Source organism: Haliotis rufescens, unplaced genomic scaffold (genome assembly GCF_023055435.1).
Source record: "Haliotis rufescens isolate VD_foot unplaced genomic scaffold, xgHalRufe1.0.p SCAF_2, whole genome shotgun sequence".
NCBI classification, from domain to species: domain Eukaryota; kingdom Metazoa; phylum Mollusca; class Gastropoda; order Lepetellida; family Haliotidae; genus Haliotis; species Haliotis rufescens.
In genome coordinates this window covers 47,393,706-47,532,330 of record NW_025963890.1, presented here as the reverse complement: position 1 = coordinate 47,532,330, position 138,625 = coordinate 47,393,706, and the positions used below count along the sequence as shown (strand labels likewise).

At 40.6% G+C, this 138,625-nt stretch overlaps 7 protein-coding genes across 17 annotated transcripts; 5 read left to right on the top strand and 2 right to left on the bottom strand.

The window, feature by feature from the left end:
* Nucleotides 1-1,011: 1,011 nt before the first annotated feature.
* LOC124142219 lies at nt 1,012-26,169 on the top strand. Of its 3 annotated transcripts, none has more exons than XM_046510555.2 (3): nt 1,012-1,297; nt 22,240-22,953; nt 25,368-26,169. In XM_046510555.2, exons 2-3 carry the CDS (start codon nt 22,275-22,277, stop codon nt 25,919-25,921), a joined length of 1,233 nt encoding a protein of 410 aa, XP_046366511.2. In that variant the 5' UTR covers nt 1,012-1,297; nt 22,240-22,274; the 3' UTR covers nt 25,922-26,169. The 3 variants fall into 3 exon arrangements, with proteins under 3 accessions (XP_046366511.2, XP_046366512.2, XP_046366513.2); XM_046510556.2 differs by lacking the exon at nt 1,012-1,297 and adding an exon at nt 6,251-6,296; XM_046510557.2 differs by lacking the exon at nt 1,012-1,297 and adding an exon at nt 6,256-6,296 and having other exon boundaries at nt 22,099-22,953.
* A 20,034-nt stretch (nt 26,170-46,203) lies between these two features.
* Nucleotides 46,204-96,245, top strand: LOC124142216. 7 transcript variants are annotated; one of them, XM_048400071.1, is made up of 10 exons: nt 46,204-46,422; nt 48,485-49,303; nt 50,046-50,162; nt 50,866-51,192; nt 51,410-51,511; nt 52,029-52,176; nt 52,773-53,000; nt 53,195-53,432; nt 69,128-69,186; nt 94,412-96,245. In XM_048400071.1, exons 2-10 carry the CDS (start codon nt 48,575-48,577, stop codon nt 94,528-94,530), a joined length of 2,067 nt encoding a protein of 688 aa, XP_048256028.1. In that variant the 5' UTR covers nt 46,204-46,422; nt 48,485-48,574; the 3' UTR covers nt 94,531-96,245. The 7 variants fall into 7 exon arrangements, with proteins under 7 accessions (XP_048256028.1, XP_046366509.2, XP_046366505.2 ...); XM_046510551.2 differs by lacking the exons at nt 46,204-46,422; nt 48,485-49,303; nt 50,046-50,162; ... (4 more) ...; nt 53,195-53,432; nt 69,128-69,186 and adding exons at nt 83,958-84,580; nt 86,636-86,825; nt 87,542-87,655; ... (3 more) ...; nt 91,509-91,739; nt 92,376-92,672; XM_046510550.2 differs by lacking the exons at nt 46,204-46,422; nt 48,485-49,303; nt 50,046-50,162; ... (4 more) ...; nt 53,195-53,432; nt 69,128-69,186 and adding exons at nt 83,958-84,587; nt 86,636-86,825; nt 87,542-87,655; ... (3 more) ...; nt 91,509-91,739; nt 92,376-92,672.
* Nucleotides 71,160-79,687, top strand: LOC125382085. Of its 2 annotated transcripts, XM_048400070.1 has the most exons (9): nt 71,160-71,348; nt 73,115-73,582; nt 73,631-73,933; nt 74,676-74,792; nt 75,488-75,814; nt 76,032-76,133; nt 76,651-76,798; nt 77,395-77,622; nt 77,817-79,687. In XM_048400070.1, exons 2-9 carry the CDS (start codon nt 73,205-73,207, stop codon nt 78,281-78,283), a joined length of 2,070 nt encoding a protein of 689 aa, XP_048256027.1. In that variant the 5' UTR covers nt 71,160-71,348; nt 73,115-73,204; the 3' UTR covers nt 78,284-79,687. The 2 variants fall into 2 exon arrangements, with proteins under 2 accessions (XP_048256027.1, XP_048256026.1); XM_048400069.1 differs by having other exon boundaries at nt 71,165-71,348; nt 73,115-73,933.
* A 2,186-nt stretch (nt 96,246-98,431) lies between the features above and the next one.
* On the top strand, nt 98,432-110,755 carry LOC124142215. 2 transcript variants are annotated; one of them, XM_046510547.2, is made up of 7 exons: nt 98,432-98,561; nt 101,708-102,362; nt 104,101-104,262; nt 104,646-104,817; nt 105,409-105,624; nt 107,494-107,790; nt 109,818-110,755. In XM_046510547.2, the coding sequence occupies exons 2-7, from the start codon at nt 101,892-101,894 to the stop codon at nt 110,006-110,008; spliced, it is 1,509 nt and encodes a 502-aa protein (XP_046366503.2). In that variant the 5' UTR covers nt 98,432-98,561; nt 101,708-101,891; the 3' UTR covers nt 110,009-110,755. The 2 variants fall into 2 exon arrangements, with proteins under 2 accessions (XP_046366503.2, XP_046366504.2); XM_046510548.2 differs by lacking the exon at nt 98,432-98,561 and adding an exon at nt 98,777-99,175.
* A 4,315-nt stretch (nt 110,756-115,070) lies between these two features.
* On the bottom strand, nt 115,071-117,105 carry LOC124142233 (acyl-coenzyme A thioesterase 13-like). The gene is made up of 3 exons (XM_046510573.2): nt 116,990-117,105; nt 115,967-116,151; nt 115,071-115,850 (listed from the first exon to the last, which is right to left on the bottom strand). The coding sequence occupies exons 1-3, from the start codon at nt 117,080-117,082 to the stop codon at nt 115,694-115,696; spliced, it is 435 nt and encodes a 144-aa protein (XP_046366529.2). The 5' UTR covers nt 117,083-117,105; the 3' UTR covers nt 115,071-115,693.
* A 2,571-nt stretch (nt 117,106-119,676) lies between these two features.
* Nucleotides 119,677-124,269, bottom strand: LOC124142214 (intraflagellar transport protein 25 homolog). The gene is made up of 4 exons (XM_046510546.2): nt 124,067-124,269; nt 123,491-123,597; nt 121,529-121,597; nt 119,677-119,908 (listed from the first exon to the last, which is right to left on the bottom strand). The coding sequence occupies exons 1-4, from the start codon at nt 124,249-124,251 to the stop codon at nt 119,757-119,759; spliced, it is 513 nt and encodes a 170-aa protein (XP_046366502.2). The 5' UTR covers nt 124,252-124,269; the 3' UTR covers nt 119,677-119,756.
* A 268-nt stretch (nt 124,270-124,537) lies between these two features.
* Nucleotides 124,538-136,451, top strand: LOC124142254 (leucine-rich repeat-containing protein 42-like). Its single transcript, XM_046510594.2, has 6 exons — nt 124,538-124,553; nt 124,768-124,831; nt 126,576-126,694; nt 128,382-128,467; nt 131,211-131,376; nt 136,039-136,451. The coding sequence occupies exons 1-6, from the start codon at nt 124,538-124,540 to the stop codon at nt 136,350-136,352; spliced, it is 765 nt and encodes a 254-aa protein (XP_046366550.2). The 3' UTR covers nt 136,353-136,451.
* The last annotated feature ends 2,174 nt before the right edge of the window (nt 136,452-138,625 follow it).

Below are 138,625 nucleotides of genomic sequence, written 5' to 3'. Positions count from 1 at the left end.
TAACAGGGCATGTTAGGTTTCGTTTTCATAGCTCGGTTCTATTTGATTTGATTTGGCATCACAAGAAATTAAAAAACGTAAATTTCGTAAAACCTTATTAGCAAACGTTATGAATGCATGTGCGATGATTCCATATATGTTATCTGTGCTCGCGGCGGGGTTACACCCATACACTTTCTTAAAGTGTTGACCATATTCTTAATAGGTAAGACGTTTTCATAGCTCGGTTCTATTTGATTTGATTTGGCATCACAAGAAATTAAAAAACGTAAATTTCGTAAAACCTTATTAGCAAACGTTATGAATGCATGTGCGATGATTCCATATATGTTATCTGTGCTCGCGGCGGGGTTACACCCATACACTTTCTTAAAGTGTTGACCATATTCTTAATAGGTAAGACGGCCAGACCACGTAGTACCTCGTCCACAATCCACACAGTGCAGTGATCGGCCGGATGATCTTATTCTGGGCTTCATAAGACAGGAGCCCAGTGAGATTTGTAATGAGTGAGTGATTATGGTTTTACGCCGCTTTTAGCAATATTCCAGCAGGGGGACACCAGAAATTGGCTTCACACATTGTACCCATGTCGGGAATCGAACCCGGGTCTTCGGCGTGACGAGCGAACGCGTTAACCACTAGGCTATCCGACCGCCCCTGTGAGATTTGTATCATATGTGGAGACGATATAGGAAAAGCTCTTTTCAGAAGAATACTTTTCAATGGAAGTGAAAAGCACGGCAACTGAGTAATCGTGCAGGTGTCCTGAATGTTTTATACTGAGAGAGTGCAACACAAACATTGTGTGTAATAACTGCATGGGTTTAGTGACAAGAGTACGCGAAAAAGTCAATCAATTGAGGTCGTTCTCATTTCCTGACAGCATAGCAACATATCATGGAGTTGCAAATATTCGACACTAAAAGCCTGCACCTGGTCAGTCAAAAGAAATCATACATGTGTTTTACGATTAAGCTTTAATCATAGTCACGATGGAGAATAGGTTGCCATGTGTGTTTGAATAGGCCAGGCCAGGCCACGATTAAGGCAAGAAATACTAATATTCATAATTCATAAGTAGCTTTGCTTCAAGCGTTGAATTAAGGCAGATATAGCAAGACTTGCATTTTGAAGATTATAGACTGCGTGCAAATACACATTTCACACATATGGAGCAGGACAAGGTCCAAGCCTCTCTAGCAACTTACCTCACCCTGTGCATGGGAAGGAAATGTGGTTCAGGGACTTGGGACAGACTAGGAGACAGCCTCCGGTGACAGTATCACACTGACAGGTAGGCAGATTCCCGCTAGACAAGTCAATATGTTTTCTTATTGTTCACCTAAACAAACCACGGAAAAACAAACACAGTGATGACAGTCCTCACTATTGCCGAGCGTAAAAGACATTTTGTGAATTAAAGTGAGTGACTGAGTGAGTATGGTTTACGCCGCTTTTAGCAATATTCGAGCAATTTCTACCAGTAATATATGTCAAACATTTGGTAAAATGTACTCACTGAGAGCATTAATGTTAATCAGATCGGAATATATTTGAACTCATTACTCATTCCATTATTGATAATCCTTCCAATGAAGAGCCATGAAATTAGAATCTGTAACAGTTTGTTTTAACATTAAATATTTTAAAGGGCTTGAGGTATATTTATAATATTTGCACCGATTACAGATTAATGTTCAAGTAATACTTTATTAACAAACACTATGAATGCATGTGCTATGATATGTCACGTGTTCAGTTTTGTTACAGTGAGGAAGCAGCACATATATAAGTCTATTTTGACCACTAATCATTATTCTGGATCACAATGGGTCCTCAGCTCAACTTATTTGTGATAAGGTACACGTTTCAATATTCAAGATGGACATATTTTTTTATACTACAAACCCTACAGCAGTGGTACATAGGCAATTGTATACACTGTTAAAATAGATGCATATACATCGGTGTAAAATTTAAAAATGCTTTTAATTATCAAATGTTTAGTTTGATTCAATACTTATTAAGAATATTTCGAATAGTTTTTTTGTTTTTTTTTCAGAATATTAAGATTTGGACGTTCCATTTGTCTTTAGTGCGGGTATCATTCTTGATATTTCTTTAGTATATTCAATAACCTTTGCTGGTGAAGAGTTTTACATCTAAAGACATAGTGGAACTCAGTTCCTCTGGAGGATGAGTTGCGTAACGTGAAGACTCTTCACGTAAATATTTCTTCATGATTATTTTATTCTAAATAGCAAAGATTAACAAATAACAAATCAGTATCAATCAAAAGCATATTATTAAGATAAGCTTACACGATTTGATAGCTTTGGACGATTTTTTTGTACGTGTACGTCTTTGTCACTAACGCGTATCTTATTTAGTCGTCATATGTTTGTACACAAAGAGGAACAAGTGTTCAATTGTAAAATTTTCGTTTGTCCTTTATATTCTAACCTTGCTCCAAGACTGTACTGAATGATATGTCGATCGATGGATAGTAATGCTAATCTATAATAGGCAAGCCTAGATAAGCTGACAATCTGAAGAGTCTTTTATAAGGACTATTGCTCTTATTATTTATGTAATTTAGTGAGTGAGTGAACGATGAGCGAGTGTGGTTTTACGCCGCTTTTAGCAATATTCCAGCAATATCACGGCGGGGGACACCAGAAATGGGCTTCACACATTGTACCCATGTCGGAAATCGAACCCGGGTCTTCGGCGTGACGAGCGAACGCTTTAACCACTAGGCTACCCGACCGCCCCTATGTAATCTAGAAATTATGATGTAATTTTGTAAGTCCATATATCTTCCAGCGGTCGGAATTTGCTCGGATCTAAAGAGAGATTGTGATATTTGAAGTTACAAGAGTACATTCCATTTACAGGCATGTACTGGCCATTACACTAGGCCATGCCACCTGGTCATAACTGATGATTAATGACCAACAGATATAACAGATGCAGATGACACAATTAAATTTTTTAAAAGGGTGAGAAAAAAGATTAAAACAAACATATCTACTCATGTTATATATATGTCAGTTTTGCTGTGTGTGGTTCCACTGTCCACAGTAGGGACATTTGGCCTAGGTTTAATTACACAAGTGGGAGCTACAAATTGTTCATGCTGACAGCCGCTAGCCCACTCTCTGTAGTTAGCTTTGCTCCACTTACTGAATGATAAGTCCATGGGTATATAGTAGTTCCATAATTATAATAGGCAAGTCTAGATAAGCGCAATCATCACCTCATGCATGTTGGGAGTTCTGAATACTCTGCACTGCGATATTTTGTTCCATAATAATTGAGTGAGGGTGGTTTTACGCCGCTCTTAGCAATATTCCAGCAATATCACGGCGGGGGACACCAGAAATGGGCTTCACACATTGTACCCATGTCGGGAATCGAACCCGGGTCTTCGGCGTGACGAGCGAACGCTTTAGCCACTAGGCTACCCGACCGCCCCTGTTCCATAATAAGAGTTAGCGAATGTGTCATAGTCGAGTGAACGTGAACTACATGATGGTTGTGTTTTAATCGTACATAGTTTTTTAATAAATTATTAGCAATAACGATTATCTAATTTAATCAGATTTCTTTCTCGTTAACGCAAACTATAATATCAGAATTAAATATATGCAACAATTCTTTGTTCTCTAACAGATACTATCAATTTGAGTATTGTGTATCTGTTTTTCGTCAATAGCCTGTGAATGCGTGTTGCAGTGGATCCTATTGCTGTGTGTACGTTTATGTTTTCCCCGTTTATTGGTACGTTATCCTTGTACATGTATGTGGACGCTCATACGAGGGGATATCAAAAGGTTTGGAGCCTCACACAGTATTCCTGGTCGAATGGTACAATGCGCTACACCCGATGTACATGAATGTCTTAGCTACTGATGCTATGTATAGAAACATATTGCTTGCTGAAATTATTTTGTCACAACACTTCGTGGAAGACACCTACCCCTAGTGAATTGGTAAAATGGACAAATCTGAGTACAGAGCGGTGATAAAGTTCCTTGTCCTAGAGGGTCAATCCGCCAACCAGGTGGAAGAGCGATTGACTGCAGTTTAAGGAGAGTCTTCCCCATCGTCTGCAGCTATCAAACGGTGGGTGAAGGAATTTCAGCGTGGCAGAGAGAGCTTAGAAGATGATGCCCGGTCCGGACGGCCATCAACCAGTACCAGCCCTGAACTGGCAAACTAGGTGGAATATGTGTGTGGAGTTGGGAGGTATGTTGATAAAAATAAAGTAGTAACAATCCAATTCTTTTACTTTTTCTGTGTGAGGCTCAAAACTTTTTGATATCCCCTCGCACATTCGTGTGAAAAACAACAAATACACCACAAGGGACATTTTCGCCTTCATGCATGTTTGACATTACACACATTTTAAATGTAAAGAAAAGTTCAGCTTAAAATATATCGGTATGTCGGCGATGAATCCGGATCGGAATGAGTCCCAAGCAACCTAAAGTTATAGTGCGTGCAACTCATGGTTGAAAGTATGGGGGTGTTGGCGTGAATCGTTGTTCCTAGTACAGCTCTTATAAGACAGCAGTCTTATAACGGGACTATTGCTGAGTGCGGCGTTAAACAGCACGCACACACTTTTTCCAACTGGAGAGCTTCAGCCATTTCAAATAGAGGCCCTGTACATATGTTGTTCAAACCAGCTCACTCACTCTGTTTCGAATATTTAGCGGAAACTACGTATTAACCGGCTGTGAGTTAAGATATCAGATTTCAACAAGAAGTCGAATAAGGAGGATAAGGGACCCTTCACAGATTTGGTTCTTGTTCGCTTAGAAAATTCATTAGCCATGTTAGATTATATAACCAAAGGCCAGCGGATAACGGATGGTAGCTCCGGATTTACGGATTCATCTGGTATGCACGCGCTGACTCGCGGGAATGTTTTCCCGTGAACACAACAAAACACAGACCCACAAGTAAATGATGGCAAATGTATATCTTCTCTTGGAATGCCATTAAAACTAGTATTTTGTATGTACTTGTATACATTCAGACTACATGATTCAGTGAATTAAATAACAAATTGCTTTTGAATAAACAACATGGATAGACCAACCAGGAAAAATATCGATTGAACCAGTTAAATTCACAGCATAACAGAATATAGTGTTTGATAATACTTGGTGCGTGATCATGTACATGTCCATTGCAGTAATGTACATACAAGTAAATTTGATTGTAATAAATAAATGATAATGTTAACTATGATACACCCCTTACATGTCATCTATGTATTAACATCGGACAATGAACGATAATTCATTATTCTAATTCAAGATAAAAATAACTTCGTCATGGGAATGTACCGGTGTCAGTGGACTAACAGTTCGTCCCTAAAATACAATTTTAGTAGTTAGAATTAAAAAGCTACTACATAGAATCCAAGTGGAGCACAAAACAATACTTGATTTCAGGGCCAGAACTGAGGCAATCTTGCCTTGCCAAATCATTCTTGACTTGAGTTGGAGTCCTTTTCAAATTTATTCTCTAGGGTCTGGGAGAATACGCTGTGAGTCTCGCATGGAGAACTGACTAGTAGAGGGAATCCCGCTTGGGTCAGCCTAGGCCAGTGTAATCGGTATCCTCCCATCAGTTACAGGTTCCAGTTGTCACACACCTTAAAACAACAGGTCATGGCGGAAGGCACTGACTGGTCTACCCTATGTTACCTAAGTATCAGAATGGAGTGATCCAAGAAAAGTAGAAAAGTAATATTGTGCTTTATATACTGGTATTTCACACTGTAGAAAAGTAAACTTGTACTTATTTATGTGAAGTATATACCCACAAAGACATAACATGTTATAAAGATATAAATAATTATTCTTTATTTGCACTGGTAGTAGCACTGATTAATTAATTGAATTGATTGTCTCTGAATAGTCTTTGTGTGCTCCAACCCTGCATTGAAGCCTGCAGCAAAGTCGATGAAGAGCATGTTCCCTTCAAACAAACACAGGCATATTTTGATACATGAAAGATCTTCTTGTGCATAAATGGAATTCCAAATGTCTACCTCGTTTGCAGAAACTGTTCAAGATAACAGTACTCTCTGTCAATGCGTTCAACATGTCAATTCGTTTCGCACGTGGTATATTGACGTGGTCCCAGCTGGCATTACAATATCTATTCATATGAGCCTCAAACTCGAAATTGGTTATTGATCTGGCGCTGCATAATACCACACAAAAGATGTATTTCCTAAGGGATAATTACCGAGCCACACGCTTCAGCCGGAGGTAAGCTAATGCATTTTAAATAATATCTTATTCAGGAAACAATAGTTAGAATCAGACAAAATGTTTATATTTCCCTTTAAAATAACATGTGCTTAACACACAAATATGTTAAACAAACTCAAGTTTGTGTTTACCGTTATACTTGCCCATGTAGCCGTTGTATACATGTGAAATATATAAATGTTGTGTGCAGTCATGTGTGGAATTGGATAAAATATTGAAATAAGGAACGTGTTAATTAGGCAGGATATTTCAAAACAATATACAATATAAGGTGTTGAAGATCTTCTTTGGTTGACTACAAAATACAGTTTTTACACGTACATACCTTAGCTACATCATAAATTCTATATATTTCATATTATTTTGTTACCTTTAAATACCCAAATCGAAAATCAATTAACATCCCAGAAATACAATTTTCGAAGTTAAGATTATAAATCTACTCAACAGAATCCAAATGGAGCCTAGAACAATGCTTGATTTCAGGACCAGAACTTAGGCAATCTAGACTTGCCAAATCATTCTTGACTTAAAGTCCGTTTCAAATTTATTCTCTATGATTTGGGAGACAGATAGACTAACACCTAGTCAATGAAAACATTTCTTTAAAATAAGTATATTTCTTTTTCGAAAGAACCTTTCCTCTTCTGCTGTTTTGGAATCAACTAAACTAGACTTGGTTAGTTTGATCTAGACTTGTCTAGGCTTTCAGTGAAAAAGAATACCTAAATAATATAAATTAAATTCCCCAGTCATGGCGCAGGACTTGGGGACAGATTACGGTGTGAGTGTCGCATGGGGAACTGACGGACTGTTGGCATAATAGGACAAGCGAGGTCACAGTGCTGTAATAAAGGGGTTAGTCCTCTTTCGGGATTGTTAATGTAGAGATTAAATCTTTACCAACACTAATTCTTCTGTTTTTAAAGAAATACATGTATGTGTTGTTGTGATTTGACTTTCAATAATAATGCCACGCTACACAATGTCGACTCAAAATTGTACTAGCATCACATATATGAATATTACTTTCTTGTACGCGAGGTACACTGATCACTTTGAAGTTGAAACATGTATGTAAATAGTAATTTTGTAGGTTTAGAAATATACGCTTCCGACATTACTCTTTTTAAGTTTCTCTGGGAAAGAGAAGAAGTGACAGTAGTGACTGGTATCTGATGGGTGCAAACAGGTGTGGAGTCACTGTCTCAGATGGCTCGATTTGCTTAGCTCTTGATATTTAGACGGCAGACAGCCCTTGGCTTCCTAATCTGTCTCACAATCCCTGGACCATATTCTTTTCCTTTCCGCCCAGCCCTTACTGTAATGGTATAGCCCTATTTTAAGCAAGCCTAACTTTCCCATTGTTTGGGTTTTAAATGTCCAGACCGCCTCCGTGGTCTAGTGGTAGAGCGTCCGCCCGGAGACCGGAAGGTCCGGGGTTCGATCCCCGACCGCGTCATACCAAAAGACGTCAAAAGATGGTACTTGTTGTTACCCTGTCTGCCGCTCGGCATTGAGGGGCTAAAACAAGGACTGGTCGGCTCGAAGTCAGTATACTGTGTCTGAGTGGGGTATTCATGTTAAACTGCGGCATGGTATCTCAGTGAGCTAGCACTATAAATCGGCATCAGTCCGGACTAGTGCAAGCAGCCACACAAACACACACACGTACATGCACGTCGCTATATGTGCAATAATCTTGGACGCGACGTTAAACCCCAATTCACCTCACCTCACCTTTAAATGTCCATCTCACCAGGGCCCCTTTTCAAATTAAATGCATTTGCTTGTTTCTATCAAAATAATATATTTTTGGAGACTTAGCGTTAATCTAACCGCGAAGCACAGTTATCCAAAATATCCCATGTAATTATAAGTCTATAATTGTTTTGCAAGTCCAGATTTCTTCAGACCGGTGGCATCCGCCGCAAAGGGTTAAACAATCAGACTCTCTACATGTCCCTACCGATCATGTATACCATGAAATAATTTTAATTCATAGATTCTACGTTAAGTTAGAGGCTTACTGAACAGATCAACAGATCACTATTTTTTCGTGTTTTTTTTCAACACTGGTGGATAGGTAATGTGTGCCTGTCTGCGTATATCCTTTGATATCCTTTTGTGAAAACACATGTACTGATTAATTAAAATAGTAATACTATACATACAATAGCGCGTTTTGTTAAAAGAGTTTGGGCTTTATTCACTGTAACAAATAGCTAACTTTATGTGAACCGTTATTCGACCATTTCCATGCATGTCCATACGTATACATCAGTCTGTTCATATGTAAATGGGGGCGGTCGGGTAGCCTAGTGGCTAAAGCGTTCGCTCGTCACGCCGAAGACCCGGGTTCGATTCCCGACATGGGTACAATGTGTGAAGCCCATTTCTGGTGTCCCCCGCCGTGATATTGCTGGAATATTGCTTAAAGCGACGTAAAACTATACTCACTCATATGTAAATGACCCGTGACGATGCGGGGTAGAATAGGTCTTCAGCAACTTGCCTGCGGTAAAAGGCGACTATGCTTGTCGTAAGAGGCGACTAATGGGATCGGGTGATCAGGCTCGCTGACTTGGTTGATGCATGTCATCGAATCCCATTTGCGTGGATCGATGCTCATGATATTAATCACTGGATTGTCTGGTCCAGACTCGATTATTTACAGACCGCTGTCGTATAGCTGGGATATTGCTGAGTGCGGCGTTAAACGACAAACCAACCAACCAACCAATCATATGTAAATGGTCTCCTCGCAATCTATATACGTGCTTTTGCCTCTTTCCCCATATCACATCAAAGAGCCCAGTCCATGTGTAAAACCAATATGGCTGGATGATATAGATAAACGTGGTAGTAACCAGATTACTCACACCCGCATGAAAGTTTCTTTTGGCACGATCTACAGTCATCTACGATCAGTATATATAAAGGTATCACTATTAGCATACGAATGGCCACAACCTGGCAATTAGTCTACCCACACCCTTACAGCTTTGGGAGCGACAGCTTTTATTTGAGTGATCGACTTGGATTGATACATTGCACAGCACTAGTGTACACGTGTACAGGATAAGATGAAAACTGGAAAAAACTATGAACAATGAATAAAAATATATCTAATTGATAATACATATGTACATGTATATACGTAATAATTAAATGACAATACATGTCTATGATAGTACTTGGAGTATTAAGTACCATGTAACTGTGGCATATTAATCTTTCATAATATTTTGCAGGTATATGTAACTAACACGTCCCATTTTAATTCTGGAAACCCAAAAGTCCAGAAACTCTACGGTCTTTGCCCAGTCTCGGTTAAAGGTATTTACAAAATTAAACATGCTGTTTTCATGGGAACATACCAAGGAAGAAAAAATGAAAAAAAAATTGTTCAAAAACACAATATTTACACTATGTCGCCCATGTTTTCGTCAGTCCCTTTAAAGCATCAACTAACCGTGTGCAAAAGATATTGTATTGTATTGTTAAATATACTTTATATTATATCATTACATTACTATTTAAAGATATACCTGCTGTCGGTCAATTACGATCTACCACACCACGCGTGAATAAACAGTTATGCAGGTGTTGCTGTGGGCAAACACCTAGCCTGAAAATGTTTATTTTTTTGTGGATACATGTTTTACAAATGTTCGTTGATATGTGGATATATTAAGCACAAAGACAAACAAATGTTTATGAAAGATGAATTAGTGCCTTGAAATATTCATCAAGATGTGTATCATCGTTTAATGGGGTAGGTATAAAATATACAGGTACGCGTGCGCGTATTTTAATGAAAAAAACTATTCGTCTTTTATTGCATAACGTTTGGCTGAATATCTTACATTCTAACGAAATCTCGAAATAATTATTTAATTACAAGCGGTGGCGAACTGACCAGTGGGAATTTTGTTTCAATGCGATTGAGGAAAACGTGAGTGAATATTGTGAAACAATCGACTTTAAACCGCACAGATGTATCTTCAAATGTGTTACATCTATAGATTAGTATTATATCTACCTATATACCACTTTATAATGTCACGGTACATCGTATTTAAAGAAAACAAGGGGCTCAAAGTGAAGCACTTTTACCGTATTTTCTTAAGAAAATCCAAGTCAGAAGTGTTCGGTCCGACTTGGCCCGGGCTGTCAAAATCAAATTAAACCTCACAGATGTGTCATCAAATGGATTCACATCTATAGATTAGTATTAAATCTACCTATGTACCACTTTATAATGTCACGATACATCGTATTTAAAGAAAACAAGGTGCTCAAGGTGAAGCCCTTTCCCCTCTACATTCTCAACATAGTCTCTATCAGAAGTGTTTGGCTTGTATCTTCAACTCTGCACAGCGAATCGCGGCGCCTTAGACGACTGGGCCACCCGTGCCCCCGACACACAAGAGACTCAGTAACATTCACGCACCATTGGGAATATCAAAGTAAGTTTATACAGCAAACTACGGTTATAACGAATTCAAAGGTAACATTAATTGTAGATCGTAATAATTTAGTTCGCAAGACAATGGGCAATTGGCAAGCATCGTGTCCTGGAGATGATGGAATCAAATTTCACACCAACCGTCAACTATGGCAAAACTGAACGATCGTGTCAATTATGCAAAGTGTCCTTAATTTGACTTGGGGTGTGTTATTCATGATGCAGTGTAATATGATCTGGACAGTAAAGCAGTAGAATAACGTGAAACAAATTATTCATGATAATTTCCGTCGTTGTGTTCATGGCTATTCACAGTGACAAACATAAACAGACGGCAGACTATCATTGTCACAACATAATATCCCCTTGTTCAAGTTGGCGATATAATTTATTCATCTGGAAGATATTGGAATTCAAATCACAGTGAATTACGCTACGCTTCAGTGCATTTTTACAAAATAAATCATATGAAACCCATACCTATTGCTGATGTGATCTCTGCTGTCACGTTTTCATTTCCGGTTTGGTTGTCTCAAACAACAATCAGTAACGTAATCAGTGGCGTTGCTTTTCAGAGGCCTATTCGGGTGCTATTGTGGCCTTACAGTAATAGTGATCGCTAAGCACGCCGCAGACTCGAGTTCCATTTCAAATGTGTATCTTACTCATTCCAGAGAAAAAGTGTGTCAAGGTAAACACAACAGGTTCTCAGGATTCAGATTTAAGTCCCAAAAGGAACAGAGGCTGTGTGTGTTTTGACTAAACATGTTATGCCATAAAACACAAGGCGGGATCTCAATATCCCCAAATCTAAAAAAATCCCCCCAAAAATTGTATTTATGTTAATGTTTTAATTCTTTAGTTACCGCGTCCCTTTCGCGCGTCAATGCGTTTATAGCAATTCCACTGTTGTAACAATCGTTATATCAAACTGATGCAGAGTCTTGGGGAAATGTAATGACTGCAATACAATCAAGCATGTCAGAAGAGAAATGTCGTTCCTTTTGTGAAACCATTAAAGTCTGTAAGTGATCAATCACATATTCTTATTTGATAATATTTCTTAAGAAAATACAGTAAAAGAGCTTGACTTTAACGGCCCAGTTTTCTTTAAATGCCATACACTGTGACATTCTAGTGGTATATAGGTAGATATAACACTAATCTATAGATGTAAACACAATTGAAGATACATCTGTGTGTTTAAAGTTGATTTTTACCGCCCGGGCCAAGTCGGACCCAACACAAGCCAAACACTTCTGATAGAGACTATGTTGAGAATGTAGAGGGAAAAGGGCTTCACTTTGAGCCCCTTGTTTTCTTTATATACCGCGATCTGACACACTATAAAGTGGTATTTAGGTAGATATAACAATAGTCTATAGATGTAAACACATCTGAAGATGCATCTGTGCGGTTTAATTTGATTTTGACAGCCCGGGCCAAGTCGGAACGAACACTTCTGACATAGATTTTCTTAAGAAAATACAGTAAAATGCTTCACTTTGAGACCCTTGTTTTCTTTAAATACGATGTACTGTGACATTATAAAGTGGTATATACGTAGATATAATACTAGTCTATAGATGTCAAGACATTTGAAGATACATCTGTGTGTTTGAAGTTGATTTTGACAGTCCGGGCCAAGTTGGACCCAACACAATCACTTCTGATAGAGACTATGATGAGAGTGAGAGTGTAGAGGGAAAAGGGCTTCACTTTGAGCCCCTTGTTTTCTATAAATTCTGCGATCTGTGACATTATAAAGTGGTATATAGGTAGATTTCATACTAATCTATAGATGTAAACACATTTGAACATACATCTGTGTGTTTAAAGTAAATTTGGACAGCCCGGGCCAAGTCGGACCCAACACAAGCCAAACACTTCTGATAGAGACTATGTTGAGAATGTAGAGGGAAAAGGGCTTCACTTTGAGCCCCTTGTTTTCTCTAAATACCGCGATCTGAGACACAATAAAGTGGTATTTAGGTAGATATAATACTAATCTATAGACGTGAATCCATTTGATGATACATCTGTGAGGTTTAAGTTGATTTGGACAGCCCGGGCCAAGTCGGACCGAACACTTCTCACATAGATTTTCTTAAGAAAATACAATAAAAATGCTTCACTTTGAGCCCCTTGTTTTCTTTCAATACGATGTACCGTGACATTATAAAGTGGTGTATAGGTAAATATAACACTATTCTATAGATGTAAACACATTTGAAGATACATCTGTGTGTTTAAAGTTGATTTTTTACCGCCCGGGCCAAGTCGGACCCAACACAAGCCAAACACTTCTGATAGAGACTATGTTGATAATGTAGAGGGAAAAGGGCTTCACTTTGAGCCCCTTGTTTTCTTTAAATACCGCGATCTGAGACACTGTAATGTGGTATTTAGATAGATATAATACTAATCTATAGATGTGAATCCTTTTGATGATACATCTGTGAGGTTTAAGTTGATTTTGACAGCCCGGGCCGAACACTTGTGTGACTGTTGAGAGTATAGGGAGAAGAGGTCTACTTTAACCAACGTGTCTGCTTTAAATACGACGAACAGTGACATTATAAAGTGGTATTTATTGAGATATAGTACGTTCCTATAAATATAAACGCTATGCCGACAGATGGAAATTTGTATCACGATAGCTAGAAGTATTTGATACGTTTTAAATCTTATTTCGGTTAACGATTGCTCTTTTACAGGTTAGCTAGATCAGCGACGCTTACACACAGCTCCACTTTCTGGTTTTCAAGCGATTTACTCCGAATTACTTAATTATGGTGCACTTTTTTGTTTGGTGATTGTTCATTCATGTCATGTGTTTATATTGCATCAATTATATGAAGGTATGATCGCCGATAATCAAGTAATTAGCCAATAACACTTTGGCCCGTCTTGGCCCGGCCCGACGTTTAGGCAATGCCCTGTACATGTATATTTTTTGTGGATACATGTATTACATATTTTCGTTGATATGTGGATATATTAAGCACAAAGGCACACAAAGTTTATGAAAGATAAATTGGTGCCTTGATATATATATTCAACGAGAACGAATCTTGTATTTTCTCCGCGATCCTGATGTGTATCATCGTTTAATGGGTCATTCATTAAAAGTATGTTGTGAGGCGATATTAAAGGAGCCGCTCAATTTACACAGTGTCGTCCGTTTCGCGTGAACTACCACCCTACCCTGTCAGTAAGAGTTATGTATCGGTACACATATATATTTGGTGCGATGTCAGTGTGGAAGGAGTTTGAATTACGTCCGCCACTGGCCACAGAAATCCTCAAAGTAGAGTAATAATCAACAATGCCAATGCCGTACTAATAACCAAGTGACTCACGTAACAACGGCTGTCAATCTGTCTGCTACAGCTACCATACCATCATCCCTGTCACAACTGGCGTATTAACGGCTTATTCAAAATATTAATTGTAGAAACGTCGTTAACAGACTAAAGTACGTCGTATTCAGTCCTCAACTGGATGTTACCTTCCTTATATCATCTAACAGCCCTGTTTGTGAAAATATGTACTAGACATAAGATTTAAGGACTAATTAAATCAATTGTAAGACCGCATAGACCATAAAACCGAATAAAATATGTCTTGGTATCATCTCTTGATGGTAATGACCTGAAATGTTATAACGTTAGATTAAGAAGGAGAAACACTGAAGTGTTTTACAATACTTGGAAACATGAGCAATAAGATGTAGCAGCATAAACATGCATGGAATAGGGAAAATGGTGCAAACAAATTGAAAAGGATTTTAATACAAAATTATTAAACTAAATAAGTTGCCTGAACAGAAGGGATACCCAAACTTGTTTGACAGTTATTCGTGTGTTGTAGACAGTCGAATGGGACTCATGTGTGTACGTAGGGTACGCATATCTATTGCCAGTTTTAGTACTCATACACTTTCTCTTTTTGTGTTGATATGATTTCTATTTTCGTACATGATATGATTTCATTTTTATCTTTGGCTGCTATGTTTATATATGTTCGAGTAGCTGTCTGTCCCTCATAAATTGACATTGTTCTGCCTCGCTATTGCATCTCTTGACTACAGGAGATCTACAGCATATAGGGGATCTAACTGCAATTCTTGTTTTAACCAAGCCCGGGTTTGACACTTAGCAATATTTCAGCTGTATGACGGCGGTCTGTAAATAATCGAATCTGGACCAGACAATCCAGTGATTGACATCATGTGCATCGATCCACGAAACTGGGATATGATGACATGCATCAACCAAGTCAGCGAGCCTGACCACACGATCCCGGCAGTCGCCTCTTACGACAAGCGCTGTCGCCCTTTTACGCCAAGAATGGGTTGTTGAAGATCTTCACGGGTCTATTGACGCAGGGATTTGTGTAAAGTCATTCAGACAGCATACAATGCCAACTCAAAAATTATACTCAGTGTCTCCGCAATGTAATATAGTACGGTACTTAGGGTACATGTGAGATTATACTCAGGTTAAGGAGATGTTTAATCCATATAACGTGTTATCATTCTACCTAACAATGTATTTAATGAAATGAATGCAAAACAAACTCAACGGCTAAAAGGTTTAATTGAAAAAACTACCCCTGGTCTTGCCTAATAAAACAACTGCAACCCGACACAGATTAAACGCAACTTACAAACACAATCATAATCTGGTTAATCTGTATCACTCAACGAGTTGGAGCCGCTTACTCTGCCGACAGTATGACAGTATTGGGCAGCTCGGTAATTAGGAGGTAAAACCAGGCAGGTACACTGGTCACACTTGACTGGTCTGACTGATGATTAGGTCGTGTGTCAATTGGGAGTGAACCATAGCAAGTAGTATCTGCGAAACTATTTGCTCCTTTTATGGGACCGATTAGTTTTATGACCATGGGCCTCGGCATAAGCGTGGTGTTATACATGTACATCCGATATGGTGACTGTTTTTCGCTATTCATATTCTAAATACATTCATAATACCACAACATTTAGTTCTCCTTGAAACTTTACAATCACTTCAATATGTACAATAGATTGAACGAGAACAAATGATATATTGCAGATTATTAAATCATTGTCTCTATTATCAGCCGCTACGTTTGTATCGTTTGCATTGTACAAAGAAATATTTTGTCTGTCCTTTTGCAGATTTAGCCCCAGAATGTGCTCATTCGAAGTAGGAACGAAAATAATTGCTTATCATGAGTATATATGATACAGTTAAAAGTTACTTGTACACTGTAGACGTATTCACTTTAAAGTTGTATACGACCTTCGCGAGCGAGTTGAATGATCCAGGTTAATTGGAACGAAGTCTAGAAAGGGTTATGAAGTTTTGTATTTGGTAATGTGTAGGTTTGTTAAATATGATTTTTTAAAATTCCTTTTATTTCAGTATGTAAAAACATAATTATGCGCTTAAAAACAGAGCTGACTTGATGGGAGATATGGCGTTAGCCACCTGAGATTGTCTTTTGGACACGGTTTAGCCTTACTGTGTCCTCACCCTGGTTTTTGTTACCGTTGTTATAAGGGATTAAGAGCTTATTGCATTGTTTGGTTACAGTCTGTATCACTAAAGTGGACATGTGCAGGTGAACTCTGTTCAATTAGTATATGAAATGCCCAAAAATGTGAACTCAAGACAATAATAACCTGAGAGCAAATCCACGTGCGTCTGCCTTTCCCCTCGTTCACCTTCGAAATCCTTGATTATTATATCATGCCAGAGTTCTGAAATTCAGTGACAATGTTCCTGAACGGTAGAATCTGATGGACGTATTGTGCAGGACCTGTTTGACACTGTGGGTTCCAGGACCACTAACACTCTGTAAAAAAATTTGGTCCTAACCGCCCCAACATCTACAAGTTTGTAAGCTTGTAGACATCATTAAGAAGAAATTAACAGTCCCATGCTGAGACCATTCTCAAAATTCAGGCCGGTGGCAGGCTGCCAACAAAGAGAAGAAAATATTGCAGCACCGACACAAGTGTGCTCAGTCAAACAAAGAACTTACGACCCGACCGGCAGAAAACAACTCCAGTTGAGTATGCCGATGCTGTATCTCAACCGTGTTGGCCTGAAAATTTAAACATGCTAATTAAATCCATAATCGAAAAATTACTTTTAATAGAAACCGTATCTTAATTTGTTCTTGCACTGTATCATATCGTGTATTTCATCTGTATATGTGTAATGTGTATATGTATAAATGACTACACTTATACCGCATATTATGCAACAGACTATAATTAATCACCTTATTATTGTCTCTCCATTTACCATGACCGACTGCACTAATACCCTTTTAACAGTGGACACCGGTTTCAGTATACATGTAGGCTTTTTGTTCAAAAAGGAATATGCAGGAAATTATATGTAACAATTAACTGTGTACTAATTACATGTTTGAATGTTATCAGATTTGCGTTCTGAGATACAGTGATGTAAGCGTCTTCTACAATTAGCAATACATGTATATAATAAAATACAAAACTCTCTGCCGAAATTTTTTTGTGGAAATCATTCGATCAAGTAAAAATGACTGCGTGACAAGACGAATCAACTATTTATACCCGATAAAAGAAACTGCCTTATTTTAGGAACAGTGCTATAACAGGACATTTGAAATTTTTAACAAGCAGATACATTAGAGACAGTGACTAGACTACATGTACGTAATCCGTATCAATCAAAGGTGTAAAAAAACTGAAAATCATATCTGTCGGAGACCTACCAAATTACCAAGTTTTATCATTACTATATTTATTACAATGCAAATACTTTAGTGATACATTTTCAGAGGAGAGGGCATACAAACAAGTATATTGCTTCCATGTGTGAATGCAGGTTGTACTTGGCATCTCAGTTCTCAGTTTCATACCGGTTGTATATCTGAATTTGTATATGGAACCATGCGTACAGCATGACAATTACATGCTATTCGTCAGTCTACAACACACATAACACGGTCAAACAATTTTGGGCACCGCTTTTGCAAGTTATTTAGTACAATAATGTTTTATTAAAATCTATTTCAATTTGTTTTCACCATTTTCCCTATTGGCAGTCGTTGTTACGTGCGTCACTAGGTAATTAGTACGGCATTGACCTTGTTGATTGTTACTGTACTTTGAGGATTTCTGTGGCCAGTGGCGGACGTAATTCATGATCAAACTCCTTCCACACTGACATCGCATCAAATATATTTGTGTACCGATTACATAACTCTTATGGACAGGGTGGGGTGGTAGTTCACCGGACGACACTGTGTATATTGGGCGGCTCCTTTGATATCTCCTCCAAACATACTTTTATTGAATGACCCCATTAAACGATGATACACATCTTGATGAATATATCAAGGCACTAATTCATCTTTCATAAACATTTGTTTGTCTTTGTGCTTAATATATCCACATATCAACGAACATTTGTAAAACATGTATCCACAAAAAAAATAAACATTTTCAGGCTAGGTGTTTGCCCACAGCAACACCTGCATAACTGTTTATTCACGCGTGGTGTGGTAGATCGTAATTGACCGACAGCAGGTATTGTAGAATCACTTGTAAATAACGCCGACACTGTAATTAGATACAACGTCCTAATGAGAATATGAGAATTATCATAAGAAGGCTGGGTTTTTTTCTGAACTGTTACCATTTTCATACCCCAAGTGGCAATGCAGTTAAAAGGTGCTTTAGTGTCAAAATATTCACTCACGTTTTCCTCAATCGCATTGAAACATAATTCTCCACTGGTCAGTTCGTCACCGCATGTAATTAAATAATTATTTCGAGATTTCGTTAGAATGTAATAGGTTTTTTTATTAAAATACGCGCACGCGTACCTGTATATTGCATACCTAGTGTCACGTAATTGCCCAGTGTGATGTATCAACGGGGCATAAAATGATAAATGAAATAGAAACTCACTGAACTTTAATGTTGTGGAAAATAATTCCAATGAATTGGAGTACACGCACATGGATTCGTATGATAAACTGTTAAAACGTTTTGAGAGGTTCATTTGCGAAACAAAAACATGAGTTTTGAGTAAAGGAAAATATTCTCGCCCATGGGCCAAACCTTTTTCTCGTCCATGGGCGAAATATTTCAATATCGCTATAAAATAGTTGAATTAAGTTAAAATGAGTTTAATTTTGTTACATTTTGTGTCATGATACTTGAATAAATACATTTAATGTTTAGTTTGCGAAAAAAACCATGAGTTTTGAGTAAAGGAACATATTCTCGCCCATGGGCCAAACCTTTTTCTCGCCCATGGGCGAAATATTTCAATATCGCTATAAAATGAGTTATATATGAGTTATGAGTTTCAATATCGTTATAAAATGAGTTATATTTTGTGTCATGATACTTGAATGAATACATTTAATGTATTTGCGAAACAAAAACATGAGTTTTAAGTAAAGGAATACACTTGCCCATGGGCGACATAGTGTAAATATTAAGTTTTTAAACATTTTTTTTTTCATTTTTTCTTCCTTGGTATGTTCCCATGAAAACAGCATGTTTATTTTGGAAATAACTTTGACCGATAGTGGGCAAAGACCGTACAGTTTCTGGACTTTTGGGTTTCCAGAATTAAAATGGGACGTGTTCGCAAACTGCAACGAAGGTAATTAGTTTGTTGTAAATTTTACTACAAACTAATTACCTTCGTTGCAGTTTGTGGACCCAGTCGGGTAATTCTATCATAACCATAACTGGAATGTATGGTCGTTGCTGGATATAATTTGAATATTGTTAAAAGAACCGTCTAAATCACCTCACTCGCTGTCTCACTATTACGAAATCACTCCTTAATGTATCTGCTAAAGCTAGACATATGCAATTTAGCAATCAATTGTAAGATATAGGAATACTTCTACATATATAAAATACGTTGAAACATAATTTAAACGTTTGAAAAGAAGTCTGTATTGTCGAACATATGCCATGGCCCACTTTTGAGAATAATGTTAAGTTACAGGAGCGTGTAGCAATCCTTCTGTTACCAAACGGAAGTACATGAGTATAATAACAAAAAGAACAGGCTTTGGGGTGATTGCATGAATGGGGTGTCAGTTTGTAAGGTTGAAAGAGAATGACATCCGATACTGGAATGTGTAATTAATTACTCGGGAGTGACAATATGTACATATCGTTTGCTCACGTGCATTTTCTTTCTCCAATCGGCCTGTTTATTTAGGTAATTTATGATTACTGGTTTTAACGCGTATGTCTCCCGTTGGAATCGATAGCGGCCTGACATATCCTGCCCATGGAAGAGACGAGTATGCAAATCACATCCTTGGGAATGGTAGCCCACTCGACCTGCAACGCTTAAGCCATCTGCTGCAATGTCTGGGGTTGTGGTTGACGTCTATCCTATTCATTCCACATGTGCTCTATCAGGTTCAAATCCAGGGATCTGGAGGGCCAGGGGAAAACATCCACGTTGTTGTTGTGGAGACGGGCTCTTGTGATCCGTGCTGTATGCGGCCGAGTGTTGCCCTGCTGGAATACACCGTTGCCGTAGGGAGGACTTGTGGTAGGAGGATTTTGTTGATGTATCGTTGAGCCGTAAGATTGCCCTGGATATGGACCAAACCTGTCCCCTCATGATGAGAGATAGCCGCCCACATCCTAACACTACCTCCACCAAACCTGTCTACTTCCTGTACGCAGTTTCCGGCGTAACGTTCTCCCCGACGTTTGTAGACCCGTGCTCTTCCATCCCCTCGACGGAGAAGAAATCTTGATTCGTCCTGTCGTCCTGACGACACCAATGCAGTTGTTGTTGACGCTGTTGTCGACTCAATATGACGCCATGACGTCTTGCTCGTAGACCTGTTGCTCTTAAACGGTTTCGTACGGTCTGGAGATTCTGCGCAGTCTGGATATTTGGGATGCGGTTGATGTGGCTGCGGTCGTCGTTTCACGTAGGATTCGTAGTCGGATGTAGCAATCTTGGGCGGGGTAGGTTACTCTTGGTCGTCCCGACCTTGGCCGATCGACCGCCTCCGTGGCCTAGTGGTAGAGCGTCCGTCCGGAGAGCGGAAGGACCGGGGTTCGATCCCCGGCCGCGTCATACCAAAAGACGTTTAAAGATGGTACTTATTGTTACCCTGTCTGGCGCTCGGCATTAAGGGGCTAAAACAAGGGACTGGTCGGCTCGATTTATAGTGCTAGCCCACTGAGATACCATGCCGCAGTTTAACATGAATACCCCACTCAGACACAGTATACTGACTCCGAGCCGACCAGTCCTTGCTTTAGCCCCTCAATGCCGAGCGCCAGACAGGGTAACCACAAGTACCATCTTTTAACGTCTTTTGGTATGACGCGGCCGGGGATCGAACCCCGGACCTTCCGCTCTCCGGGCGACCACTCTACCACTAGACCACGGAGGCGGTCACTGCCGAGATGAATTAGACGGAGACAGTGTGTGTTCCCACCACCACATGTCGTTACTGCTGTTAAATACTCCACACAAAACGCATATTGATATGAATAATTCAAAGCAGTGTAGTTCTATCGCATGTCAAAGTCAGCAGTATCCAAACTCGCAACTTATTTGCCACTGTGCCCGAAGGATAAGTGACCTATCAAATACGTTGGTGAAAGTTGATGTGTAAATAATGCTATGTTACTGCAATACGTGTGTTGAACGATGTCTTAAATATAAACAGGTAAATGGAGTTAAATGTATGACCATTTGAATGAGTTAAGTCAATTAAATGGTGTATAGGAATCTTTTGTTAGCGTTACGCCTACAATGGTCTAAGCATTAGGTAACGATGGTCTTAGCATTAGGTCACGATGGTCTTAGCATTAGGTCACGATGGTCTTAGCATTAGGTCACGATGGTCTTAGCATTAGGTCACGATGGTCTTAGCATTAGGTCACGATGGTCTTAGCATTAGGTCACGATGGTCTTAGCTTTAGGTCACGATGGTCTTTGCATTAGGTCACGATGGTCTTAGCATTAGGTCACGATGGTCTTAGCATTAGGTCACGATGGTCTTTGCATTAGGTCACGATGGTCTTAGCATTAGGTCACGATGGTCTTAGCATTAGGTCACGATGGTCTTAGCATTAGGTCACGATGGTCTTAGCATTAGGTCACGATGGTCTTAGCATTAGGTCACGATGGTCTTAGCATTAGGTCACGATGGTCTTAACATCATGTCACCAATTCAGTAGGGCATGGTATCACAAAGTGTCACATCCGCATGTATTTTTATATCTCTCTTACGGATGCTATTTTAAAATGTATCATTATCAATTCTCGATTGCAGTAACGCACAGAATGAATAACTGTGCACCTTTTTGGTGGACAGAGCCAGATTATGTGAACCTATTATAAACACAATTTATGATGATTGTCATACTGAAATGATATCAAGATTTCACCACTAAGCCATCCATATTCTATAAAGGCACATACACAGTGGGCATCACCGGTGTTGAAGCTATGCCGAAGAGGATTGTGTTATTCCTCACCGCTGTGTTTGTGGGGACTGGACTCCTTGTCTTCACTACCTGGGAACAGCAGTTCATGACCATCCTGGACGCAGGCTTTTCTAACATCATTTATAACCTTTCTCTCCGCCAAAATGGTTCACAGACCGAGTGCAAAAACGTTTTGGACGAAATGGTGCGAGGAACGTGGACGCCAAGGAGGGTGACGTTTGAAGAAAGAGAGAAAGTTGAAAGATTTTTGATAACATCCAGAGGAAAATATTTCGTACCAACAACCTTGGCACGCCCCGATGGTGTTTGTGGAAATACAACTTTTGACTTTCTGAAAGGCCTACAACACCAGGCTCTGTGGTTCCGACCCCTGTGTGATCCGTTTGGTCCAACACCATGTTGCTATAACAACAGGTGCGTGTATAAGACAGTGAAGGAATGTATGTGTGAGAACTGTTTTGACATGCGCAGACCTATTAATGCTGAACTTGCTGATTGGAAACCATCCCGCCCCAAATGTCAGATCTCAATGTTGAACAAAGACGATGCGTGTGAACTAATTAAAGGGGCTACTATCTACTACATCGGGGACTCTTTCTTGAGGCAGATGTACACCGTGACTGTCAATATCCTCACTGGCAACTATAAGGACTCCATGCTAAAGTCTACAACACCAACAGGTTTGTTTATTTGTTTGTTAACTCCTGACCAACCCGATCACGTCAGTCGCCCTACCCCAAAAGTTATGTAAAGCAGCAATGTAACAGCTATTCTGCAAGTGTATAACTATCATGCCAAACAATGTACTTCAGTAGAGTATATAGCTTGAACAACATTGAATGATCTTGTTTCCGTTCTGTCGAATAAGTGATATAAACGTCACCTATGCTGGAGTCCACCAGTTTCATCATTAGCTCAGTAGCATATATCAATTATGCTGAGATATTAAAACTGCGCCATCACCACCTCGCACACACACGCACATACACTCACACACACAGACACACACACGCACGCACACAGGTACACTCTCACACACACACACACACACACACACACACACACACACACACACACACACACACACACACACACACACACACACACAGAGGTACACTCACACACACAAAACAAAACACACACACACACACATTAAAGTGTGCAGATTGTTTCCCCACTGCTGTTTGTGATTATAGTGTCTTGTTTCCCCACTCCTGTTTGTGATTATAGTGTGTTGTGTTCCCCACTGCTGTTTCTGATTGTTGTGTGATGTGTGTTTCCCTTCTAGTGTTTGTGATTATAGTGTCTTGTTTCCCCACTGCTGTTTGTGATTATAGTGTCTTGTTTCCCCACTGCTGTTTGTGATTATAGTGTGTTGTGTTCCCCACTGCCGTTTCTGATTATTGTGTGTTGTGTGTTTCCCTTCTAGTGTTTGTGATTATAGTGTCTTGTTTCCCCACTGCCGTTTGTGATTATAGTGTGTTGTGTTCCCCACTGCTGTTTGTGATTATAGTGTGTTGTGTTTCCCAACTGTTGTTTGTGATTATAGTGTGCTGTGTGTTTCCCCAATGCTGTTTGTGATTATAGTGTCTTGTTTCCCCACTGCTGTTTGTGATTATAGTGTCTTGTTTCCCAACTGCTGTTTGTGATTATAGTGTGTTGTGTTCCCCACTACTGTTTGTGATTATAGTGTGCTGTGTCTTTCCCCACTGCTGTATGTGATTATTGTGTGTTGTGTGTTTCCCTTCTAGTGTTTGTGATTATAGTGTGTTGTGTTCCCCACTGCTGTTTCTGATTATTGTGTGTTGTGTGTTTCCCTTCTAGTGTTTGTGATTATAGTGTCTTGTTTCCCCACTGCCGTTTGTGATTATAGTGTGTTGTGTTCCCCACTGCTGTTTGTGATTATAGTGTGTTGTGTTTCCCAACTGTTGTTTGTGATTATAGTGTGCTGTGTGTTTCCCCACTGCTGTTTGTGATTATAGTGTCTTGTTTCCCCACTGCTGTTTGTGATTATAGTGTCTTGTTTCCCAACTGCTGTTTGTGATTATAGTGTGTTGTGTTCCCCACTACTGTTTGTGATTATAGTGTGCTGTGTCTTTCCCCACTGCTGTATGTGATTATTGTGTGTTGTGTGTTTCCCTTCTAGTGTTTGTGATTATAGTGTCTTGTTTCCCCACTGCTGTTTGTGATTATAGTGTCTTGTTTCCCCACTGCCGTTTGTGATTATAGTGTGTTGTGTTCCCCACTGCTGTTTGTGATTATTGTGTGTTGTGTTTCCCAACTGTTGTTTGTGATTATAGTGTGCTGTGTGTTTCCCTTCTAGTGTTTGTGATTATAGTGTCTTGTTTCCCCACTGCTGTTTGTGATTATAGTGTCTTGTTTCCCCACTGCTGTTTGTGATTATAGTGTGTTGTGTTCCCCACTACTGTTTGTGATTATAGTGTGCTGTGTGTTTCCCACTGCTGTTTGTGACTATAGTGTGTTGTGTGTTTCCCCACTACTGTTTGTGATTATAGTGTGCTGTGTTTCCCCACTGCTGTATGTGACTATAGTGTGTTGTGTGTTTCCCCACTACTGTTTGTGATTATAGTGTGCTGTGTCTTTCCCCACTGCTGTATGTGATTATAGTGTACTGTGTGTTTCCCCACTGCTGTTTGTGAATATGGTGTGTTTCCCTACTACTGTTCGTGATTATAGTGTGCTGTGTTTCCCCACTACTGTTTGTAATGATAGTGTGCTGTATGTTCCCCACCTTGTTTGTGATTATGGTGTGCTTCCCCACAACTGTTTGTAATTATAGTGTGTTGTGCTCCCCACTACTGTTTGTAATTATAGTGTGTTGTGTTCCCCACTACTGTTTGTTATTATAGTGTGCTGTGTTTCCCCACTGCTGTATGTGATTATAGTGTGTTTCCCCACTACTGTTTGTAATTATAGTGTGCTGTGTTTCCCCACTGCTGTATGTGATTATAGTGTGTTTCCCCACTACTGTTTGTAATTATAGTGTGCTGTGTTTCCCCACTGCTGTATGTGATTATAGTGTGTCGTGTTTCCCCACAACTGTTTGTAATTATAGTGTGCTGTATGTTTCCAGGGTGGCGGGAGTACTGTTCAGGCTGGATGCAGCTTCTGTGCTACTCGTTTTTAAATTACAAAGTTCCCGTGTGTGGCGGCCAGACCAACGTCATCCATGTTGAACTCATCACACACGATCACGGCCCAAGATTACTCAGCTTACTGAAAAGTAAAACGAACCAGAAGTCTATTTTCTTTGTGGGCATTGGTATCCACGGGACCTATCAAGAACAGCTGGTCTGGAACAACTTTCTTTCTCCATCAATCAACTTTCTACACGAAAACGCAAGAAATAAGATAACATGGCCGAAACTGGTGTGGGTGTCCCCCCACGCTCCCGGAATACTGAAAACACCACGGGTTCCAGGCCAGAGTTACAGCAGCGTCGTCAGATATAACGCCTTCATCAACAGCCATGTCAGAGCAGCTGGGATACCAATACTAGACACCTTCAACATGACAGACGGCATCATGAGCTACGATGGGGCACACTACGGGTTCGGAATTAACATGATCAAATCTCAGATTGTGTTTAACTACCTTACACATCTGCGGGCACATGGCATATGGTGACTCAGCATGACAAAGTGTGAGTGTGTGCCGGCATGTGGCATGTGATGCATAACTAAGGAATAGTTATATATTGAGGGATGTCGTGGATGAGTTAGATAGTCCTATTTTCATTTTCATTGTATATTGAGTTAGTGAGTTGGGTTTAACAGCGCTTTTAACAGCGGTTCCAGTTATATCACGGCTTGTCAGCTAAATGTGGGAGGAAAGCCCAGAGTGATGCAGGTCTCAGACGTTTACAACTTCGGTGAAACCCACGAGCACGGGTATGGTGCTGACAAACCTTGAAATACAATTTGGGCGAACCGGGATTCGAACCCACAATCATAGGTTTCTGGCGTGCACAAGGGACGCAACTCTGCACAGCGAATCGCGGCGCCTTAGACGTCCGGGCACCCGTGCCCCCTTCATTGTATATGCTCATGAAGATTTTCACAGTGAATTTATTTTGGAAAATTATTATTATCATCTTTAAAATTGTTTGTACTGAGTCAAGACATAAGTCTGGGATTAAACAATGTGATTCTTTCATATACTAACATGATAAACAGATAAGATGGATAATAAAATGAATTTAACACCTCCTACAAAGCACTGTGATTTCTTTGAATATATAAAGATTGGCAAGCCTGCATAACCGTAGATGTGACATATATGCATTGTAATATCAAATGCAGATGACTCAGTTCTCTCTGACAAAAACGCAGCAGGTGCACAAGATTCCTTTTCTGAGTCCCGTCAGGGATTCGAACCCACACTGCAAGAGTGAGGCGCCTAATCGCCAGCACACAAAGTCAGCGATCTAACCCACTCAGCCACCGAGGATTCCACAAAAATCAAAGTACGACAACTGGGAGATCACGTACTTTGTGTACCCCTCTGACAAGTGTAAATTGGCACGGCTCCCATGGCCGAAAGCTATGAACATACAATGCCATGGGAGGCGTGCCGATTTATAATTGTCGGAATGGTGATACTTGTCATTGTGTGTTCATTTAAAATAGACTCTGCTAGAAAAACGCAAAAGTGAACTCTCAGTTTATAAGTGACAATGTAGTCCATGAATCTGACATCAACTCCAACGTACATCGTTTAGATCCAACTTTGATTTTATTAACTAAAGTTGCTGAAAGTGCTTTCTGTGTTACCTTTTACGGAGTTCACGTGGTAACATCGAGTGAAGCTCGACACATCTTCACCGTGTTCTGAACACATATGACTTATTGTAATCACTCTATATTTGCCAGACCCCTTTTCAGAGCAGGGCCCGATATTTTAGGAGGGACATGCAACGCTCAATGATCAATGCATTAACACGTTTGAGAAAGTGTAACCCAATAACTTTGAGATTTCGTCAGCTCGACTTTTGACCTTCTCATGGCTTCTATCAAACGAATTCCCTTGGTCCATGTGGTACAATTCCATTGTAGGATATCCACTTATTTCTATCATCTTTGCACAGAATCCAAGAGAAGGTAGAATACTTTCGACACATGCCTGTACACGTACATCTTCCCGAGGCAAAGGAGTAAATTGACTATAAAAGTCCAGTTTCCACCCTTGCCGAACTAGGCTGGTATTATGGAGTTACGTTTTGTCTGGACTAACGAGTCTATGCATAGTTCATTCAAAATCGCGCACCGAAATCCAAATCCGGTTCGTAAACTGTCGTGCAGATTTCGATCGATTGCAGAATTTGCAAAGCATGTGCATCGCCAATTCGTTGTCAGCAGATATTTTCCAAATCCTTTCATGTTTTAATCGAGGTGCTCACGTAATTTGATGCATTTCGCGATGTAAGACACGTTTTATCACAATATAGATCTTGATTATCGATCAGATCGTCCTGACTAGGCGCCACTATTTTGTGTGAAGCAAACGCAAGTGATACGAGAGGTGGAATCTGATTGGTCCATAGGAGAGGCTTAGAAGGGACATAATTGCTAATAGCCACTGGTGGCGCAACGATCGAGCCCAGTAATTCCAGCCTAGTTCGGCAAGAGTGGAAACTGGGCTTTTAAAGTTAGTTAACTCCCTTGCCTCGGGAAGACGGTACACGTATACATGCCTCACAAGCTGACTTGACTATAATATAACTTGATCAAAACATTTTCAAGGCAGGTTCCTCATCCAGTGAAGGTATATAGCAAGTTGACTGATAAATGCACTAACATTTCTTTGAGAATTTGTAACCACAAACTTTTTATTTTTGTGAGATTTTTCTGTCTCATAACCTTGACCTATGACAATTTGGATATTGGCAATTTTGAAAAAGTTTATCGGAGAATAGCCTCTAACGTTTATAATATGTCTGTAATGTAAACATATATACACATCGGTTAAATGCTGTGTTTATTGGCTTTCGTAACGCTTACAGAAATAAGTTGTGTTTTATATATTCATGTTTAATGTATTGAAACAGGCCTGTCTCCGTTCTTGAATACCCAATAGTGTCATCAAATGGTTATCAGATTCGCACTTGGCAAGTAGATAAGACGCAATATAGGCAGAAAAGGCCTCGAATCAACCTCTTGTCGAACCTATATAGGTACAGCCAGCCTTCTAGAAAATGTCCCATATCACAACGTCTCAAACGAGTTTACACAAAGGTAGATAACTGTAAATCGCTGCCAGTGTCTGCCGCTAAAATGTGGCCATGACAGGGCTCGGCATTTTACCAGTGCTTCAATCATTTGCTGCACTGACAATCACAAAAAAATAAACATACAACAGTTTCTACTGCCACATTACATTGTCTTTATTGACATTCGGGATGCACTATGGCAGAAATAAGTTTTTGAATACTACATTAGATAGATAATAGATTTGGAATAATAATGATTAAACTCAGTTCTAGATGAATGATTCTGCTCGTTGCCCATCTGTTGATACACTTGGTCTTTCCACCAGAGCATATGATGTGTCGGCAAACCTTCCTGCTGTCTGCAATGAAGCATGCATAACGCAGACAGAACACAGGAACATATATATTATTATGCTGGAGCCTAGAGTCGTTGCTATGAGCTAGCAGAAAGTTCCTCATACTGGGACAGTATGCATCAATTGCATGTTATTTATTTATGTTCCTGTGGTGATTATTATGCCACAAAAGACACATAAACAATCGAATATGGACCAGATGAACTACTTACTGAAGGACTCGCCTCGGATACGATTACACGTAACAGCGCCTTCATTAAATACGCATCTTACGAGTGAGTGAGTTGGGTTTAACGCCACTTTTAACAGTATTCCAGTTATATCACGGCGTGCCAGCTTAATGTGGGTGGAAAGCCCGAAGTGATGCAGGTCTCAGACGTTTACCACTTCGGTGAAACCCACGAGCACGGGTATGGTGCTGACAAATCTAGAAACATAATCGGGGTGAACCGGGATTCGAACCCACAATCATAGGTTTCTGGCGTGACCAAGGGACGCAACTCTGCACAGCGAATCGCGGCGCCTTAGACGACTGGACCACCCGTACCCCCGCATCTTACGACAGCAACAGGGTGTTGTTGACCTGTTCCACACAAGGTTTCAACAGTTGGTTCTTGACATTTCATTATCGTGGCCTTTACTCTTCCGGAAAGATTGCTTGGAACACATACTTGATACTATCGTCCACGTTGGTTGGTTTGGGGACGGGGTGTGATTTCAAACTTGACGTTAGTGGTTGGGGCTACGTTCCTGTTTGTTCCCAGATTTTGGAACATCGTGTCCAGTATATGTGAGGTGAGGTGAAATAGGGTTTAACGTCGCGTCCAAGATTATTGCACTTATATAGCGACGTGCATGTACGTGTGTGTGTTTGTGTGGCTGCTTGTACTAGTCCGGACCGATTTATAGTGCTAGCTCACTGAGATACCATGCCGCAGTTTAACATGAATATCCCACTCAGACACAGTATACTGACTCCGAGCCGACCAGTCCTTGTTTTATCCCCTTAATGCCGAGCGCCAGACAGGGTAACAACAAGTACCATCTTTTAAAGTCTTTTGGTATGACGCGCCCGGGAATCGAACCCCGGACCTTCCGCTCTCCGGGCGGACGCTCTACCACTAGACCACGGAGGCGGTCCCCAGTATATGTATTCACGTGTATGTACTTCGTTGGTTGAAGTTTACTTATCACAAATATACACAATAATCACAAGTGTTGTATGCTAAAGTCATTGTTCATTTAAAGAAACTTACCAATTAATAGCGAAACAATGTTCAAGCATATCGAATTACAATGTAACAGATCGAAAGAGCAGTATTTGCTTAGTTATAAAATGTCTCTCTCCGTGACATTTGAACAAAGTCTGCCGTCGGATGGTATTGCCATCTGGATTTGATCTGGTCCCCAGACACCCATGCTGCTCGTAAAGGCGACTTTTAAAATGGGTCGTGTGGTCAGTATCCATGACATTGCTGAACGTGTGTCAACGTACTCCAACCTCATGCATCGTTGCTCAGAAGATAAACTACTGGTTTGTCTGGTCCATACTCGATTATTTACAGACCGCCATCAAATATTTGAAATATGGTGTTGTTAACACATGATACTGACCATCTCATGTTCCTTTTTCGGTTCACTACACCAGAAGAAGTTTCTCACGTAGAGAGGGTTAACTGCCTCCTTGTTTCCACCTGCAATATCAACTTCAGTAGAAAAGTGTATCCACACCGACCTTTTGGTTTTTTTCTTACATGCATATGGTGTTAAATGGAATATGAATATGTTCTACGAACATATATAAAATGAAACATTGGTATAGGACTAGAATCATATTCAGCCTGAAACGGTGAGCACCATGTAGTATTTGGTAATATTGCCGTTTACCTGGGGCCAGACTGAGGACAACGCCCACCACCTGCACGATCAGGAATCCAAACACATAGTACAGAGTGTAGGAGAGACTGTAGAAGGCGTCGAGACCTGACCTGACAGGAAATTATACTTGGTTACCAGACTGGCAGATGGAAAAATTGGACAAGGGGTGTTAGGAACGTCATCCTTCTTATTAGCATAACAAATATATATTTTTATTTTCAAAACCATTATCATTAAGTCATCAAAAATAATCTTGTATATAATTTGAAATTGAATTTCACTTTCTTCTTGTTTGTCCTTTTCACGCAATTACCCGCGCAATGGTTATCGAAACATTCGTTTATATCTATCCAACGAAAAAAAGATTTTGTCAGATATTATCTTTGCAAAATGTCAGACATATTGAAGGGCTGGGAATGTAATGAAAAAGAAACCTACCTGTCTAGTTACACATGAATATATATATAATCCTGCTACGTTCTGTTTAAAGTGAAGTTGTGCACATTACTGTCAATCTCATCGCATTTAGTACTAAAGGTCATGAGGCCGGAAATACTAAATAAAATTTATCATTTGTCATTTGCAATAAATACACCTCTCCTAATAATGTAACCTAAGATTCCGACAATATCTACATGTATGATTTGTTTCTGAAATTTCAAAATGATAAATGCAAGTCGCCAGCATGCTCGGCAGATGGTCGAGACTGATTTTCTTTGGATTTGACGTTTATATCTTAAAATGTTACATGTTCACTTCGTCACTTTAATCGGTATTTTTCAACAATGGTTCGGCCAAAATAACTAAGACTCGACTAATAAATGCCACATTTACCATGAATACCATGTCTTACTTACATGTGAAACGTATTCCCATTTAAGGTATACATTTCTCCCCGTGTTGCAAGGTACATGTACTTTTAAAGACCGTCAGTTAATGATAAATCTGCTAAACTCTGAAAATTCTGATATGATCCATGCTGTTTCTGTATTCTTAAAACATGTCTTTAAAATTAGGAATGTGTAACTTGATTTAGAATCTGATCATGTACATCACGTGACAATGTTAATATCCAATCTGTATTGTACTATGGGCCTTGATGCCTAAAATACTGAAAAAAACTGTCTGTCTGTCTGTCTGTCTGTTTACAGATTTTGAGAAGTAGGTCAGCAATGTATACATACTCCTGTACTCACAAACTTGAATAGGGCACCGAGGCAGAATAGGCTGTACATTGGCCCAAATATGATTGAGTTGGCGCCGTAATAGATCTGAAATAAAGTTTCTCCTTAACTTTCTTTCAAACCCAAAATATAAAATGATATAATATGATGATAAATAATCCAAATATTATTCTATACCTTCAGACAGATATTGGATTTGAGCCTACATCACCTTCAATATGGAGATTGATTTGATAGAGTACAGGGATAGCACCACTGAAGATAACGTGAAGGACTAATTATCAATACTCTATAAAAAAAATATTACTTCAATACGTTCAGAGTATAATGCACTGTAGCCTGTATCACCTGGAGTATTGAGATGGAATTGATGAAGGACACAGACAGCGCCATGCAACAAATCAGAACACCCTACGCCACCAATGGAAAGAGAAGCAAGAGCGACCGTAACATTGATGTATGATGTCTGGTTTCCAATCTTTGTGCACAAACTTCAAGAACAAAGTTTATAATTGGTTGGTTGGTTTGTTGTTTTACGCCGCACCCAGCAATATTCCAGCTATATGACGGTGGTCTGTAAATAATCGAGTCTGGAACAGACATTCCAGTGATTGACATCATGAGCATCGGTCCACGCAATTGGGATCGATGACATGCTTCAACCAAGTCAGCGAGCCTGACTACCCGAACCGTTAGTCGCCTCTTACGACAAGCATAGTCGCCTGTTACGGCAAGCATGGGTTGCTGAAGACCTATTCTAACCCGGATCTTCACGGGTTAGGTTTGTAATTGAATGAAAATGTATAATTCAGAAACAATAACACAGTTTGCTCTGTCGTACCTGAGACTTTGGCGACAGCCATTTCTTTGAACTCCGACATTGCAGAAATACGTGGTTTTACGAAATCCTGCCATGTTATATTCGCGAGGGCAGATAGTCCTGATGATAATGAGCTGAAAAAGAACACTATTTAACTTTATTAATTCCAGGTCAAGCTAATGTGTTTGTTGCTGTAAGGTTAAAGTTTGCACATTCTGATATCACTGATACATATAGAGGATATTTCATGTGTCTCGTGAAATAGACAATTTTTTAGTTTCTTTATGTGTAGTTGTCTACCGGAAAATTTAATTATTCCATTACAAATGTAAAACCCTGAAACGTAAATTCTCCCTACCTGACACACATGGACGTTTCACCACCCCTTGTAAGTGCGATTTAAAAAGTATAACCTAAAATAATTAATGTCAATGAAAAAATGTTAACATACATTTGGATATTACTATATACAAAATCAACTTCAACCAAATAAATATTCTTGAAATCTACGAGACCATTGTTGGAAGCGAAAGAATATACGCTGGTCAAGTAACAAAAATGGCGCTTTGCGAAACGAACAGTCTCGATTGACGAGTTAAACACGGCAAGAAGCGATATTAACTCCATAAATGACCATTTGTCATTAGGTTGCCATGTCAACGTGGAACTTATATAAATTGGAAGTCGACAGTTTGTGTATGGGCGAGACGATTACGATAAAGGGAGATAACTCTTGAAAGACAATAGTTCTGTCAAAGTTTTATATTCACTGTCGGTCAACTGTAGTGACGTCTGCGTTACCAAGATTGTCAGAAGAGCTGTATTCCTGGCAGCAAACCCGGGTACTCTTTCAATGTCAGTCAACAGATTGGGAGGTACGAAATATAGGCACCGAGAACAATGTCAGACAACTTGGTACTTGGGATGCAAGCATCCGCATATTTGTCATAATTACTTTCCTGAAGTGTCAAAAGGGACAGAAACTTCAATGATATAAATGATTTCATTGATGGATGGACCCTGTGTCAAACCACAAGCATGTATCAAACATAAATGAAAGGATCGAGCCATGATAGTGTCGCTTATGATACTGTACTTAAGCCAGCGCTGGGAATGCACTGAACATGTGTTGGGCTGTCTCATTTTATTAATTACATCATCATCTACATTATTTTCATTTGGATGCAAGATCATACATTGACAGTTTCGAATGGGGAGTGAATGGTCCTGATCAGCAAACAGAAAGCCTTCTGTTTCACTTTTCTAACCACCCGACTTCATCCAAGCGAAGGACGCTGCATGGTTGCTTCTCTCCTCAACAAACTGCACACTTACTCGATGCAGCGACCGTTCATATAGCCTCTCTTTGAATCTGGGCCGATTTGATATGACACTTCGCTTGGTTGACACTCATTTCAGTTGTTCGATGTAGTGGTCGTTCAGATCACCAGACAAATACATGTGAGCAAAAGTGCACACTATAATTCTGCCACGAAGAGCATCCACGTTAATCAAACCACGTCCTCCCATTATAACTGGTAAATAAAAATCGATTGAGGGAACAGCAAGGGCGGTGGAATCTATCGTCTGACATGAATCTTTGTGTGAGGGTGTCAATACCCTGAAATTCTTGTTTCGTCCAATCACCACACCAAAAGAATACAAAAGGGCGGGTACAGCATAAATATGTGTGCCTTTGACTTTATCACGCGCTTCCGAACTCCAGATTTTCTTACCTGTCCATATTTGTATTCGGCCCGAAGTTTTCTTTGATATGGGCATTCTGGAGTTTTAGCAAACATAAGCCTGGTCTTGCACGAGATGATCAACAACTCCTCCCCAAAGTAAACGGACTGATCCTCCTTCTTCTATCCTGCCACGTTTCAGATGAAGAATGATGTGCCTTTCGAGCCCAAAGGACACGTCGATATGATGAATTTAAACTATACATTTATCCAGTATCCAGGTACTAGCATCTGCTCAAATGCGGTTTAATTTGTTTCCCGACCAGTGGATCCGTTTGCATTCCAGTTATCATTTTCAACTCCTTGGGGAGTAAACAACCCAAGCTGCCCAGGGGCGCTAGAATATCCATTTGTTTTTTTAACTCGCGGTTAGTGATAAGCATGGACATAAAATTAAATTCGTTGTAGGCTTATCCCACGGTGAATACGACTTGATGTTCCCTCTCTGTGGGAGTGTACCCAGTGTCGATAATCATACAATTAATTACCAGCCTGGTCTTTTTCGATAAACCGTTGACTTGCCGTTGCTTGTGTTTGTGACAGGTGCCACCGGTGGGGCAGGCTAGGTGTACCTCTCCATGAACACATTGTATCAACTCTGTTGGAAAGTGATTCTTAAACACATTTTTATGACACAATCGGAATCGTACAATGGACTCTGCTTTTGTAGAGCTTTCTTCTGATTGTGGAAACGTTTTTGTCGCTTTGCTTACCTAAGTGCCGCACTGAAGATTGCCGCATGAGACAGTCCCGGCGTTCCTGGCACGTTCCGGAACATGTCGAGTGTCATGAAAGGTAATACCTGGGAAATAGAAAGAGAATAAGTTGAATGTGGACGCACTTTATAATTATAGCTAGTATGCTTAAATCCAGATATATGATCAGGTCAACATATATGAACCGGTTTTCAGCCTGTATGGATGAATCGAATTTCGATAATGCAGACCTTGGATTGGATGCCGACGGAAATCCGTCATGTTATTCCCCGCGGTGCTGAAGTTTGGTATTGACGATATAACATAGACTTTTATTTACCTGATGAAGATTGTCGATCTGATTGGATGCAAAAGGGTCGCATTTCTTGTAGTCATAGTAACCATATGCCACAAGACTACAAAGGAATGCGAAAATAGAAATGCAGAACAGACTAACCATCATCGCTCTATAACAAAAACTTTCAAACGTTAATCAAAGACACGCAAAAATAAGTTAGATCGTAACTGTTTTCCGACTTCCGAATATTCATGCCTTATATCAATTGTTGTCACCCATTCCTGCATGAGTGGATGCAATAATATTTAATTGATTGGCATTTCTGGAAGTTGGTAAGTAACAAGATCTTTTTAGGAGTGACAACTTCTAAATTCTGTTATGATGCGACGTTTCGGTATAGCTCCTTATACCTTGTCAAGAAAGAGTGAATATGAGACAGGACAGCGCAGGTTTATATACGGTGACATGATGGTGTACACGAAAGGGCTTAACAACCAGCTACGCAGCAGCATTATAGAATAAAGAAGTTGCCATCCTTACTTTAATGTCAATAATTAACGTCGCATTGCCAATGTATTAACAGCATAGTGATCAAAGAAGCATTAAAGAAATTGTACTTGAAGCTGTGAGTTGGTATTTAATTTCACGCTGTCTGTTGCTTTACACAGGAGGTGTAAGGAAGAAATCATATTCTGAACCCGTTTCTGTAATTAGCAAAGATTGTAACAATCTGGTCACTCCAGTTATGATGTTATTATTATTTTCCGTTTTCACACTTTCGCCATCTTGGATCGAAAATGAGGCTTGGAGTGTGTAGCTCCATCAGAGTGACCAATCGGGAACAGAGAGCATGTTGTGATGGGGAACTGGGAACCGCGTTTCACTGAAGGACATTTCAACCATAAGATTGTATCATCTGTGTCATATACAGGAGATACTGCATCTTTAATGCTGAGGACTAACGGATCTTACATACTTGTAATGCACTGGAATTCTCATTTAACAACAGATTAATTATAAAATACTGACAAAACCAGGATTAAATGGTGGGTGCTAATAAATAACATAAAATGAAGAGGTGTCAAAGTCAGGAAGTGTTTCCAGGACCGTATTGCCAAAGTAGTTAGAAAAGAGTTATATCTGATGTTGCAATCCTGCTTGAATCGTCTACATCCTCCATCTATGTACTAACCCCTGGGTATAGTATGTGAAATCACAAAATACCCCAGGGTACATTCCAGTACGGATCTACATCCATTACCGATGGAAACATTCCAACATGGGTCTACAGCCTCTGTTCAGGTTCCAATCTTAGGGTAAAATCTGGGCAATCACCACAAACTACCCAAGTGTTAATTCTGTATGGATCTACGCCCTCTTGGTGGCTCAAACTTGAGGTAACCATCTGCGATATCTCCAGAATATACCCAAGGAAATATTCTAGTGTGGATCTACACCCTGAAGCTGGGTTTGAAGCTCTGGATAAGATGTGAGAAATAACCTCAAAATACGGATGGGTAGATTGTATTATTGATCTACAGCCTCTAGGTAGGTTCGAACCTATTATACTATTAGTGATATAAAACATTGTGAAAAGGCTAATATGTCTTCTGTACTACATTGTACAGTATGTTAAGTGTACAGATGTGTTCATAAAGTGTTGTTTTGGTAACAATAGTTTTAACCTGTCCTCTTGGCCATGCCTACATGTTCAATGAGTTGATATTTTACTTTCTTCAATCTTCGGTTCTTAGAGCACAATATATTTGATATCTTGTTCTTGTCATGACCTACAGGCTCAGGATATAATCTGAAAGATCACAACAAAATAACCAAAGGTAGATTCTAGTATGGATCTGCACCCTCTTGCTAGGTTCGAACCTGGGGTAACAATCTGTGAAATCAGAACAAAATATCCAGAACTTTTTCATCTTTCTTATTTATATACTTCGTACATTGTCTTCCTGAAGGCAGTACAATTGTTATCTCAAGAAGGTCACTATGTTTTCTCACCCATATTAAATTATTTACATACATTTATATACCTGGGCTATTGCTAAATGTGAAATTACAGAACTTTCAAAGTGTATGAGATATATTGGTGGATGTTAATGATGTCTGAAAGCAAAACATTTTCTTCGCCAATTTTTCCACCTTTTGTTATCTTATCCCTTTTGTTGTTCTTACATGTACATATATGTGCTATCTGCTTCATAGCATTCATTCACCTGATGAAGGAGTAAGCATATACTCAGAAACATTGTGTTCCTTAAAATAAAGAAGTTGACATCCATTAATTCTCTTCTTTAAATGTTTGCTTGAGCATGTACTGCAATCATGTTGTCATGAAACAGCAATGCTTGACGGTATAGGAAACCATCAACATTTAAAAAGGTATGTTGGTCTGTGATGAATTTGAGCCAATCACTGATACCGTGACATCCTTAATATAAATCCCTAAAAGACCTGGTTGACTTTAGACATGGTTCACAGATGCACATACATGCACACACTACATGCACGAAGATCATCTGTATATTATTTGTTGGAGGCATACTGGCTATCTTTTTCTGTAATGAGTCTTACTTCAGAATCTATTCAACATTCAACTTTCAATTATGTATCATTTTGCTGGAAACATGAAGACACATTGACCTGCCTGGGGTTATAGTTGTGAACATAAAACCTAGATCCCCTCTTGATGACTACATTTATTTCAAAACTTTCAGGTTATATTTAAATATTATAAGTCATATGAACTACTTTTGAATGCGTTAGTTTCACTAATATGAATTCCCCGTAGTCTGGAGAGTTGTGGGGCTGCCATTAGTAACTGGAATCAACAGTCATAGTCAACATACATGTGTAAAATGTGGTCAATTTCGAACCAATGCTTCCCCAATTTACCTAGAATCAGCGTTTAACACTAGAACAGATCGCGGAAACACACCCTGGATCAATGGCAATATCACGAAAATAGGTGACGAGACGGAAGGATACGCATAATATACATACATTGAGTGAGTGAGTTTGATTTAACGCCGCTTTTAGCAATATTCCAGCAATATCACGACGGGGGACACCAGAAATGGGCTTCATACATTGCACCCATGACGGGAATCGAACCCGGGTCTTCGGCGTGACCACTTTACCCGACCGCCCAGGGTAAGTCAGAGAGTTTGACTGAGTCATCGTTGTATAAATTTACCTTTGTATCTATTTGGCACATTTCAATGACCGGCCAATTGATCAATGATGAATAACACTTGCAATCGCCACAGTTTCATTAACAACTTGAGAAATCTCTTCCGTCACGTTTATCGTGTCGTCCTGTATTGATGTAAATGTACTCAAGACAGCTTTTCATCTAATTATATTTTTTGGATCTGTATGTCATAACCAAATAACAAAAGATATCCCTGTAGAGCAAGCTGAGAATACATACACTCACGTAACCTCTCCTTTTGATGAACTATTTAATGCTGCGTTACAGTTGGTTGTTGTATGGCTGTCAGTGCAAACATGACGTCACACGTAAAAAGTGAATTAATGTAGATCTGATACATCCCTCGAGTCTTGATATATTGGAGAATGAATCTTCATAGTTTGAGGGCAAAACATTGCATAAAAGTCAGTTTCAAATACATTGGGTCTAACGCTGCTTTGAACAGTATATCTGCTATATAATCCATTCATATCATTAAAGATAATGTACACGGAACAACACCATAATAATGTACATGGAGCAGCACCGTAATAATGTATATGGAGCAGTACCGTAATAATTTATATAGAGCAGCACCGTTATAATGTATATAGAGCAGCACCTTAATAATGTACATGGAACAACATCGTTATAATGTATATGGAGCAGCATTGTAATAACGTACATGGAGCAGCGCCGTAATAATGTATATGGAGCAGCACCGCTATAATGTACATGGAACAACATCGTTATAATGTATATGGAGCAGCACTGTAATAATGTACATGGAGCAGCGCCGTAATAATGTATATGGAGCAGCACCGTAATAATGTACATGGAACAACATCGTTATAATGTATATGTAGCAGCACTGTAATAATGTACATGGAGCAGCGCCGTAATAATGTACATGGAGCAGCACCATAATAATGTACATGGAGCAGCGCTGTAATAATGTACATGGAGCAGCACAATAATAATGTACATGGAGCAGCGCCGTATTAATGTACATGGAGCAGCACCATAATAATGTACATGGAGCAGCGCCGTAATAATTTATATAGAGCAGTACCGTAATAATTTATATAGAGCAGCACCGTTATAATGTATATGGAGCAGCACTGTAATAATGTACTTGGAGCAGCGCCGTAATAATGTATATGGAGCAGCACCACTATAATGTACATTTGAACAACATCCTTATAATGTATATGGAGCAGCACTGTAATAATGTACATGGAGCAGCGCCGTAATAATATACATGGAGCAGCACCGTTATAATGTACATGGAGTAGCAACGTAATAATGTACATGGAGCAGCACCGTAACAATTTACATGGTGCAGCACCGTAATAATGTATATAGAGCAGTACTGTAATAATGTACATGGAGCAGCACTGTTATAATGTATATGGAGCAGCACCGTTATAATGTATATAGAGCAGTACCGTAATAATTTATATAGAGCAGCACCGTTATAATGTATATAGAGCAGTACCGTAATAATGTACATGGAGCAGCACCGTAATAATATACATGGAGCAGCACCGTTATAATGTATATGGAGTAGCAACGTAATAATGTACATGGAGCAGCACCGTAATAATTTACATGGTGCAGCACCGTAATAATGTATATAGAGCAGTACTGTAATAATGTACATGGAGCAGCACCGTTATAATGTATATGGAGCAGCACCGTTAAAATGTATATAGAGCAGTACCGTAATATATACATGGAGCAGCACCGTTATAATGTACATGGAGCAGCAACGTAATAATGAACATGGCGCAGCACCGTTATAATGTACATGGAGCAGCACCGTAATAATGTACATGGAGTAGCACCGTAATAATTTACATGGTGCAGCACCGTAATAATGTATATAGAGCAGTACTGTAATAATGTACATGGAGCAGCACCGTTATAATGTATATGGAGCAGTACTGTAATTATGTACATGGAGCAGCACCGTAATAATATACATGGTGCAGCACCGTAATAATGTACATGGAGCAGCACCGTAATAATGTATAAAGAGCAGCACCGTTATAATGTATAAAGAGCAGTACCGTAATAATGTATATAGAGCAGCACCGTTATAATGTATATAGAGCAGCACCGTAATAATGTACATGGTGCAGCACCGTAAAAATTTACATGGAGCAGCAACGTAATAATGTATATGGAGCAGCACCGTTATAATGTATATAGAGCAGTTCTGTAATAATGTATATAGAGCAGCACCGTTATAATGTATATAGAGCAGTACCGTAATAATGTATATAGAGCAGCACCGTTATAATGTATATAGAGCAGCACCATTATAATGTATATAGAGCAGTACTGTAATAATGTATATAGAGCAGCACCGTTATAAAATATATAGAGCAGTACCGTAATAATGTATCTAGAGCAGCACCGTTATAATGTATATAGAGCAGCACCATTATAATGTATATAGAGCAGTACTGTAATAATGTATATAGAGCAGCACCGTTATAATGTATATAGAGCAGTACCGTAATAATGTATATAGAGCAGCACCGTTATAATGTATATAGAGCAGTACCGTAATAATGTATATGGAGCAGCAACGTAATAATGTACATGGTGCAGCATCGTAATAATGTTTATGGAGCAGTACCGTAATAATGTACATGGAACAAAATCGTAATTATGTTCATGGAGCAGTACCGTAATAATGTTTATGGAGCAGCAGCGTAATAATGTACATGGAGTAGCACTGTAAAAATGTACATGGAGCAGCACCGTAATAATGTACATGGAGCAGCACCATAATTATGTATATGGAGCAGCACTGTACTGATGTACATGGAGTAGCACTGTAATAATGTACATGGAGTAGCACTGTAATAATGTACATGGAGTAGCACCGTAATAATGTACATGGAGCAGCACCGTAATAATGTACATGGAGCAGCACCGTAATAATGTACATGGAGCAGTACTGTAATAATGTACATGGAGCAGCAACGTAATAATGTATATGGAGCAGTACTGTAATAATGTACATGGAGCAGCACCGTAATAATGTACATGGAGCAGCACCGTAATAATGTACATGGAGCAGCAACGTAATAATGTACATGAAGCAGCACCGTAATAATGTACATGGAGCAGCAACGTAATAATGTACATGGTGCAGCACCGTAATAATGTATATAGAGCAGTACTGTAATAATGTACATGGAGCAGCACCGTAATAATGTACATGGAGCAGCACCGTAATAATGTACATGGAGCAGCACCATAATAATGTACATGGAGCAGCACTGTAATTATGTACATGGAGCAGCAACGTAATAATGTACATGGAGCAGCACCGTAATAATGTACATGGAACAGCACCGTAATAATGTACATGGAGCAGCACCGTAATAATGTACATGGAGCAGCAACGTAATAATGTACATTGAGCAGCACCGTAATTATGTATATAGAGCAGCACTGTAATAATGTACATGGAGCAGCACCGTAATTATGTATATAGAGCAGCACCGTAATAATGTACATGGAGCAGCAACATAATGATGTACATGGAGCAGTACCGTAATAATGTATATAGAGCAGCACCGTTATAATGTATATGGAGCAGCACCGTAATAATGTACATAGGCAGCACCGTAATAATGTATATAGAGCAGCACCGTTATAATGTATATGGAGCAGCACCGTTATAATGTATATAGAGCAGCACAGTTATAATGTATATAGAGCAGCACAGTTATAATGTATATGGAGCAGCACCGTTATAATATATATAGAGCAGCACCGTTATAATGTATATGGAGCAGCACCGTTATAATGTATATAGAGCAGCACCGTTATAATGTATATGGAGCAGCACGGTTATAATGTATATAGAGCAGCACCGTTATAATGTATATGGAGCAGCACCGTTATAATGTATATGGAGCAGGGCCTAGATTTTCGAAACGATCTTAGCCCTAAGATTGTCGTAAAGTTATCGTAAGGAAATCGTAGGCTATCGTAGCCTATTTTCGAAACTATCGTAGCCCTAAGATATCTTAAGTTTGTCGTAAATCTAAGATAGCCCTATACCTGTCGTAAGTTTATTTTATCTTCATCCAAGATGGCGGCATACTTTTCCATAGATATTTTGCCAAACAATTAGTCCGCTTAACGTTCAAACATTGACATTTCATTTTGTAAAACTGAGTGATTCAAATTCACACTTCGAAAACACGAAGAACGCATCAAGGATTTCACGTCAAAAATGTTCTTTATCGCGACAGCGATACACATAACTGTGGAGTCGATAGCTTACATTATTTTTCTATCCGAGTCCATGCTGAAGAAGTGTGAAACAACATACCTTTTCGTTAATTTGGGAAGGATAAAAACGGAAGGTGTCGGCAGGCTACAGTAATGACCGTGACCTTATTGATAGTTTAGGGGGAGCTAATCTTAGTTCAAACTCTAGTGGAGAGTGGTTTCCCTTTGTATTCGCTCGGGACACCTTGCTCAATGGTACAGTTTTCATAAAGCGCAGAGTTCCGCTGTTATATTTTCTGAGTCGCATTTGTGTCAATGCTTTAGTCTTTATTTTCAAAATGTAGCATAGATTGCACATTGTCCAAAATTCACATTCAAATATATGTTCGCAGAAAAAAAGCTTATTGAATGAAATTTACTGATCAACATAAAATACACATTTTCAACACAATAATCTTTGCATTCAATAAACCGGTTTTAAAATATTTTGGTCTTTTTAATATGTAAGTCTACATCTTCCCGTTTTATGTTTAAAAAATATAAAGATATCCTTGAGACCATTCAGACAATAAAATCGTTGTAACGTATAGGGTCAACGGACAAATACTAGTAAATGATCCTCAACAATTCTGTCAGACAAGCCAAACATCATTGAACTACGTTCTGGAATAGATTTGACACATTACAAAGTATTTCGCTCCTCAGCCAGATTTAAATGAAATCAGACAAATCAGTTTATTAGCTCTACTTAATTTAAAAGGATAGAAAATGACTACATTATATGTATGTTCACGTTAACTTGTGGCGTGTTCCATGAGAAAACATAACTTGACATTACTAAATTATCTCTCTTTGCGAACGAAAATTAGTGTCACTTTTAAATTTTGAAAATAATTATGGATCTAGAAAGATAAAAAAATAATTTCATCATCTAAATACTAATAGCTTGATATTGTATTTAAGTCCTTGGTTTATTCGTGAAATATATTGGATACATAAGTAACAAAACAAACTTAACAAGCTTAGATTATCATATAAACTTGCTTGTGGGTGCGCTGCTTCCTGAACAATTTTTGTTTTGAGTGTTTCCACTTATAATGTTGGTGTTTACACTAATATAAACTTGACTTTTGACATAAACATAAAAATAAACAGTATACATCACTTAACATCAGACTTGAACACGCATGTTAAATGCTGAACGCATATGCAGCTGGGAAATCCCCGTGACGCTCTGGGAAACACCCCGCTTTTTCAATCTCTAACACAAATGAGTTCTCTGTCAGAGTTACGACAGGTATCGTAACTCTGAACGATCTGCGACAGGTTTACAATAGTTTCGAAAATCTATCTTATCTTAGCCTTAAGATATCTTATCTTTGAACGTAAGTTGTTAAGATTTATCTTAGCTAAGATCGTTTCGAAAATCTAGGCCCAGCACCGTAATAATTTACATGGAGCAGTACCATAATGTACATGGAACAACATCGTAATAGTGTACATGGTGCAGCACCGTGATAATGTACATTGTGCAGCACCGTAATAATGTACATGGTGCAGCACCGTGATAATGTACATGGAGCAGCACCGTAATAATGTACATGGAGCAGCACCGTAATAATGTATATGGAGCAGCAACCTAATAATGTACATGGAGCAGCAACGTAATAATGTATATGGAGCAGCACTGTAATAATGTACATGGAGCAGCAACGTAATTATGTACATGGAGCAGCAACGTAATAATGTACATGAAGCAGCACCGTAAAAAGGTACATGGAGCAGCAACGTAATAATGTAAATGGCGCAGCACCGTAATAATGTATATAGAGCAGTACTGTAATAATGTACATGGAGCAGCACCGTAATAATGTACATGGAGCAGCACCGTAATAATGTACATGGAGCAGCACCATAATAATGTACATGGAGCAGCACCGTAATTATGTACATGGAGCAGCAACGTAATAATGTACATGGAGCAGCACCGTTATAATGTTTATGGAGCAGCACCGTTATAATGTATATGGAGCAGCACTGTAATAATGTATATAGAGCAGTACTCTAATAATGTACATGGAGCAGCACCGTAATAATGTACATGGAGCAGCACCGTAATAATGTACATGGAGCAGCACCGTAATAATGTACATTGAGCAGCACCGTAATTATGTATATAGAGCAGCACTGTAATAATGTACATGGAGCAGCACCGTAATTATGTATATAGAGCAGCATCGTAATAATGTACATGGAGCAGCAACGTTATAATGTACATGGTGCAGCACCGTAATAATGTATATAGAGCAGCACCGTTATAATGTACATGGAGCAGCACCGTAATAATGTATATAGAGCAGCACCGTTATAATGTACATGGAGCAGCACCGTAATAATGTACATGGAGCAGCAACGTTATAATGTACATGGTGCAGCACTGTAATAATGTACATAGAGCAGCACCGTAATACACCACTAGTTTTGGATCTTTTTTACGTTTTGACAGGATATCGCGTGTTTTCTAGGTAGAGTTGTTTAAAATGTATATTGTTGACAATAGACCTTTATTGATTTTAGTATCACATTTCATTTGAACTTTGATTTACCGATGGGCGGTTGGGTAGCCTTGTTTTTAAAGCCTAAGTTCCGGGTTCGAATCCCCACATGGTAACAATGTGTAAAGCCCATTTCTGGTGTCCGCCGTCGTGATATTTCTTGAATAATGCTAAAAGCTACTTAAAAACATACTCACTAAATGCATTACGCATTGAGCAGAATATCAATGTTAGGCCACCCCGTGGGGATTCCGTCTCGGCAATCTATGCTTGTACCAGGCTGCTTCAGGCTGTATCAAAATATATGTTTCTCACCCGGCACACATTGAAATCGTTATTACAATGCCAGTGTCGTGTGTGTTTATTGCATGGATAACAGAATCTGCTTCATCAACAAGGGTACCATTTTTTAATGTGCCCAAGAAACATATCCTTTTTAAAGCTTATTGAATCGGGTGGTCAGGATCGGTGACTTGCTTCATTGCGTGTCACTATCCTCCGAGAGTTTGGAACGCTGCTCATAATATCAATCACTGGTTTGTATTGTCCAGCCTCGATTATTTACAGGTCAAATTGTTGTAATATTATTGAGTTCGGCTTATACCAAAAACAAAATAAACAAGTCAATATAGCCGGTAGGACAGGTCACCGTCAATGTACCGAGTGCGTATAATCTACAGGAAGTAAAAACACCGTCTCGATATATGGAGTTCTTTTGACGAGGTTTCAAGCCACGTCATTATAAACAGCTATTGGCTAACGTCAGGTGAAAAGGCGCTAAGGGAAGTCCCAATGAATCAATAACACTCATGGGCGCGGCAGAGATCGTTAATCTACTCCTGAGGCCTGTCCCTTAGTATAACGGCTCGGATCTCACTGATCCAAAGGTGTGGTGTGGGACATAATGCGGGTGTGAACGTCAAGGTAAGTCTTCTCAATGTTCGTGGACAGCCACAATAATGCTAGACGGTTGATGACCTACATACCGATGGGTTGTAAGGGTGGAGGCGATAGAGTCGTGAAAGTTAAAAATTGACTTTACCTATGAAAATCCGTATTCAGAGGTACAGTATATCATGGCAGTATAGGAGGCATATCTGACTTTCGACAAATCGTTTCGTTTTCATACATTAGGGTCAAAGTTCTGACAAAACTTACAGAAATTAATATTTGATAGGTTATGCATAATGCCCTACCACCACCCCTACACACACCCAAACCACACCCACCCCCCACCCGTCCTACCCTGCAGTGACATAAACTACAAAGTTCCTTGGGGATATCAAACGCCCATTGCTTAAATGACTCATGTGGCATATCTAATGGCTCTTGTAATAAGAATAAAACGTTATACCGTGAATGGAGATCAGCATGTAATACAGTAACGAGTGGAATGTGCAACAGATCAATGCACATACAAAAAGGATAATAGCAGTTACGTCTTTTCATGTTTCGGGGCGGAGAACAATGTCACTTTGACATGTTCCTATGCAACCCAGGGACATACAATAGCGACTGATAACACACAGACAGGCTATAGAGAATTTGAAGTTCAGTGCAGAGTATTTAAACATCCTTTGTGTTGTTGAAATCATGCAGTATGTTTCCAGTCGGTCACGTACCCATCGTCCTCGACTTTATATGAGATTAGGTACATGTATATTTCCTAAACTTCTGAAAAAGCTATATATATATAGGTTTTTAGTCATTCACCATGGCTACATGACGTGTAATCAAAAATAGAAATGAACTAGAATTGATAACAACCTTTGTGTTGAAATCATGCAGTATGTTTCCAGTCGGTCACGTATCCATCGCCCCGACTATATATATGAGATTATATATATTTCCTAAACTTCTGAAAACAGTAATATATTTGGTTTTAGTCATTCACCATGGCCACATGATGTGTATTCAAAATTAGAAATGAACTAGAGATATTTTTAATTCACACACATGCATCAAACAGTGCTGCGTAAGGCTTACATGGATTAATATCGACCGTTGCTTTTACGATCTCATATCAAATCGCAATACAAAGCAGACAATCTATAAATAGAGCAACTTTAAATACTTCGAAGCTTTTGATAGGCATTTAAATGTTGGGAGAATATGAATACATACTTTTTACGAGAAGCAACTTATTTTATTCTTTGTACGATGTTTCAGAGTTTCTTCATGCTTCTTCATCGGGTGAATGTTGACGAAGGAGCAAGAAGTAGCTCTGAAACTTCGTAGAAAGAATATAAGTTGTTATCCATACAAAAGTGTGGAGATATGCTACTATATTTATTGCGTCCTGTATGGAATGCGTGGTATAATTGGCCCCCAGTAAGTTATGCGTGTCAACAAAAATGGATTGGGGATCAGTCTTGGTGGCTTTGCTGATTTCGTGACATCGTATCTGATGGTGAGACTCACTGGTCCTGCTTTCAGTCACTGGGTTGTCTGGCCCAATCTCGATTGTTTACAGGCCGCCGTCATATAGCTGGAATATTGCTCAGCATATTGCTCACTGTGTTAAGCAACACTCATTAACTCGACGTATGATACAAATATATGCCTTGTTCTCTGCTCATTAACATAACGATATATTGGGAAAGCATATTTCTGATGTTCCCCGTAAGTTTCTGACTAATCCACAGTAATTGTTGTCAATGTACACGATCGTTATGATGCATTATGTGTGCAAATTATAACACTTTAACATATCCATTTTCACATTGTCGTTTTATGTTGACATTATGTATTCATGAACTATAAGGCACATACCACTTGCTGTTATGAATCGAAAGTGTTACATATACACTGATATTTTGAGTTTAGAATTGTTCATGTAAACCAACGATATTGTCTGGAGTTCTATCGTATTAACTGATATGTTTATGGCCATATTTATCGTCAGAATAATGTTTATTACATTTACATTTTGCTACTTACTATGCTTTGCTTTTTGCCATCAATATCAGTTTCAATGATATTCCAGATGTAATTCGACGCTGAATGACTAGTGTGGTCTGAATCGTTCTACTGTCGGAATAGAGAGGACTGATAGTAGCCAAGACGACCAGACAGCATGACGACAAGGACAGAGAACAGAGTGGCGTCAAGGAGAGAGGATGGAATGACTTCGAGAAGGCCGGACAATATGACGTCAAGGGGAGAGGACAGAATGACTTCGATACGGCCGGACAATATGACGTCAAGGGGAGAGGACAGAATGACTTCGAGAAGGCCGGACAATATGACGTCAAGGGGAGAGGATGGAATGACTTCGAGACGGCCGGACAATATGACGTCAAGGGGAAAGGACAGAATGACTTCGAGACGGCCGGACAATGTGACGTCAAGGGGAGAGGACAGAATGACTTCGATACCGCCGGACAATGTGACGTCAAGGGGAGAGGACAGAATGACTTCGATACGGCCGGACAATATGACGTCAAGGGGAGAGGACAGAATGACTTCGATACGGCCGGACAATATGACGTCAAGGGGAGAGGACAGAATTATGTCAAGCAGAGAAGACAGAATATCGTCGAGAGGAACAAACACCATGACGTCAATCGTAGAGGACATAAAGACGTCGAATCAAGCATTGTTTTTACGTAGAGGAGACAATACATCATTGAACAGCGGGAACAAGACATTGAGTTTCAAGGACAGGAGCACATCAAGTGGCCAGGACAGGATGTCGTCGAGCAGAGGGGTATTTCATACAAGTGGGAATGACAGACGAGGCATGTCGAGTGGTCTACAAACTACAACACATGTACAAGTTGATACTGCCGAGACTCATGCTGAGGTACAAAAGATACAACTCTTCTTGATAACAATGCTGCATTAAAATGAGCAAATTTTGGCCTACCCTAGAATTCAGTACCACAAATCTTTCAGGTACATGTACGTCACTATGCCATTTCATTTTATTAACGTAATTAAGTTACCAGATAGTCTTAGCATTAGCTGACGTCAGCCTAGCATCAGGGTTGCTTGGACAATTTTGGCTGCAAGAAATCTTCATCCAAATCACTTTCACTTGCTACATTTGTTCAGTAATGATTCAAAAGCCGACTTGCCTTCGTGGGGTCAGTAGTCTGTCTGAACGATTCTCGTTCCTTACAATGATCTACATTATCCTAGGAATGTTTCCTCACAAACTTGTGTGTCACAAAATCACTCAAAACGTTTTTAAAAATTCATTCATGTGCATTCGGTAATTCAACGCCTGTAGCCGTTTTCATTTACCGATATTTCGGCTCATCCTTAAGTACCATTCGACCCGTTCCGTTATTTTCCGTAACTTCTTTGGCATGACTAGGTACGTTTTCTATTAGTTTAACAGTGTTGGCGTAGCTCAGCCGTTGGCCTGACACTCAGATGGTCGTGATGTCGCGTCGAAGGACCCGCACAAAAAAACTGGATGCTTGTCTAAGTGACATGTGGCGTACGGCAGAGATCGTCCTCACGCAGAGTTGTACTGTATTCTGAATGTACTCCTTAAAAGGTGCAAAACTGACCTTGGAAACTTTCTCGTATTTTTGCAGGAAGAGCCTTTTCAGAAGATGAAGACGACATTCAATCTCCTGAAGAGTGTTTTAGCCGAAAGTTTGGCTGAAACTGATAAAAGGCCTAGCAAGCGATATCCCCTAAAATCAGTGCAAGTACGGATTATACCATACAAATGCCACATCTAGGTTAATGTCACCGTGAGGGAGATGAGGTAGGCTCGCCACGCCGGGTTCGATTACACTCATTGGCACAATGTCTGAAGCCCATTCCTGGTGTACACCGTCGTGATACAGTTGGAATATTGCTAAAAGCGGCGCAAAACCATATTCATGCACTCACTAATGTTGTCGTGTTGGCTCAGGTGGTCCTGTCGTCTAAGTCGTTAAGCACAGATCGTGGCCTTGAGCCCAGTTTCGCCCAGATTATCATCACTGGTCACCTCTAGTTCCTCAAACATCTTGTTCAACGTGGCCTTAAACTCAATCACTCGCTTATTCATCCATGTCCTCGCCCACAGCATAAGAATCAGTTTCTTTCTTTCAAGAATGTAAGTAGTAACGCCGAACAAGATGACACGTTTTGATCAGACCCGTTGGACTTGACGAAGTTCGACGTACCAGACGACTGAATTGTCGGCACGGTCACTTGGTAAATTGCGTTTGACGTGGAACGTTGTCTGTGATACATATCACTGAATCGTCTGGTCCAGATTCCATATATGTATAAGACGTTGTCATATGGCTGGAATATTGCTGAATTTTGGCGTTATTAAACCCTTCCTCCCCTACACACACAATGTTTTTTGTATTTTATTTACAATATGCTGAGGATGTGGACATGGTACTATGATTACAGGAAAACAAAGAAATACAGAGGCTAGTCGCCAAGGTCGATCAACTGATGCAAATGATGAGGGAAATGTCAGAGCAATCAGACCGAAAACGCGTAGAACTGGAGAGAGAAAATGCCATTCTACAGAACAAGTTGGTTGAAGCCCATGATTCTGAAGCAACAGCTAAAGGGAACTGTGATTTTCTGGAGCAACGTGTAACATATCTGACAGGGAAATTGGAAGCCTACGAAACGAAGGAATTTGAGCACAAGCTAACTCAGACAACACAGGACAACAACGAAATACACACACTTCTTCGAAGGAGTGTGTCCCATGATGACCTTGATGAGGTAGGTGATTGGAGAAAGAGTAGAAAAGTAGTCACCTTTGGAATAGATCTGTGAGCTCATTTCCGATTAAAGTGTCATGGTAATAAGACTTAACTCTCAGGGGTTTAACTGCAGTTTGTAACACATCATCGTGTAGGTTTGTGGAGTAATTTTCAAAACCAGTTTACCTGCAGGCGATGAAAATATTTCCTCATGGGATAACACTTTTTGTTCACAGAACGGTGTTCATGATCAGTCCTTCGGCAGACATTCCATCAATAGGTGGAGATCAACAACCACAGTTGATACCCGAGACACAGGTTTCAGTGAGACTATTATTGTAAGATTTTCAATAATATTTATGATGCTCATTAACATGTCATTATTATTTCTGTTGAATTCTTTCCCTAGTACTATGTCATTCCCTCCCTATTCTGTCGCATTCACAATAATCTTCGCCTAAAATCCGAATCTGAGGAGGTTTGTATATTTCTACTATTTCATGCCACGTAATTGGTTCCCGTGGAATTCCACAGCAAGTTATGCTTGTTGTATGAGGCGAAAAACTAAATCGAGTGGTATTTACAGGTTGTTCTCATACTGAAATACTGAGAGCTGAACAAAAAAGGAACAAACAAAAAACATTCTCATTTTTAAATAACAAAACAAACATACGAGGGAAGCTATATCAAACATCACGACATTTTATGATCAGAATGTTGCAGCACTTTGTCACTTACCTTCCTAGTTTCTGTTCCTTTTAGTTTTTTAACTTCTTACGTTTTATGGGTTTATTAACAGAACTGACCCTTCTGGAAGTTTAGATTCAAGTTTAATTAGTTTTTAAAACCTTTCAGGAAACAATTCACAAGGATGTCGAGGAAATACGGAAAAATATTGAACAATTATTTGAAGCTGCTTCCACCTGCCCTACACCAACAACCACGTTTCCACCACTTCCGCCTCTAATTAGAGGTTTTTGTGTCAACATCCAGGACGCAGTCAGTGAGTATATCTAGCCAATGTTATCTTAACAATGGTTGGCTGTGCCATACACCTGTCGAACACCTGGAGTCATCACTGATGTTCAGTGATCCCTTCATATAGTTTTAATCGCTATTTTGCCTTTTACGCTCTTTGGAATCTGTTTGGGCGTATAATCGAGACAAAATGCCTTAGTGAAGCTAGGAAGTGTGCTTGTTTTCAATATTTGAAACGGTAATTGGATATTTTGATAACATGTTGAAGTTTAAGTCAGCATAATTTGGTCAGTATCGGTATTAGGGATAACTTTTACTGTGGATGAGACAATAATGTATGTGTACAGTACACACTGACTGTGCAAATGATGGGTATTATAACTGTGAAGTATATGTAATTTTTTTTACTTTTGAGTTCCAATAACAATAGTCCCCAGCAAACCATGAGAGTTGTACAAGGTGACTGAATGGATGAGGTGGTCAGACTCGGTAACTTCATTGTGTATCATCATATACCGACGGCGTCGAACGGCGTTTGAAACAAAATGTGGAATCCATTTCAGATATGTTCATGTGGGAAGAGATAGAAAATGAGATACTAGTAGTTCATTGTTCCTTCAGGTTCAGAGAAAAGTCGGATGAATAAGTTCTCAAGATGTATTGGAGTGAACCAGTCCAGACTTTGTCAATTAAAGGATGAACATGACTACAAACAGGACCTGCCAAGTGTGTACTGGGCCGTCATCTACGAGTGGAACAGCATCAATAATACCGAGGCAAATCGTGCAACCATGTTGGACCAGCTCATACAGGCATGCGATGCGTGTTGGATAACTAATCCATTATCAGGTAAGTAGCAATAACCTTTTTAAGAGGACAAAATGTTTGGGAACAGAGTGGTTATTCTGGATTCGTTTCGAAATTCTGATTGAAAAAGTTATTGTTTTCGTATTCATTTGTACGTTTTAACTGGTGTCCTGAATTCAGAGAGGTTCCTCCAGAGTCACATTTGAGCACTACACCCTCTCTGTAACCATTTGTAGTGCGCCCGATGCCAACCAAAGATCGTCTGATCATTGAGAAAAATTACTCGTACCTGGTGGAGCACCTCATGGTGCGACCAGCTCTCGTCTACCTACGGGACTCTCAGAAGATCACTCCAAACATAGTCCAGTATGTGCAGGATCCCCAGCCAAACCCAGATCAAGTCCAGAGGTTTGTGGAAGTCCTACCCGTGTGTGGTGGCCAGGCTCTGGACATCTTCGTGGACGCTCTGCAGAAATCTGGACAACAACACATCGCAAATACTATTGTAGCGACCAACCCCGAAAGGTTCAGAAAGTCATGCGACTACTCATCACCTATGATGCAAGAAGACAAGAAAGTTTTATATCGATCTCAGAATATTGCTGGGCAAACGAAAAAGAAAAGCAGATTTAAATTAAACTTTAAACCATTCAGGATCTTCAAATCAAAGAAGTACAGTCTTGAAGCTACCAGTCCGCAATGACTGTAGACCGGACATGGATTGCGTAGAGAAGAACATGATAGAATATCGAGAGAATACGGAACGCACTTCATGCACATGAATTATATGTGTTTCCCTATTTATGTAAAGAATCACTGTTGGAATTAGTGTCTTATCTTGTGGATTGCATTTGGTCATTGCGAAGAAAGGGGTACCGAAAATGTTTGCACTTGTTTCATTGTTTCCCAACATTCTCTTGAAATGAATGAAGGGGTTTTTTCCTATATATTCCATGGCGTGTCTACCAGTAGGGCAGGACATACTTTCTTTTTTCGCAAGAACATGATGTCATAACGGATTTCAGTAATCCATTCGGTTAAATATCATTACTATTTTGCCTTTTACACCCAATGAAATCTGTTTTGAAGACTGGTCATTATATGGCTTTGACGTTTTATAATATAGATGTACATATTTTATATATAGATGTACATGTTATATATATATAGATGTACATGTTTAATATATAAAGATGTAATTAATAAAAACATACTTTCAGTATGTGGCAATCATTGCGGACACTTCCTTGTACAAAAATCATGAGCAAAAGTCTAAAGCATAGCGTTGAAAAAGCCTCAACCGTGAACGAAAAACATAATTCTTTTTGGCTCAAGTAGCCCGGAGTTTCAAAAGAGAAGACCTATGTTTTGGTGTGTGAAGTGTCCTAGCACTATGAACCACATGCTATTGAGATGGCACAGACCTTGCAAAGTACAATATAGTACTTTGTCCATGAAGTATATGGACACATCAGTTCATGCCTAGCATCCCTCTGCTTTTAGCAGGGATTTTTTTATGATTATGAAAAGGCTTTGAGATTAGGAGAAAGTGAGATTAACCTTCATTCGAGGTGGCTGTTATGAACAGTTTTGTAGTCGGGTTTTACTCTATTTATTATTACCTGGATCTGGGTATGCTGTTGATGTATTTAAATGAACAAACGTAATGACTTATACATGTGTACTTAGGGCTGTATATACTTAGATTTACATAGTTCCTTCATCTGGATACTTGCAAATTTGTTTATGCAGTATACTGTATTCTGTTGTATCAACAACATTCTCTCACTGCCGACAAGGGTATGATGGTTTTTGCATTGGCAGCTGGAACCTGACATTTTTCTTATAAACACATATCTTTGTGAAATTGTTTATGTAAACTCTGGTTCTGGTTATTCATACTGATTATTTATGACACTGATGTTCCCAAATATAGATGACTGAAAGGGCAAAAGGATACTCCTATAGGAAAATATATTTTAAAAAACACGTCAATCCAGTTCTGTGTTGTTTTTTCATGCATTCTCTTTTTGATTTTACAAATAAAATGTTATGTTGTGTTTAATTGTTTGTCACGATAAATGAGCAGTATATCACAGATTAAACATGTTCTTGGAATGTAACCCTGAATATCAGTTGTAAGATGTTCACTCTAGACTGTGGAAACCTTCCTGTATAAGGTACACATTCCAACACACTCCATGCGACACACTCTTTAGGAAAACCTTAACACCCTCTGTAGTTATGTGTGTGTTTCTCATGTTCCATCGCTCCTAAATTACCGTCATTGCTCTTTATGTATGTTCATCCATTCTCCCGCCTAAATATATTCAATCATCCACCTCTCAATAAAAAAAGAAATTAACGTTTCATGCAAATCCTCGGTTTATATTACTTTGGAAGTTTATAAGCTCTAATTTCCTCCGACATTTCCGCCGTTTAAGTTATCAGCAGTTGCATAGCAACCGACATACATATAAGGACAATTTATTCACAGTTTATTCACATATCTTAAAATGTCGTATTGCTGGAATATTGACCAGTGCAGGTTCAAACAACAAACAAGACATGAACACACAATGCCATCTTCGTGTATAACAAATAATTTATCAGTTGTATCTCAACCAAAGGCACCTGAAGTCTTTGAATAATGGCATTTAGAAGTGATACACATAAGGAAGAGAATTTATGAATGTCAACTTAATTTTGAGGAAATATTCACCTGATGAAGGAGTAAGCATATACTCTGAAACGTTGTGTTCCTCATAATAAAGAAGTAGACATCCATAAATTCTCTGCCTTAGGCACTTGTTCTTTTCTTTTCCTTTTTCTCCTGATCGAACACTGGCTCTGATGTTGCCGTGTAGATTAGAAACGAAATGTCGCATTCTCGCGTTCTCGCGATTTCGTGTTTTTGTGGCCTAATTTGACAAGTCGAGATTGCGAGGTTGCGTTTTTTTGCATCATGTCCAAATGTTGCATTCTCGTGTTGTTGACTTTTGACAAAAAGTGCTATGTACCAAAAATATGAGAATGCGAGATCGCGAGAACGCGAGAATTTGGCCAAATCTCGCGTTCTCGCAATCTCGCATTCTCGTGGTTTGGGCATATTTACCTCGTTTCCAAAGGTCGAGATCGCGAGAATGCGAGATCGCGAGAATGTCCCTTACAGTATTCCATATGTTTTGGTTTGTGAATTCTCACATTCTGATACGAAATATTACATTCGTTTATTCTTCCATGGAGTACCCGTTGGAAAGCTACATCATCTCCTAATGTTTACGTAGACATTACATTTGTATTAATTCATCATTACATTAATCATTCAGATCTACATCCAAATACGTTTACGCTCTATATTAAATAATTGAACTTACCGATCACCTGGGGTACGGGTGGCCAGGTTGTCTAAGGCGCCGCAATTCGCTTCTCAGAATTGCGTCCTTTGGGTACACAAATCCCGGTTTGACCCGATTATATTTTTAGGTTTGTCAGCACAATACCCGTGCTCGCAATAAACGTCTAAGACCTGCATCACTTCGAGCTTTACTCTCACGTGAAGCTGAAACGCCGTGCTTTAACTGGAATACTGTCCAAAACGGCGTTAAACCCAACTCACTCACTCACTGATACCGATCCCAGGCCAAGACGTTTGGAAGAAGATTGTTGCCCCCGCGAACAGCTAATGGCACCCAGTCGTGACATATGGAAGATCTTATAACAAACGTTATATGAATGTTGGGATGCCGTAACAGCAGGAAGAACATGCTCTTCCGTTCTGCGAAAACCATGAGTCGCCATTGTACTTGTATGCTATCTAGAGTGAGTGTGCTTGGTGTCACGCCGCTCGCATCCGGCAACACATCGGCCTGTGAAACAAACAATATACATAGCACAGTGTGCCAATGTTGGGTTGGAACCCAGGCCTTTACCAACCGGTCTACACCACCGCTCCACCCGCAGAATATACTTACAAAGATCAAAATCAGGAAGTTTGTGCAAATTTGTGGATTTATTTATTGACTTATGTCACAGTTTATGTACTTTACAATGCGTTTTAAGATATCCATGACAAACAGTATCTATATTTGAATGGAGGGGCGGTGAGGTAGCCTTGTTGTTAAAACGTTCGTTCGTCACGCCGAAGGCCCGGGTTCGATTCCCCACATGGGTACAATGTATGAAACTCATTTCCCCCGCTGTGATTTTCCTGCAATATTGCCAAATGCGGCGTTAAACCATACCCACTCACTCACTCACTATTTGAATTGAAAGGTTTTTTACACGTTCTCTATTTCAAAGAAAGCACTTATCTATTCAGTCAGGTGATCAGGAAACTATTCTTATCCCTTTATTACAATATGTAACAGCGGCGTTTGTTGAGGTCGACCCGTGAAGATCCGGGGTAGAATAGGTCTTCAGCAACCCATGCTTGCCGTAAAAGGCGACTATGCTTGTTGTAAGAGACGACTAACGGGATCGTGTGGTCAGGCTCGCTGACTTGGTTGATGCATGTCAACGATCCCAGTTGCGTGGATCGATGCTCATGTCAATCACCGGATTGTCTGGTCGACCCGTGAAGATCCGGGATAGAAGAGGTCGTCAGCAAACCACGCTTGCAGTAAAAGGAGCCTATGCTTGTCGTAAGAGGCGACTAACGGTATTGGGTGGTCAGGCTCGCTGACTTGCTTGATGCATGTCATCATGTCCCAATTGCGTGGATCGATGCTCATGATATCAATCACTGGATTGTCTGGTCCAGGCTCGATTATTTACAGACCGCCGTCATATAGCTGGAATATTGCTGAGTGCGGCGTAAAACAACCAACCAGCCAACCAACATTACTGAGGTCAATACATGTGGTTTATTAAGGTCCATGTATGTTGTAAATTGACTAATGAAGATACATGGCGACCGATGTTAGGACCTTAAGGCAATAGTCGACGTATAGCTACCTTTTCCATGATCAGGCAAGTCTAAGGGGTATTTTCCTGTATAATTGTAGGCTTAAATAATTCATGGTTTGTATAACGTCGTATATAACGTGGATATTGCAATGTAATCGGAAAAGAACGTTCCGTCATTGCCAGCTCACAGCTATGTTTAGCTTTCCGGTATAAGATGTCGGATGGTGTGTTGCGTTATCTGTCGTGCAGGTGTTCACTATCTACATCTGTGTGTTACGTGTTGTTGATGCGTCCGTCCTTGAAGAAAGCTGATAACATGAGAAAACACACAGTTGGTATCATGGCTCCATGGATCGCTTCCTTGGTCTAGTTGTAGAGCGTCAGCCCGGAGAGCGGAAGGCAGGTGTTCACTATCTACATCTGTGTGTGACGTGTTGTTGATGCGTCCGTCCTTGAAGAAAGCTGATAACATTGGAAAACACACAGTTGGTATCATGGCTCCATGGATCGCTTCCGTGGTCTAGTTGTAGAGCGTCAGCCCGGAGAGCGGAAGGCAGGTGTTCACTATCTACATCTGTGTGTGACGTGTTGTTGATGCGTCCGTCCTTGAAGAAAGCTGATAACATGGGAAAACACACAGCTGGTATCATGGCTCCATGGACCGCCTCCGTGGTCTAGTGGTAGAGCGCCAGCCCGGAGAGCGGAAGGCAGGTGTTCACTATCTACATCTGTGTGTGACGTGTTGTTGATGCGTCCGTCCTTGAAGAAAGCTGATAACATGGGAAAACACACAGTTGGTATCATGGCTCCATGGACCGCCTCCGTGGTCTAGTGGTAGAGCGCCAGCCCGGAGAGCGGAAGGCAGGTGTTCACTATCTACATCTGTGTGTGACGTGTTGTTGATGCGTCCGTCCTTGAAGAAAGCTGATAACATGGGAAAACACACAGTTGGTATCATGGCTCCATGGACCGCCTCCGTGGTCTAGTTGTAGGGCGTCAGCCCGGAGAGCGGAAGGCAGGTGTTCACTATCTACATCTGTGTGTGACGTGTTGTTGATGCGTCCGTCCTTGAAGAAAGCTGATAACATGGGAAAACACACAGTTGGTATCATGGCTCCATGGATCGCTTCCGTGGTCTAGTTGTAGAGCGTCAGCCCGGAGAGCGGAAGGCAGGTGTTCACTATCTACATCTGTGTGTTACGTGTTGTTGATGCGTCCGTCCTTGAAGAAAGCTGATAACATGGGAAAACACACAGCTGGTATCATGGCTCCATGGACCGCCTCCGTGGTCTAGTGGTAGAGCGTCAGCCCGGAGAGCGGAAGGCAGGTGTTCACTATCTACATCTGTGTGTGACGTGTTGTTGATGCGTCCGTCCTTGAAGAAAGCTGATAACATGGGAAAACACACAGCTGGTATCATGGCTCCATGGACCGCCTCCGTGGTCTAGTTGTAGAGCGTCAGCCCGGAGAGCGGAAGTTCCGGGGTTCGATCCCCGGCCTCGTCATACCCAAATACCTTAAAATAAGGTTTATGTTGTTACCCTGCCTGGCGTTCGACGTTAAGGGGCTAAAACAAGAACTGGTCGGCTTGGGGTCACTATACTGTGACTGAGTGGGGTATTCATGTTTAACAGCGGCATGGTATCTCAAGGGACAAGCACCATATGTAGGCATCAGTCTGGACTAGTACAAGCATACACACATACGTGCATGCACGTCGCTATATAAGTGCAATGGTTTTGTACCCATTTCACCCCACCTCGTGGCTCCATGTCGAATGTTTTCAGTTTGACTGTTTTTTGTCTGGTCGCCATTAAAGTGTGGGGGAGCAGTTCTTTGACTAAAAACTTAAGAAATGAATTGCTGTCGTTGCAAATAATAAATAATATTTCTAGAACAAAAAATATGTCCATGCATAGTTTAAGATTGTTACTTTACAACACCTTTTCATTACATCTTTCTCATACTTCCATTAATTTGAGCAGGAAAAGGTTTGTCACAAAAAATTGCTGCTCCCCACAATTCCTCAGTGAACAATTTCAAAACAGCGACTTCCGGCGCCGGTCAATAAAACTAAATCTGTTCAAAGTGATCTGGAAAATATGTTTATATCTACGTAACAACATACAACATGGGCGTTTATTGTTATTGATTGATGACGACATAAAACGACCGATGCATGTACCTGGAGTCCATATCTACATTTTTCATGATAACGCAAATCAGGGGGCATTTGCCTGATTAATTAAATTTGGTTGTCCGATGTACATATGCAGGTTACTTTTGCACTTTGATCAATCATTTGCGCACACGGCACGAATGTGTGACGTCATACTTGTTGCCAGCTCAGAGCTACATTAGCTTTTACATTGGTATATGTGCCATGGTGTGGAGAGGAATATTGTTTCATGAATGTTTCAACCATCTGAGTGGTAAGTGTTGTTGATGTATTCGTCCTTGCAGTTAGCTGGTGTCAGGAGAAAACAGACAGAGAAGTGGGAACCATGACTTCATATCGCACGATGTATATTATTAGCATTCAATTTGTTAAGGATGCGTTTGGTCGATTAGTAATGTTCTGCTACAGTGTGAAATAGCTGTCCCAATAATAACAACGCGTTTGATATAGAAGTTTGTAAGAACCTTAATATGTGTTTGTGTTCGTCTAGCCACGTCACAGATATACATTACTTCCATAGAACGTTACGTGTGACATGTAAACATCATGTGCAGTACGTTCAATCCTGGATTGAACTTTTAAACACATTGTTAAACAACGCGCTCGAACACATCACAGAAAAGGGGAATTCCCTTTTCCCCGAAGTATTGACCAATTTCTCAGTGTCTTTACACTGGGTCAAGGCGAACCTATGTATCAATGCAGAATTAAAGGTTAGTCTTCGTGTGTACAACATCGCGTCTATTAATGCGAGACTATCGATGACCCAATGTAGCCTACCATATCATGATTCAAAATTTGTTGCTGTTTACACTCTCATTGAATGGGGATTCTAAGGACTGATCCAAGAGGTATATGTTTATTGTACCTCATTAAGTCCGTATATGTACATTTTGGACCCCGATAGTCACATGTTGACTTTGTACAAAGGCATTGAAAAATGTTCATTGTCATGTCACATAAGGCCACAATGTTGCGGTGAACTCAGTTTCTTATATGACCGGCCAGGGCAGCAATCACGGCAATGCATCCCCTCGGCACTGACTGAATGATTCTCTCCTGCGGAATTCTGCGCCATTCTGCTTGTAACGAGTTTGCCAGTTTCTGGGAGGGCTTGCGGCGTGTTTGATTGGGTTGAGATCTGGTGATCTCGATGGCAAGGGTAAAACGTTGATGTCGACATTATGAAGGTAGTCTACCGTGACACGAGCTGTGTGTGGTGGTCCTCTTGAAACAGCTCCCTCTTGCGGTCAATGGAAGAAGGTGAGGTTAAAAATTGGATTCATGTCGCGATTTTCTGTCAAATTTCCCTGAACCACAACCAAGTCAGATCTCGTGGTGTAGGATATGGCCCCGCACTATGACACCACCGACACCGAAACTGTTGAATTCACGTACACAGTGTGGGGCAAAACACTCTTTTCGACGACGATAAATACGTTGTCTTCCATCTCGCCGGTAAAGAAGAAATCGTGCTTCATCGCTAAACCAAACTTGTCTTCCGGACAGTCTGGTCTGATATCCTCCTCAATCCAGGGATGCGTGCTGCAGTCCCCATAGCTGTGGCATGGCTATGACGTTGGTGGAACAGTCGAATGTAGCGATCCTGTGCAGGGGTGGTAACGCTTGGTCAGCCGGTTCTCGGATGGTCTACCTGTGATGTGTCACAGTTCTCTCCATTTACACTGCGCAGCAAGGAGGGAAAAGTATATTTCTCAGATAAGGATATTTTCACGAATGATGCATCAAAACACAAAAATTGTCTTCTATGAAAGAATGAGCCTAATAATTAATTTGTTTATCACACCAATTTGTTTAAAGATATGCAGAATGTCCAGCAAAAAATGAATTTTTTTTTTAAACGTGAAGACAAATTGATTTTTAAACTTGCCTCACACTAAGCATTTCATCCTTCTTCTTCGATCTTGGTGTGGAAACGACCCCCAAAACAAGTTTTTAGCTTAAAAAACCCCAACTCACCCAAATACATCCTGTAACTATGCTCACTATCACCATCACTGGTCTGTGCAATACATGAAACTCATGCAGCCTGATCACATGACGTCTCCATCGCGATGATTTTGGGATATGAAGATAATTACATTTTTATTTTAGTTTTTCGACTACGTCTGTTCAAATAGGTTGTCAAGGATAGGAAGACACATACAACTTGTGAGAAATGCAAACGAACGTTTTCAGCTCAGGACCTTGACTCCATTTGTTGTGAGTGGTCTGACTCTTGCAAAATCTAAACATGATGTAACCAGTGCAAGGACCTCTCTGATGCAGACTTTGTTTGTACCTTTGTGAACCAGGACAAGGATCGTCGTTTTAAGACATCTTTGAAGGAAGTTGAACATGGCCCATCGGCTGCTGAGAAACTCAAGAGAAGCACGCTTACAGCAGTTAGGTCGGACGCCCCATTGTACACTGTATAGAAACAGTGATCATCTGCATGTCAAATCTCCGCTATGACGTCATGTCAGGTCACGACAACTCTGCTCATTAACACGCGGTAGTTTCCGGTAACTCTCGGTAGTTTTTCCTTCAAGATGTTTGTTTTAATTTGCTTTACGAATGATTTAATCCTATATTTACAGTTTTATATGGCTAATCCCACAGAGGGACGATTGCAAATCCAGGATTCGTGTCCCGATCTTGTTACTCCACCACCTTCGATGGTGGCTTTGGAAATCTTTGGATCAAGAGATAGCAGGGGGTTGGTCCGCAGATGAACGAAATCTACACATCAACAGCCTGGAGTTAAGGGCTGTGGTTTTAGCAGTAACCCGTTGGGCACAAGTTCTACGAGCATCGCTCTGGTAATTCAATCGGACAAAGCATCGGTGGTATAGAATATCAACATGGTGGGATCGACAATGTCCACATCGTTGCAACGTATGATCCAGTTCTTCAAACTGATCAACAAGCTTCACGTGAAGGTTCGGGACACACATTCTATAGGGATCAGAATGTTAAAGCAGATGTGCTATCACGACCTGATGAAACAATCTGGAAATTTTTCAATGCATTTGCCAGATCTACCGCACCCCAGGAGGCAATCCCTTTGCGCCGCAATACAATGCTCAGCTACCATTTTCCTCATACCAGACCGGCAGGCGTGGGATCACGATGAACTAGCCTTCTCTTGGGAAGGACTCAACACTTACGTGTACCTTCCGCCAGGCCTTCTTCCTCGAGTGTTGCAGAAGATAATGGACACCAAACAAATTCGCCTACTTTTGGCCCCACCTTTTTGGTCATCGAGCAGTTGGTTCACCATTCTCATAAATGTTGCAGATCAAAGATATCATTGTCTACACTGATGGACAGACCTGTTACTTTAGCCACACTCACCAGACTGCTCCATCACTGTATCTGATCACTGAGGGATATTCTCGAAAAGTGACTCACAGATGCGCAGTGGAAGGCATTCGAAGGTTATTTGGGTGAGCAACCCATGCAAGAGTTCTCATCTTTGGCGACCCTAGACGAAGTGATAATCGTCAGAGTGTATCACGGTTTAGGACTACCTTCCTCGTGTACATCTCACGGTTGCAGACTTTTACAGCCTTGGGTATCTGTCCCTCACCGTCCAACCGTGGGATAAATGCAAAGTATGAGATAGGATAAGTTTGTAAAATTTGGAAAATTTACAATAAATTGTATATTTATAATAATTATCCTATCTCACACGCAATACTCCGACCCAATCATCCTCGCATCACAGTTACACCAACCTGCATGCTCTAAGAAGGGGAATGGGTAAGCTGGGGACGTCATGATTCATGCACAAGATTCATGCATTGCACAGACCAGTGGTCTGTGGAATAAAATGTGTGAGGTGGTTTTTTAAAGCTGGACACTTGTTTTGAGATCATTTCCATACCAGGATCAAAGAAGGAGGCATACATAGTGTTATATAGGTTAAGTTTTATTAATATACAATTCATTGTAAAAGTTCCATTTTTTTCTTGAATTATTTAATGTTAAATAACTAATCTAAGGTTTTGGTGTCTTCAATTATATACAAAACAAGCCCTAGTGGTTATTTGATTACCACCTTAAACCCAAGAGAAGTTAATATTTAAGCTACATTATCAATACAAATACAATTGGGAAGTCCCTCAATCTGGACATTGTCACATGGTGTGATACAAACCAAAAAGCAAACCCTTTGAAGCGACTTTCATATCCACTTTAGATGGAGCCCTTGCAAGAGCTGAAGACGCTGATTGCGCGACTGCAATCTTTGGTTATCCTGAACAACTACGAGACTGAAAATGTGTTAACAAAACGTCGCGGACACACAGTGCAGGTATCACTTCAACTATTCGGATTAATAGAATAATTTAAAGCTATGATACAGTGTTCAGAAATGCATTTTGTTGGTCCTTTACTATCCAATACTAGTCCAAGTATTTTCATGTGTGGATAACTCCTAATGTGTGTGGATTCTTAATTTAATTTTCAGAAAATCCAATGACAAGCATTTTGAACTTCAACATTTAGTATCCAAGGTCGACGAACAAATATCGTGGATGGAAAGTCTGAACAAACATGTCGTCAGTGGCCAAATAAGACTTGAACAGATGTTCATGGAGCAGGTGAAGGAAGACACTGAAAAGCGGATTGAACTAGAGAGAAGAAACGCAATCCTGGAAAGCCAAAAGGACAGTTTGCAGGGAGACTTCCTGGCTGCCAAAGACGAATTAAAAGCAGTCAAGGACGAACCGAAAGCAGCTGAAATTACCATAGCGACAATGAAGAACAGCCACGAGGTATAGAATATATCTGTAGATAATGTGTTCAAGTAGATGTTGCATAACGAAGTGAGAGTCGATGACTTGCACACCAGGATAGTGTCACATAAGGCAGTACATAGAGTATGACTTATTGGAGGTTTGTTTCTATATCGCTAATGCAGCATATTCTCATGCCCTATTTGAGAAAACCAAATCTCATTAAAATCAGATCTTAGTTTTTGGTACCGCTAAACAAAGATCTGATTGCATCCCATAACGGGTCACGTCAGAACGACCTTTCGCGAACTTTAAACGACAAATGAAATGACTGACAACCAATCGACATTAGCCAATCAGAAGGCACCTTTCTCGAGCTTTGTGGCACAAGTTTCAAACTGGCGACTACGCTTCGAAACATATTTTGACGTATTCTCGTTTATAAAATTTAAATCTGTTAAAAAAACATTCTGTAATCGCTTATAGATGGCCTAGATTGTATGGATATATTGAAAAAAACGTAACTGTCGTTCGGAATACCCTCTGTTAATTTTTTCGAGGTTGCATGATGAGAAAGCACATTCCGTCCGTCACTTTCATGATCTGGTAAGCGACGCTCTGATTGGTTGGATGAAAAATCGTTCTGACGTGACCCGTAATGGAATGTCCTCAGATCTTTGTTAAGTGATAGCGAGAACTAAGACCTTATTATAATGAGATTGGAGAAAACCTGGTGTCAACACAGTTATCTGGTCGTCTGTCCTGAGTCTTTGTCTTGAATTCATTGCTTCCATTTTATTGTTCTAGCAGGGGTGCTCATATTGGATAGACCGTTTTCTTCAACATGCCTCCCGAAGTATGTTTCACTATTATACAGCGTTGCTAACATGACTAACATTGATAAAGTATTCCATAAATGTTTCAACGCTAACATTTGTGATTGTATTTACATGTCCGCACTAAACATGATTTACCCTCATATTCCCTTAAATGTAACACCTTATTTCACAGGAGAAGCCATATCGTCCTTCGTTCAGTTATGCCTGTCTCAATAAATCCACCATGACAATCAGTACTCAAGACACGGGTTTCAATGAGCCAATAGGTGTAAGTTGCTATAAAAAGAATTCAAGTTATCGAGTTGGTATATCCACGTATACAAGGTGGACGTGTTGGGATGCTCTATGTCACAATAGGGAATACCGTCTGATAACGCGACCCTGCTAAAGATAATCCTCAGTACAACATGTTTCCATACTGTTCGAATAACAAAAAAGAGATAGTTATTTTGCCTTTAAAGATATGTGTATACATGTATGGGAGTTTTGATACGCGTTTAGATAGATAGCATATTGCAAAATATACATCAACTTTATTGGAGATAAACTGCCGGGCATAAGATGGCCATCGAATAACCATTTCTTGTTTAGTTTAATGTATAGCCACATCAAATATTGGTGTATCGTTTCTTTTGCCAAGTAGTTTATTATGGTGGTAATATGTCCACTGTAAGGCTCTAGAGGAGCATATATATGTAGGTCTAAGTCTCACTGTTTCATGCTTAGGAATTGGCGATTTTAGGTAGGCAGACAATTCTCTTATAGTTCGTTACGTCTTGACACTTGTCATCGCACATATGCAAAACACATTGTTCTGATGGTATTTTAATGCACGTGCATGTACTTATTGGAAATGCTGAGTGTCAACCAACGTTTCAGGGACACCTTCCTATTCTTGAAGAAATACGGATGAAGGTGGATCAGCTATTGGAATCTGCGTCAACCAGTCTCTGCCCTACAACCATGTGTCCTCAACTGCCGCCTCTTGTGAGAGGGTTTTGTGTCAACATCCAGGACTTCGTTAGTAAGTATGATAACAAAGCAGGAATTAGTAAATGTGATAACAGTGTATGAATTTTTTATTGAGTATGTGAATTTCTTATTGAGTATGTGAATTTCTTTTTTATTGAGTATGTGAATTTCTTATTGAGTTTGAGACAATGTAGGGATTGAGCAGTGAGTATTGTAACAACGTAGATTTGGAAGAGAATTATGACAATGTTGATAATAGTGAAAATGATAACAATGTAGGAATTTGTTGTGAGTATAACAATGCATGAATTTGTAAGCGAGTGTGATTACAATGCATGCATTTGTTGGTGAGAGTGATAACAATGCAAGAATTTGTTAGCGAGTGTAATAACAATGCATGAATTTGTTGGTTAGTATGATAACAATGCATGAATTGTAAACAAGTATGATAACATTACATGATTTTTTTAGCGAGTGTGATAACAATGCATGCATTTGTTGTTTAGTATGATAACAATGCATGAATTTGTTGGTAAGTATGATAACAATGCATGAATTTATTGGTAAGTATGATAACAATGCATGAATTTATTGGCGAGTTAGATAACAATGTTGAAATTTGTTGTGAGTAAAACAATGCATGAATTTTTTTGCGAGTGTGATAACAATGCATGAGTTTGTTAGTGAGTGTGATAACAATGCATGAGTTTGTTAGTGAGTTTGATAACAATGCATGAATTTGTTAGTGAGTGTGATAACAATGCATGAGTTTGTTAGTGAGTGTGATAACAATGCATGAGTTTGTTAGTGAGTGTGATAACAATGCATGAATTTGTTAGCAAGTGTGATAACAATGCATGAATTTGTTGGTGAGTATGATAACAATGTTGAAATTTGTTACGAGTATAGCAATGCATGAATTTGTTGGTGAGTATGATAACAATGTTGAAATTTGATGTGAGTATAACAATGCATGAATATTTAGCGAATGTGATAACAATGCATGAATTTATCGCTAAGTATGATAACAATGTAGAAATTTGTTGTGAGTATAGCAATGCATAAATTTGTAGCGAGTGTGATAACAATGCATGAATTCGTTAGCGAATGTGATAACAATGCATGAATTTGTTAGCGAGTGTGATAACAGTGCATGAATTTGTGAGCGAGTGTGATAACAATGCATGCATTTGTGAGCGAGTGTATTAACAAATTGTTGTGAGTGTGATAATGATGTTGGAATTTGTTGAGTATAATGAGAAAGCTAACCTTCATAAAGGTATTTCACTGTTGCAATTACATAATCGAGTTTAGATAAACATTCGCGGATGAAACATCGCTTGCAAAATAATAAAGGATGGAAGTACATTAGTTTACCTTACTGTTACCATTGGCTCTATTTTGATTCATGTCTCTGTCGAATAGTTTCGCCTGACAGAAGCAGAATAAATCAGTTCTCCAGATGCCTTGGAGTTAATCGAACCAGACTGCTTGAACTAAAGAAGGAACAGGATTACACCGGCGATGTTGCTACTCTGTTCTGGGCCGTCATCTGTGAGTGGAACGGAATCAGTGTTACCCAGGCAACCCGTGCCACCAGGCTGAATCAGCTGATACAGGCCTGTGATGAGTGTGGAATACATAATCCCTTAGATGGTAAATAAAAATGCACTCTATGGTGTGAATCCCATTTTCACCGAACGTGAACATGCTGTTAGAGTGTGTAAGTTCGAGTCCCCGAGTTTCACCATATGCTCAGAAGCAGTTATCAATTATGCAAAGTAAAAAAACAAAGAAAGGTTCAGAATGTTTAGTTATAACATGGCTTGCCATCTCGGGAGGAAAGCCCTAAGTGATGCAGGTCTTGGACATTTACCATTTTGTAGCACGGACATGGTGCTGACAAACCTAGAAACATAATCGGGATAAATTTGGTGTTGGGGTGATTTCAGCGAGGTGAGAAGGGGCGGGTGTTACTTGAGTAAACAGACAAGTAGACTTTTGTTTGATTGACCTTACGAATAATTGCCCCGACCCTTGTCTTTGTTACTCTCTCGACTCCTGGTGATCATTTCAGGCTAGTTCTAATTCTTGTTATTAGATCGAGTGCACAGACTTAGAACAAATTGGATCTGTGTTGCCATAACCTTCAAGTAAGCAGATAATCAAAAGGTTCTCAATTACTTGTATGAAACTGGGACTGCCAATTTGCCATAAACTGCTCTTCCTTTAGTCTTCTTATTGTGTCAGCGGAATCATCTATATATATACGATCGTGTTTCTATTTTCAGTGCGCCCGATGCCAACCAAAGACCGTCTGATCATTGAGAAGAATTACTCGTACCTGGTGGAGCACCTCATGGTCCGTCCAGCTCTTGTCTACCTACGGGACTCTCAGAGGCTCACTCCAAACATAGTCCAGTATGTGCAGGATCCCCAGCCAAACCCAGATCAAGTCCAGAGGTTTGTGGAAGCCCTACCCGTTTGTTGTGACCAGGCTCTGGACATCTTCGTGGACGCTCTGCAGAAATCTGAACAACAACATATTGTAGATGTCATGGTTGCCTCAGAACCAAGGAGGTTTCAAGGTATGTGTGATATTCAGCGGCCTGTAAACATCGTTTAATGCATTAATATGTAGATTTTAAATTCACATTGGGTTGAGTCCCGATGACCTTGAAGGCCACGGCAGTACGTTTATGTTCTGATCTCTCATGAAATCAGTACAGACTCGTGTTGAGTTCGGCCGAGCATTGTTATGCTGAAAAAGGATGTCTGATGCTTGCAGAGCCAGGACATAAAATCTCGTCACATTAACGCACAAGATATGAACAAGATCTGTTTTCCGCCCTTAAAGGTGGCTCACCATATCATAAATCTTGCTCCATCGGATCTGTCGTCTTCTTGTAAGCAACATCAGGTATAACGCTCATTTCATCACAGATAATAGCACTATACCAGGGAGTAAGATAACAGCAATATACCAGGGAGTAAGATAACAGCAATATACCAGGGAGTAAGATAACAGCAATGTACCAGGGAGTAAGATAAAAGCAATATACCAGGGAGTTAGATAACAGCAATATGCCAGGGAGTAAGATAACAGCAATATACCAGGGAGTAAGATAACAGCAATATACCAGGGAGTAAGATAATAGCAATATACCAGGAAGTAAGATAATAGCATTATACCAGGGGGTAAGATAACAGCAATATAACAGGGAGTAAGATAACAGCAATATACCAGGAAGTAAGATAACAGCAATATACCAGGGAGTAAGATAATATCAATATAGCAGGGGGTAAGATAACAGCAATATACCAGGGAGTAAGATAACAGCAATATACCAGGGAGTAAGATAATAGCAATATAGCAGGGAGTAAGATAATAGCAATATAGCAGGGGGTAAGATAATAGCAACATATCAGGGAGTAAGATAACAGCAATATACCAGGGAGTAAGATAATAGCAATATACCAGGGAGTAAGATAATAGCAATATATTATCGCAAAATCTTCAATAACCAGTGTATTAGGTCATTGTTTATCTAGATCAAATGTCGACTTACTTTCTAAAAATAGCCACGATGCAAGAGTGTATACAAGAAATAGTCCCTAACAAACACTGTTCTTATCACTCAAAATACATCATGAATCCAAACAGTGAACAAATATAATCAACCTGTACAATGATAGTGCATAATGATAACAGTAGGTATATTATTCAAGGATGTAAATAGCGTAGTGACACACGGTGGTAATCAGGTCATGCCTGACAAGTGCTGCTCGAGCGAACGTTCAGTGATAGAAAAACATAGCTATCAACAGTGAACATGACCCACAAAGTTGATTCAGATAGATGAAGTTCATTTCCAGGTAACTATCTATGATACTATAATCTTATTATTTGCTTTAATGGGAAAATTGTGAATGGACATTTGCAGATAGATCGTGATATAACGGAAATAGGTGACACTTACGATGGACAAGGTTTACTAAATGTACTCTGATGACAATTACTGTTTATATTGGACTTCTATAACAATATGTTTCTCACTCGGCTCACATTGAAACCGTTACTACAATGCCAGTGCCGTTTGTGTTTATTGCATGGATAACAGAATCTGCTTCATCAACAAGGTGACCATTTTTTAATGTGCCCGAGAAACATATCCTTTTTAAAGCTTATTGGATCGGGTGGTCAGGATCGGGTGGTCAGGATCGGAGACTTGCTTCATTGTGTGTCACTATCCTCCGAGAGTTTGGAACGCTGCTCATAATATCAGTCACTGGTTTGTATGGTCCAGCCTCGATTATTTACAGGTTAAATTGTTGAGTTCGGCTTTTACCAAAGACAAAATAAACAGGTTAAACCGACTATTGCCGCGAGGTCACCGTCAAAACAGCGAGTGCCTTTTATCTGCAGGAAGTAAAAGCACCGTCTCGATATATGGAGTTCTTTTCACGAGGTTTCAAGCCACGTCATCATAAACAGCTATTGGGTCACGTGAGGTGAACAGGCGCTAAGGGGAGTCCCCAAGCAATATGAGAGGTCCTCAGATAAGAGCATCTGCGCATGTGTCGTGCGTCTTGACAGAAGAAAAGCGTCCCAATGTATCAAATACACTCATGGGCGCGCCAGAGATCGTTAATGTTTATCTACTCCTGAGGCCTGTCCCTTAGTATAACGTCTCTGATTTCACTGGTCCAAAGGTGTGGTGTGGGACATAATGCGGGTGTGAACGTCAAGGTAAGTCTTCTCAATGTTACGTAGACAGCCACAATAATGCTAGACAGTTGGTGACCTACATACCGATGGGTTGTATGGATGGAGGCGATAGAAATGTGAAATTTCAAAACTTACTTTACCTATGAAAATCCGTATTCAGAGGTACAATATATCATGGAAGTATAGAAGGCATATCTGACTTTCGACAAATCGTTTTACATACATCAGGGTCAAAGTTCTGATAAACTACTACATTCCTTGGTGATATTATACGTCCATTGCTTGAATTGACTCATGTGGCATATCTAATGGCTCTTGTAATAAATAATGAAACGTTATATCGTGAATTCAGATCAGCATGTAATACAGAAACGGGTGGAATGTGCAAAAGGTCAATGCAAATACAAAAAGGAAAATAGCAGTTACGTCTTTTCGTGTTTCGGGGCGGAGAACAATGTCACTTTGACATGTTCCTATGCAACCCAGGGACATACAATAGCGACTGATAACACACAGACAGGCTATAGAGAATTTGAAGTTCAGTGCAGAGTATTTAACCACCCTTTGTGTTGTTGAAATCATGCAGTATGTTTCCAGTCGGTCACGTATCCATCGCCCCGACTATATATGAGATTATATATATTTCCTAAACTTCTGAAAACAGAAATATATTTGGTTTTAGTCATTCACCATGGCCACATGATGTGTATTCAAAATTAGAAATGAACTAGAAATATTTTGAATTCACACACATGCATCAAACAGTGCTGCATAGGGCTTACATGAATCAATATCGACCGTTGCTTTTACGATCTCATATCAAATCGCAATACAAAGCAGACAATCTATAAATAGAACAACTTTAAATACTTCGAAGTTTTGGATAGGCATTTAAAAGTTGGGAGAATATGAATACATGACACTTTTTACGAAAAGCAACTTCTTTCATCTTTGTACGATGTTTCAGAGCTTCTTCTTGCTTCTTCATCAGGTGAATGTTGACGAAGGAGCAAGAAGTAGCTCTGAAACTTCGTAGAAAGAATAAAAGTTGTTATCCATACAAAAGTGTGGAGATATGCTACTATATTTATTGCGTCCTGTATGGAATGCGTGGTATAATTGGCCCCCAGTAAATTATGCGTGTCAACAAAAATGGATTGGGGATAAGTCTTAGTGGCTTTGCTGATTTCGTGACATCCTATCTGATGGTGAGACTCACTGGTCCTGCTTTCAGTCACTGGGTTGTCTGGCCCAATCTCGATTGTTTACAAGCCGCCGTCATACAGCTGGAATATTGCTCAGAATATTGCTCACTGTGTTAAGCAACACTCATTAACTCGACGTATGATACAAATATATGCCTTGTTCTCTGCTCATTAACATAACGATATATTGGGAAAGCATATTTCTGACGTTCCCCGTAAGTTTCTGACTAATCCACAGTAATTGTTGTCAATGTACACGATCGTTATGATGCATTATGTGTGCAAATTATTTTAACACTTTAACATTTCCATTTTCACATTGTCGTTTTATGTTGACATTATGTATTCATGAACTATAAGGCACATACCACTTGCTGTTATGAATCGAAAGTGTTACATATACACTGATATTTTGAGTTTAGAATTGTTCATGTAAACCAACGATATTGTCTGGAGTTCTATCGTATTAACTGATATGTTTATGGCCATATTTATCGTCAGAATAATGTTTATTACATTTACATATTGCTACTTACTATGCTTTGCTTTTTGCCATCAATATCAGTTTCAATGATATTCCAGATGTAATTCGACGCTGAATGACTAGTGTGGTCTGAATCGTTCTACTGTCGGAATAGAGAGGACTGATAGTAGCCAAGACGACCAGACAGCATGACGACAAGGACAGAGAACAGAGTGGCGTCAAGGAGAGAGGATGGAATGACTTCGAGAAGGCCGGACAATATGACGTCAAGGGGAGAGGACAGAATGACTTCGATACGGCAGGACAATATGACGTCAAGGGGAGAGGACAGAATGACTTCGAGAAGGCCGGACAATATGACGTCAAGGGGAGAGGATGGAATGACTTCGAGACGGCCGGACAATATGACGTCAAGGGGAGAGGACAGAATGACTTCGAGACGGCCGGACAATGTGACGTCAAGGGGAGAGGACAGAATGACTTCGATACCGCCGGACAATGTGACGTCAAGGGGAGAGGACAGAATGACTTCGATACGGCCGGACAATATGACGTCAAGGGGAGAGGAAAGAATGACTTCGAGAAGGCCGGACAATATGACGTCAAGGGGAGAGGACAGAATTATGTCAAGCAGAGAAGACAGAATATCGTCGAGAGGAACAAACACCATGACGTCAATCGTAGAGGACATAAAGACGTCGAATCAAGCATTGTTTTTACGTAGAGGAGACAATACATCATTGAACAGCGGGAACAAGACATTGAGTTTCAAGGACAGGAGCACATCAAGTGGCCAGGACAGGATGTCGTCGAGCAGAGGGGTATTTCATACAAGTGGGAATGACAGACGAGGCATGTCGAGTGGTCTACAAACTACAACACATGTACAAGTTGATACTGCCGAGACTCATGCTGAGGTACAAAAGATACAACTCTTCTTGATAACAATACTGCATTAAAATGAGCAAATTTTGGCCTACCCTAGAATTCAGTACCACAAATCTTTCAGGTACATGTACGTCACTATGCCATTTGATTTTATTAACGTAATTAAGTTACCAGATAGTCTTAGCATTAGCTGACGTCAGCCTAGCATCAGGGTTGCTGAGAAAATTTTGGCTGCAAGAAATTTTCATCCAAATCACTTTCACTTGCTACATTTGTTCAGTAATGATTCAAAAGCCGACTTGCCTTCGTGGGGTCAGTAGCCTGTCTGAACGATTCTCGTTCCTTACAATGATCTACATTATCCTAGGAATGTTCCCTCACAAACTTGTGTGTCACAAAATCACTCAAAACGTTTTTAAAAATTCATTCATATGCATTCGGTAATTCAACGCCTGTAGCCGTTTTCATTTACCGATATTTCGGCTCATCCCTAAGTACCATTCGACCCGTTCCGTTATTTTCCGTAACTTCTTTGGCATGACTAGGTACGTTTTCTATTAGTTTAACAGTGTTGGCGTAGCTCAGCCGTTGGCCTGACAGTCAGATGGTCGTGATGTCGCGTCGAAGGACCCGCACAAAAAAACTGGATGCTTGTCTAAGTGACATGTGGCGTACGGCAGAGATCGTCCTCACGCAGAGTTGTACTGTATTCTGAATGTGCTCTTTTAAAGGTGCAAAACTGACCTTGGAAACTTTCTCGTATTTTTGCAGGAAGAGCCTTTTCAGAAGATGAAGACGACATTCAATCTCCTGAAGAGTGTTTTAGCCGAAAGTTTGGCTGAAACTGATAAAAGGCCTAGCAAGCGATATCCCCCAAAATCAGTGCAAGTACGGATTATACCATACAAATGCCACATCTAGGTTAATGTCACCGTGAGGGAGATGAGGTAGGCTCGCCACGCCGGGTTCGATTACACTCATTGGCACAATGTCTGAAGCCCATTCCTGGTGTACACCGTCGTGATACAGTTGGAATATTGCTAAAAGCGGCATATTCATGCACTCACTAATGTTGTCGTGTTGGCTCAGGTGGTCCTGCCGTCTAAGTCGTTAAGCACAGATCGTGGCCTTGAGCCCAGTTTCGCCCAGATTATCATCACTGGTCACCTCTAGTTCCTCAAACATACTGTTCAACGTGGCCTTAAACTCAATCACTCGCTTATTCATCCATGTCCTCGCCCACAGCATAAGAATCAGTTTCTTTCTTTCAAGAAAGTAAGTAGTAACGCCGAACAAGATGACACGTTTTGATCAGACCCGTTGGACTTGACGAAGTTCGACGTACCAGACGACTGAATTGTCGGCACGGTCACTTGGAAAATTGCGTTTGACGTGGAACGTTGTCTGTGATACATATCACTGAATCGTCTGGTCCAGATTCCATATATGTATAAGCCGTTGTCATGTGGCTGGAATATTGCTGAATTTTGGCGTTATTAAACCCTTCCTCCCCTACACACACAATGTTTTTTGTATTTTATTTACAATATGCTGAGGATGTGGACATGGTACTATGATTACAGGAAAACAAAGAAATACAGAGGCTAGTCGCCAAGGTCGATCAACTGTTGCAAATGATGAGGGAAATGTCAGAGCAATCAGACCGAAAACGCGTAGAACTGGAGAGAGAAAATGCCATTCTACAGAACAAGTTGGTTGAAGCCCATGATTCTGAAGCAACAGCTAAAGGGAACTGTGATTTTCTGGAGCAACGTGTAACATATTTGACAGGGAAATTGGAAGGCTACGAAACGAAGGAATTTGAGCACAAGCTTACTCAGACAACACAGGACAACAACGAAATACACACACTTCTTCGAAGGAGTGTGTCCCATGATGACCTTGATGAGGTAGGTGATTGGAGAAAGAGTAGAAAAGTAGTCACCTTTGGAATAGATCTGTGAGCTCATTTCCGATTAAAGTGTCATGGTAATAAGACTTAACTCTCAGGGGTTTAACTGCAGTTTGTAACACATCATCGTGTAGGTTTGTGGAGTAATTTTCAAAACCAGTTTACCTGCAGGCGATGAAAATATTTCCTCATGGGATAACACTTTTTGTTCACAGAACGGTGTTCATGATCAGTCCTTCGGCAGACATTCCATCAATAGGTGGAGATCAACAACCACAGTTGATACCCGAGACACAGGTTTCAGTGAGACTATTATTGTAAGATTTTCAATAATATTTATGATGCTCATTAACATGTCATTATTAGTTCTGTGGAATTCTGTCCCTGGTACTATGTCATTCCCTCCCTATTCTGTCGCATTCACAATAATCTTCGCCTAAAATCCGAATCTGACGAGGTTTGTATATTGCTACCATTTCATGCCACGTCATTGGTTCCCGTGGAATTCCACAGCAAGTTATGCTTGTTGTATGAGGCGAATAACTAAATCGAGTGGTATATACAGGTTGTTCTCATACTGAAATACTGAGAGCTGAACAAAAAACGAACAAACAAAAAACATTCTCATTTTTAAATAACAAAACAAACATACGAGGGAAGCTATATCAAATATCACGACATTTTATGATAAGAATGTTGCAGCACTTTGTCACCTACCTTCCTAGTTTCTGTTCCTTTTAGTTTTTTAACTTCTTACGTTTTGTGGGTTTATTAACAGAACTGACCCTTCTGGAAGTTTAGATTCAAGTTTAATTAGTTTTTAAAACCTTTCAGGAAACAATTCACAAGGATGTCGAGGAAATACGGAAAAATATTGAACAATTATTTGAAGCTGCTTCCACCTGCCCTACACCAACAACCAAGTTTCCACCACTTCCGCCTCTAATTAGAGGTTTTTGTGTCAACATCCAGGACTCAGTCAGTGAGTATATCTAGCCAATGTTATCTTAACAATGGTTGGCTGTGCCATGCACATGTCAAACACCTGGAGTCATCACTGATGTTCAGTGATCCCTTCATATAGTTTTAATCGCTATTTTGCCTTTTACGCTCTTTGGAATCTGTTTGGGCGTATAATCGAGACAAAATGCCTTAGTGAAGCTAGGAAGTGTGCTTGTTTTCAATATTTGAAATGGTAATTGGATATTTTGATAACATGTTGAAGTTTAAGTCAGCATAATTTGGTCAGTATCGGTATGAGGGATAACTTTTACTGTGGATGAGACAATAATGTATGTGTACAGTACACACTGACTGTGCAAATGATGGGTATTATAACTGTGAAGTATATGTAATTTTTATTACTTTTGAGTTCCAATAACAATAGTCCCCAGCAAACCGTGAGAGTTGTACAAGGTGACTAAATGGATGAGGTGGTCAGACTCGGTAACTTCATTGTGTATCATCATATACCGACGGCGTCGAACGGCGTTTGAAACAAAATGTGGAATCCATTTCAGATATGTTCATGTGGGAAGAGATAGAAAATGAGATACTAGTAGTTCATTGTTCCTTCAGGTTCAGAGAAAAGTCGGATGAATAACTTCTCAAGATGTATTGGAGTGAACCAGTCCAGACTTTGTCAATTAAAGGATGAACATGACTACAAACAGGACCTGCCAAGTGTGTACTGGGCCGTCATCTACGAGTGGAACAGCATCAATAATACCGAGGCAAATCGTGCAACCATGTTGGACCAGCTCATACAGGCATGCGATGCGTGTTGGATAACTAATCCATTATCAGGTAAGTAGCAATAACCTTTTTAAGAGGACAAAATGTTTGGGAACAGAGTGGTTATTCTGGATTCGGTTCGAAATTCTGATTGAAAAAGTTATTGATTTCGTATTCATTTGTACGTTTTAACTGGTGTCCTGAATCCAGAGAGGTTCCTCCAGAGTCACATTTGAGCACTACAGCCTCTCTATAACCATTTGTAGTGCGCCCGATGCCAACCAAAGATCGTCTGATCATTGAGAAGAATTACTCGTACCTGGTGGAGCACCTCATGGTGCGACCAGCTCTCGTCTACCTACGGGACTCTCAGAAGATCACTCCAAACATAGTCCAGTATGTGCAGGATCCCCAGCCAAACCCAGATCAAGTCCAGAGGTTTGTGGAAGTCCTACCCGTGTGTGGTGGCCAGGCTCTGGACATCTTCGTGGACGCTCTGCAGAAATCTGGACAACAACACATCGCAAATACTATTGTAGCGACCAACCCCGAAAGGTTCAGAAAGTCATGCGACTACTCATCACCTATGATGCAAGAAGACAAGAAAGTTTTATATCGATCTCAGAATATTGCTGGGCAAACGAAAAAGAAAAGCAGATTTAAATTAAACTTTAAACCATTCAGGATCTTCAAATCAAAGAAGTACAGTCTTGAAGCTACCAGTCCGCAATGACTGTAGACCGGACATGGATTGCGTAGAGAAGAACATGATAGAATATCGAGAGAATACGGAACGCACTTCATGGACATGAATTATATGTGTTTCCCTATTTATGTAAAGAATCACTGTTGGAATTAGTGTCTTAACTTGTGGATTGCATTTGGTCATTGCGAAGAAAGGGGTACCGAAAATGTTTGCACTTGTTTCATTGTTTCCCAACATTCTCTTGAAATGAAAGAAGGGTTTTTTTCCAATATATTCCATGGCGTGTCTACCAGTAGGGCAAGACATACTTTCTTTTTTCGCAAAAACATGATGTCATAACGGATTTCAGTAATCCATTCGGTTAAATATCATTACTATTTTGCCTTTTACACCCAATGAAATCTGTTTTGAAGACTGGTCATTATATGGCTTTGACGTTTTATAATATAGATGTACATATTTTATAGATATAGATGTACATGTTTTTTTATATATAGATGTACATGTTTTATATATAGATGTACATGTTATATATATATAGATGTACATGTTTTATATATATAGATGTAATTAATAAAAACATACTTTCAGTATGTGGCAATCATTGCGGACACTTCCTTGTACAAAAATCATGAGCAAAAGTCTAAAGCACAGCGTTGAAAAAGCCTCAACCGTGAACGAAAAACATAATTCTTTTTGGCTCAAGTAGCCCGGAGTTTCAAAAGAGAAGACCTATGTTTTGGTGTGTGAAGTGTCCTAGCACTATGAACCACATGCTATTGAGATGGCACAGACCTTGCAAAGTACAATATAGTACTTTGTCCATGAAGTATATGGACACATCAGTTCATGCCTAGCATCGCTCTGCTTTTAGCAGAGATTTTTTTATGATTATGAAAAGGCTTTGAGATTAGGAGAAAATGAGATTAACCTTCATTCGAGGTGGCTGTTTTGAACAGTTTTGTAGTCGGGTTTTACTCTATTTATTATTACCTGGATCTGGGTATGCTGTTGATGTATTTATATGAACAAACGTAATGACTTATGCATGTGTACTTAGGTCTGTATATACTTAGATTTACATATTTCTTTCATCTGGATACTTGCAATCTTGTTTATGCAGTATACTGTATTCTGTTGTATCAACAACATTCTCTCACTGCCGACAAGGGTAGGATGTTTTTTGCATTGGCAGCTGGAACCTGACATTTTTCTTATAAACACATATCTTTGTGAAATTGTTTATGTAAACTCTGGTTCTTGTTATTCATACTGATTATTTATGATACTGATGTTCCCAAATATAGATGACTGAAAGGGCAAAAGGATACTCCTATAGGAAAATATATTTTAAAAAACACGTCAATCTAGTTCTGTGTTGTTTTTTCATGCATTCTCTTTTTGATTTTACAAATAAAATGTTATGTTGTGTTTAATTGTTTGTCGCGATAAATGAGCAGTATATCACAGATTAAACATGTTCTTGGAATGTAACCCTGAATATCAGTTGTAAGATGTTCACTCTAGACTGTAGAAACCTTCCTGTATAAGGTACACATTCCAACACACTCCATGCGACACACTCTTTAGGAAAACCTTAACACCCTCTGTAGTTATGTGTGTGTTTCTCATGTTCCATCGCTCCTAAATTACCGTCATTGCTCTTTATGTATGTTCATCCATTCTCCCGCCTAAATATATTCAATCATTCACCTCTCAATAAAAAAAGAAATTAACGTTTCATGCAAATCCTCGGTTTATATTACTTTGGAAGTTTATAAGCTCTAATTTCCTCCGACATTTCCGCCGTTTAAGATATCAGCAGTTGCATAGCAACCGACATACATATAAGGACAATTTATTCACAGTTTATTCACATATCTTAAAATGTCGTATTGCTGGAATATTGACCAGTGCAGGTTCAAACAACAAACAAGACATGAACACACAATGCCATCTTCGTGTATAACAAATAATTTATCAGTTGTATCTCAACCAAAGGCACCTGAAGTCTTTGAATAATGGCATTTAGAAGTGATACACATAAGGAAGAGAATTTATGAATGTCAACTTAATTTTGAGGAAATATTCACCTGATGAAGGAGTAAGCATATACTCTGAAACGTTGTGTTCCTCATAATAAAGAAGTAGACATCCATAAATTCTCTGCCTTAGGCACTTGTTCTTTTCTTTTCCTTTTTCTCCTGATCGAACACTCGCTCTGATGTTGCCGTGTAGATGAGAAACGCCATATAATATGAATGGCCTAAAATACCTCACAATAATCACGAATGAAGTCAAAGGGGTTTGTATGGAATACTGTAAGGGACAACACGAGAACGCGAAATCGCGAGAAAATGAAATGTCGCATTCTCGCGTTCTCGCGTTTTCGTGTTTTTGTGGCCTAATTTGACAAGTCGAGATTGCGAGGTTGCGTTTTTTTGCATCATGTCCAAATGTTGCATTCTCGTGTTGTTGACTTTTGACAAAAAGTGCTATGTACCAAAAATACGAGAATGCGAGATCGCGAGAACGCGAGAATTTGGCCAAATCGCGTTCTCGCAATCTCGCATTCTCGTGGTTTGGGCATATTTACCTCGTTTCCAAAGGTCGAGATCGCGAGAATGCGAGATCGCGAGAATGTCCCTTACAGTATTCCATATGTTTTGGTTTGTGAATTCTTAAATATCACATTCGTTTATTCTTCCATGGAGTACCCGTTGGAAAGCTACATCGTCTCCTAATGTTTACGTAGACATCACATTTGTATTAATTCATCATTACATTAATCATTCAGATCTACATCCAAATACGTTTACGCTCTATATTAAATAATTGAACTTACCGATCACCTGGGGTACGGGTGGCCAGGTTGTCTAAGGCGCCGCAATTCGCTTCTCAGAATTGCGTCCTTTGGGTACACAAATCCCGGTTTGACCCGATTATATTTTTAGGTTTGTCAGCACAATACCCGTGCTCGCAATAAACGTCTAAGACCTGCATCACTTCGAGCTTTACTCTCACGTGAAGCTGAAACGCCGTGCTTTAACTGGAATACTGTCCAAAACGGCGTTAAACCCAACTCACTCACTCACTCACTGATACCGATCCCAGGCCAAGACGTTTGGAAGAAGATTGTGGCCCCCGCGAACAGCTAATGGCACCCAGTCGTGACATATGGAAGATCTTATAACAAACGTTATATGAATGTTGGGATGTCGTAACAGCAGGAAGAACATGCTCTTCCGTTCTGCGAAAACCATGAGTCGCCATTGTACTTGTATGCTATCTAGAGTGAGTGTGCTTGGTGTCACGCCGCTCGCATCCGGCAACACATCGGCCTGTGAAACAAACAATATACATAGCACAGTGTGCGAAGGTTGGGTTGGAACCCAGGCCTTTACCAACCGGTCTACACCACCGCTCCACCCGCAGAATATACTTACAAAGATCAAAATCAGGAAGTTTGGTGCAAGTTTGTGGATTTATTTATTGACTTATGTCACAGTTTATGTACTTTACAATGCGTTTTAAAATATCCATGACAAACAGTATCTATATTTGAATGGAGGGGCGGTGAGGTAGCCTTGTTGTTAAAACGTTCGTTCGTCACGCCGAAGGCCCGGGTTCGATTCCCCACATGGGTACAATGTATGAAACCCATTTCCCCCGCCGTGATTTTCCTGCAATATTGCCAAATGCGGCGTTAAACCATACCCACTCACACACTCACTATTTGAATGGAAAGGTTTTTTACACGTTCTCTATTTCAAAGAAAGCACTTATCTATTCAGTCAGGTGATCAGGAAACTATTCTTATCCCTTTATTACAATATGTAACAGCGGCGTTTGTTGAGGTGGACCCGTGAAGATCCGGGATAGAATAGGTCGTCAGCAAGCCATGCTTGCAGTAAAAGGCGACTATGCTTGTTGTAAGAGACGACTAACGGGGTCGTGTGGTCAGGCTCGCTGACTTGGTTGATGCATGTCAACGATCCCAGTTGCGTGGATCGATGCTCATGTCAATTACCGGATTGTCTGGTCGACCCGTGAAGATCCGGGATAGAATAGGTCGTCAGCAAACCATGCTTGCAGTAAAAGGAGCCTATGCTTGTCGTAAGAGGCGACTAACGGAATTGGGTGGTCAGGCTCGCTGACTTGCTTGATGTATGTCATCCTGTCCCAATTGCGTGGATCGATGCTCATGATATCAATCACTGGATTGTCTGGTCCAGGCTCGATTATTTACAGACCGCCGTCATATAGCTGGAATATTGCTGAGTGCGGCGTAAAACAACCAACCAGCCAACCAACATTACTGAGGTCAATACATGTGGTTTATTAAGGTCCATGTATGTTGTAAATTGACTAATGAAGATACATGACGACCGATGTTAGGACCTTAAGTCAATAGTCGACGTATAGCTACCTTTCCCATGATCAGGCAAGTCTAAGGGGTATTTTCCTGTATAAGTGTAGGCTTGAATAATTCATGGTTTGTATAACGTCTTATGTATTGTGGATATTGCAATGTAATCGGAAAAGAACGTTCCGTCATTGCCAGCTCACAGCTATGTTTAGCTTTTCAGTATAATATGTCAGATTGTGTGTCAGCGTTATCTGTCGTGCAGGTGTTCACTATCTACATCTGTGTGTGACGTGTTGTTGATGCGTCCGTCCTTGAAGAAAGCTGATAACATGGGAAAACACACAGCTGGTATCATGGCTCCATGAACCGCCTCCGTGGTCTAGTGGTAGAGCGTCAGCCCGGAGAGCGGAAGGCAGGTGTTCACTATCTACATCTGTGTGTGACGTGTTGTTGATGCGTCCGTCCTTGAAGAAAGCTGATAACATGGGAAAACACACAGCTGGTATCATGGCTCCATGGACCGCCTCCGTGGTCTAGTTGTAGAGCGTCAGCCCGGAGAGCGGAAGGCAGGTGTTCACTATCTACATCTGTGTGTGACGTGTTGTTGATGCGTCCGTCCTTGAAGAAAGCTGATAACATGGGAAAACACACAGTTGGTATCATGGCTCCATGGACCGGCTCCGTGGTCTAGTTGTAGGGCGTCAGCCCGGAGAGCGGAAGGCAGGTGTTCACTATCTACATCTGTGTGTGACGTGTTGTTGATGCGTCCGTCCTTGAAGAAAGCTGATAACATGGGAAAACACACAGTTGGTATCATGGCTCCATGGACCGGCTCCGTGGTCTAGTTGTAGGGCGTCAGCCCGGAGAGCGGAAGGCAGGTGTTCACTATCTACATCTGTGTGTGACGTGTTGTTGATGCGTCCGTCCTTGAAGAAAGCTGATAACATGGGAAAACACACAGTTGGTATCATGGCTCCATGGACCGCTTCCGTGGTCTAGTTGTAGAGCGTCAGCCCGGAGAGCGGAAGTTCCGGGATTCGATCCCCGGCAACGTCATACCAAAAGACGTTAAAAGAAGGTACTTGTTGTGACCTTGCCTGGCGCTCGACGTTAAGGGGCTAAAACAAGGACTGGTCGGCTCGGGGTCACTATACTGTGTCTGAGTGGGGTATTCATGTTTAACAGCAGCATGGTATCTCAAGGGGCAAGCACCATATGTAGGCATCAGTCTGTACTAGTACAAGCATACACACATACGTGCATGGACGTCGCTATATAAATACAATAGTTTTGTACCCATTTCACCCCACCTCGTGGCTTCGTGTCGAATGTATTCAGTTTGACTGGTTTTTGTCTAGTCGCCATTAAAGTGTGGGGGAGCAGTTCTTTGACTAAAAACTTAAGAAATGAATTGCTGTCGTTGCAAATAAAAAATAATATTTCTAGAACAAAAAAATATGTCCATGCATAGGTTAAGATTGTTACTTTACAACACCTTTTCATTACATCTTTCTCATGCTTCCATTAATTTGAGCAGGAAAAGGTTTGTCACAAAAAATGACTGCTCCCCACAATTCCTCAGTGAACAATTTCAAAACAGTGACTTCCGGCGCCGGTCAATAAAACTAGATTTGTTCAAAGTGATCGGGAAAATATGTTCATATCTACGTAACAACATAACACATGGGCGTTTATTGTTATTGACTGATGGCGACATAAAACGACCGATGCATGTACCTGGAGTCCATATCTACTTTTTTCATGATAACGCAAATCAGGGGGCATTTGCCTGATTAATTAAATTTGGTTGTCCGATGTACATATGCAGGTTACTTTTGCACTTTGATCAAACATTTGTGCACACGGCACGAATGGGTGACGTCATGCTTATACTTGTTGCCAGCTCACAGCTACATTTCGCTTTTACATGGGTATATGTGCTATGGTGTGGGGAGGTGAGTGGTAAGTGTTGTTGATGTATTCGTCCTTGCAGTAAGCTGGTGACAGGAGAAAACAGACAGAGAAGTGGGAACCAGCACTTCATATCGCACGATGTATATTATTAGCATTCAATTTGTTAAGGATGCGTTTGGTCGATTAGTTATGAAATAGCTGTCCCAATAATAACAACGCGTTTGATATAGAAGTTTGTAAGAACCTTAACATGTGTTTGCGTTCGTCTAGCCATGTCGCAGATATACATTACTTCCATAGAACGTTACGTGTGACATGTAAACAGCATGTGCAGTACGTTCAATGCAGGATTAAACATTGTTAAACAACGCGCTCGAACACGTTACAGAAAAGGGGAATTCCCCGAAGTATTGACCAATTTCTCAGTGTATTTAAACTGGGTCAAGGCGAACCTTTGTATCAATGCAGAATTCAAGGTTAATCTCCGTGTGTACAACATCGCGTCCATTAATGCGAGACAATGTAGCCTACCATATCATAATTCAAAATTTGTTGCTATTTACGCTCTCGTTGAATGGGGATTCTAAGGTCTGATCCAAGAGGTATGTATGTATATATATATATATATATATATATATATACTTCTTTTTTTAATATATATATATATATATATATATATATATATATATATATATATATATATACTCTTAAAAAAAAGAAACTTGACACTGACTTTCAAAATGTAATATAATGCGATTGTTTCAAAATAGGACACAAAAACCATAATTGAAACACTGTTTGAAGATCAATGTACACAATGTTCAAAACATTACTCGTGTCACCTGGACAGCCACATGTACATGATACAGTTAATGTCACAGGGGTACAGAAAATGTTAGTATCGGTTGTGCCCACCACGTGCATCAATCACCGCTTGACACCGACGACCAATAGATGCAATCAAGTTGTCAATAACACGCTGTTGGATGTGCTGCCATTCATGCTGAAGTGTATCAAGGAGCGCCGGAAGTGTTTGGGGCGGTGGATTCCTTCGGCGAACGCGTCGATCCAACTCGTCCCACAGATGCTCAATCGGGGACAAATCTGGTGACTGGGCTGGTCCTGACAAACACGCGCAATATGCGGTCGAGCGTTGTCCTGCTGGAACTGTCCGCCATGAACGTTGACGTGAGGAAGAACGTAAGGCTGTAGGATCAAGTCTCTGTAACGCACACCTGTCAATGCACCTGCCACATGCACGAGAGGCGTCCTACCACCGTGATGAATTCCGGCCCATACCATGACACTCCCGCCGCCAAATGGGACAACTTGCTGCACACAGTTGAGGGCTTAACGTTCACCCCGACGTCTGTAGACACGTGCGCGCCCATCAGCACGTGTGAGTAGGTAACGAGACTCGTCAGTAAACAGTACATTTATCCACCTTGCACGTGCCCATCTAACCCTCTGTTGGCACCAAAGCAGACGGTCCGCCAGATGACGTGGGTTCAATACATGACTTCGTTCGTGCAAAAAGTCCAGCCTCCCTGAGTCTGTTGCGTACCGTTTGATATGATATTCTGCGTACCCCAGGGATCTGTGTGGTTGTAGACGTGGCTGTGGTAGCGCGGTCTCGGAGGTGTCGCAGCCGGGTGTATCGATCTTGTGCTTGGGTTGTCACCCTTGGTCTTCCTGATCTTGGTCTGTCGTCAACTCTGTTGGTGTTGTTGTATTGGGTCCACAGTGCGGAGATTGTCTGTCTGGACACGCCAAAGTGCCTGTCCACTCCTTGATGAGTTGCTCCAGCTTGTAATCTCCCAATGGCGTTGTTCCGTTGAGCTGCATTCAGTCTTGGCATTCTGTCACGGCCTCTACTGCCGTTATAAGGACTGTATGAACAGACGTTGATGTGGATTTTTATACCCATTCAGCAGGGGGTGGGGGGGGGGGGGGGTGGGGGTGGGGGGGGGGGGTGGGGGGGGGGGGGGTGGGGGGTGCATGCCTATATGCAGGATCCTGTGCTGCGAGTTTTTTACAGGCGGTTGCTGTGCTGCACGTTTTTTACAGTTGGTTCACCATTCTCATAAATGTTGCAGATCAAAGATATCATTGTCTACACTGATGGACAGACCTGTTACTTTAGCCACACTCACCAGACTGCTTCATCACTGTAACTGATCACTGAGGGATATTCTCGAAAAGTGACTCGGACCATCATAGATGCGCATCGTACCTACATGAAGGCTGTTCATGATCACAATTGGAAGGCATTCGAAGGTTATTTGGGTGAGCAACCCATGCAAGAGTTCTCATCTTTGGCGACCCTAGACGAAGTGATAATCGTCAGAGTGTATCACGGTTGCAGACTTTTACAGGCTTGGGTATCTGTCTCCCACCATCCAACCGTGGGATAAATGCAAAGTATGAGATAGGATAAGTTTGTAAAATTAGGAAAATTTACAATAAATATTTATAATAATTATCCTATCTCACATGCCAAACTCCGACCAAATCATCCTCGCATCACAGTTACACCAGCCTGCATGCTCTAAGAAAGGGAATGGGTAAGCTGGGGACGTCAAGATTCATGCACAAGATTCATGCATTGCACAGACCAGTGGTCTGTGGAAAAAATGTGTGAGGTGTTTTTTAAAGCTGGATATTTGTTTTGAGATCGTTTCCATACCAGGATCAAAGAAGGATGACATGCATAGTGTGATATGGGTTAAGTTTTATTCATATACAATTCATTGTAAAAGTTCCATTTTTTTCTTGAATTTTTTAATGTTAAATAACTTATCTAAGGTTTTGGTGTCTTTAATTATATACAAAACAAGCCCTAGTAGTTATTTGATTACCACCTTAAAACCAAGAGAAGTTAATATTTAAGCTACATGAGCAATACAAATACAATTGGGCAGTCCCTCAATCTGGACATTGTCACATGGTGTGATACAAACCAAAAAGCACATCCTTTGAAGCGACTTTCTTATCCACTTTAGATGGAGCCCTTGCAAGAGCTGAAGACGCTGGTTGCGCGACTGAAGTCTTTGGTTATCCTGAGCAACTACGAGACTGAAAATGTGTTAACAAAACGTCGCGGACACACAGTGCAGGTATCACTTCAACTATTCGGATTAATAGAGTAATTAAAACCTATGATACAGTGTTCAGAAATGCATTTTGTTGGTCCTTAACTGTCTAATACTAGTCCAAGCATTCTCATGTGTGGATAACTCTTAATGTGTGTCGATTCTTAATTCAATTTTCAGAAAAACAATGACAAGCATTTTGAACTTCACCATTTGGTATCCAAGGTCGACGAACAAATATCGCGGATGGGAAGTCTGAATTTCTCAGTACAGAACAGCAACAAACATGTCGTCAGTGGCCAAATAAGACTTGAACAGATGTTCATGGAGCAGGTGAAGGAAGACACCGAAAAGCGGATTGAACTGGAGAGAAGAAACGCAATCCTGGAAAGCCAAAGGGACAGTTTGCAGGGAGACTTCCTGGCTGCCAAAGACGAATTAAAAGCAGTCAAGGACGAACTGAAAGCAGCTGAAATTACCATAGCGACAATGAAGAACAGCCACGAAGTAAAGAATATATCTGTAGATAATGTGTTCAAGTAGATGTTGCATTACGAAGTGAGGGTCGATGACTTGGACACCAGGATAGTGTCACATTAGGCAGTACATAGGGCATGACTTATTGAAGGTTTGTTTCTATATCGCTAATGCAGCGCATTCTCGTGGCCCATTTGCGAAAACCTGGTGTCAACACGGTTATCTGGTCGTCTGTCCTGAGTCTTTGTCTTGAATTCATTGCTTCTATTTTATTGTTCTAACAGGGGGGATAATAGTGGATAGACCGTTGTCTCCTGAAGTACGTTTGACTAACATACAGCGTTGCTAACATGACTAACATTGATAAAGTATTCCATGAATGTTTCAACACGATTTGTGATTATATGTCCGCACATTTACCCTCATATTCCCTTTAATGTAACACCTTATTTCACAGGAGAAGCCATATCGTCCTTCGTTCAGTTATGCCTCTCTCAATAAATCCACCACGACCATCAGTACTCAAGACACGGGTTTCAATGAGCCAATCGATGTAAGTTACTATAAAAAGAATTCAAGTTATGGAATTGGTATATCCATCTATACAAGGTGGACGTGTTGGGATGCGCTATGTCACAATAGGGGATACCGTCTGATAACTGCTAAAGATAATCCTCAGTACAACATGTTTCCATACAGTTCGAATAACAAAAAGAGATAGTTATTTTGCCTTTAAAGATGTGTGTATACATATATGGGATTTTTTATACGCGTTTAGATACATAGCATATTGCAAAATATATATCAACCATATTGGAGATAAACTGCCAGGCATAAGATGGCCATCGAATAACCATTTCTTGTTCAGTTTCATGTATAGCCACATCAAATATTGGTGTATAGTTTCTTTTGCCAAGTAATTCATTATGGTGTAATATGTCCACTGTAAGGCTCTAGAGGAGCATATATACTGAACCAAATTAAAAACTTCACAATCCTAAAATTTTAACATTTTGACCAGTTATTATTGTCGGCCCTTATTGTGTATTTAAACAGTAATGGCCACGTATTGTCTTCAGATAACACCCGTTTTTTGTGCAGGTGAATCGATCAAAATCATGTGCACAGCACTATAGTGGCAAAAGTGTTTTTTTCACGTGCAACTGGTCACGTGGCCATAATACCGCACGTGTTTTCAGCCATACTTGTTAGCAGTCATTAACAAAAAGAGAATAACACAAGAAAACAAAGTTTTTACGGCCATTTGTCATGCCACGCCTTTCAAATATGCAACGTGAACGTGGCATCGGCATGTTGCAGACGGTTGCAGGTCGACCACGTGTGATGTCACATGCAGAGGATCGTCAGATTGTCTTACGTCACCTCCGTAACCGATTTTTGACGGCTACATCAACCAGAAATGAACTGTTTAGGGGTAGACTGAGTGCGCAAACTGTTCGAAACCGTCTGAGAACTGCTCACCTTCAAGCACGACGTCCATACTGCGGGCCGATTCTGACTCAATTACACAGACGTCAACGTCAGTTGTGAGCACAGCGACACCTACGATGGACTCAGAGGAATTGGAATTAAGTCGTCTTCAGTGATGAATCCCGATTTAATCTTCCATTTGCTGATGGTAGGGCGAGGGTGTGGAGGCGCCGTCATGAACTTTCAGCGGAGGCGGAAGTGTCATGGTGTGGGGTGCTTTCTGTGGCAATGCACGTTCCAGGCTTCTTGTCATCCGTGGCAACCTCAACGCTGCTGCTTTACGCGACCAGGTACTGGCACCAGAACTTCTTTTATGGCAGCACATGGACCCGGTTTGATCTTCCAACACGACAATGCCAGACCCCACACAGCAATTTTGACAAGGAATTTCCTTCAGAATGCGGGAGTCAACATCATGGACTGGCCGTCAAGGTCTCCCGACATCAATCCCATCGAACACGTCTGGGATGCTCTTGGCAGAAGTCTGCGCACTCTCCAGAACCAACCACAGAATTTGCAAGATCTTGGCACCATTTTGCAGCAACAATGGCGTCGTCTTCCCAATCATGTGTTCACAAGCATCACAAGGTCCATGCGGAGGCGTTGTGTGGCAGTTGCCAACGCACATGGTGGCCATACACGCTACTGAACTTGTGTGCCATCAGATTCTGTACTTGGGACTTATGATTTAAACTGTTCATATTATTACCGAATACCGTAGGTGCTTGGAACAAATTATGGTTACCACCGTTGATTAAAATCCTTCTTTGGACATTATTGATAAAAAAAATTACCTTCTCTGATACATTTGTCTGTTGTATATCATATATGGGATTACTTATAAAAATGTGAAGTTTTTAATTTGACTAAAATTGGCAAATTCTATTATAGTTCGTCTTGACATTTGTCATCGCACATATGCAAAGCATATTTGTTCTGGTGGTATTTTAATGCACGTGCATGTACTTATTTGAAATGCTGAGTGTCAACCAACGTTTCAGGGACACCTTCCTATTCTTGAAGAAATACGGATGAAGGTGGATCAGCTATTGGAATCTGCGTCAACCAGTCTCTGCCCTACAACCACGTGTCCCCAACTGCCGCCTCTTGTGAGAGGGTTTTGTGTCAACATCCAGGACTTCGTTAGTAAGTATTAACAAAGCAGGAATTAGTATATGTGATAATAATGTGTGAATTTGTTATTGAGTATGAGACAATGTAGGGATTCAGCAGTGAGTATTGTAACAAAGTAGATTTGGTAGAGAATTATGACAATGTTGATAATAGTGAAAATGATAACAACGTAGGAATTTGTTGTGAGTATAACAATGCATGAATTTGTTAGCGAATGTGATAACAATGCATGGATTTGTTGGTAAGTATGATAACAATGCATGAATTTATTGGTAAGTATGATAACAATGCATGAATTTATTGGTAAGTATAACAATGTAGAAATTTGTTGTGAGTTTAACAATGCATGAATTTGTGAGCGAGTGTGATAACAATGCATGAATTTGTTAGCGAGTGTGATAACAATGCATGAATTTGTAAGCGAGTGTGATAACAATGCATGAATTTGTTACCGAGAGTGATAACAATGCATGAATTTGTAAGCGAGTTAATAACAATGCATGAATTTGTGAGCGAGTGTGATAACAATGCATGCATTTGTGAGGGAGTGTATTAACAAATTGTTGTGAGTGTGATAATGATGTTGGAATTTGTTGAGTAAAGAGTTGAGAAAGCTAACATTCATGAAGGTATTTCACTGTTGCAATTACATAATCGAGTTTAGATAAACATTCGCGGATGAAACATCGCTTGCAAAATAATAAGGGATGGAAGTACATTAGTTTACCTTACTGTTACCATTGGCTTTATTTTGATCCATGTCTCTGTCTAATAGTTTCGCCAGACAGAAGCAGAATAAATCAGTTCTCCAGATGCCTTGGAGTTAATCGAACCAGACTGCTTGAACTAAAGGAGGAACTGGATTACACCGGCGATGTTGCTACTCTGTTCTGGGCCGTCATCTGTGAGTGGAACGGAATCAGTGTTACCCAGGCAACCCGTGCCACCAGGCTGAATCAGCTGATACAGGCCTGTGATGAGTGTGGAATACATAATCCCTTAGATGGTAAATAAAAATGCACTCTATGGTGTGAATCCCATTTTCACAGAACGTGAACATGTTGTTAGAGTGTGTGAGTTTGAGTCCCCGAGTTTCACCATATGCTCAGAAGCAGTTATCAATTATGCAAAGTCGAAAAACAAAGAAAGGTTCAGAATTTTTTGTTATAACATGGCTTGCCATCTCGGGAGGAAAGCCCAAAGTGTTGCAGTTCTTAGACATCTACCATTTTGTAGCACGGACATGGTGCTGACTAACCTAGAAACATAATCGGGATAAATTGGGTGGTGGGGTGATTTCAGCGAGGTGAGAGGGGGCGGGGGGTTACTTGAGTAAACAGACAAGTAGACTTTTGTTTGATTGACCTTACGAATAATTGCCCCGACCCTTGTCTTTGTTACTCTCTCACCTTCTGGTGATCATTTCAGGCTAGTTCTAATTCTTGTTATTGGACCGAGTGCACAGACTTAGAACAAATTGGATCTGTGTTGCCATAAACTTCAAGTAAGCAGATAATCAAAAGGTTCTCAATTACTTGTATAAAACTGGGACTGCCAATTTGCCCGAAACTGCTCTTCCTTTAGTCTTCTTATTGTGTCAGCGGAATCATCTATATATATACCATCGTGTTTCTATTTTCAGTGCGCCCGATGCCAACCAAAGACCGTCTAATCATTGAGAAGATCTACTCGTACCTGGTGGAGCACCTCATGGTCCGACCAGCTCTTGTCTACCTACGGGATTCTCAAAAGCTCACTCCAAACATAGTCCAGTATGTGCAGGATCCCCAGCCAAACCCAGATCAAGTCCAGAGGTTTGTGGAAGTCCTACCCGTGTGTGGTGACCAGGCTCTGGACATCTTCGTGGACGCTCTGCAGAAATCTGAACAACAACATATTGTAGATGCCATGGTTGCCTCAGAACCAAGGAGGTTTCAAGGTATGTGTGATATTCAGCGGCCTGTAAAAATCGTGTAATGCATTAATATGTAGATTTGAAATTCACATTGAGTTGAGTCCCGATGACCTTGAAGGCCACGGCAGTATGTTCTGATCTCTCATGAAATCAGAGACTCGTGTTTAGTTCGGCCGAGCATTGTTATGCTGAAAAAGGATGTCTAATGCTTTCAGAGCCAGGACATTAAATCTCCTCACATTAACGCACACCTGTTAAGTTGCCCTGGATATGAACACGGTCTGTTTTCCGCCCTTAAAGGTGGCTCACCACATCATAAACCTTGCTCCATCGGATCTGACGACTTCTTGAGAGCAACATCCGGTATAACGCTCAATTCATCACAGATAATATCACTATACCAGGGAGTAAGATAATATCACTATACCAGGGAGTAAGATAATAGCAATATACCAGGGAGTAAGATAACAGCAATATACCAGAGAGTAAGATAACAGCAATATACCAGGGAGTAAGATAACAGCAATATTCCAGGGAGTATGATAACAGCAATATACCAGGGAGTAAGATAACAGTAATATACCAGGGAGTAAGATAACAGCAATATTCCAGGGAGTAAGATAACAGCAATATACCAGGGAGTAAGATAACAGCAATATACCAGGGAGTAAGATACCAGCAATATACCAGGGAGTAAGATAACAGCAATATTCCAGGGTGTAAGATAACAGCAATATACCAGGGAGTAAGATAATAGCCATATTCCAGGGAGTAAGATAACAGCAACATACCAGGGAGTAAGATAACAGCAATATACCAGGGAGTAAGATAACAGCAATATTCCAGGGAGTAAGATAACAGCAACATACCAGGGAGTAAGATAACAGCAATATACCAAGGAGGAAGATAATAGCAACATACCAAGGAGTAAGATAACAGCAATATACCAGGTAGGAAGATAATAGCAACATACCAGCGAGAAAGATAATAGCAACATACCAGGGAGTAAGATAACAGCAATATTCCAGGGAGTAAGATAACAGCAATATTCCAGGGAGTAAGATAATAGCAATATACCAGGGAGAAAGCCAGGATTTTGATTGCAGTCTACGTTATTACTGAGTGTTGGCCTGACTATTTTCAAAAATCACTTTGTTATCTGAATGATTTGTGAAAACGTGTCATAAACTTGATCAAGATATCTGTGACGAAATCCAAAGACTACATGAAAACTGCTTTTTCTGTTGCCAATGTAACGAATCATGCAAATGTCAAAGGTCATCCATGACAATAAAACCGTCTTGTGACACTTCGTCAGTTAATACGAACATGTAGAGACCCGTGAAGATCCGGGATAGAATAGGTCTTCAGCAAACCATGCTTGCCGTAAAAGGTGACTATGCTTCTAGTAAGAGGCGACTAACGGGATCGGGTCGTCAGGCTCGCTGACTTGGTTGGCGCATGTCATCGTATCCCAATTGCGTGGATCGATGCTCATGATGTCAGTCACTGGATTGTCTGGTCCAGACGCGTTTTTTATACAGACCGCCGTCATATAGCTGGAATACTGCTGAGAGCGGCGTTAAACAACAAATAAACAAGCAAACAAACTTGTATGTCACCTAGCAGTGCAACATGGAATATTTTCCATCCACGAAGGCTTCTTTTGAAAATATTGTTACCACTTATGTGTTTCTTTGTTTTGAAAAGTATATATGATAATTCTCATCATGATTCAGGTGCCAAACTTGATGATGTTTCAGATCCAATGCACAAAGACCAGCAAGGAATATACAGAAGAAAAAGTGAAAAGACAGAGAAAAAGAAATTCAGCTTTAAGACTTTCAATTTTTTTCCAATCTTCAACTTGAAAACGAAATAAACGCAACAAGAACCATTTCTTTGAAATCTTCGTAGAAAGGGTATGGTCGATTATCATACCTTCATTTTTTATTTTTTTTTAAGTAATGTCTGATTGTTACAACTGAAATATTACGTTTTATTTCGACAACGCTGATTGAAATGACTTCTCTTAAAATTGGCATCAATTCGGATGAGACAAGAAAGTGTTGTGGCAACACAGTTTATTATACCTTAGAATAGTGAGGCACGAAAAAAGTGTGTATAGTGATGTGAAAAATGGCAAATTGATAAATCCGATATCACTAGAATACATTTAAGAAAGAAACAGCTGAATGCTTTCGGTGCCATCTAACCTATGCCATAAAGTTTTGTTTTTTTATACTTGGAGGTGTTCAATCTACTGGCTTTTTGTTTGCTTGCTTGTTGTTTCAGGAGTAAAATTACTTTTATTTGTGTAGATTACATTAATAATGTGTGCTTCGCATACGGTTCTGGTCATAGTGACCAAGTCAAGTACGTCAACGTCTGTATTTTCATGATTTTGTGGTATGTTCGCGGCATAGTGCTTATTTCCGTTCCAATGTCCTCTGACGGTTCTATCATTCAGAATGTTCAAAGCTTTCTTAGATAAACTATTTACATGGAGGTATAGTTACTTGGCTAGATATATATCGTTTTTGTCAGTGTATATTGGGGGACTGTTTATTCACTTTGTGGGGTTCATGGCTCGTACCAAAGGGGGGAAAAAGAGGGAAAGATGTTTGGCAGAATTATTTATGATATTGTGTAACTGTTGAAATATTAAAACAATGAAATAAACAATTAAGAAAGTTGTTTCATTTAACGGGGTCTTTGTTGAGGACTAGTCTATTCGCCGTCCTTATCATACCTAAATGCATGGTTAGCCGGTTGGCTCTTGTAGCCTAGCGCGTCCTTCCATCAGGACTGACATGTCGGTTATTTGGTGATTTATGTCATCAGGTCTTTGAAAGACCTTTAGAAGTAAAACACATAAGGAAGAGAACTTATGGATGTCAACATACTGTAAAGTGTTGGCTTCCATTGTCTATTGCTAATCACTTATCAGCGCCAATCATCTGTTGGCTTCCCTTGTTAGTTTCCACTCCTTGTTGAGTTTCCACGTTTTGTTATCTTATTAATTGTACATACCGTATTCAACGTAATAAGCGCCCAGGGCGCTCTCCAAATTAGGAATAGGGGGCTCTTATTAGAATATTATTTTGGAGAAAAAAAACAGAGTTCCAAGGTAAATTTCGTGGTTTATGCTGACAGTCTGAAATGTTTATGTACGACAGATATATTTTTCCAGAATTTAATTGCCCATAATTAAGGGTGCATATAACACACGAGTGCATATTATACGCGAATAAATAAGTCTTGCGTACATTGATAAATTGGAAGGGGTGCTAATTGGGATTGTTCACTAGCCAATATATTAACAAATGTTGCCGTGGGCGCTTATTAGAGCGGGGCGTTTATTACGTCGAATACGGTATATATGATCTCTGCCTCATGGCATTCATTCACCTGATGAAGGAGTAAGCATGTTCTCTGAAACGTTGTGTTCCTCATATTAAAGAAGTTGACATCCATAAATTCTCTTCCTTATGATTTATGTCATGTATAACACGCAGCGTCTGTTATTCGAAAATCTTTCCTTTAAATGTTCCTCGTCTTTTATGCAGTTTGCTTTCAAATAAATAGTGTTTGTTCCTTACTAGTTATGTTATCATAATCGTGAGTTTGTCTGATGACACGCTGCATGGGTGAGTGAGTGAGTGAGTGAGTGAGTGAACACATCGTCCTCCTGTCAGAAACAGAGCAATTAATTTGTCAAAACTGTCAGTTCGGGTTGTCTGAATCTATTAAAACAGTTGTAATTTCCGATTTGCCGATACACGGTAAGGCGAAGCAAAGAGAGTGAGTGAGTGAGTAAGTTGGGCTTAACGCCACTTTTAACAGTATTCCAGTTATATCACGGAGTGTCAGCTTATTGTGGGAGGAAAGCCCCAAGTGATGCAGGTCTCAGACGTTTTCCACTTCGGTGAAACCAACGAGCACGGGTGTGGTACTGACAAACCTAGAAACATAATCGGGGCGAACCGGGATTCGAACCCACAATCATAGGTTTCTGGTGTGCCGAAAGGACGCAACTCTGCACAGCGAATCGGGTCGCCTCGGACGACTGGGCCACCCGTACCCATAAACGCTGCATGACAGTCGCGATGAGAAACCTTGTCCACTCCGCGATAGTGCATGGAAATAAAATGACCAACCGAGGTTGTGTTGGTGGCACGCATACTTGTGCCATAGCGACTGATTTACGACAACCATTGTCTGAAGAATATTTGATTTAAAAGGCTAATTACCCTGTAGCCATGACATGTGCATGTCTCCATAACTTAATTGTCATTATGTATTAGTCGCTAATGCCCGTTGTTAATCCTCACCACCATTTCATTGTATATTGACTGTCAGCCAGCCTGGGCTACTATATCATCACGTCTATATGTCCAATGTCCAGGGCATCGTCATTGTCTCTTTGTCTGTCCATTGTTGTTCGTTTCTACATATGTGTTATTATTACAGTGTTAGTCAAGCTTGGTATTCCGAGCATGGGGTAGGGACGACCTCGAGCAGGATGTGCCGCTCGTTGTTTAACGCCGCACTGAGCAACATTCTAGCTATATGACAGCGGTCTGTAAATAATCGAGTCTGGACCAGACAATCCAGTGATTGACAACATGAGCATCGATCCACGCAATTCGGATCGATGACATGCATCGACGAAGTCAGCAAGCCTGACCACCCGATCCCATAAGTCGCCTTTTACGACAAGCATAGTCGCCCTTTACGGCAAGCATGGGTTGCTGAAGACCTATTCTACCCCGGATCTTCACAGGTCCAATGTTTGTCTTAAGAGGCGACTATGATTTCCGAAAGAGGTGACTAGCGGGATCGGGTGGTCAGGCTTGCTGATTGGTTGATTCATGTCATCGTATCCCAATTGCGTGGATCGATGCTCTTATAGCTGGAATATTGCTGAGTGCTGCGTTAAACACCATACAAACACAACGTGTTAGCTTAATGTGGGAGAACATCCAAAAACCAAAAATCCTAATCAGGGAGAATCAGGAATTCGAAACCACTATCATAGATTTCTGGCACACCTAAGGGAAGCAACTCTGCACAACTGACGACCGGGCCACACTTACCTCTACATGCACAGGTACACACAAACAATATTTGAAACAACTTGAATATCTAAATAGAAGTTTCATACGAATATTTAATAGTTTGGTAGGTATCGTCCTCGCCAAATACACCACAGCATCCCGCAAACAAAGTCCGTGGCTGCATCTATTGAGCCTATTGACAAATCTTAACGCATCATTTGAACGTGGAAGCTTCCATTCCAGACTATGCTTTAAAAAGTATTTTGAATCAGTCATAGATTGTGTTAAACTTTGGAGGTTGCATGGTCAGAAAACATATTCCGCTAACAATGTAACATTTAATATGAATTTTGCCCTTTTCCTCTTTATTTACTACAACGTGTTTGAATCGTTATCTATCGTGTAGTTGTCCAATTTTCGATCATGAACGTTGATACTACCTAATTTCGTTTATCCGACATACTCGTTAATCCGACATAATCATATGCAACCAACAATGTCGGATTAACATTCTTTCCTCATACTCTGATATGTTTCATCATGTTTTTATTTCCAGCAGATCAAATACTGTAACTGAGAACAGAAATTATATTGATAAAATATGAAGACAAATTGATTATCCACTGACGCGAGAAGCCTCGCGGCCTGTTAAGCAGGCTCTGTGTCTACGGTATGTAACTACAACACACGTTTAAGCAGTGAGCTTTGACGAGCCGCCAAGAACCTCATGAATATTGATTAACTCAGTTTAGCTGGGACACAAACCAAGATGGACGGATAACAGATGAATCACAACCTTGTAAACAAGAGCAGTTATCTCCCCCTGCACGTGTTCCTGTTCAGGAAAAATGAGGTAAGTTGTTGTTTGTGAAGATGCGGTAGAGAGATGAGTGGAGATGGGTATTATATTCAACAACACTTCTCCACATCACACGTAGCTTTGCGGAGAAGGTATTCCTGTCAGTATATCACCATGGAGCAAGCATGCTCGCGGTCAGTTGGGTAGATTAAATCTAGATGTGTACTCCCACCATCATCATCATACCCTCTTGCATTCATCACCATTGGTTCAAGATAATCCCCATTTCCAACACAGTTAACCATGCGTGTCAACACATTTGACAAGACGAACGTTGTTGTTTAAGATCAATAACCGCAGTTCCAAAAATCGATATTTGTCACCCGGAATAACAGTCTCGCAGCTACAGCTGTCCCGACACAGGATGGCTCGCATCAGCGACTCAGTTAAGCGGGTAACGGGACATCTAATGTGGGTGGGACTCCTTAATCTATGCAGACTTTTGCTTGAAGGATAAAACATACGCATTGAATTCGCGTTTCAAGAATTGCTTCAAGTCAAGATACTTATGTATGGCGCTGGTCCGGACTGAAACACTTGAAGCTAACTGGTGACTTTGGTACGTGATATGAAGTGGAGGGAGAATATTCAACTCCCAGCAGTTAACGGTAGGAATGTACACCTCGTCAATCACCAATTAAGCTCGGAATTAGCATCGAGTATGTGAAATGAGAGCATAGCCAAGAAACACATATGTTGCATATTTTTTGGTATAAGAATAACATATATCGCGTCTTTTGTTTTAGCGTCAATACGAACTGCGGCGCAAAAGAAAGTAGACAACCATGTTTGATGGTGGCCATAAATGAGTGAGTGAGTGAGTTGGGTTTAACGCCGCTTTTAACAGTATTCCAGTTATATCGCGGCGTGTCAGCTTAATGTGGGAGGAAAGCCCGAAGTGATGCAGGTCTTAGACGTTTACCACTTCGGTGAAACCCACGAGCACGGGTATTGTGCTGACAAACCTAGAAACATATTCGGGGCGAACCGGGATTTGAACCCACAATCATAGGTGTCTGGTGTGCCCAAGGGACGCAACTCTGCACAGCGAATCGCGGCGCCTTAGACGACTGGGCCACCCGTGCCCCCTGGCCATAAATGAAACAGGAAATGGTTATTTGATGGTGATGTACAGTAAAGTACGATTATAACGAACACGCTTATAACCAACTGACGGATATAACGAACTGTTTTTTGTCCCTATCCATTTGCTGTAATTATGCTGTATATGTCCTTATAACGAACTACGGTTATTACGAAATAAATTTAGTGGTCCCTTTTAGTTCGTTATAACCGTAGTTTACTGTATTTGATACGGGTAATAGTTGTGTTTGGACCTTAAGTCTGCAGTGTTCCTGTGACTTATTTCAACCTAGTGACGTTTTGATAACGTTTTGTAATGTTTTGGTCAAAATTAATTTTCAAGAATATACTTTCTTTTACCCCGGCAGTTGATGTACCTTCTTGCGAGTTAGAATATACACTCTTCAAAAAATAAAACGCACAGGTAGATTTTTAGTAAATTTATTGTACCTAATTAAGTCGATATAAATTTTTATTTAATTTAACATTATAGATACAAATATGAAATTTAGAGCTTGATAGTCACATGTAGTGGGAATTCTGCGCCATTCTGCTTCTAACGCGTTGGCCAGTTGTGGGAGTGTCTGCGGCGTGTTCTGGCGCTGACCTACACGTCGATCGAGTTCATCCCAGAGGTGTTCGATTGGGTTTAGATCTGGAGATCTCGACGGCCAGGGCAATACGTTGATGTTGGCATTATGCAGGTAATCTACCGTGACACGAGCTGTGTGCAGTGGAGCATTCTCCTGTTGAAACAGCTCCCTCTGGCGGTCAATAATTGGAAGAAGGTGATGTTGAAGAATTTAATTCATGCGATTTGCTGTCAGATTTCCCTGAACCACAACCAAGTCAGATCTCGTGGTGTAGGATATAGCCCCCACACCATGACACTACCGACACCGAAATTGTCGAATTCACGTATACACAGTGTGGGGCAAAACGCTCTTTTCGACGACGATAAATACGTTGTCGTCCATCTCGCCGGTAAAGAAGAAATCGTGATTCATCGCTAAACCAGACTCGTCTCCAGTTTCTCAAATTCCAAGGCTGTATGGCACCAATGCAAGCGTCGCTGTTGGTGGATCTGTTGCAAAACAGGGACGATAACTGGTCGTCTGGGTCGGATTCCAGCCTCGCGAAGATGGTTCCTGACAGTCTGGTCCGATATCTTCCTCAAACAGGAATGCGTCCTGCAGTCTCCGTAGATATGGCATTCCGATGACGTTGGTGGAACAGTCGAATGTAGCGATCCTGTGTAGGGGTGGTAACTCTTGGTCGGTCGGTTCTCGGACAGTCTGCAGTGGAATTGAACTGTGTGTATCGTTCACAAAGGCGGCAAATGGTGCAGTGGTGGACGTTGAAGTGGCGTTCAAACGAAGACTGCGATTCCCCTCTTTGGATACGTCCTATGGCGATGTTCCGACCTGCAGCGCTGAGTCTCGGCATTTTCAAACTTGAAAAAATGTTAACAATTGAATGACAAATTATTGGTTTATGCTTGCCTTTTTATAGCCACTACCACGAGTTACGAATGCCATAACTTGCACGTGCATTTTGCTTTACTGTTGTGAAAACAGTGCCATTTAAGAAATTGCAAATCGACAATGGCAGCGTTTTGACGCACTGTTTGTCCAATATCACGCCACCAACATTTTCCAATAACATACATCCAATTTATATACCGATGTTTTGTGTAGTCAGGTTCAATGAACTACATAGTACCTGTGCGGTTCTTTTTTTTAGGGGATAGGTCCCGTGGAACATATGCTCGTCGTAAGTGGCTCAGATGATCAGGTTCGGTGCCGCGATTGATAGCGTGTCATAGTTCCCCGGCGGATCATGCTCATAATATCAATTACTGGATTGTCTGGTTCAGATTCGATTATGTACAGGCCACTGTCATATAACTGGAATATGGCTGAGTGTGGCGTTAAACAAAAAAAAACCAAATTTTAGAGTATCACTTGAAATTACATGACAGTGTTTCTTCTACATTTGGCGGCCCGAAAGGGCCTAACTCTGAACTAATTTCGTAAACGTTTTGTTCTGTTTTTCAGAGCGTGTATAATGCGAATCGTGTTTACAGATGAAGAGACAAACTAAAGGTAGACTGGTCAATGCGTTAATACCTTCATTCTGGTCGAACTGTTGTCTGGGGCAACACTGTGAAACCCTAGAGTCTCTGTAAGTTGTTTAGCATCAGGAAGCTGAGGATTGAGGAAGATCAAACGAGGTGTTGCCATGTATCAGCCGAAGTACAATCACCGCATCCCTGCGTACGACAGCAACACGGTGACAGGCAACAAAATGTTTAACGCTAGTTTCAGAAACGGAATAGTCGTTCCACCCAGTGAATCAGGCACTGGTGGGGGCCGGATAGGGCAGCTGGAGACACAAATGGCGGAAGAGCAGTGGGCCAGGATGGAGGCGGAAAACAGAGTTGTCTCCCTTGAGAATGAACTCGCTCTTGTGAAATTAAAGGAAAGAGAGTACAAAGATGCCATCTCTCAGCTGGAGTATGAGCTGAATGAATTACGATGTGGGCGGACGTCCAGGTTGAACAGCGTTGCCGAGGCTCCAGTCCTGCCTCCGCCCCCCGAGTTCAGGACCAAGGCCAAGAGCTGCAGTCAGCTGCTAGCGGTTGACTATTCGACGACGAGCTTTGCCGCAACATCATTGTCCGTCGGCGACATCGACTCGGAGACGGAGCAGGTTTGTACAGAATTATAATTGAGAATTATGATGGGGTGTGACATTAGTAGTTATCATTAAGATAAAGTGTTACATTATAATATTGACGCAAATGAGCCGTCGGAGGTGGATCGCTCCTTTATTCTTTAAGTTTTTATCATAGGATGTTTGTTTGTTGTTTTACGCCGCACTCAGCAAAATTCCAGCTAAATGACGGCGGTCTGTAAACAATCGAGATTGGCCCAGACAATCCAGTGATTGACATCATGAGCATCGATCCACGCAACTGGGATACGATGACATGCATCAACCAAGTCAGCGAGTTTTACGTTTTACGTTAAACGTTCCTGACAAATGTTGGCTATTCTTTTGCGTGTGATTCTGTTGTTGAACAATACTCCCACAAACCGATTGGAACAACGTTTGCCGTGGTATGTGCTATAGTATTGAGAGAGCTTGAGTGAGTGAGTGAGCTTAGGTTTAACGCTGCTCTAAACAGAAGTTCCGGGATATCTACTGTGCTACCAGTGGGCCCATTATGACTAGATCTGGGACGTCTGTCATCCCTTATTCACCTTTGACGGGGCTTCTGATGCAAAGGTTCTAATCTTTACATGTATCTTGAACAACATATCACTATGATACACATCTCTTTACTGCTGGGGACACGGGTGGCCCAGTCTTCTAAGGCGCTGCTATACGCTCTGCAGAGTTGCGTCCCTTGGGCACGCCAGAAACCTATGATTGAGGGTAGGGCTGGGACGAGTCCAAATTTACTACACGGGTACCCACCTCCCTATCACCCGACCCTACCAGGGTACCCACTGAAGATCTCAGGAGATGTCTCAAAATGTCCGATTGGGAATATTTTTAGCATAGCCCTGGCAAAACGTTTATAGATACATGTATTAAACAATCTGGTCATTCATACACTGAAGTTGAATTAAGTTATATCTTTATTCAACCATATGAAAAATCACACAGGGTGCATAGTCAGAAAGAAAGGCGAACATTGGTGACTCGAGGTGTTACCATAGAGTTCTAGATAATTTTTGTCATTAAACAATACATCACGTGACTAACCACGGGTCCGGGTAGTCCTGTGGGTACCCGGGTCCTACTCAGTACCCACCCGTCCCGGGTACCCGAGTTACCCGTCCCAGCCCTAATTGTGGGTTCGAATCCCGGTTCGCCCCGATTATGTTTCTAGGTTTGTCAGCACCATACCCGTGCTCGTGGGTTTCACCGAAGTGGTAAACGTCTGAGACCTGCATCGCTTCAGGCTTTCCTCCCACATTAAGCTGACACGCCGTGATATAACTTGAATACTGTTAAAAGCGGCGTTAAACCCAACTCACTCACTCACTCTCTTGAACCGGAGTAATGACTCCTGACAGGGAATTCCAAAGATTGGCAGAAATATGGGCAAATGTACGAGATAAGAATGTCGTACGTTTGGAGAAAGGAATACAGCTTAAATTGAGAGCTTGATCGGAGAGGACGAGCAGCTGGGGCAACACACGTTGCCGAGGTCAAACAGGCCGGGAACGGCTCCGTGTATACACTGGTAGGTCAGTGATAATAATTCGGAAGTTAGTTCTCTGCCTGATTGATAGTTAGTAACGTGATTTAAGAGGGGTGTAACATGACAATCTTACGCCTTAGCGGCAAATAAGCAAATCAGAAATTACAACTGCTTTAATAGATTTAGAACTACTCGAACTAACAGTTTTGACAAGTTCAAGTTCTTCTCCGACAGGAGGACGATGTGTTTGACTCCACCAGGCGCGGTCACGTGGGTGTCTCCCCCACCAATGTAGCTGCCGGATTCAGTGAACTCTCGTCAAAAGAAACTCCTATTGCGAGATTGTGCGAGACGCAAGAACAGAGGGATAAACTGGCTAATATGCTGGCAAAAGAGGTAATTTTATTTTTATTTTTATAGAATAAGTCTTCTCTTTCAAAGTCTGACAAAGAATATCCAACCATCAAGGTTCTTCTACTACCTCCATGGTTATAAAAATATACGAATTAAAAACTTTAAACATTATATGAGGAGCCTGTTCTTGTTGTGTACATCACTCTCTCGTCCACAGAACTGTTAAAACGGCATCACGTTACTGCAGTAACACTTGAATTTTGGTTTTTGCATATCCCAGAGTACCAAAATGGAATTGCAGAAAAGTAAGGCGGCGTGAAGAGAGAGATAATGAGTGGAATTTAGACACGATAACGATTCTTCTTTTTACTAACACCTAATATTGTTTTTATTTTAATTACGCGATGAACTCTATACCTGTGTAGATCTGCAGTTACCGAGAAGACATCGTACTGGCTAACAAGACCATCTCGGATGTAAACAAGAAGATTCAGCACTTTAACGAGATCAGCTCGCAGTGCCCTCTGCGCCACACTAAAGACAAATCACTTCCTTCACACATCCGGGGATTTTGCTGTGACCTACAACCTTTCCTAGGTAAGAGAAGCCCTGAAAACATAACAGAAAAATTGCCGCCGCGACCGGTACTTCGAACAGTTGCCACCACTGTCGGTACTTCAAACAATTGCTACCACTGTCGGTACTTCAAACAATTGCCACCACGACCGGTACTTCGAACAATTGCTACCACTCTCGGTACTTCGAACAATTGCCACCACTATCAGTTCTCCGAACAATTGCCACCACTACCCATAGTCCGAACAATTGCCACCACTGTCGGTACTTCGAACAATTGCCACCACTATCAGTTCTCCGAACAATTGCCACCACTACCCATAGTCCGAACAATTGCCACCACTGTCGGTACTTCGAACAGTTCCACCACTATCGGTACTTCGAACAATTGTCACCACGACCGGTACTTCGAACAATTGCCACCCCTATCGGTACTTCGAACAATTGCTAACACTCTCGGTACTTCAACAAAACAATTGCCACCACTATCGGTACTTCGAACAATTGCTCGTTTATATATATATATATATATATATATATATTAATGCGGTATTCTTCTGGTGACACAACAAACAAACAATCCATGTCAATGTCTATGTACGTATATTTCAGATGACAGGGTGTGGGAGTTCTCGCAGAGTCTCGTGCCCGACCACGAGACACTCATCCGGCTACGAGAAGACCTTGACTTCTATGAAGACTTCAGCGGTTTGTTCTGGTCGGTCATCAGTGAGTGGAACAGCAACACCGTGGACGGCAGACGCTCCACCATGTTGGGACAGCTCGTACAGGCGTGTGCTGATTGCCAGCTGCACAACCCACTGGGAGGTAAGTAGTAGTTGGTGTTGGTTAGTGGTGGTGTCTTCGCCGATACGGACGTTGGTTGAAGGACATTACTGGTTTGACGTTTGCGACCTCCTTCGTACGTGAACCACCACATTAACACTGCTCGCTGAGATGTGAACAGCTGTTCCTAAATTCTCAAAACCAACACTCGATTTATAAAATGTCTAAGTGATTTTGCCACGTTAAAGTGAGCGAATATGGTTTTACACCGTTTATTGTGATATTCCAGCAATATCACACGGGGAACACCGGAAATGGGCTTCACACAATGTACCCATGTTAGGAATCGAACCTGGGTCTTCGGTGTGACGAGTGAACGCTTTAACCACTAGGCTACCCCACCGCCCCTTACCTGCGTTGAATAGTATTTCAGGTATATCACAGTGTTTCAACGTTTTAGCTTGATATGCGAGGAAAACCTGATGCACATCTTAGAAGTTTTCCATTTAGTGAAACCCACGACCATAAACCTAGAAACAGCCAGGTCGAACCGGGATTCGAACCCACGACCAGAGTTTTTTTACACGCTTAACGGACGTAACTCTGCACAACAAGGTCTGGCGCCTTTGACGGCTGGGCCAACATTAACGTTACTGCATAATGAATGCCTGCGGGTGTTCTACATTACTCGACCTTGTGGACAAGTTCTAAATCTGAAAACGTACAACTATTTCTGGTTTATTGCATATGGCGACGTTTCGATGTAGATTCTGACATCGTTATCACTACAGCTTGCTAACTGTGTAAGAATCTTCATCGAAACGTCGCTATAGGCAATAAACCAGAAGTTGTTATCCATTAAGTTGTACGTTTTCTTACATGCTCACCAACTTCTAGAATGCCAATCAAACAAGGGTCAAATTGAGTATTGCTACCCTCGTCAATAACGATTTTGCTTTTCAACTCCCATTGCCTGCTTAACGAGCTGTTCGATTTCCGACATGGGTACAATGTGTGAAGCCCATTTCTGGTGTCCCTGCCGTGATATTGCTGGAATGTTGCTAAAAGCGGCGTAAAACCAAACTTACTTTACGAGCTGACAGAAGATGGTACTAATGGCAATGCAAAAAGAACCATCACATAGCATCACCCTGTAAGGATTCAGATGTCCCTATTATATACCCAATCTTTGTCGTAAGGGCAACCAAAACTGAGGCTCGGTGGGTCAAAATGTATGACCTGTCCGACATTGTCATAGTACTCCGGTGACGTGGATCATTGTTCATGCCACAAACAATTGATAAGCCTGGCCCAGACTCTCTTTGTTCCCATTCACCCCCTCACCATCACATACAATGAAGGTGTTGATGATACGGTGAGCGTAAACCAAGATTTTGGTTGCAGTGAACGTAATGATTGAGTCTTGGCCTGACTATTTTCAAAAGTCACTTTGTTAAATAAATGATTTGTGAAAACATCATGTGTCATAAACTTGACCAAGATATCTGTGACAAAATCCAAAGACTTGTACATGAAAACTGCTTTTTCTGTTGCTAATGAAACGAATCTTGCAAATGTCAAAGGTCATCCATGACAATTAAACCGTCTTGTGACACTTCGCCAGTTAATACGAACATGTAGAGACCCGTGAAGATCCGGGTAGAATTGGTCTTCAGCAAACCATACTTGCCGTAAAAGGTGACTAAGAAGCGACTAACGGGATCGGGTGGTCAGGCTCGCTGACTTGGTTGATGAATGTCATCGTATCCCAATTGCGTGGATCGATCCTAATGATGTCAATCACTGGATTGTCTGGTCCAGACTCGAATATTTAAAGACCGCCGTCATGTAGCTGGAATGTTGCTGAGTGCGGCGTTAAACAACAAAATAAACAAAATCATGTGCTTGTAGTTGAGGTGCTGCCTGCTGGAGACCGGGCTATCGTGGAGGCGAGCTACCCGATCCTGGTGGAGCACCTGCTGGTGTCCCTCGTCCTCATCTACCTCCGGGACTCGGGACTCCTGTCCTCAACCATCGTCCACTACATCCTGGACGCGGCGTCCGTCTCAGACCAGGTGCTCAGGCTGCTTGACCTGCTGCCCATATTTGGGCCAACTGCTGTGGACATCCTCATTCGGGCACTTAGGAGGTCTGACCAAAGTCATATCGCTGAAGTCATAACTAGGGAGCACCCAGGACGTTTTCAAGGTGAGATCTGTTAACGCAGTTTTGTGAGTGCAAAGTGTGAGTAGCATTATTCGACACCAAGTACATCTTCCCGAGGCAAGAGAGTTAACCGATTATAAAAGTCCAGTTTCTACCCTTGCCGAACTAGGCTGGTATTATGGAGTTACATTTTGGATGGACTAACGAGTCGCATAGTCCATTCAAAATTGCACAACGAAATCGAAATCCATTTCGTAAAATGTGCAGATTTCGGTTGATTACAGGATTTGCAAAGCATGTGCACCGCCAACTCGTTGTCAATTAATAGTTTCCTGATCTTTACATATTTTAATCAACGTGCACGCGTGATTTGATGCACTTCGCGATGTAAGACCCGTTTTGTCACAATATAGATCTTGATTATCGATCAGATTGCCTCGACTGGGCGCCGCCATTTTGTTTGAAGCAAATGCAAGTGATCCGAGAGGTGGAATCTGATTGGTCCATAGGAGTGGCATAGAAGGGACATAACTCGTAATAGCCACTGGTGGCGCTACGATCGAGCCTAGGAATTCCAGCCTAGTTCGGCAAGGGTGGAAACTGGACTTCTAAAGTCAGTTAACTCCCTTGCAGTTCTCGCATCTTTTCGGTGAGACTGTCAAGGAGGGGGGTAAACCATCTTCCCGATACAAGTGAGTTAACTGACTATAAAAGTCCAGTTTCCACCCTTGCCGAACTAGGCTGGTATTATGGAGTTACATTTTGGCTGGACTAACGAGTCTATGCATAGTCCAATCAAAATCGCGCACCGAAATCGAAATCCGGTTCGTAAAGTATCATGCAGATTTCGGTCGACTATAGGATTTGCAAAGCATGTGCACCGCTAACTCGTTGTCAACAGATATTTTCTAAATCTTTTCAAGGTGCTCACGTGATTTGATGCACTTCGCGATGTAAGACCCGTTTTGTCACAATATAGATCTTGATTATCGATCAGATCGTCTCGACTGGGCGCCGCCATTTTGTTTGAAGCAAATGCAAGTGATCCGAGAGGTGGAATCTGATTGGTCCATAGGAGTGGCATAGGAGGGACATAACTCGTAATAGCCACTGGTGGCGCTACGATCGAGCCCAGGAATTCCACCCTAGTTCGGCAAGGGTGGAAACTGGACTCTGAAAGTCGGTAGAACTCTCTTGCCTCGGGAAGATGCATCAAGTATGGCCATCGGGTAGGCATCACACTTTGACCCTTGAAGGGAACGCTTGTGCTAACGTTTTAAACATAAGTTTACCCCGTAGTCATTTGCAAAGAAAGAAGAGACTACGGTGCACTTAATATGAACATTTGTCTTCACAGTTTACTTCAGACTGATATAAAGTATACCGTATTCGACGTAATAAGCGCCCAGGGCGCTCTCAAAATTAGAAATAAGCGGCTCTTATTAGAATATTATTTTGGTGAAAAAAAACAGAGTTGAAAGATAAATTTCCTGGTTTAAGCTGACAGCCTGAAATGTTTATCTACGACAGATATATTTTTCCAGAATTTAATTGTCCTTGATAAAGGGTGCATATAACACACGAGTCAAAAAATAAGTCTTGTGTACATTGATCAATCGGAAGGGGTGCCAATTGGGATTGTTCACTAGCCAATATATTAGCCAATATCGCCTTGGGCGCTTATTAGAGCGGGGGCTTATTACGTCGAATACGGTAGTTACTTCCCGAGCTACGTTCCACAAAGCGATCTCTATACTATGACTGTCGTAAGAGTGTTAAGGAATGAGAGTTATTTTCCACACTGTTTTGCACTCTTCACTCGCTCCAACGCGCCTCACGTTACACAACGCATTCTTGCCTTGAGTGAGTGAGTTAAAATTTAACTTCGCATCGGCATTGTTTCAGCCATAGAGCATCCTTCTTGCCTTGAAAAGAAAATGTTGAGTTACAACAACAGTGACGACCCAGCCCTCAACGCAAGTCGTATTTGTCACATGTAAATTGAACGAGTCTAGCATAATTAGAAGCCATAAAATGAAGCCAATAATGAATTTGTTGAATACTTCCAGATACTCCGGACAGCCCACCCCCGCAACCACGTCGTGTGACGCTACGGACGCCGGCGATGAGGTCACCACGAGTTGAGATGTCAATCAAAATGTTCCCGCAACAAACAATCGAGACGAAATCCAAGAAGAATTTCTTTCGGCGGCCCAAGTGGCTATTCAGATCCGGCAAATATCAATTCAACAAAAAGTGACAGATCAAATGAAGCTTATAGTGATAATACAGTTGCAGTATTGTGTCATACTCACAAACTGACCCAAGACTTGTTTCTCTGGTGACCTTTGTTTCAACATCCTCACTGGAACACTCAGTAGTCGGCAATCTTAGAGTTCCCTTCACCGCAATTTTAAGAGGAACAAAGGCGGATCCTGGGGGGGGGGGGGTCCAGAGGGTCCGGCCACACCCTTTCGAAAATCAACTGTATTCTGTTTCAGGCAGTAACACTGACTGTAGGGGAAATTTATATTTGGGACCCCTCCCTATTAAAATTGCTGGATTCGCCCTTGGGGGTAATTAAAGTGTGAGAAGAAAACTATCGTTGAATTCAATTCGTTACCCCTGCACACCTGAGCAGGCGGAGGCGGTTGGGTAGCCCAGTGGTTAAAGCGTTCGCTTGTTACGCCGAAGGCCCGGGTTCGATTCCCCACATTGGTACCATGTGGTAAACCCATTTCTGGTGTCCCCGCCGTGATATTGATGGAATTTGGCATAAAGTGGCGTAAAACTTCGCTCACTCACTCCAAGCACGCATTGTTTATCCGTAGGAGTTGTTTTATGCCGCAGTCCAATTATATGACGGCGATTTGTCGTTTTATACAACGACTGAAATCTGGCCATGCAGGCCATCAGGTTGATTGCACGAGCAACGCATAAGGCCATGGGAGCGCAGCCGGGTCACAGGTCAAGTGGGTCACTTGGCCTGTTGCCTCCACTCTCCTACCCAGAGTTCCATGCGGCCGGCAGCCAGCTAGCATAGTACCTGTGCCACAGGCCAGCGCCATGTGACGATTCGTCACATCTTTCACAGTCCATTCAAGATATTGCATATGCTTTTCATCCGTTTCATGTTTGACAAGTCTACACATTTTCATAAACAAATGTCAAAGAATGGTTAACTTTCATTGAGAAAGTATGCAAATACGTAAAAATCTACTTGTTTTTGCGTAGTTATCCTATGTTTACATTGGTTGTACGGCTCCACGTGCTGTCATCGAAGCCCAAGCGACACGGTCACTTTGATGCATAAATATATATTGTCATGCAACTCACTGTCGCAGTTGTAGTAGCATGTCTATATAGTTATGCAAAACAATATGTAAAGCGCCCCCAAATACTTGCATTAGTCCGTTCTATACTGATTTCTGAAAAAGCGCGTTTGTTTACAAACAAGAGAAAAGTTCGGTCACGTGATATGCAAATTAGCCTGTGGCAGTGGCGTTATGCCGAGTCACCACTGCGACGGAGTGTGTGTTGCCTCATGAAACGTTGGTCACTGATAACTGTCCGGGGGCCGCTACGTAAGTATACTTCTCAGAGTCAATATTGACACGCTGGTCCAACAATAAAAGGCAGCTAACCATTAAAGCAGAGAGAAAGAATCTAATGACCCATCAAGTCTTTTTGTACTCTGAGAATCCCTCAACCACACAATTTACAGTTCTTACATACCAGCTTGCATGGAGTACACTTTCCTTCTCCATATATAAAGACGGAAAACACCCTATTGTTATGTTTTAAACGAAATTACAGAAGCTCACCTTTATTAAGTGATGTTAAGCTTGAGTGGTGAGGATGTCTTACTATGCTACAGTGAGCTTAATTCAACAGCATAATTTGGTTTATTAGTATTGGGTTATTAGCTTAGTATTGAAGCGTAAAACACTTTGGCCTTTTTCAGAAGTTGTAGATGGAATGTAAACTTTATTTAATGATTGACTGTGTATTTGTTTCGGATTATTGAGTTATGAATCGAAAAACCGATGTGTAAACTGTATGAATCCGCAGTAATAAAAGTAGTGCGACTCGGTGGGCGTGGCTTAATTTTGTACATCAACCAGGCTGTTTTTACATACATTGGGAAATGAATGCAATAACACGTGACCAATTCAGCTAATCAGAATGTAGGAATTTCAGTGAACACAACGAAAATTTAATTAATATTAACGGTCGGTCCCTAAGTTTACTGAAGGTAAGTTAGCAAGTTATGCTAAAGAGATATAGGGTCAAAAGTGTCGCGAGTCACTGTCTGTCAAGAGTTGCGCTCCTTGAGCGTGCCAGGATCATACGATCGATGGTTCGAATCCCAAATTCGCTTTAACTGATTCTAGGTTTGTCAGCACCATACCGTGCTCGTGGATTTCGTGTTAAAGGTCACATCTGCTCCCACATTAAGCCGACACGCCGTGATACAACCATCTTCCCGAGACAAGATTTCGATTTCGTTGCGCGATTTTGATTGGACTATGCAGAGACTCGTTAGTCCAGCCAAACTGTAACTCCATAATAGCAGCCTAGTTCGGCAAGGGTGGAAACTGGACTTTTATAATAGTCAGTTAACTCCCTTGCCTCGGGAAGATGCGATACAACTGAAATACTGTTAATAGCGGCGTTAAACCCGTCTCACTCTTGCAAACATTCGCGTAAATCTCTTAGGTCATACGTGTAATACTTTTACATACGATAATATTTTGTCCGTTACAATTTTACCTTCAGCTGACTGCGCCTTTGATACAGAAGTCCGGCGTTTCTCATACATACCACATTCCTTTTCGAAAGGACAGTTGTTCCCTTGTTTCACTCGGTGTGTTCATGGCCCTGATCTATTTATTTGTGTATTTCCCGGCCATAAAAAATATTCTGTACTTCGAAACATCTTCCGTTTTTCTATTTTGTTTGAGGGAGGCACGGGTGGCCCAGTCGTCCGCGATTCACTCAGCAGAGTTGCGTCCCTTGGAGTGTGGGTTCGAATCCCGATTGTTTCTAGGTTTGTCAGCACCTTCCCGTGCTTGTGGGTTTCACCGAAGAGGTAAACGTCTGAGAACTGCATCACTTCGGTCTTTCACATTAAGCTGACACGCCGCGATATAACTGGAATACTGTTGAAAGCGGCGTTAAACCCAACTCACTCACTCACTATTTTGTTGGAGGTGGTATGTATATGGAGGGATGTACTCAACGAACTTGGCGATAACATTCCACTTCATCCTACCGGGGCTTGGGTTCCCAGCACATTAATCTATCGAAATAACACTTTTGTACCAGTTCGTGCATTAATCTATCGACATACACTTTTGTACCAGTTCGTACATTAATCTATCGAAATAGCACTTTTGTACCAGTTCGTACATTAATCTATCGAAATAGCACTTCTGTACCAGTTCGTACATTAATCTATCGAAATAACACTTTTGTACCAGTTCGTACATTAATCTATCGAAATAACACTTTTGTACCAGTTCGCACATTAATCTATCGAAATACACTTTTGTACCAGTTCGTACATTAATCTATCGAAATAACACTTTTGTACCAGTTCGTACATTAATCTATCGAAATACACTTTTGTACCAGTTCGTACATTAATCTATCGAAATAACACTTTTGTACCAGTTCGTACATTAATCTATCGAAATACACTTTTGTACCAGTTCGTACATTAATCTATCGAAATACACTTTTGTACCAGTTCGTACATTAATCTATCGAAATAACACTTTTGTACCAGTTCGTACTGCGCATAAATAAATAAATAAATAAATAAATCCAATTACTTTCAATTAACCTGCGTTTTTGTATGCATTAAATGAAAAACTCAAATGTATAAAAACAGCAGCGTAAATACCCAATGAAGCTTTTTCAGAATGCGTTCAAAGGAGCTAATTTCCGAAACACAATTACGAGCTAATTAACTTAGCCTATATATTTAGAACAGTTATACATGTATACATCTCATAAACGATCGGGCCTGGGAATTCCAGCTTAGTTCGGCAAGGGTGGAAACTGGACTTTTACAGTGAGTGAACTCCCTTGCCTCGGGAAGATGTGATATAACTGGAATAAAAAGCGGCGTTAAACCCAACTCACTCACTCACTGTTTTGTTTGTACGTGGTATGTATATGGAGGACTGTACTCAACGAACTTGGCGATAACATTCCCTTCAGCACTACTGATCGGCCTACTCTAGTTCAACTTTAGTTCCCAGTACCTTAATCTATCGAAATAACACTTTTGTATCAGTTTGCATGTACTGCGCCTAGCAATATTATGGCAGAGCTACCGATAAAATCCGAAACACAATTATAAGCTTATTTACTTTCCGAGTCAAGCCTATATATTTAGAACCGTTATATACATCTAAAACATTATTTCATTTTTTTGAATTTTCAAATGTTCACTGATTTTAGAAAAAAACAAAAACAAAAAGAGTGATGAAAAGATGAGTGAAAAAATATTGGTTACCCAATGAAAAAGTAAATAACCCAATTAAAAGAGAAACCCTCGAGTAAAAACTCAATTGCTCTAAAGGTATCTGGAGCTCTATAATGAGAACCTTCTTTAACGGTGAAGAGCCGTGTGGTACACGAAGGTAGCGTAATAAATGTGTTCCTAGCCACACTTTGTCCCCGTCTGGTTAAACTGTAGGATCCACTTCTCTCGCTCAAACATGACTGTTGTAATGAAGCTTGGAAAACACCAAGTAATTTCTATGCAACCACACGGAAGGCCGCGTGTAACGGTGTCCCCGTTCCCCTGGAATATTCAAGGTACCGTATTTCCTCTATTAGATGCCCGGGCTTCTATTTATTTCGGACAAGCCTTTGATCCGGCGTCAATTAGAGGCAAGGCGTCTATTGGAGGCCCGGCTTCTATTAATACCCCAATTTCACTATGACCACGAATGTCCCGAAAGGGAGTCCTCATTATGTAATTTAGGTCCCAAAAAGGGATCATTAATTGTATCAATTGATCGACCCGGCGTCTATTAGAGGCCCGGCTTCTATTTTTTGCACTGAACAATTGACCCGGCTTCTATTAGAGGCCGGCCGGCGTCGATTAGAGTCCCTCCCGGCGTCTAACAGAGGAAATACGGTAATCATATTCTCAAGCAAATCACTGTACGAGAGATGCCTGCAGGATCTGGTATCAAAGCTAAAATTCATGCACTACATTCAGTGGAATTGAGATGAACTGTATTTTATGTTGATCCGTTCCACTAAGGCATATTTTACTGTAAATACGGACAGAAAACATCTGATGCTGTGGACAAGAAGATTTATTTACTTCCCCATACTGCTTACATAATGACTCACTCACTCTATCAGACACAGCATACTTGTGCACTGTGCAGATGCCCTCCTGTCACATCCATCATCAGTTTTAACCAATGGGGATTTCGGTTGAGAACATCGATCCAGCAATCTATGCTTGTCGTAATAGACAACTAAATGGATCGGGTGATCGGTATGACTTTGTTGATTGCCTGTCATCGTATTCCAATGGCGGGGATCGATGCGCATAATGTTATTGATTTTGACACTTGATTGTGTGGCCCAGGTCGCAATCATATATATCTCGAATATTGCGGAGTGCGACCTTGACATGACTACCAAACGAACGAACGAACGAACGAACAGCTGTTCTTGCATTCGTCACCACTCGCCCCTTTCCGTAACCTGCTATTCGGCTTGTCCCGGAATAACACGAGTTGGTCACGAATGCTGTTCTTGATGTATAAATATTTCAATGATGCTACACAGGTCGTCTTTCATGCTTCAAGCACACGCATCCGTCAACTCATCACAATGTAAGCTTGCAGCTTCTAAGTCAACGGTATTACATCCAGGAACCACACTAGTGCATGCTGTGACGGTCTGATGGTCAAACTCCCATGAACTTAGTGTGTTTTCCCTGAGCCAACAAGGTCCCACAGTCTTTCTTCAAGATGTCCACCGTCAGGAATGCCAGCGTCTTGCCCACCCTCAGGGTGCGAGCGTCGATCAGTATGGGCTCGCCCGTGGGTGCCGCTTTCAGAAATCTACAAATGACACCATACTAAAGTATTCGTGATATTTGACATCTAAGTAAGAGTTTTCAATATTTGGTATTGAATAATAACGATCTGTGTTGGTAATAGATAATAGATTCACTCACGAAACGTTCAGGTCGACAGTGACACCTGGTTTCTTCTCGCCGGTAGTCATCACCGCCCACGTGGACACGGCGTCCACCAGCGTGGCTGCCACGCCCCCGTGCAGTGACCCCCGGGGATTTGACAGCTCGGGAGACACGACCAGTTCACACACACAGCGTCCCTCCTCGCCATCCACCACGCGGATCTGGGACGAACAAGTGTGCGCATATTACGAAATTTGACAAAAAAAAGCTTACCAAGTCAAAGAAGAAAGGACCCGTGAAGATCCGGGGTAGAATAGGTCTTCAGCAACCAATGCTTGCCGTTAAAGGCGACTATGCTTGTCGTAAGAGGGCGACTAACGGTATTGGGTGGTCAGGCTCGATGACTTGGTTGATGCATGTCATCGATCCCAATTGCGTGGATCGATGATCATCATGTCAATCACTGGATTGTCTGGTCCAGACTCGATTATTTACAGATCGCCGTCATATAGCTGGAATATTGCTGAGTGCGGCGTTAAACAACAAACATACAAAGAAGAACGGGAAAGATATTATTTCCACAGACAATAACCCTTACAAGATTAGTGATTTAATCAATATGTACGCCTCGAGTCAATCTGTACAATCATCATAAATGTATCTGATTGCAGCAATTCAACCTTTGAGCACATGATGTCAATAGTATAAGGTTTAATATTTAATATGCCGACTATGCTAGTCGTAAAAGGCGACTAACGGAATCGGGTGGTCAGACTCGCTGACTTAAGTTGATGCATGTCATTGTATCCCAATTGCGTGGATCGATGATCATGATGTCAATCACTGGATTGTCTGGTCCAGACTCGATTATGTACAGACCGTCGTCATGTACCTGGAATTTTGCTGAGTGTGGCGTTAAACAACAAACCAACAAAATATTTAATATGCAAGCCCTGGTAAGTCTATCTTTAGAATCGCAGTGTGTCGAACTCTGATGTTCGCGGTTTAGCATATACGTCTAATGCCAACAACACCATTATTGTTGTTTCGGTATCTCACCTGCTTCAATACAGACTCGAACCCCGTCGCGGCCACACGATTAGCGACAAGTTGCCGGAGCACTTGCAACACAGGTCGCGCCGTGGAACTCATAGTTGTGATTGTCAAGGGAAGTAACTCTATTTTCCTTATGACCCGACATATTTTCACAAAACCAACGGTAGCGCGCACGTTCTTTGATTATCAAAAGAGAGAGGCCTCGAAGTTGGGAGCATTCACATTACTACACAAACTTCAAAGAACCATTCCGATTCTTCAATGTTATATTTTAGATTTGTCTCATTCTAGGACCACTTTAATCACCTCACCACACATCAGCTCTACAAGAGACAAGGCACCAGATCGCAAGCTCGATTCATTAGTCACAGTCCTACCTACTATACAGACAAGTGGCCCGGTCTAACCTGTTGGACCCGTCCTTACACAGAATCCAAGAAACATTCATAGAAAGATATGAATCACATGGAATCCAATCAAAAACTGATGTCGAAGTTGCATAAGCATGAATTAATGCTCAGAATTCCCTCAAATCCAAGTGAATACATCTCTTATAATGACAATCTCAGATGACCATCCTGCTCAGGTGTCTGTGGCTGGCGACCTGCTGGCAGTATACTCCAATAACAGCAACCTCGAGTGGCATCTGGACTGCCTGATACTCTGATGATTGGAGCTGTGTCGGATTGTGGGTTATAGTCTATTAGAATTGCTCCCCAGCAAACTACGCTTGTCTAGCTTGGTGAGTTAGTTCATGCATGGCATCGTACCCCAATTGTTGCTCACAACATCAATCACTGGAATGTTGTCCTGACACAATTATTTTCAGGCCGCCATCATTCGTATATATATATATATCTGCCATCATTCATTCATATATATGGAGAGAGAGAGAGTGGAGTGAGTGAGTTGAGTTTAACGCCTTTTAACAGTATTCCAGTTATACTGAACCAAATTAAAAACTTCACAATCCTAAAATTTTAACATTTTGACCAGTTATCATTGTGGGCCCTTATTGTGTATATAAACAGTAATGGCCACGTAATGTCTTCAGATAACACCCGTTTTTGTGCAGGTGAATCGATCAAAATCATGTGCACAGCACTATAGTGGCAAAAGTTGTTTTTCACGTGCAACTGGTCACGTGGCTGTAATACTCGTTAGCAGTCATTAACAAAAAAACAAAAACACAAGAAAACAAAAGTCTTTACGGCCATTTGTCATGCCACGCCTTTCAAATGTGCAAGTGAACGTGCCATCGGCATGTTGCAGACGGGAACGTCCGTAGCTGAAGTCGCAAGGACGATGGGTTGTAGTCGACGGACTGTTTATGATTAACAGACGCGTCTACAGCAAACGGGTACCACCGCTGATCGCCCTCGGTCAGGTCGATAATGTGTGACGTCACATGCAGGGGATCGTCAGATTGTCTTACGTCACTTCCGACATCGACTTTTGACGGCTACATCAACCAGAAATGAACTGTTTAGGGGTAGACTGAATGCGCAAACTGTTCGAAACCATCTGAGAACTGCTCACCTTCAAGCACGACGGCCATACTGTGGGCCGATTCTGACTCAATTACACAGACGTCAACGTCAATTGTGGGCACAGACACACTTACGATGGACTCAGAGGAATTGGAATCAAGTCGTCTTCAGTGATGAATCGCGATTTAATCATCGATTTGCTGATGGTAGGGCGAGAGTGTGGAGGCGCCGTCATGAACGTTACGCCCAGTATTATGTACATGAAGTTACGGAAGTGTCATGGTGTGGGGTGCTTTCTGTGGCACTGCACATTCCAGGCTTCTTGTCACCGGTGGCAACCTCAATGCTGCTGCTTACCACGACCAGGTACTGGCACCAGAACTTCTGCCTTTTATGGCAGCACATGGACCTGAGTTGATCTTCCAACACGACACTGCCAGACCCCACACAGCAATTTTGACAAGGAATTTCCTTCAGAATGCGGGAGTCAACGTCATGGACTGGCCGTCAAGGTCTCCCGACCTCAATCCCATCCAACACGTCTGGGATGCTCTTGGCAGAAGTCTGCGCACTCTCCAGAACTAACCACAGAATTTGCAAGATCTTGGCACCATTTTGCAGCAACAATGGCGTCGTCTTCCCAATCATGTGTTCACAAGCATCACAAGGTCCATGCGGAGGTGTTGTGTGGCAGTTGTCAACGCACATGGTTGCCATATACGCTACTGAACTTGTGTGCCATCAGATTCTCGTGCTTGGGACTTATGATTTAAACTGTTGATGTTATTACCAAATACCGTAGGTGCTTGGAACAAATTATGGTTACCACCGTTAATTAAAATCCTTCTTCAGACATTAATGATTAAAAATTACCTTCTCTGATACATTTGTCCGTTGTATATCATATATCGGATTACTTTTAAAAATGTGAAGTTTTTAATTTGACTCAGTATATATTGCAGCATGTCAGCTTAATGTGGGAGGAAAGCCCAAAGTGATGCAGGTCTCAGAGACGTTTACTACGAGCACGGGTATGGTGCTGACAAACCTAGAAACATAATCTGGGCGAACCGGGATTCGAAACCACAATCATAGGTTTCTGGCGTACCCAAAGGACGCAACTCTGCACAGCGAATCACGGCGCCTTAGACCCGTGCCACAGAGAGAGAGATCAATTACCAATTACCAACAAAAAATACATTTTTGTTAATTATTTATTATGACAAAAATTGTACACATGATGGACGGAATGTGAAAGTCTGTACAGGAATCTACTGCTGTCAACCATGTACAGCACTTCCGTCAACGTGTAGTTTGTGTACCGACACAAAGTGGTCGTAGCCAGACTCGATGACAACCCTCATACACTGAGCTCGCTTGTTGTTTATTGGGGACTCCTCGTTTTGAAGCTGGTGATCTGTCGACTCCAACTCTGAAATACAAAATAACAAGCATATTAAGATGACTTTAAATTGAAATAAACAATACTTGGTCAACAATAAGTCATACAATGAAACATAATTTCCACACATGCAGTCACACACACACACACACACACATATATATATATATATATATGATGTTACAGGGATGGTTTGGTGTTTATGATATTATGGTTGAACTACAAATTAATCTTTGGAAAGAATACAAATTGTCAAAAAGACCACTTCTAGCTAGACTTTATCCTAATTTGACAAACAGCACACACTCCTAACACAATAAGCAGCAGCCATTATTTAATCTATCCTGTTATAATGTTCTTCATAATGTAAACTTCTTATAAATCTACATGACAAATTGTATACTGTAACCATGGTAACTGGTTTACATACATCAAGAAATTGAGGCAATCAGCTGTTTTATGCTATTTTGTAAGTAGCAACCTTGACCTTCAAAGTCAGCCAATCATATGGCAGAAACATCACCTAACTATACATGTGATACTTTTCAAGTTCTTCCTTTTTTCAAGTGATAGACAACTGGATTTACACACCCAATTTCTGTCAACTGTTTTAGTTTCCAAATTATAAACATAGTTCATTGTCAGTAGGATCTCATGAAAATTCTCTAAACTGTCAAATGATTTCCGAGGAAAGGGGTTGGCACAAAGGCCGTATTCTTTACTTAGATTTGCTGCCATGACGGCCATGTTGAATATTTTACAATAAAGTCTACTTTCTTTTAGGGACATGTAGGACAAGTTCTGAGAATACTCTGTTTTCTAACTTTCTCAGTTTCATCGAACTGATTTTTCAGTCCAACAAATTCATTTTATGGTTTTCATTATTAACCTCTCATAATTTGAAACGGATGTGTCAAATTTTTGTTGTCTCAAACTTATTGTTTTCCCAAATAACAAGTGTAAGTACAAAAGAGCCCTGATAAGTTCAACTGTAAAATATGTGCATCACCATGAAGGTGAAACTAGAAATTCATTATTTCATTTGTTATCTCAATTTTGATCACTAAAGACGCTATTTCTTATTTAACATAAACTTTTCCACATCAAATCTAATATAGTTTACATATGACATCCCGGGTAGAGAATAGGTCTTCGGCAACACATGTTTGTTGTAAGAGGCGTCTAAAGGGATCAGGTGGTCAGGCTAACTGACTTGGTTAATGCATGTCATCGTATGCCAATTGCGTAGATCGATGCTCATAATATCAATCACTGTATTGTCTGGTCCAGACTTGATTATTTACAGACCGCCGTCATATAGCTGGAATATTGCTGAGTGCGGCGTTAAACAACAAACAAACAAATACATGTGACATCACTCTTTTGGTCTTGTGAATGACATTGCCTTGATTGAGAAACAGTTTTCAGGTGTGTCAAACATTCAAATAAGTCAAACTTTCTCTCAAATCCCTTCAAGCTCAACATAAAGAATGACCGATGAAAACCCATGACATACGGTCACATTGACCAATGACCATGCAGGGTCAACATCTCATACTCCACTTCAACAACCAGTCCAATTTCAAAAAGCCAAATATGATTTGAAAACATAACTCTATTTCATCAAATACCATAAAATTGTATACAAACCCTTCTCAAGGATTACTTCAAACTTCTCGGGAGATTCTGATTCAGTAGTTTCAATGATTATCTTTTTGACTGAAATATACATCAATAGACACATCAACTCTATTTGCAAACACATTTCAAATGAAATACACAAAAGAACATCTTCTACATCACATACTACAGTATAATGACATTAAGTACACAATAAGCATTTCACTCCGAACACAAGAAGAATGTATTCCTGTAATGTCAGTACTGGTATTGACAATACACCCAGGCTGGTTGGTTGGTTTGTTGTTTAACGCAGCACTCAGCAATATTCCAGCTATATGACGGCGGTCTGTAAATAATAGAGTCTGGACCAGACAATCCAGTGATTGATAACATGAGCATTGATCCACGCAATTGGGATCGATGACATGCACCAACCAAGTCAGCGAGCCTGACCACCAGATCCCGTTAGTCGCCTCTTACGACAAGCACAGTCGCCTTTTACGACAAGCAGAGTCGCCTTTTACAACAAGCATGGGTTGCTGAAGACCTATTCTACCCCGGATCTTCACGGGTCCAATACATCCAGGTGGACTGGGGAAACTGTTTGACAGAAGAAAACATTCATTGTTGCCAAGGGTACAGACTGCATAAAAATTTTGTGAAAATAATCTTTTTTTTTCACATAGCCTAAAACAGTTTTACTTGATAAGCAAAATAACTACAAACAACATGGACACCTGGGTGCAGCTTCAAACTTCACTTCAGCAAAACAACACCGATTCAATCTGTCGAAAACGGCTACCTTAATGTCAAGCAAAAACGGCATCTTCTTTTCATAATAACGAACAAAATGATTTATGTACTATATTTATGCTTGTAAATGTTCTCTACTACCTGTTTCTTTACCAAAAACATAAAACAATCAATTGCTCTAATACAACACAGTTAAGCTTGTAGCTGTATTGTAACAACAGTGTCATTCACTATCAATGAAAAGCATCTTATTAATTACAGGGTACAGTTATACACATTAGTTGTAACAATATTAATTTATAATACATTACCTCAACTAGCAGATTTATCATACTTCTAAGGCTTAAAAAAAAAGGAATTGGTTCTCAGGCAATAGCTTTAATAAATAGTGTGCGGGCAGTGTGTTTTTCTTTTCTTTGTTGTTCAAACTTGTATGTAACCAAATAAGGAGTTGTGTAACCAAATACAATCAACCTGGGAAAGGGCCTCCCTACATAAATGTATTCCTTGAGTAAATTACTTGATTACAGTATTTGACTACTGTTGGAGTTGGAATATTTAAGGATTTTTTACAATTTTTTTTGCGGGCGGTGCCTGAGAACTAAGATATATTTTTATTTTTTTATTTTATTGTAAACATGTTTCCTTTATTGTAAATACTTTTACAATATAAAATAATCACATAGTTACTTCTTACAGTCGCCTTCATCGTCTAAGCTTCTAAAAGCTGATTCAAAAATGCTTTATACAGAAACTCCATATGTCCACTGGTCGCATTCATCACTTTGATACAGCATGTTGATTTTTCCTGACTAGCTTCTCATAATACAACACATTGACATGATCAGTTTCAGGTTGGCATACAGTTAAATCGAATAAAGGTAATTAAAACTCCAAATATGTGATGTTTTCACATTAAGTTTAGTTACGCCTCCCAATCAGAGTCGGAAAGTAAATTGGACTTAAGGCTATTTTCTAATGTAAACATGTCTTAAGGCGATTACTATATCACACTTATTTGTGTCTGGATGTTAACCTGTTAGTTTAATATAATTCTGAAGGTTGTTTTTTAACAAAAAAAAGTAAAATATATATGGTGCCATTTTAATCTCGCAATTGTAGCTGTTTTCGCTTTGAGCGAGGTTCTGTTTTTGCCAATTGGTGACATTTTGCTGAGGTGTCATTTTACCTAAAATACTGGACACCTTATGTGATATTTGCATCCATTACACTCACCATTGAAACTGGAGAAGCTAAGCCTTGTCATATTCATGACTGATGGAAATTTCACTATGAATTCCTGAGGGAACATTCCTGTTGTTGTCCAAAATGTTTCTGGATTCCTGACGAAGAAATAAAATCAATATTTGTAGCATACGTTTTTTTAATAACATTTAGGAATAAGGTTTGTTGAACCCCTACTTGTTGCGTAAGAATAATAAAGCCCTCTAAATATTACAAGTGTATCTTTCAAAGAAGTATTATGAATTTAAAGAGAATCAATCGGTATAATGTGTCAAAAAATGTATTCCATTACCAAAGCACTTCACGATTCGATCATGACGTAGAATATTGAACACCACCCTGATAAACTTTCAGTTTGTGTATTCATGGCTATCTTAATGCAGTGTTTTTACCAATGGAGCATATAAAATGTTCCAAGTGCGATGTCGTACTATCCGGCATCCACTGTATTAGCGACCAGTGGATGTTGATTAGTAAAGTGCCTAGAGACGGTTTCGCAGCTAAATCATTCCCACTTTATTTTGTTTAATGAGCAGAAAAACATTTTTTCTAATTAATCATAGTTACCCGTCAATGACATTTTCTGGAGGATGTTTGTCATCACTTGACGAAGCTAACAGAATCTGTGCCCCAGCGTTTCCCAGTGCGACATCAAACATGTTGTAAACACAAGCACCAAGATTACTTTCAGTCGGTGACAGTCGCTTGTAAACACAGGACGTGAGAATTCTGGAATGTCTCTTTCTGCGCATGTTCAAGATGCAAACTGTTTTCCTTAGAACACTTGTTCTTAAGATAATGTATTAATAAGATTCATTACTATTTCAGAAACGTATGTTCAGTTCAGGTTATGTTTATTATTAATAAAGTTCTACCGTGAATTTAACTGTTGTATTGTTATCAACCGCGTTAGCTTTGCATGTGTGCGTAATCTTTTCATCGATGAATAAGGTAAGGCGTATAGCAAATAGTCTAATAGTCTAAGACCGCGGGAGATATAACAACACTTCGTCGAGAGCATTTGACAGCGCAGACCCCATGAGAAGCAAAAAGAGTTGGCTTCTTTGCAAATGACATTAATTATCAACAATGCAAAAGAAGCTTTGTTCAAGAGCAAATAGAAGAGAAAATTATGACGCACCTCAAAACGATGAAACCACTGAAGTTGAAACTGTCAAATCCTTGATGGAGCTTTGTGTCATATTTGTTGCTAACAACCTTCATTTTGTTGACTCGTTCTTGGGCTTTCCAGATATAATTGGTGAAAGAATTTTTACAACTGCACTTTCTCTTGATAAATTCTCAGTCAACAATTCAAGGCTTGAAGCAAACGTGAGCCCATTTAGTTCTGCTTATGGAAGTATTGTTATTGACAGTCTCTCTCTGTCAGGTCAACACCTTGTCATAAACAATTACCTGGAAACAATATGTCTTTTCACTGACTTGAGTAAACTTGATCTTTCATGTTGTGGTCTTGGCGATGACCATGAGTTGCTGCAGCATTTCTCACAACTACACAGGTGATTGTTACTCTTTAAAAGTCGACAATTTGGGAAATAGTGCCAACCGAAATAGTCTAACCTTGCTTATGATGTCTCCCCAATTGTCATGCACCACACCGAGTTTGTCAGATAGCTTGAAATCACATAGGTCATATTTGAGGTGAATGCAATAATCACAACCATCTAGATTTCAGATCTGCACCTTGATGCATACAAACTGAAAATAAGACAGATAACTCACTCACTCACCCATACCCAGAATAATCTTGATAAACAGTTTCAGAATTTACATGTCTAAACTAGTGTTGCTGTTTTGGTCATCAGCAAGTGCTGAATGACAGACTTGTGAGTAATTGAGTAAGTTAAGTTTTAAGTGCCATTTCTCCTTTTGTGAATATCAAGGATAGAATTAATCTTTATCGGCCCACTACAGTTGCACTAATGAGATCAGATGGTTACTGGCATGGTGTCACAATTGTGTGGATCAATGCTCATGGTGTCAATCACTGGATTGTCAGGCCCAAACTGGATTATTTACAGACAGCTGTCATATTACTGGAATACTGCTGAGTACAGCAATAATCAACAAGCAAACAAAACAATTCTATCAATGTCTATCATCTGTTCCAGACCTAACTGGGGAGATCATACACAATAGTATATAGAGACAACATATGATTTGTTTCTACTGTACCGGTACTCTCAAGGAAGCAACTGTGATCATGTTATTACTTTCAAGAATTACTTGACTGCCAAGCAATTGTTGTTCTTGACACAAGTTATGAAATATATGGTTATGTCTGACATGAAATTCTGTCTAATCCAACATCTATCCAATCTAACTATTTCCTGGTCCTTCAGAATAGACAGTCTACTGTATCTTAATATTTCTGCTCAACACAATATTCAAATGTAACCTACTAACCCACTTCCATATAAATGTATACCTGCTATGACTTCTATTCTAACAATCGTTTGACCTTGGATGTCCACTCACCACTGCCTTGTTTACTGCCTTATATATGTGTTGTAGATCAAATGAAGTAGAATCTAAGAAACTATGAAAACAATTACAGTATTACATGATATAATAAGCGCCCCGCTCTAATAAGCGCCTACGGCGATATTTGCAAATGTATTGGCTAATGAACAATCCCAATTAGCACCCCTTCCAATTGATCAATGTACACAAGACTTATTTATTTGTGTATTGTACGCACTCGTGTGTTATATCCACCCTTAATTATGGGCAATTAAATTCTGGAAAAATATATCTGTCGTATATAAACATATCAGGCTGTCAGCATAACCACGAAATTTACGATCTTTCAACTCTGTTTTTTTTTTCACCATAATAATATTCCAATAAGAGACTCTTATTTCTAATTTTGAGAGCAACCTGGGCACTTATTATGTCAAATACGGTATTTCAAAATCACACTGGGATTTTGGAGTGAAAAAATTCAAAGTAGAAAATCAAATTATGTCCTGTAACAGTCATCGATTATACAAACAAAAATGATGTTTTGATTTTGGATTGTGATCAAGGTTTTGACAATCTAAATTTATTTCAGCTTACAAACCCTAAATCTTCGATGCAATGCCATGACAGACAATGGTATGCGGAAGCTAACGGCGCCAGTTCGGATGTTCAAGCAAGGTCTGCAGATGCTCAGGAATATAGACATATCAGGTGATGAAATGACTTTGACGACAAACATTAATACAACACTTATTGATAACATGGTTGATTGTGACCTTGGTCATTTCTGAAAACAAGACAAACAAATTTACAGTGATGCTGTCACACGATTTGCAGGCCGTTCTTGTTAACCTAGAGACAATGTATATTGATAGGCAAAGGTAACTAACATGTTCTGTTTTATCACATTGGGAAGTTCTGGGCAGCACATGACACAAAACTTATCTCTTTTTCTTTGCAAAATGAAAATGAAATGGTGTTTAAGTGGGTTTAAGATGGACCCCCCCCCCTAGGTTTTAAAAAACTTTTATTTATTCTTTAGAAAAACGCATTACCACAAAATTCAAAAATAATGTTTGTGTTCTTTGTAGAAGTTATGGTGAAATATCTGGATATTTTGATATCCGATTATGGATCAGTATGATTTCCTATTGGAGCTCAATACACATACAGACCCATGAAAATCCGGGGTAGAATAGGTCTTTAACAACCCATGCTTGCCGTAAAAGGCGACTGGGCTTGTCGTAAGAGGTGACTTACGGGATCGGGCGGTCAGACTCGCTGACTTGGTTGATGCATGTCATCAATCCCTATTGCGTGGATTGATGCTCATGTTATCAATCACTGGATTGTCTGGTCCAGACCCGATTATTTACAGACTGCCGTCATATAGCTGGAACATTGCTGAGTGCGGCGTAAAACAACAAACAAACCATGATTGATTAACTGTATGGCAGAACTGCATGGTCCAGAGCTCTTTTGAGTAGTATATGTACTTCATATTAACATGATTATTACTATATTCTCTTTTAAAAAAACATGAGGATGAATTTGCTTTGCCTTTGATAATGTCTGAGTATACATACTGACTACTTTGAAGGGGCAGTGGGGTAGCCTAGTGGTTAAGCGTTCGCTTGTCATGCTGACCCAGGTTCAATTCCTCACATCGGTACAATGTGTGAAGCCCACTTCTGGTGTTCCCTGCCGTGATATTGCTGGAATATTGCTAAAAGTGGCGTAAAACCATACTCACTCACTTTTGAACGTGAATATATACATTTTGTATCTTTGAACACAGTCAGTGTGTGCGCCATTATCAAATGTTCTACAATGGAACAGGAGTATGTGATAATTTAATCACTTGATTAAGACCTATTTTGTGACTTTAATGTCCTGATTCCATAGGTTTATGATAATTCTAAAAATTACAGCCAGATTAATAGGCATAACTGTCAGACATTTTGTCTGGTCACCGGCAGGCTTACCATGACCTGTGGCTAACCGTCTACCACTAACATTGCATTATCAACAGAAAACTTCCAGTGATTGTGAGAATCATGCATTGTTTGAGACATGGGCTTCTACTTTCTGGGGGACACGGGTGGTCCAGTCGTCTAAGGCGCCGCGATTCGCTGTGCAGAGTTGCGTCCATTGGGCACGCCAGAAACCTATGATTGTCGGTTCAAATCCCGGTTAGCCCCGATTATGTTTCTAGGTTTGTCAACACCATACCCGTGCTCGTGGGTTTCACCGAAGTGGTAAACGTCAGAGACCTGCATCACTTGGGGCTTTCCTCCCACTTTAAGCTGACACGCCGTGATATAACTGGAATACTGTTAAAAGCGGCGTTAAACCCAACTCACTCACTCACTCGACTTTCTGTTTTCTCATTATTCAGGGAATCAGCTGACGGAAAGAGGAGTGAAGTACCTGTCAAGTCTTCCTGTGCTTCAAATCATACATCTGTCTGAAAACAAAATTAAAGTGAGTATCAGTTATTTCTTTTCTTGGTTTCATACCAATAAATCTGTCTCCAATAGAATGTGACTGCTGGCACTTGGCCAAATATGCGACTCAATATGAATGCGACACCCCCTCCTCTCAAGCATCAGTTGATTTATATCTAAAGAAAATGTCCTCTGTCGGGTTTACAGGAGAATCCTCACCTTAATCCAACTTTACATTAATCCAATCACACACCAAATGGCACCGCTTATTAGCGCTGAATAGAGTACTTCCGCTAAAACAATACGTGCGTGCTGGTTTCGTGTCGCAAAGACACTGTGTTGCGTGGGTTGCGTCTGTCTGGACTTGCAGGTGTGATCAGTGATGACATAGATGAGTAGAACTCTTGTCTTGACCCCAGCAGTGACAATTCACAGGGTGTAATTAGTGTTGGAATGACATTGTTTAAATACTTGTTACAAGTGCTCCTCAAAAAAAAGTCATGTGGAATACATAGTTGTTTGTTTTCAGCGTATGTCTAAGTTGGTATTTCCGCTATCCAAAGTGTCATATTGTTAATATAATTGCGATGTTTAATAAAGCGAGCAAAGACCACTCGCATTTTTCGCATTTAATTTACACTCGCGTTAATTTCAAGATTCACAGTATTCTGTGCCTGTATAGGGGAGAAATGAATGGCAATCTCAAGCAGTCCCCCATGTTGTTTCTGGGTTTGTCAGTATCATAATTATAATCATTTTGCCACAGTGCCAAAGCTCCATTCAACATCCAAGCTTACATGAATTGACGGTTGTCAGTAGAGAGAGAGAGATAATAGTTTATTTTCGTGTCACATGTTCTTTTACATTATTTTAGTCAGCATTCCTTGATTAAATTAAAACATAAGAGGGGTGTCAGTAAGCATGCACTCAATAACCATTCTCAGCTCCCTGGGGAGTATACAACCCAAGCTGCCTGTTAGGTGCTAGAAGGTAAACAACCACATTGCCATCTCATCCTACCGGGTACCCATTCACTGCTCTCTCTTGCCCAAGGAGACACCACATGTGGTACATGTGCTTCAGTGTGGGGCAGGATCGAAGTCCTAGAAATTCTCAGGAGCCAAACTTGGGAAACGTAACCCATGTTGATCACAGGTTTATCTTTGTATCCAGAGGTTTTTTTTAATAAACATCTCTATAGATCATACCATGAAGATCTGGGGTGGAATAGGTCTCCAGCAACCCATGCTTGCTATAAAAGGCGACTGTGCTTGTCGTAAGAGGTGACTAACAGGGTCGGGTGGTCAGGCTCGCTGACTTGGTAGATGAATGTAATTGTATCCCAACTGCGTAGATCGATGCTCATGATGCCAATTGATTATTTTCAGACCATCATCATATAGCTGAAACATTGCTGAGTGTGATGTTGAACAACAAACAAACATAATGGGTGTCATACAGAAGATGAAACAAATAGCGTTACCTTGTAGTCAACTGAAAAGTTCAGTTGCATGAAAAGTTCACATCTTCCCGAAGCAATTGACTTAACTGACTATAAAAGTCCAGTTTCCTCTCTTGCTGAACTAGGCTGGAATTTCTGGGATCGATCATAGCGCCACCAGTGGCTATTACGAGTTATGTCCCGTCTTACTTTACGCAGTGCTTCAAGTCACATGAGCACCTAGATTAAAAACATGAAAAGATTCGGAAAATATCTGTTAACGCTAAGTTGTCAGTACACATGCTTTGCAAAAAGTGCAATCAATCGTAATCTGCACGACAGTTTTTTCGAACCAGATGTTGATTTTGTTACGAGATTCTGATTGGACTATGCATAGACTCGTTATTCCAGCTAAAATATAACTCCATAATTTTAGTCTAGTTTGCCTAGAATGGAAATTGGACTTTTGAAGTCAGTTATCTCCCTTGCCTCGGGACGATGAAAGGCTCAAAACTATTGTGACATACATGTTGACATTTACGTATATTTATTGCAAATCACACAATGTTCAGAATTACTTGGAAAGTATTCAAGACAACATTTATTTTATCATTCTATTAATATGTTTAAAATATCACATAATGTAGGCTGTTTTTTTTTTCATGTATTATCTGTCAGAATATCTTAAGCACAGTTCTCCTCCAGAACAAGTAGGAAACATACAATAACAGGGATTAATCTTGACCTTTCAGAGGACAATAATCAAGCCCCAAATCTGAAGCAAATGTTTCTACAAAGTCCCCAAAATAGAACATAACATTCTGCAGAGGCAAGCCATGACAGCCATTACTGTATTCGACGTAATAAGCACCTAGGGAGCTCTCAAAATTAGAAATAGGGGGCTCTTATTAGATTATAATTTTGGTGAAAGGGTTGAAAAATCGTAAATTTCATGGTTTATGCTGACACCCAGAAATGATACAAAAGAAAAGTCTGTGCGTATTATACACAACAGATATATTTTTCAAGAATTTAATTGTCCGTAATTAAGGGTGCATATAACACACAAGTGCGTATTATACACGAATAAATAAGTCTTGTGTACATGGATCAATCGGAGGGGTGCTAATTGGGATTGTTCACAAGCCAATATATCAGCAAATATTGCCGTGGGCGTTTATTACGAATATGGTAAGCATGCGAGCTGGACTAAACAAAAAGAACCAATTGGTTGTCAGGCAAGAAGTTTAGAAGAAATTTGATCATTTGGAGAGCGTGATATTTTCACCTATTACTCTCATCATGGCCCTTGTTTTTCACTCCAGTTTAAACATTTCAGAACTACAGCCTGTTGAGAGAGCAGAGGTTTTATTTATCCAGTGAGATGGAGGCATTGTGCCGACAGGTGTTTGACATAGAGACACATGGCTGGGCTGCCCCGGTAGTGCAGGCATGGACTGCACAAGCTCAGAAACCTCCACACAAGACAAAGAAATCATCATTTTGTGAGTTATCAATACTTGTCATTTTGGCCTGTGAGGGAAAGTACATGTAGCCTGTTCCACCACAGTGATCAGTATTGTACAACATTACAACAGAGCAAGTCAAGTAATCAAGTTTGGCCCAACACTCCAAATCAATTTTTTTTATTCAAAACCCAATTACTTTCAATTAACTTGCGTACGGAAACACATGCATTAAATGAAAAACTCAAATGTATAAAAACAGCTCGCGTAAATACCCATGAAGCTTCTTCAGCATGTGTACAAAGGAGCTGATTTCCGAAACACAATTACAAGTTAATATACTTTCCTAGTCAAACCTATAGATGTCAAACAGTTATATACATCTAAAACATTATTTCATTTTTTTAACATCTTAAAATGTTCACTAATTTTGGGAAAAAACAAATAGACTGATGACTAGATGAGTGAAAAAATATTGGTTACCCAATGAAAAATGTAATAACCCAATTAAAATAGAAACCCTAGAGTAAAATCTCAATTGCTCAATAAGTTATCTGGAGCTCTGATATTAAGTGACGTCAGTTCTTATAGATACATTTGTTAACACTATGATGACTTCACAGACTGCAGGGGGCACGGGTGGCCCAGTCGTCTAAGGCGCCGCTATTCGCTGTTGCAGAGATGCGTCCCTTGGGCACGCCAGAAACCTATGATTGTGGGTTGGAATCCTGGTTCTGCGCGCATATGTTTCTAGGTTTGTCAGCACCATACCCGTGCTCGTGGGTTTTACCGAAGTGGTAAACATCTGTGACCTCATCACTTCCTGCTTTCCTCCCACATTAAGCTGACACGCCGAGATATAACTGGAATACTGTTAAAAGCTGCGTTAAACTCAACTCACTCACTCACAGACTGCACCTTTAATGACTGACACAAAATTAACTGTAGACAATACAAAAGTAGTGTCATCATTCAGAACAGCAATGTGTTAGCGGTCATGACCCATAGCTTTTTTGTGTTTTTTGAAACATAAAAGCAACAAAAAAAACTTTGTTAGCAAATCAGATGGCAAGAAACCCTTAACTACAGCCTCTGAGAAATTGCAATGTTACATCAATTGTGGCAAAATAGTGTATTACATTTTCGGACTTTTTGTTCCATTAGATCCCCATTTTGTAGTCTGGGACCCCTGCTATTAAAGGCTTTGAGTCCCCAGAACCCCCAAAACGAACAAGGAGACGAATTCTGACCCCTCAAAACCTGGTGAATTTGAAATGCATATACTATGAATCCTTTAATAGCTTTGCTTGTTGCAGTGTCTACTGGTGTTGCATTTAATTGAATTTTGAAAAAAGAAAATGAAACATGTTTTACCTTACCTGACGCAACACAGTGCTTTAGCTTCCCTACCTATTACAGACAGTACTGGAACAGAGAGACAGTTGAATCAGACTATAGCCTGTGCCCCGATACCCACAAGTTATCCGCCTTGGCCTGTAATTCCTCATATTCTTCTCGGTCTGCCTTCCAAGAGGCATGGGGGGCACTGGTGGCCCAGTTGTCTGAGGCTCCGCGATACGCTGTGCAGAGTTGTGCCCCTTGAGCACGTCAGAAACCTATGATTGTGGGTTCGAGTCCCGGTTCGCGCCGATTATGTTTCTAGGTTTGTCAGCACCATACCTCTGCTCGTGTGTTTCACAGAAGTGGTACCAGGTCTGAGACCTGCATCACTTTGGGCTTTATGGAATACTGTTAAAAGCGGCGTTAAACCAACTCACTCACACTCCCAAGAGGCATGTGTTTTGGAACAGTCATCTCACCTGAAGTTTCTTATCAGTTTTTGATGTTTTCTGGTGGTGTTACAGCCATATATGCTTTCCTGAATATTTATATCCACTCACTTGAGAAAGGACAATTCCAGGCCCTCCTCCTCCGTTGCCAACATCTTCTCTGCCGTTGGAGTCAGACTTTGGAGACCTCCTGTATGTCAATGCCGTTTCCGTAACCTTACAATCACCGTTCGCCTGCTCAACGTATCGCCTCATCCACCTCTGGCAACCTGGCATTAGGTGCCTCGGGTCCTCGCTTTCTCCCCGTTCTTCAGACGTTCAGCATTGGGATCAGTCTTCCCCTCTACTGTTTAGCAGCACCAGTATGCCGTCTCCCCTGATCGTCGCCACCCTACTCGTCCCCACTCGGAATGACGAACAGGATTTCTTCCCCAATTATGATGAGTCGTCCCCTGAAAGGAGACTTACACCAGCTGATTAGCCCGTCTGGTAAGAGGATCATCTCCCCTGTGTTTCAACTGGGGAAGGTGAAGCACAGGGTCTCGGATTCGGGGGATGTTCTCCTCCCCTGGGACCAGCTAGTTGCCAATGTTTCCCGTTCTCTAGATGCTGACTTTAGTGCCTTGGCTGTTGAACCTTCTATTCAGATCTCGCAGTTCCGGAAGACATTACATTACCCTTTCCACTCTATGGATTTTGCTGATGCCTCACCACCCGTGGATGAGGATCCTATGCCACAGGTTCTGCCTACAGTTTCGTGACATGCCTCCCCTCACTACCAATGTTGACAGAATGTGGTGGAAGCCCTGGATGGCTCAAACATCACGCCTGGGTTTTACTTGCCTGTCTTCCTGGTGCCTAAGAAGGGTTCCTCCAAGATGCGGATGATTCACCATCTGGTACTATTCAATCAACACTACCTCGCTCTTCTGCTGCATTTCCAGATGCTCTCCCTCTGTATACTTCGCCACTTGATCCAGCCGATGGATCACCTCATCAGTCTGGACCTGCAGGATGCCTACTGTTACATGGCAGTGTATTTCATTGTCAAACAATGATTATAACTGTAGTACATTGGCTGAGATTCAGTAGAAGCTCAGTGCATTGTATTGGGACAATAATTAGTTGTCAGGAAAGTAGTACTATTTAATGTAATGAGGAAGTTACTATATTTAGATGCTAGTGTGAAGTGTAAACTTCCGGAATAGCATAGATGGATGTAAAGCGTTATGGAAACGTGGAGTATTCTGTGATGTTCTTGTGACACTAGACTGGTCTGGCACTGTGTGGAAAGTTCTTGAAGCTAGTTGGACAATATAAGTGGAGGGGGCATGTGCCTGTCTCATCTCACATTTCATGACATCAAGACAAGCTTCAATGTGAGGATCACTCATCACCCCTGAAGCTTGACCGCTGCCGCCGCTTGGTGAATATATTATTATCCCAGACTTTTGCTCTCACCGCTGTCTTTTTGTATTTGATACTGCCCACTGCCATCATGTTATTTACTGCCATTGAATATTGTACCACCACTCTATTGTGTACTGACATTGAATATTGTACTACCACTCCATTGTGTACCATTGTGTAAATACAGTGCAGTAATTTGTATTGATTGTAAACTTAGTTAATTTTGTAATACATTTGTTGATTGTATGCCAATTGTTGGTTGTTTGTTGGTTTCACAATCAGTGCTTTTACGTACAGATTTCTGGGTTAACTATTTGGGAATCGACCCATAACACTACCTACATGTTCCCATTCAAACAGCTCATTGTTGATTCCTCCTGGGCCGTCACTTCCAGTGTGTCTGAGTGGGGTATTAATGTTAAACTGAGACATGGTATCTCAGTGAGCTAGCACTATAAAATCAGCATAAGTCCGGACTAGTATAAGCATGTTCCTTCCTGTTTCTAGTCGTGTCTCCGCGGAGGTGACGCAAGGTCTCTCCCCTTGGCTTCGATCACCTATACTTTGCACTACGGACTTGCCGCCTCCGTCGGCCACTGGCTATAGTCTGTTTCAACTGTCTCTCTGTTCCAATACTGTCTGTTTGTAAAAGGTGGAGAAGCTAAAGTACTGTGTAGGATCAGGTAAGTATAAAAACATTGCATTTATTCGGAAATGCTCATAATCTTAAAATCTTTAACAGAACAAAGACTATATAACAGCCTTAGACTGATAATGTACAAAGTTTCATGGAGAAGTTTCATAACAGAACCGAGGTAAAATTATGATTGCTTCCATTCAATTCAAGTCTTAATTTATAAAATTTGTATAAAAACAAAATAATTCTGGGATTCATAAATAGCAAAAGGCACATCTACACTGTGGTAAATGTGTTTACAGAGTTTCGTAAAGATAAAAAATCAAAAATAATTTTTGAGTTCTTCTCCGGAAATGAAACCCACTGCTTTCATTCATTTCGGGGACTAAGTCCAAATATATAAAATTCATATGAAATAACAGAAAAATTCAGGGGAATCATAACAGGCAAAAGGCACATCTACATTTTATGGTGAATGTGTGTACCAAGTTTCATAAAGATGTCTCTAATAGTTTTCGAGTCCTGCTCAGGAAATGAAACCCACTGCTTCCATTCAGTTCAGAGACAAAGTCAAAATTTCAAAAATTTATATAAAATATTTTTAAAATGCAGGAGAACCCTAAATATCAAAATGCACATCTACACCATATGGTAAATGTGTGTACCAAGTTTTGTAAAGTTATCTCTTATGGCTTTCGATGTTTTACTCCGGAAATGAAACATGACAGACGTAGCCCATTTCTATATCCCCTGCAAACTTCGTTGGGGTTTGGGGAAATTAACCCAGGCTATGTTAACAATATATTGAAAACGATTTCTAAAGAAAAGCTGTTGATAGTTTGATTATTCTTTATTTTTTGACAGATCGCTCACAGAACAATGTCGAGTCCAAGCCATCCCCCGTCCTTCCTCCGCCCCCCATATACTCTCGTGTGCTCATATCGGACTCACTGCGTCCAGGCAACACAGGAGAACACACTCCTCGCCAGTCCTCGCACACATCAGCAGCAACACTGGACTCCACCAGTAGTACCATGTCTGGAGACAAGCCTCGCACATTGGCTGTGGTGGAGGTACAAAATGACCCCGAGGAAGAGGATCTGATGAAAATGTATGGTGGTTACTGTTCATCAACAAAGCGAGAAACCCTGTCGAGTGTGTTGTCTGGCTGCTTGTGATCGTCTGTTGGCTGCAGAGCCTGTTTACCCCCCTCTGGACAGTCTCACCGAAAGGATGCTAGACCTGCAACTATTGTAATTGATACACTGAAGCATGGATTTCTTTGTTGCATCTTATTAGATGAGGGGGTACGCCAGAAACCTATCATTGTGGATTCGAACCCCGGTTCGCCCAGATTTTGTTTCTAGGTTTGTCAGCACCATACCCATGCTCGTGGGTTTCACCGAAGTCATAAACATCTGAGATCTGCATCACTTCGGGCTTTGCTCCCACATTAAAGGGGCACTGATCTAAAGCAATTCCCCAGGACTGGTTGTTGCCTTTGTTGTTATTTTTTTCCGTGAGTACCCGGATGATATAGCAGAAACCTAGACTGGCTCGCGACCTGTGCTGCGCAATTCATAGGCGCATTTGTCACTTTTATTGATAGTATAAGGGCGTATGGTCACATCTATCAACAAAATGAAATACAGTTTTGGAAATAATAAGGAAATGTAGTTATCTTTGTCGGTAGCATCGGTAATGGTGACGAACTTTTGATAAGTCACTTGCTTGATAATTGTGCGATTTTCGTTTACACTATTTTGACACACAAAATACATATTTCTTCTGAACATTGCTTATTTTATCGTGTTTATATTTTTTACAGTCAAAATATTCAAAATTTTCACTTAGGAAATTTATATTATAAGCCTGAATATTCAGTTATTTTACAAATTGACTGGAAAATATGTCCATCTGTATATTGGGGCGGTCGGGTAGCCTAGTGGTTAAAGCGTTAGCTCGTCACGCCGAAAACCCGGGTTCGATTCCTGACATGGGTACAATGTGTGAAGCCCATTCCTGGTTCCCCCCGCCGTGATATTGCTGGAATATTGTTAAAAGCGGCGTAAAACCATACTCACTCACTCACTCACTCCATCTGTATTATTATGATAACGAATCTCCGAGAGACTGAAAATGTTGCGATGAAAAGTACATTTCTATATTGTTTGGCTTCTAATCCTACATAATAATCTATTGTGATGTTTATAGGCCCTTTTGATTGTCTTAATCAGTTTTAGTCAATCTGTTAAAGAAATGGACAGATTTTTCAGTCAAAATGACTGAAATATTTACACATTTTATAAATTGACTGTAATATATACACGCTTACAAAGGAAAAGACTTGTGAAAACGTGTATCGCGCATCGAAGAATTTCCCAACCAAGACGTAGAGGAACAGGAATGAATCTGTCCAATGCTATAGCAAATGAAGGAAAACAAAATGCAAATATCATAATTACAACCTACCAAATTTATGTGTATAATTTTAGGCACCTTTTTTTTCGAGGAATGTATCCGTGAATATCCACACAAAGGAACAATATCCCACACGTCTGCAGCTGTACAAAGAAACTTATTCGATGTCACATGTCTCTGTAACAATCAAATATTTTTTTAAATATATATCGTTTCAGGATATTATAACCCTGGGTCGTGGGTTCTACTATTTAACGTCCGAGGACGCCCGGGAAAGTCCGGGAGGTTTCATCATCCTTCAAAGCCTACGTTACGAATACCTCGTCAGTTCGAATAAAATAAAATCGTATTTGCTCGCAGATTCACCATTTAAAAAGAATAGGGGTGTATGTAATTTTCTTACAGCTATATGTTATTTTGTATAATTAATACAAGAACACAATTATTAATTAGTATCATTCTCCTAGGTGCTCCCTGGCATTCCCCTGACGTTTCCGGACGCCCCCGGGCGTTATTTAGTAGGACTGGTGTTCGTTTCTCAACTGTTGCTTAGATTTTTTCAGGTGTTTCACATAGGTGTCATGTCTCAAAGGTCGGCTGAGAAAGCCCACGTGACAACTATTCTCATAACGTCCACGGTTCCTAAAAAAAATCCATTGAGTTAGATAACAATGAGCAATCAATCAATATATTATCAGTTAACCCTTTGAACAAAGTATGTTGTTTTTACATCGGCACTTCACGCCATGACATGAGTGTATTCCCTTTGTTTTAGTAAACCTAGACATGTAAACACTCACTTTTGACATATCCACTGTGCAAGATAACAGTGATTAATAAATCAATGTATTTTCTGTTAATCCTTTGATGACTAGGAACGATCCGTTGATTTACAAAAAAGTAAATCAACTGATCATTCATCTCTTGCTGGGCTGACACGTGTATATTACATAACACACATTTCACCTCACTTGAAACCTGGATTTAGATTGAACAAGTATTTGTCACAAAGTGACGAAATTTCCCCCGA

Bases quoted from the DNA above. Each gene is read 5' to 3' on its own strand.
- LOC124142219 (XM_046510555.2), top strand. From the start codon at position 22,275: ATGCCGAAGAGGATTGTGTTATTCCTCACCGCTGTGTTTGTGGGGACT. The intron at 22,954-25,367 runs GTTTGTTTATTT...GTATGTTTCCAG, and splicing joins AAAGTCTACAACACCAACAG to GGTGGCGGGAGTACTGTTCA.
- LOC124142216 (XM_046510553.2), top strand. From the start codon at position 48,575: ATGACGACAAGGACAGAGAACAGAGTGGCGTCAAGGAGAGAGGATGGA. The intron at 49,304-50,045 runs GTACAAAAGATA...GTATTTTTGCAG, and splicing joins CTGCCGAGACTCATGCTGAG to GAAGAGCCTTTTCAGAAGAT. The intron at 50,163-50,865 runs GTACGGATTATA...CTATGATTACAG, and splicing joins ATCCCCTAAAATCAGTGCAA to GAAAACAAAGAAATACAGAG.
- LOC125382085 (XM_048400069.1), top strand. From the start codon at position 73,205: ATGACGACAAGGACAGAGAACAGAGTGGCGTCAAGGAGAGAGGATGGA. The intron at 73,934-74,675 runs GTACAAAAGATA...GTATTTTTGCAG, and splicing joins CTGCCGAGACTCATGCTGAG to GAAGAGCCTTTTCAGAAGAT. The intron at 76,134-76,650 runs GTAAGATTTTCA...AAAACCTTTCAG, and splicing joins GTTTCAGTGAGACTATTATT to GAAACAATTCACAAGGATGT.
- LOC124142215 (XM_046510547.2), top strand. From the start codon at position 101,892: ATGTATCAGCCGAAGTACAATCACCGCATCCCTGCGTACGACAGCAAC. The intron at 102,363-104,100 runs GTTTGTACAGAA...CTTCTCCGACAG, and splicing joins TCGACTCGGAGACGGAGCAG to GAGGACGATGTGTTTGACTC. The intron at 104,263-104,645 runs GTAATTTTATTT...ATACCTGTGTAG, and splicing joins CTAATATGCTGGCAAAAGAG to ATCTGCAGTTACCGAGAAGA.
- LOC124142233 (XM_046510573.2), bottom strand. From the start codon at position 117,082: ATGAGTTCCACGGCGCGACCTGTGTTGCAAGTGCTCCGGCAACTTGTC. The intron at 116,152-116,989 runs GTGAGATACCGA...TGTTCGTCCCAG, and splicing joins TCGAGTCTGTATTGAAGCAG to ATCCGCGTGGTGGATGGCGA. The intron at 115,851-115,966 runs GTGAGTGAATCT...TGTCATTTGTAG, and splicing joins ACTGTCGACCTGAACGTTTC to ATTTCTGAAAGCGGCACCCA.
- LOC124142214 (XM_046510546.2), bottom strand. From the start codon at position 124,251: ATGCGCAGAAAGAGACATTCCAGAATTCTCACGTCCTGTGTTTACAAG. The intron at 121,598-123,490 runs GTGAGTGTAATG...TGTATATTTCAG, and splicing joins TAGCTTCTCCAGTTTCAATG to TCAAAAAGATAATCATTGAA. The intron at 119,909-121,528 runs GTTTGTATACAA...TTTGTATTTCAG, and splicing joins TGAAGTAATCCTTGAGAAGG to AGTTGGAGTCGACAGATCAC.
- LOC124142254 (XM_046510594.2), top strand. The intron at 124,832-126,575 runs GTGAGCCCATTT...AATTTATTTCAG, and splicing joins ATTCAAGGCTTGAAGCAAAC to CTTACAAACCCTAAATCTTC. The intron at 131,377-136,038 runs GTGAGTTATCAA...ATTTTTTGACAG, and splicing joins GACAAAGAAATCATCATTTT to ATCGCTCACAGAACAATGTC.